At 45.8% G+C, this 144,179-nt stretch overlaps 2 protein-coding genes across 2 annotated transcripts; one reads left to right on the forward strand and one right to left on the reverse strand.

The window, feature by feature from the left end:
* The first annotated feature begins 2,876 nt into the window (after nt 1–2,876).
* On the forward strand, nt 2,877–26,318 carry Spaca7 (sperm acrosome associated 7). The gene is made up of 6 exons (XM_051181946.1): nt 2,877–3,121; nt 11,765–11,821; nt 16,345–16,455; nt 17,264–17,371; nt 18,819–18,890; nt 26,206–26,318. Exons 1-6 carry the CDS (start codon nt 3,028–3,030, stop codon nt 26,316–26,318), a joined length of 555 nt encoding a protein of 184 aa, XP_051037903.1. The 5' UTR covers nt 2,877–3,027.
* An 18,769-nt stretch (nt 26,319–45,087) lies between these two features.
* Nucleotides 45,088–99,149, reverse strand: Tubgcp3 (tubulin gamma complex associated protein 3). Its single transcript, XM_051181999.1, has 22 exons — nt 99,039–99,149; nt 93,613–93,720; nt 90,635–90,702; nt 86,168–86,245; nt 85,311–85,522; nt 83,638–83,810; nt 81,566–81,684; nt 80,928–81,053; nt 77,964–78,032; nt 77,496–77,628; nt 76,081–76,247; nt 69,384–69,494; nt 68,988–69,096; nt 67,785–67,974; nt 65,907–66,042; nt 65,031–65,099; nt 60,665–60,800; nt 53,968–54,056; nt 53,731–53,862; nt 51,684–51,824; nt 46,516–46,632; nt 45,088–45,822 (listed from the first exon to the last, which is right to left on the reverse strand). The coding sequence occupies exons 1-22, from the start codon at nt 99,112–99,114 to the stop codon at nt 45,664–45,666; spliced, it is 2,718 nt and encodes a 905-aa protein (XP_051037956.1). The 5' UTR covers nt 99,115–99,149; the 3' UTR covers nt 45,088–45,663.
* Nucleotides 99,150–144,179: the final 45,030 nt, after the last annotated feature.

Raw genomic sequence — 144,179 nt, forward strand, 5'->3', positions numbered from 1 at the left:
CTTTGGGCCTAGCTTGAAAGATCATGAGACTATACCAGAACCAACCTTGAGAAACAGGTCATCCATGTCAACCCATCTCAGAGATGACAATGGCCAGTGTGCATGAGAATATCTGAGCCTAGCCCGGATTCAGACTGTGCCATGGAGCCCCACAGAGGCAGAGCCCATGGAAGTGAAGAGAGGCCCACTGTTATCAATACTGAGCTTCAGAGGCCTCTGCCGGTGTTAGGAGGAAACCATGGCTCACACAGAGAAACTATGGTGGCTGGAAGAAGAGGACACTGAGGCTCAGGACAGGCGACATGTCCAGACCACTAACCAGTAAGAGGCTCAGCCAGGAAGGGAATCACGCAGTCTGACCACAGTGAACACAGCCTGTCCAGAGTGCCACTAGACTTGAGGCATCTCCCCCAGGAGCATCCCTAAGCAGAAAGGGACTTTTTCTCTTTTGTTTTTTGCTCCAAAGACAGGGTTTCTCTGTATTGCTTTGGAGCCTGTCCTGACAGTCCCTCTGTAGACCAGGCTGGCCTTGAACTCACAGCTGCCTCTGCCTCCTGAGTGCTGGGACTAAAGGTGTGTACCACCACCACCTGGCATAGGAAGGAAGTTCTACAGCAAGGAAATGGGCAGAGATCTACTTTGTGCTTCTCCCATGGGTGCTGTGCACAAAATGAGCCTAAGCAGGCTTCAGAACACAGACAGATGCAGCAGGCAGGCTGGGGCCCCCAGAAGCTTTCTGCAAGGATGTTAGCTGCACAGATCACGGCCTGAACTAGGAACCAGGGTATTTTCTAAACTGTCATCTCTTTGTGTTTCTATCGCTTGAATTCTCCGTGGTAAGTATGTGCTGTATTATTTACTGCAATAACAGAATGCTCCAAGATGCTGAGTACTGAGCATCAGAAATGAGGACAACTGTGTTTTCCTTCTTTTGCCCTTCCTGGATTCATATGTTTCTAAAAGTTAAAGCAAGAAGGAAATCCTGCTCATTGAAAAGGAGCCATGAGGCTAGAGAGATGGCGCAATGGCTGAGAGCACTGGCTGCTTGTCCAGAGTATCCGAGTTCAGTTCCCAGCACCCACGTGATGGTGAAAAACAGTCTGTAACTCCAGTTCCAGGGGCCTTGATGCCTTTTTCTGGGGTACACCTATATACATGCATACAGCATACCCATACACATTTAAAAAGCAGTAAAATGGGCAACCCACACCTGTGAGCCCAGCATTTGGGAGGCACAGGCAAGAGGATGGGGAGTTTAGTCATTCTTGGCCACACACTGAGTTCAAGGCCAGCATGGCATACCTGAAGCCCTGTTTCTAATGCATTTATTTAGTTATTTTTATTTTTATTGTATGTGTACTGGTGTTTTGCCTGCATGTATGTGTGAGTGTGTTAGGTTTCCTGGAACTGGAGTTACACAGTTGTGAGCTGCCATGTGGGTGCTGTGAACTTCTAGAAGAGCAGTCAGGGCTCTTAACCACTAACCACTGAGCCATCTTTTCAGTCCTAATGTTTTTTTTTCCAGTTATAGTTTTAAAAAATATCAGTGTTTGCCTCTTTCTCCTGAAAACATCTCAGGAGATACAGGAACCAAATGCCTGGGACTCAGGACAGCCCCTCCACCAAGGGTACAGCAGAGGTGGGTATCCACTTGTCCCAGACCAGATTGAGTTAAAGTGTACTTTCAATGAAATGGCTGCCAAAAGATCAGTATTCTGAATTCCCTCCTTGTCTTAAAACTTCTTAAAAACATCATGCAAAGGGAGGGTTGTATAAAATTCTTGCTAAAGGGTAGCAAAGATCAGAGGAAAATTTGGGGGAACTAGTCTTTAAACTGGAATCCCAGGAGGCAAATGATACAGACTGCCTCCACCCAGTAAATCCAGTGCCTCTGTAGACAAGCAGCAAGAGCTCTGTGGCCTGGGAAGCCCAGACACCATCTCTCTATAGCTCTGGCAAAGCTGATGACTTGTTTGGCCAGTGGGCTATCAGGTGTGACACAGGAAGGAAAGGCTTGTCTCTAGTGGGTGTGTTATCTCCTCAGGAGTGACCAAGCTCAATGAACCAAGATGGGAGAAGAACCAGACCCCCACAGGTTAAAGGCATGAAGCCACACTGGACCACTGGATGGTTTAGCCCTGCAGAGCTAACCCTCAGAGTTATAGATGACAGTTATTTATGAGTTGCTTTAGGAGACCAGGTTTTGGGATGACTATACAGATTGCCTGCTAGAGCGAGTCTTCTCAGCTAGCCCTGGTCCTGAGTACTGCTGGGCCTGCATAGAGGATCCATTACCACAGCATCTGACATCTGACTTCCTAGACAGTCTTACAGGTAGCAGTCACAGCTATACCACTGACCAAGCATGGCCTCTGGCCATGTCTCTTTGACTTCACTCAACTGAGCTACAGATTGGAGAGCTGGGGCCACATGTCTGGATCCTATTCAAACATGTTATTAGCTCACAGGGCTCAAGCCTTGACATCTGTGTGGTCCTCGGTGCTCTGTCTTTACAGATACCACAAAAGCTGGATTTCTCATTCTCTGAGATTGATTAGTTAGGTCTACCAAGAAAGCCTCACACACCATCAACTCTCTATACCAACAATAAAGTGCCAAGGGTTACTGGTGTCCAACTGCCCTAGGGTGCCCACTGAATCTGGAAGGCACTGTGGGCCCATTGTGACCAAGTCTGTTCCTGCCCCTTGATCCTATCAGCTGTGCTGGGGCCATGGGTAGGGTCCTGGGAGGCCACCTGTGAGACACAAGGCTTATGAAAATAGTCACAGGGAGTGCCCACAAGGAATATTTAGGAGTGTGGATGGGATGAACCCCACACAGGACAGGACCCCAATTCACTATCTAACCATGCTGTCATAAGTTCATGACATAGCACATACAGTGTAATGAAGAAAGAATTCTGATGGTGATGTCACAGGTTCTGGACATTCTGCGTATCCAGGAGACCAAGGCTGGGGAAGCTGAAGACCTTCCAGGGAAGGGCCTCCTCCGGTGATTAGAGGGACCATGGCAGCGAATATGGGAGTAGAGACCTTTGTATCTGTCTTCCTGCTGTGCTGCTGGCAAGGAGCTGAACTACAGCCAATCAATGCAACTTCAGGTAGGGTCATGTGGAGGGGAGTGGATGCTGTGGGAGAAACCTCCACCTCTGTGCCCTCTTCCTTCCTTGGAACTTGAGGAATGAAGAGAATTGGAAGGTTTTCCATCTTGGAATGCCTTTCAACAGGACTGCCATGGAGCAGCTAAATATATTATTCACTTGTGTTGTTTACTAACTTAATGGAAATGTGCTTACTTATCCCAAGGTAGAGGAATAATGTCACAAACATTCATGTATCCATCCCCTGTTTTAATAACTGCACATTTCTCAACTACTTTTTATACACACATATGTATGCATGAACCACACACATACATATATAGACACAAACATAAACATGTACACATACATTGACACCAATACAATCAAATGCACGCACGCACACACACACACACATACACACACACACATCCTTCTTTGGGGGAACAATTAGCTCTGTCTCAATATCTAATGACCCTATGAAGGGGAAAAGCATATTTTTAATATGCCAGTCGCATCCTTGTCACACTAATAAAGTTAACAAAATCTTTTATTGTACCTAGTACTAGTGAAAGACACAGTATTCCTGGTGTTTGTTAGTAATGGTCAGGTAGTCAGATGTGGTTGCACATGCCTTTAATCCTAGCACTTGGAGGCAGGGGCAGAGGCAGATAGACCTCTTTGAGTTTGAGGTGGACTAGGACTACATTAGTCAGGGTGGATAGTACAGCGGAGGTTCATAGAGGGAATGAGGTCCATGTCCCAGGAAGAGAAGGAACACCCCCAGCCTAGGAGAAGGCAGAGTGATGGACAGAAGTTGCTAGGAGGTCAAGTAATTCTTTACTGGCCGACCTAAGGGTCCTGTGCTGTGGGCAGACAGGGGTGGTGAGTGGGGGAGGTGCCATCTAGTCAGGAACTGCAGGTGTTCTAACACTGGCAAGGGCTTCTATGGGCATGTCTCTGCACATGTGTCTCTGTGGCACACCTGGGAAGGCTAAATGAGAGCCTAGGTCAGGCAGGCTGCATGAGAAAGACATGGCCGGGAGCAAGCCACAGAGGCAGCCCCTCCTCATCCTTTGCCTTTTCAACAGCATGATTAGTTTTTAGATTCCTCCTATGGGATTTGCTGTTGCACAGCCAGGAATATAGCTAGAACAATTTCTATGAAAAAGAAAAGAATCAAGGCAAACAATCTCCATACATATAAATTAAAAGAAAATTAGAGTGAGCCATAAACGGGGCGTGGCAGCTCAGGCCTGCAATCCCAGCATTTGGAAGGCAGAGTCAGGAGGATTGGGAGTTGCAGAGCCCAGAACAGTGGAAGGGATCCCTAGATGCCAGGCCATTTTGGCCAACAGTGAGGGTGGCAAGTGGCCCCGGCAGTAGTATGAGCATCAGCCTTAGCCATGGCTATCCCTGAGGAGTACAGAGAGATGAGTTTTGTGTCCTGGGTTTCAAGGGATGGTCCTCAGATTTCAGCAGTCAAGTGTGCCAGGTCAGGAGAGAAAGAAAACACGATCAGAAGGCTCTGCTCATAGAAGACAACAGGGAAACCCCGGTTCAGGACACTGTCCAGATTCAGGGACAGTGATGGGAAAAAAAAAAAAAAAAAAAAAAAAGGAAAATAAAGTTTATCAAGAGACCAGGAATGGAAGGAGCTGGGGGGAGGGGGAAGGGGGGAGGAGCCACAGGTGTACACTGCAGTTTCCAATTAAATCTTTATTTATAATCAAAGGCCAACAAAGTGGCATGACTCCTGGCTATAAATCTCACCTCCATGGCTTCCATCTGCTTACTTGTAAAAGAGAGGTACCAGCCATGTTCCATTTCAAAGCTGTGATTCTTGGGACTGTTTATAGGGAAATCTCAGACACGGCTTCTCCAAGCCTCTAGGAAGCTAGGTGCTACGAGCAAGGGGTTCATTCCAAAACCTGGGAGGGTTCCTGTGAGGTTCCTAGGCTACTAGGAAGTGACCCTCCCATACATCCACAAGATTGGACTCCCCAGGAGCCAGGTGCCAGGTGGGTGGTCCAGGCCACAGCCTTAGTTCCTCACATCTGATTCTAAGTATATGGAGTGGGAAGGCCAAGATGATGCCTTGGTCATGTGGCCCAAATTTCCAATAGCGTTCTTACAAGGGGAAAAAAAAGTCTTGGAGTATGTGTGTCTATGTGTGTGCATGTTAAACGTTCTTGCATGTAAGCGCACCTATATATATGGAGGTCAGATGCTATCATCAGATGTCTTCCTCAATTACTATCTACTTTATTTTTAAGAAAGGTTATCTTGGGCTGGAGAGATGGCTCAGCTGTTAAAGGCTAGGCTCACAACAAAAATACAAGAAAGGTTATCTTCCTAAACCTGGAGCACATTTATTTGACTAAACCAGCAGGCCATTGAGCCTCAGGGATCCTATTCCTCTGTCTCCCCAGCTCTGGGGTTATAGGCATGTACTACCACACTTATATTTTTATGTGGGTCCTGGGGATCTGAGTTCAGATTCTCATGTTTCCACAGCAAGCACTATCCACCTGGCCCAAGAACATCATGAGCTGAAGAGATGGCTCAGGAGTTAAGAGCACTGGCTGCTCTTCCAAGGACCCTGGTACAATTCCCAACAGCCACATGGCAGCTCACAACTGTCTGTAACTCCACTCTCAGGGAATCTGAGACCCTCTTACATCCTCCATTGGTATCAGGCATGCAAATAGTTCATAGACATGCCTGCTTGGCACACAAATAAGTAAGTAAATCTTTAAAAACAAATACACTTGAAAAAGTACAATTTCAGGCTGGGTGTGGTGACCCTTAATCCCAGCACTCAGGAGGCAGAGGCAGGTGGATCTCTGTGAGTTCAAGGCCAGCCTGGTCAACACAGTGAGCCCCAGAACAGACAGCTATGAAGAGGTCCTACCTCCAAAAACAAAAATCAAAACGAAAATAAATTCAAAGCTGCTCCAAGTTAGTGGACAACTAACTTTAAATGTGCAGATCAAGCCCAAAAGCACCAACAATGCTTCATAAGATCTGAAACCGCAGTCCCTTGGCCCTGGCTCCACCAGGCCACAGTCTGTATGCTTCAGGGACCCATCTGCTCCTTCATGTATCTGGTGAGGTCCCCAAATCCCAGCAGACAATGTTGGAGCCACGGGCAGTTAAAGTCGTCTCTTAGAGTGTCCTAAGACTCCTTGCAGACAAGCTTGGACTATAGGTGAATACACCTCCTTTCAGAAAAGCATCCAAGAAAAACAAGAATTGTCTGCAAAGAACCCAGGCTCTAAAACCTGCCATGAGTCCACCATTCCGAGGTCAGCAGAAGATTCTCCATACAGTGTTTTATGTCAGAAAGTGCAATGATGAACGATCACAATGTCCAGGTACCCATCGCATCTAGTAAAGACAAGCCAAATCTATGGGAATCGCAGCTCCTGGCACCTGACACGTCTTCACAAAGGTGTGACACAAAAGGATTCCATGCTGCTTACCCCACGAAGCTTCCCCCTACATTTTCACATCACAAGTAAGCTAATTACCTTACGATCTGTCTTTCACAGGATGACAGAACAAATCCCAGGAGATTTTCCAGGGGCCTCTGGGAAATTTCAAAGTTAGCTTGAGGTCAGAAAGACTGCATTTAAAATTTAATTCTGAGGTGTCAAAAACTGTCAAACACTTTGAGGAGTTGACTGAGATCACAGGCTACTATGAAACAGTACTTAGCTTCCCAGCCAACTAAAATAGCAAACGATTTCCAAGGGAAATAGAGGAGAGAGATAGTTGTTAAAGGGGGGTGGGAACCAACCTTCGTTCTCTCACTATTGAGAGGGTTCCACTTTCTTAAGTAATAAAAAGTTTGAAAAGACAACACCAAGCACAGGAAATTATTTTGGTAAGAACGGAGCCTTTGTCTACAAGGGAGGTTACTCAACAAGTAAAGAAAACACTTACAGTTGCTTATGAGGAGGAGGCCAATAGTCCGAGGACTCTGCCCTTTCAGCAGAGAGAGCAGCAGAGGCCGTTCCACATGGCCGCACGCCTGATACCGGAGCTCATTTCAAAACCTGACAATGGCCATCCATTTACCCAGCCCAGCCATGGGAGATTAGATTTCCCTTCTTTTTCTCATAGACCCTTCACACCTTACCCTAGCGGTTTAGGCTTTTTGTTCCTGTTTTTTCCTCTTTATTAAATAACTTTAAAACTATTTATGGCAAAATTACTTTCTTCTTTCTTTAACAAAGATCCATCCTTTATGTCTCGTGGCTTTCCTTATCAAACACAGACCACTTTCACTGAAGCCTGCTTGCAAAGTCCGTCTCTCTTTCCTATGAGTCACAGGAGTTTTAATTACACACACAAGTAGTAATTTGAATGGAAAAAACTTAGAAACTATGACTTATTGGTCACAGTACTTGGTGGCAAGTTTACTGAGTTTCCATCTTACAAAGCTTAGAGACTTGATTGTATAATTTCAGTGGGTTCAGGTGTGTGCATTTACACAGGCATGTATGCATGTATGTACATGTGTGACAGTCACGTGGAGATCAGAGGGCAGCCTCAGACAGAATCTCTCATTAGCCTGGAACTTTGTCTGTGGTGACAGATTGTTTATGATCTAATAAAACTTGTCTGAAGATCAGAATGCAAAGCTAGCCACAGCCATGGAGGCCAGGCAATGGTAGTACATGCCTTTAGTCCCAGCAGCCACACTAGTTAGCCATAGAAGCCGGGGATGATGGTGCATGCCTTTTATCCCAGCACTAGAGAGGAATATAAGACCATTCAAGATCTCATGTGGTATTCAGTCTCCAGCCACACTGAGGATAGGATTGCCCCAGCTTTGATAGAGATAAGAGCTGGTGGCTGGCAGCTTTGCTTTTCTGATCTTCAGTTTGAACCCCAACATCTATCTCTGGGTTTTTATTATCTATGCTACATTTGTCATAAATAGGCGAAGCTGACTCTCAGGCTCAGAGGGGTTACCCTGCCTCTGTCCTCCCTCAATCAATTGCTGGGGTTGTAAGTACATGCTGCCATGCTTCTACGGGGATCTGAATTCAAGTCCTCATACTTGCAAGGGAAGCACTTTGTCAGCTAACCCATATCCCCAGCTCACCACCCATCATTTTGAATATGGCAGAAGCAGCTTCCTTATTAACAGAGCCAAATGCATTTAATATTCTCTTTGTATATAAAACAAGAAGGCAAGAATGTAAACATAAATTTGTTCTTAAAGCAAATGCCTCAATAGTTTCCATTATTTAGAAGTTCTATAAAACCCTACTAATGGTAGCAGCACTAGGATGGTTGGAAACTGTCTCTAAGTAGCTTTTTTCTTTAACACCCAGAGCCCAGACTGGGGAGGTTCAGTTGCTCACAGAGCACTGCAAGCCACAGAACTCAATGAGTGTTGAAAGATATGCTTCAAAAATGGAATGGAGCACACACTCAGGAGGGAGTGTAGGCTTCTCAAAGTAGAATCAAGTTTGTGTGTTAACCAAGGGCTGGAGAGATGGCTCAGCTGTTAAGAGCACTGGCTGTTCTTTCAGAGGTCCTGGTGCTATATATACATGATCATGGTGACCTCTACAGTTACACTGTCCAAAGGCTGTCTTTGTTTTTCTCTATGAGATTTTACATTAATACATGAGATGTCAACGTGTTCTGGCATACACTGTGTAGATCTACAAGCTGGCAAGTTAACTGGTTAAAAGGCTAAGGAATTTCCACCAATAGTCCATTAGGATGTCTATGCATAGGTTTTGACTATAAATATGCATTATTCCGTTTGTGTGACTTACTCAGAATAGTGGTTTGTTGAGAAGGGAGAACAGTGAGGCTGAACTCAAAGGATCGAGGACATTTTAGCTTTAAGCTGTCTCCACGGGATTACGTTCTTTCCTGGATAAAGGAGTATAGTTCTTTGCAGGTAACTGTCAGTGGCTTGTGTGATTCCTAAACAAAATCCAGGGGCAAAGGGCTCATTCCTTTGCTCATGTCCTCTTAATTTTCTCTTTCTATCCTGCCTCAAGATACCCAATCCACACTGAAGTATATCCACTGACTCAGAATGTCCTTTAGATCAGTTTAAGCCAAGCCCCAAGCAGGGTCCCATGTGACTTTTGTTTTGAGACACTTCTGGGCACACTCAACCCACATCCTTCCTTCCCATCAGCCTTCCTCAGAGATAGTCAAGGACCAAGACTCACAAAATGAGCCCAACTAATGTCCCCACCTCCATCTCCCAGGGTGAGCAAGTCATCTCTGACCCCCACAGGGCTTATGGGACTCTCCTCAGTACAATATGATGTGCTGGCCTGAATGCTGGTCTATACAGGACAGTCTAATCTGGTTCACTATTTAGCCAAGGGCAGGAAGTCTCCAGGGTTCAGCAATGGCATGAACTATGCCAGCATCCCTACTTTTCTTTCACTTAAGTTCTGAGGTGCTTACTAGGAGATACTGGGGCTGGGAAAATAGGCATAGCACCCACATCTTTGCCAATAATTCTGCCATAACCACATGTCCATACCTGCATATGGCTGCCAAACCCAGCTCTTGCTTGTCCCAGAGAATCCTCAGCAGGTATTTGTTGAGCTTGTTGCTGCTGCTGCTGCTGCTGCTGCTGCTGCTGCTGCAAGTGGCCACTATGACCTCTAGAGTCCTGGTCAAAGCCTTAATGACATCCAACGTCTTCTCCAGCTTGAGACCCAGTTCTAACCTGGGTGACTCCTGAGGGTTTTTGCCAGTATAAGACCTGAATGACCTCTGGGTGGAATCTCAAGATTCTCCCAGCTTGAGACCTGGTCACAACCCTATGTGACTGCACAAAGTCTTCTTCGTTGAAAGGGCAGATGAAAGAGCAGTTTTCACACAGGTAGACTAATCCCATCTGGAGGCATTCCCACTGCGTGGAAGGAGAAGAGCTGTGCTGCTCTAGTGTATGGGTCCCTCACAGGGAGGTGCTGGCCACTGAGAGGAAGGACAACAATTTATATGACCCTCTTAATGGAAAAGGGCTCGCTCATGTTCACCCAATTAAGCTGAGTAAACTCAGAAAGCAACAGTGAACTTCATGGAGCCAGAATGTGCTGACACGGGCACTGAGAAGACATCAGAGTGTCCTGACCTTGTCGGTGAGTGCTGTCTAGAAGCTACAACTTTCAGGAAGAGGTGACAACAGGAAAAGCACGGTAGAGCAGCTACATCTGACAATGCACGTTAACAGGCATGGACAACATGAGCATACACACCACGCATGTGCGCACGGCTGACTTGCACAATGCTTCCATTGTGATTACGGGACAGACACAAGATGAAAAGAATATTTTTAACAAAGTGCTGGCGCTGCGCAGCTGTACCCATTCGTAATGTTCCATTAATGTCTCATGCACAGAGAACTATACTGTATTTGCTTCATTTACCAAGGTCAGCACACTGGGAAGCAATTGTCATCACCATCACAGACCTCCTTACATATTTCCCATTGTTCTGAGCCGTGCAGATGAGCACATTGGGATGCAGATTGTCCATCATTAAAGCCTTTGAGAACAGCTTTGTCATTGGTTTAGCTGCAACTTTAGTTATCCCAGACAGAGCTCTGTGTCTCAGAAAGGGAAGGTATGGTGGCCCTACTTGCCATCTTTGGGGGTCCCAGGACCTAGGAGTTGGAAGAAGCCAACCCAGAGCTCAAACCAAGGGATATACCAGATCAAGAGACACCACAGCCCCCGAGATAAACAAAGGTCATGTCAGAAGGAGGAAGTGTGCACTGGATGCTGCAGAGGAGAAACCGGTCCTCAGAATTCCCACAGTGTTCAGATATAGGAAGACCTTATATGCCTAGCATAGCTCTTCCTGTCCATCAGGAAGCAGACATCACAGATATGACAGCTCTGGACCCTGGAGACAACGGCCATCAGATCCTTTCCGCTCACTCATCAGAGACCACTTCTCACCAGCAGACAGCACCTGGAGGGCTCTCCTCACACAGGAGGAATGAGGTGACCGGCCTCTGGCCCTCCCCTCCTCCGAGAGAAACTCAGGGGGCACAAGTGAGTGTGCAAGGTCACCCAGGGGCTCAGAGAGAAACACTCAGGAGGTGTTTCTGAGTCACAGGACAAAGTGAGTATTTGGCCGGTGACATGGAAAGCCTTAGTCAGAGGTTGGCCAAGTGCTGCTTCTAACTGTGTGTCAAGATAGGCTCTGGGCCGCCATGGGATCGCAGGCTGGAGTTTCCCAGTCTAGTGGCCATGCAGATGGTGTCACCAGGCATGCAGGAGGCAAAGTGCCACAAAACAAAGCATGTGACCCTCTTCCTTCTTTGTCCCTATGCTAGAGCTGAGTTGTCCCTGAGTGTGGACACTGTCTTACCATCCACAAGGGTGCCGCTAGTGACCAAGAGGGCAGGTTCTACTCAGGTCACCTGGGGAAATCATGGGTTCCACCCACACAGCGGTCCCATGGGTAATGCCTTTCCCATCTTCTGTATGAGAAACTCAAGTCCCAGAGGGCTTCCCTCAGCACACATGGGAAGGATCAGCACTCCACACAGGCTCCTTCATCTAGAGCAGGCTGGGGCCATCCCTCACTATTTCCTGTTTACAGAGGGTGAAATCAATGACACTGTAAAACTATAGTTTTTATGCCCCTCCCCACTCCTAGGTCCAGTTACTGAAGACTCACTCAATTCAACAACTGAAGAAATACCTGAAGTGTTTGGTAAGGCCCCCCATACCTGAAGTGTTTGGTAAGGACCCCCATACCTGAAGTGTTTGGTAAGGCCCCCCATACCTGAAGTGTTTTGTAAGGACCTCCATACCTGAAGTGTTTGGTAAGGCCCCCCATACCTGGTATTTGGTAAGGACCCCCATACCTGAAGTGTTTGGTAAGGCCCCCCATACCTGGTATTTGGTAAGGACCCCATACCTGAAGTGTTTGGTAAGGCCCCCCATACCTGGTATTTGGTAAGGACCCCCATACCTGAAGTGTTTGGTAAAACACTTATACCATATACCATTAGAACCTGGTATATGGTAAAAGAGTGGGACCTTTCCCAAATAACCTATCACCAGTTGCAGACATTGGAGAAACTGATTTGCTTTGAGGCCTGAGCCAAATTCTCCTAGGCTGAAGCTTTAGTGCCAACCTCAGAGTTAAATTTACCCTACCATTGATAAGACCAACACTGTCCCACAGAGATGGAGTATTGGTGCAGGTATAGTACTCCACTTTCTGGTATCCATATTCCAAAGAACATGGCAAGGACACTAACTTTAACTGCAGTCTGTCTGGACTCTAGGATACACAGGTCCCCCATGGGCTCCAGGTGGCTCACCAGCACTGTCCCTGGTCCTGAAAAGCATTCTGCTGCCAAGACAGAGGCTGCTTCCAGGTGCTGCTTGTTTAGCTCCTGTGTGGTCCCACATGATACAGGGCACCTTGTAAAAGCCATGAGATAAACTTGTCTCTGGCTTTACAGAAGGGCAACTGAAAGTCAGGGTGTGAAGAAAGTCCCCGAGATTATATCTGATTGAGAAAAGTAGCAGGTTGAGTCTGAGGTTTTGTGACTTTCTATCCAGGACACTTACGTTAGAGGCTTAATAGGAGAGATGGGAAGAGAATAGTGCATAAAATACAACCACATTTAGGTAAGACAAGATGCTCACTCATAGTAGGGGACAGAATGACAAGAGGGCAGGAAGGATAATCATGATAATGTCTGGAACCAGATTTTCTGCATTTTGTCGTTAGTCAGCCTTCCATTGCTGTGAAAAATATCTGAAGTAATAAACTTATAAAGAAAAAAGGGATTATTTTTGCTCTTGGAGCTTTCAGCCAATGGTTTGTTAGCTTTGGTGCTTGGGATCCTGTAGTGGAAGCACGCACATCATAGATGTGGTCTATGAAGTAGACGAGTATAGCACACTTCAAGGTATGGCTGAGAGAGAATTTCAAAACAAAGGGATCACAGATGCTCTGATTAATGAATGATTTAATCTATTGGTGGGTTCTGAACTTGAATAGACTACTAGAAAGTGGCATAATTCTGGAATATGGGACTTGTTGGGGAACCATGTTATCTTTGTGTGTCCTTGGGCACTGGGCCTTGGCCCCTTCTTGCCGCCACGCTGATCTGCCTTTTGTTGACATGACACAAGTAGTTCCTGTTGCACACTCCTAACTATCGTAAGAGTTTGCCTCACCGAAGGCCTAAAGTAAATGGTGTCAAGAGTATAGATGGATACCTTGCTCTCTAAGCCATCTATGTTGGGTAACTTGTCCCAGGAACAAAACCTAATGCAGATAATTGGCATCAATGACATAGGGTCATTGCTATGACTAACCTTGATAATATGATTCTTTAGCCTCTGAAACTGGTTTGGGGAGGGGGATAATTGAAAAGGTTGAAGATGAGAACTAGAGAAAGCTTGGGATACTATAAACTTGGCTAAGTGGGTGATTCTGCTGGAAGCTCAAACTGCCAGAATGCAATGGGAATGTACACAACAGAGGCCAGGTGTGATGAGTGGTTTTACGTCAATTTGACACAAGCTAAAGTCATCTGAGAGGAGGGAGCCTCCATTAAGAAAATGCCTCCATAAGATCAGGCTGTGCACCAGCCTGTAGGGCATTTTCTTAATTAGTGATTGATGTGGGAGGGCCCAGCCTATTGTCGGTGGTGTATCACTGGGCTGGTGGTTTTGGGTTCTATAAGAAAGCAGTCTGAGCAAGCCATAGGAAGTAAGTCAGTAAGCAGCACCTTCCATGGCCTTTGCATCAGCTCCTGCCCTGCTTGAGTTCCTGCCCTGACTTTCTTCAGTGAAGAACAGTGATATGGAAGTGTAACCCAAATAAACCCTTTCCTCCCCAAGCTGCTTTTTGGTCATGGTGTTTCATCACAGCAAAGTTAGAAACCCTAACTAAGACACCAGACTTACAAAGTTTAATATGGAAATGAAGACCCTATTGGGAACTGTACTGAAGTCTCTCACAGTCTCACCAAGAACTTGTCTATCTTTTGTGCATGTCTTGCAGCTTTATGGGAAACTGGGTTAAAGCTAACTATTTAACCCAGGAGAGGAAATTGTAACTTAGTCCCACTTTTAGGCTATGCCATGGCTACTACCGGATGCTTTTAGGCAGGTTTACCATGGGAACCAGGAGAAAGGGCAGAACGGAAAAACTTGACAAGTTTGCAGGCTGATCAGAAAAATCTGTGTAAGGTTGGGGCCAAGGAAGGCATGGTCTCTGAAAAGAGTATGGCTGCCAAAAAGAAGCCAAGGACCCTAAAGCATCAAAGACCTTGCAGGAGTTAACCAAATCCATTATAGGCTCAAGGTTTGAAAGGGAAAACTTAATTAAAAAGTGTTTTTTCTTTTGAGAACATAATTGCCCCTAGGGCACACCATGGGGCTGCCTGGGAAGTTGTTTCCCAGTATCTTTTTACAGTGCTCTGTCACCCAGTCCTAAAACACCAATATAGTCAGGGTCCAAGTGGACCCAGTTATTGTTTAAATTGGCTTCATCTACATGAGGCTGGCTTTGTAGACATACAGAATGTAAGAGTTACAGTTTCATGGACTCTTCCAACCATATTTCAAAACAAAGCCTGAGAAGATGGGGAAACATATAGCAGGGTCAAATTCCCTGTAAGAGAGCAATTCTGAGATTATAAACTTTAAACTGCAGCAGAGACCCAGGATGGTTGAATGTTTGTCAATGAAATCCACAGGCAATGAATATAGACAGCACAGGAAAGGGGCCATGGACTACAAACTGTCATGCCATAGGGACAGGACCACCCAAGCTCTTTTGAGCTCACAGAGACTACTTGCCCCGATGCCAGACATGGATCTACTGAACTTGGTGTTTCTCCTGCTATACTTTGGTCTTGCTTTTGGTGCACTTTTTCTTTGCTGTTCTGTTATGCTCCCTTTTCCCATTGGGAAAGGAAATGTGTACTATGTGACTTTGCATTTGGAAACAACTCATACCTTTTTATGGAGACTTACAGGTGAGACTTGCCTTCAGGCTCTGAAGGGTCTCTGTACTTGGGCTTTAGAAATGTTGAAATTGTAAAGATTATGAGGACTCATGGGGACTATCAGATTGACTGGATTGAGGCTGTTGTGAGTATTCCTTCCCTGGTAGACAGTGTCTAACCCTTACTCATAAGGCTCCAGTACAAACCAAGCATGGTTACACCAAAGTTCACCCTGAGGAGTAAATGAGCTGAGTGGGTTTGCTTATGGAGCTTGGGTAAGGGTTTACTACCAGCACCTCTGGTGACTCGAAAGCAGCACTGCAAAGTCTTCACCCTAGAAGGATGATGGCTTCAGTTGGAGTGCCCTTCAGTGTCCTTTCCCTTGGCTGTACCCTCTAGGCTCTCCCCAGGACTCCAGAGGCCATGTGCAATTAGGGCAGAATTGCATGCCAGTGGTGGGAGAGGTGGCTGATACTGAGGTGAAAGCTCAGTGATGCCACACCCTGTCTTTCCATGAGGGATGTCAATAGTCAACAAGCCCAAGCAATGGCTCCTTGCAAGCAGGCATTTTGAAGGTGACAGCTTCATCAGACATTTTGCTTGGAGGGCTGCATCCTACAGGAGACTCCTAGAAGCTTATAGAAGCACACTCCTGTGTGTTGTGTGTGAGGGGGTGTTTCCAGAGATGGTTAGATCATTAAGGCTGCAGCAGGGTGACTGGTTTAATCTGCCAGTAGATTCCAGATTTGAACCAATTGTTGGGATGTGAGGAAACTGTACAGTGGAAGATGAGAGATGAGGGATTTAAGGGATGTCTCTTTCCCTAGTTCCTTCCTGGTGGTCTTTATTCTGCTTCCTGGCTGCTATAATGTGAGCAGCTTTGTACACGCCACAATGGACCAAAACCTCTGAAGTTGGTAGCAAAATTACTCCTTTTTCCCTTGAGTTGTTCCTCAGAGCACAGAGATGATAAAGCTAACTAAAACATGGACATGGGGGCATTCAGACAACAAAGCTAACTAAACATGGATGTGGGGCCATTCAACACATGAGGGGCAAGGCTTAGGAAATGTCCAGATGGTGCCCACTTGTCTGAAATTGCTTAGGGAAGCAGTGAGTGACCAGCCCACCCTAGATGGGGTTCTCTGAAGACACCACCAGTTCCTTGGGTTCCCCTTTTCTACCTACAGTATTGATAGGCTGCCTGATGGGCACCCCACCTTTCCAGCTCTAACTTGTCCCTATATACTTTCTCAAGATGAAATCATAGCCCAAGAGCTTTTGGAGCCAAACACAACGGCAGTGTCTGAAACCCCACCATCAACAAAAGTATCAACAGTAAAAACAACAGAAAAAAACAAGGAAAAAAGCAAGTACAGCCCTTTCACCCCCATAATGGCATGCATTCCTAGAGCCCTGAGGTGTTGACTATGTGACTACATTTGGGCATTTACTTGAGCCAGCTATGGATGCATGAGAGAACCCTGAGTCCAAGGAGGAGTCTCCTCTGAGGCAGGGTGGCTTGCCTCACTCTGAGGTGATCTCTGAATCACATTCATGTGCATTCTGGAGCTGAGCATGTAAATGGGGTTCAGCCACTGCAGGAACACAGGCTTGCGGATGAGCATGGTCATTACAGTTTAACACATGCCATCTCATGACACTCACATCTCCCCAGGGAGCACAGCCCTTCTGCTATGACTTGTGGCCAAGGTAACACCAAGGTCAGTATATGACATGCCCAAAGCCAAGAAGAGCAGCAGACAAAGTTCATGCTTTGCACAGCACAGCCCCATACTGCATGACTGTTCAAACAGATGGTGTAATGGACAAGGGCAAGGAGAGGTCTGGGGAACCTGTGGGAAATGCACTCAGAGGCAGTGGGCTCAACACATGCTGGGAGTTTTGTTTTGTTTTGTTTTGTTTTGTTTTGTTTTTTTAAATGTTAAGATGTGACTAGATTTTAAGGATTTGCTCACTCCACATCTGTCTAGACACAAACCACTGGGCTCAAAGTAGTTAGAAGACACCTGACTATTTAAATATTAATTTCCCAACACTGTGCCACTGGTCCAGCCCAACATTGTAAAATAGTGATTACCCTGCACCCTCTGCCCCCTCCAAATCAAGAGTGTAACAAGGAAACCCGTCCCCATTTCTTTCCATCTTCATCCAAGATGCTGGTATTGATGAAAACTACCAAGAAGATGGCTCTGAGAATTACCACGAATTACTGGAGAATTTAGAACTCTCACCTATGAACAAGGAGAAAGCCGACACTAATGGTAAATATGCTCTAGTAATCTCCCCTGCTGAGCTAGAAGACTACCCAGGAGCCAGCATCAGATGCTTTTGATGGCTGCTCCACCTGAGTTAAGTAGACCTGCCCTGAGGCTGAGGGTCCCTCACCTCCTCAGGTGGACTCAACCATCCACAACCAGCGGGAATGTCTTCTCCCAGGTGTGTGGAAGTCAGGAGAAGAGGGGCCTCTCTTCAGGCTTCCATCTAAGTCACTGCTCCTCTATGGTGGAAGGAGATGACAAGACTCCATGGCCCTGGAAGTCAGGAAAAGCCCACTCTAGCAGAGGCAGAGCACAGTGGCTCTGGGAAGTTTGATGTTCAGGGGTGATAGATCTCCCCCTCCCCAAAGCTTAGATTAGATTAAGGTTAGGAAAGGAATCTGCAGCGTGAAGGACTTAGGTATAGTGCTCTGAAGTGTGCAGTGTGGAGGACTTAGATGGACTACTATGAAGTATGAAGCACACACAGAAACAGAACAAGGCTCCAAAGCCTAGAGGCTTCTGGCATAGGGCAGAAGAGGTCATGAATATGCATCCCTGGGCCCACTCTACACTCTGCTTGGGCCCTGAATACTGCATTTATAACCCACTCCCCACATAGCTTCTCCAAGGACTAGCCTCTGGTGTTGGCATGGATCTAAACACCATGGTGTTTCAGGGTATAAACACAAACAGAATTCTATGTAAAATGAGTGTTTACCAGTCCTGAGCTGGTCCCACTCAGAGATTTGTACAAATTGCTTGATGGTTTGGCACAGTGTTTGCTGAACAGTAATTCTTTATTTACTTAGTATCTTTTAGTAATTAGGATTATGATCTAAGCAATAGCTGCCTCTTCTTGATTACCTTCTTTACTCACAGTCACTAAGGCTGAGCACTCATGCCAACTAGAGCTGATAACTATAGTCATTTCTTCCTGTGCTGACCTCATTCTCCTATCTGTGGCCTTAAGAGTCACTCCTGTGTTCAATTGCCCACCCCCAAGATGCATGGGACTTATCTGGTGCCTCCCTGACCGTGCCTAGCTCCTTTTTCTTGCTAAGTCCCCCTAAAAGATCAAGAACCAGGTAGAGTGACATTGCTTAGCAAGCCAAGCCAGGAGGCCTAATGACACACACGTACATCTTTGTATCCATTCTGTCATTTTCTCCCCCCAGCTCACACAACCAACGCCTCTGTAGGGAGGGTATTTGCAAGCCCGAGAAGCTTCATATGTTTCATATGTTGGAAGTGTGTCTGAGGGACCAACTCTTAGCCAGGGACAGAGTAATCAAAAGATGGAGGAGGGGAGGTACGTCTTCCCATAGTGACTTAACTCATTTTCAGATAAAACTCAGAAGCAGTAGTAGCATTTCAGCCAAGATTTAAAAGCAAATGCTCCCCAGTGTCTACCGGTGTGTCACTCATTTCTTTTCCATGTTCTTCATTAAAGACAAAAGTACTGCTGAGAACATCCATGACAACAGTTCTCAGACCAAGCTTAAGCCACACTTCTCTTTTGAAGGTGAGAACATAATCCACAGAAACTGCCCTTCCCCGCAACATGGCAAGGCGGCCTCGCCTGAGGCAGGGGGTTGCACCCTCAGGTGCTAGGGGGCTCCTTCAAGGTCGCGGTTCTCTAGTCAGGAATGACTTTTGTTTCACATTTAAAGGCCACTCGCCTATTGTTTTTGCAAATGCCTTCATCGTATTGTCTCACTTTTGTCAATTTCTTGAGGGTTTCTTTCTCCAGTTTTGAAGTGAGATTTTTTTTTTTTTTTTAAGAACAGACGTGTAAACAAACCAAGTCTGTGATACTCATTGTAAATCTTTTTTCTAAATTTGTCAGTTGGATTTATTTTTAAGACTTATGTTATCCATATGTATGTGTGTTCTGCCTGCATGAGTGTATGCCACGTGTGTGCGGAAGCTTCTGGAGTTCGAAAGAGGGCATTGGTTCCTCTGGGACTTGAGTTACAGGTGATTGTGTGGTGTGATGTGTATGCTGGGAGCTGAACCTGGGTCCTCAGCAGGAGCAGTAATCGCTTCTAACTGCCTAGCCCTTAACTCAGCCCTCACTTTACTTTTGATGATTATAATTTTTCTTGCAAAAGACCCACCATTTTTGTGTACTCATAATAAATAATCTTTTGTCATTTTTAATATAGTGTTAGCCAGAGCCAACACTAAGGAGAAGTTACCATTTCCTCTGCTGTCTGTCACCTCTTTGGACTGCTTTGGAATGTCTGAGTAATATACTCTTAGTTTCACCTCTTCACATATGGCTACACATGTGTTATAGCATGACTTCCTCAAAAACCATCTCATCCCCATGATTTGCAGACCCACACTTGAAATATACCAGATCCCCAGGTGTGTGGTTGGTTCTGTCTGGCTTGTGCACCATGTTAATATGTTGGTGCCACAGGATTTCATTAAGGTTTCTGAGGTACACATCCCCTTCTCCCCTCTTTTTCCTGATTATTCTTGAATTTTTAATGTCTAATTTCCCTTCTTAAAAAAGAGCTTATATGTTTCCTATTAGTGTATGACGTCTTAGGAAATCGTTTAAGAATTGACCCTTTATAATGTTGTTACGCTGCAAAAACAGGTGATGTCTTTATAGTTCTCAAGTCTGATTTCATATATTAAGGGCATGCTTTTGGGTTTTCCTTGTATAGGTTTTTGGTTTGTGTGTTAAGTTTATTATTAAGATTTCAATCTCCTTTGTTTCTGTATAAAGGAGATGGTCTTCTATCCTGACCACTGTAGCTGACTTTTATTTGTAAATAACTTGTGCTAATATCATACCAACCTTGCATTCCTTGAATAAACTACACTTGATTATGTTCAGCATTTTCTTACAAAAGTATTGAATTGTCTTGCCAATAATTTATTAGTATATCTGAATCTAAATGAACAAGTGATATTAGTTTGTTGGTTATTAAATTCTGTATCAGGTTTTATAATGAAGAATTATCAGGTTTTATAATGAAGAATTAAATTCTGTATCAGGTTTTATAATGAAGAATGAAGATTTTCTCCATCTTAAAAATTATTTATTTATTACATTTGACTCTCTAGGGAAATTTATAGAGCATTGAAAAGCCCCACTCAATGGACTTACTCTGGCACCATCTTCTGAGGTATCTCCTTGATAACTTTATTTCATTTAGAGAAATTTATTTCTCAGTTCAAGTGTTATTCTTGGCCTTCTGATTTTCCTTGGGAAATTATACATTGTTTCTAAGTTTTCACCTGTATTTGCAAAATCTTCAGCATGTCTCATCAATATATCTTTCTTTTTTTTCTTTATTTCTTTATTTGTTCATTCATTCATTCACTTGGGTTTATTTGGTTCATTTCTCTGTGCAGTCTTGGCTGTCCTGGAGTTTGCTCTGTAGACCATGCTGGCCTCAAATTCACAGAGATCCGCATGCCTCTGCCTCCCAAGTGCTGGAATTAAAAATGTGCATCACCACTGCCTAGTTCATTTATTTCTACAGTGTTTTTCTTTTTTGAAATTTTGCGCTTTTTATTTTGTGTACTTAACCATATTTTCCCCTTTTTGAGTACATCAAAGTGGTCTGCCTCATTGGCTGCTTTCCCCAGCGTTCAGGGTTTTAATGTATTGATTCTGTTTCCCACAACTCCAGCATCATTTGTTTTGTTTATGACCTCTTACTCTTTGCTTCGTTGCTCTTTTTCAAGTTTTTAGGCTTGAGTAATTCTTTTATCACCAATAATTGTTTAATATTATTCATTGTCTAATGAATTCCACAGATTCTCATTTATACTCTCTGACTTTTCCAGAAATTTATCACTTTAGTTTGTCGCTCCCTTTTAACTGAAACTGGTTTTCTAATAAAAATGCTTCTAATGTTGCTTTAAAAAATAACTCACCATGAAAATAAACATAAGAATTACAAACCAAAATAAAGCATAAAAGAAGCCAATACAAAAGCCATAGGGGGAAAAGAAATAGCTCACAGTTTCATTATATCACGTTTATAAAGCATCATTTATAGCAGTACCACCCTATGAATTTCCCCACTGTCATCAAGCACATGATCAACTTTATGAACAGTTATAACGAAGAGCTGTACCCTAATGGCATCATGCCTTGGAGCTCAAAGCACGGCTGTGACTTCCACTTTACTGGCCACACTAGTGCATTCTCTGCTCTCATCTTTCATCCACTGAATCTTCCATTGAGGTTGTTACATTGTTATCCTGTTACAAATGTCTGCATATATCTCCACACACTTTTGTAGATTTTACTTCCTGAGTGTGGTATCTGTTATTTGACACATAGATCTTTACAGATGTTTAATATTCATTACAACATCAGCTTTCTGTACTAAATAGAACTATTTCATATTTAAAGCTTTCGGGGCTGAATTTCTCTGACATAAGGCTTGTTGATTCTACTTTCTGATTGTTTTAGTTGGTCTGTTGTATTTTTGTTCATCCTTCAATATTTTAATTCATTTGCCCTTACTGGTCATTAAAATGCACATATGATGTATTTGACATCCCAATCATTTTAATGGTGCAGTTCAGTGATCTTGCATGCATTTGTAATGCACACCCAGAACCACTACTTTCTCCACAGTGTCATCTTGTATCCATTAAATAGTAACTCCCTAGTTCCCCTCCCTTGCCCCTTGGAAGCACTGCTCTACTTTCTGTTTCTACGAGGGGTCTAGAGAAGAGGACACACAGTTTTGTTTTCTCCAGTCTGTTATCCCACTGACCACACTGCTCCCACAGGAACCAGTGCTGCTCTAAACTAAATAATCTTCCTTTTTTTTTAAAGGATGAATAACTTAATGGGTAACTTCTAGAACATTCAGAGAACTAAAACATAGCATAAGCAAGCTGCCCAATCCAAGACTGGTGAAGGACTTGAATGTGTAATTCTCCAAAGAAAACACACCAGTAGACAGCAGCTACTAGCAAAGACACCACCACCAGTTATAGGACGTGGTATAGGATGGCAGCAGGGTGATGGGTGAATGAGGCTTTTTGCCCGCACTGCCTGGAGTATGGAAGCTGACCCATTGATGGTGGAGGAGCTGGAGATGACGAGAAAAATCTCAGTGGCTGCAGACCAGAGGGAGACAGCTCTGGAAATGGTCCAGGTAGCTGGAACGGGTGCTCGGTGCATGGCACTTATATTGTACAAGGAGCATCATGCCCTAGGAAACTCTACAGTTCATGATCATGAAGAACCCAGGAGTGAAATTTTGTGAGCACAGGATGAATTTGCATGTTCAGACCTAGGGTGTTCTTCCAGACATCGAGCAATTTCAGATACCCCTGACAGCTCATGAATACCTGCAGGCATGTGTTTGTCCCCTGCACAGGACAATGAGAAAGACTACTCTCACGATAGTGCAGAGCTCAGAACTGGAGTTTGTGATCACAACACACTCTGTTCTGTAGGAACGTAAGGAGTGAATTAGAGATATATAACAAAGGCCAGGTCCAACACTAAGGCTTCAAGGCATGTATAATAAGCAACCAGAGGAGATTAAATGGAATGATTAAAAAAAATGGGAGGGGAGGAGAATGACTAGGAAAAGGAGCAAGAGGAGGAGGGAGGAGGAGAATGGCAAAATCTGGCAAACACAGAGTAACCAACAGCCTGGCAGTTACAAACCCAAACATCAATAATCCTCATTTTTTTCTATGACTTTAGTCACAACTGCATATGGGACACTCACCAGCACACGTGGCATTTCAGCCATGAAACCAGCAGCAAACAATTTAGAATAATTAGAAGTATACCAAAAACATTCTCCGGCCATGACAGAATAAACGAGAAATCAACAATGTAAAAAGACATGGGGAAAGTTGTCTAAATATGTGCTGATTTACACAGCATGCTTCTCAGTGACCCACTGTGTGAAGAAGTCAAAAGAGGAATTTGGAAATATTTTTAATTGAAGAAAAATAAAAACACATGCTGAAATTGTGGGAGAGAAACCAGTACTTGCATGAAAAGTCATAGCATTAAATGGCTGTATGAAAATGCTTGAAATTATTCATACATGTGAGAAAAGAATTGAAGACATAAAATATCAAGGTAGTGCAATGAAGAAAACATAGTGATTGACTTAGAATGACAGTCCAGCGGAAGTGTGGTCCCTAAGTGTGGCCAGAGGACTCGGCTTCATCACCAGGAAGTGTTGTTGGTGGGGGAGGGGGAATAGGCAAGTGAGATGCAAGGATGAGAGGAGAGCATGTGGACATGAGGAGACACAACGGGATGGGCAAAGACAACAAAGGCAATGAGGACATACCCTAACAACAATTCTCCCCCAATTAAAGCAATAACACAAAGTTGCCCTGGTGACAGCCCGTGGCAGTGCAGCTAGGCAAGATCTCCCCTTAATTCTCAGCCACTGTTTTATTCATAATAATGTTCTCCTCATCCTCAGGCCTCAGGCACCACATCAGAGGAGCCAACCAACTGGGGATCAGAAGTACCCTCCCCCCCACACCCCGCACACACACACACACACACACACACACACACACACACACACACACACATGCACACAACCAAATGTTCTCCATACCGAACACTCGCAGGCCCTTGTCCCGATGGCTTCATCAATATAGCCAAGTATTTCCACAACATTCATAATGTATTGGTGCTTATAAATCATCTGGATGCGCTTCCAAGTGTCAAGACAATTGCCAGGTTACACACATAGTGCCACATGAGCATCTCTGGGCCTGGGTACCACTGGCATCCAGAGATCCTGCTTCTGCAGAAACCGAGGGCAGATGGTCTGCTGCTGTTCTTCCTCTCTGACCTAAGACGAGACTTTCCTCTTCCAAAGCCATGGCTTTCCTCTCCTCCAGCCCAAAGAGCCTCAGCAGTGCATATGGGGTGCCAGATTCATGGGTGCTCTGGACAGCCTGGGGGACGGCTGTTTTTCAAGTAAGTGTAAAATGGAAGAAGCCATGAGGGGTGGAAGGTAGCATTAAAAATGACAGAAATTAGCCGTGTCGTCCACACCCTCCTTCATGGAAGAGCAGCAAAGAGGCAGAGCCTTCAGTTCCATCTGGCGCTTCCCTTGGGGCCAGCACTGGCGATCACTGTGTCTCCCCTGCCTCCCGCAGCCTGAGTCACTCCTTGTAATTTTTAGAAAAAGCTAAATGGAAGTAGTACAGCAGCTCCTAATTCAGCTTGCCCCTAAAAATTAAAAGAGCTGGCAGGTGGAACCCAGGGCTGCTGGATTCCTGGGTATAGGAACAATTCTGTTCACACTCCCACCCTGGGTGTGAGTGTTCATTGTGGGGATGGCTTCCTGGAAGCCTGCCCCTGCTGCCTGAGTCCCTGACATGGCACAGGTTTGGGAGATGAGCTGAATAAATGAATCAAAGAATAAATGAATGAATGAGCATCCACTCTGAGGGCAAACAGAGCTCCAGGGGCTAGTTGGCTAAAGGCCAGGCAGAGACATCTCTGTGAGAACCTGACAAGCCAAGAAAGGCTCCTAGACTCTCAGGCTTGAAGGAGGGACAATGTACCAATGGTCCCGATGCCTTTGCCCACAGCTCCGCCCTATTCCAGGTTACCTGTGTGTCATCCATGGGCCATCGGTGCATCTGTGAGGTGCGCACAGCCTTGTTGGAGCAACCAGGAAACAGCACACGGGAGTAGACAGGAGATCCCAGCATGTAGACTGAACACACACAAGGGAAGCTTTCCTCCACTGTCACTGAGGGCAACTATAGCATAAACTGGATCAGAATGGCCCAGTTAAGGAATCCCAGCCCACAGCAAACCATCATCTCTCTGAGACCAGGGCAGGTGACTTCCCTCAGCTCCACCTGCCAGTTTCCAAACTGACTCTACCCAGGAATGGCTCATAAAACCTAAGTTGTTCCAACATTTAAAAATAAATGCAGCCACTGATGGACTGTTTGTTTTAGCGGCAGGAAAGTGGATGTGGTCACAGCAAAAATTTCTTGCTGTGAATTGAATCCAAAGAAAATGGGGGTGCACTCATTCAACTCTTGAGCCACTGATATCCAGGCTATCCATGAGGCCTGGGAAGCCATCTTGCAGATCCACCTACAAATGGTGACAGCCTCTGTCATGGCACTGAAGTTGGGGCAGCCACCGACTTTGTAGGGACCATATGGAGTCCTGCAACACTGGAGGCCACCAGGACCTCATTCCACATTTTAATCAAATATTAGACTTGTCACCTGCAACATGGTGGGCTGATCTGTCAAGCCTGTGTCCGTGGGTAATTCTAATAAACTCCCACATACCTAGTGTGATTTAAATCATAGAAATTCATGCTCCTCTACTCCTAAGAGCCTAAAGTCTGAGATGCAAGATTGGATGGGGCTGGTTGTCCCGGTAGGCATTCTTGGTGTTCTGTGGCTTTGCACATGTCACTTGGTGTTTCCTCTGCCTTCACTCAGCCTTCTCCATGTGTGCCTGTGTCCAGATTTTCCATCTGTAGAAGGACATGGTCACATTGGGGTAGGACCATGCTTTTCCTCTAAGCCCTTATCCTAGCCTGGTATACCTGCAAAGACCCTGTTTCCAGGAGGTCCCCTTGTGGATCAGAGTCAGCTCTTGTACCACTGTGGTTTTTCTCATTTTTCTCTCAGGGTCTTAGAGGTTGGATTCTTTAGAATTGTCCTTGTTTTCATGTTGCTACAGATAAAATCAAGGGCTTTGCTAATGCTAGGTAAGGACTCTACCAGCAAGCAGAATACCCAGCCTGACTTATTTCTGAAGTTAGAGGAAAAGCACCAGGCTATGTTGCTTTCTCGGTTTGATCACAGCATATTTTCCCCCACAGAAAAGAAGAGTGCAAGCAATGATAAGTATGAGAGAGTGTCTGTTCTGGACAGAATCCTTCAAAACTTAGGAAGATCTGAAGGCAGCCTGGAACTAACAGGCAAGTGGCCCTAATCTGCAGGTCCCTGCTGGGCTGAGGTGAAGTAAGAATGCCACTTGCCCCTGAGGCTCTTGCTAGCAGCCCTTGGATGAGCTTGAGTTTTGCAGGGGTATTTGACTGGATGAGTCAAAATTAAGAGTTCCTAGGCTAAGTCATTGAAGGGTCCCCTCCTCAGCCAAATCAAAAGTATAGTCCTCCCTTTCCTAGAAACAGGACCTCAAAGTGATTGTCACCCATACCATGGTCCGAAGCACCATGCATGAAGGCCTGTACCATTCATGACAAGGACATCTGTTGGGCCTTCTCACTTGGGAGGAAACCTTCCTTTGGAACAGAGTTCTTCTACCTCTCACCCTCACATGGCAGAGTCCCATCCCACCCCACCCCTGTAGCTTTGCCTCTTTCACACTTCCCGTGTGGAAGAGGAATTACTTGATAGTGGGAGTGATGTCTCAGCAAGAACACAGGCTCTCAAGTGAGCCCAGCCTGGGTTTGAATCCCAGCGTGGCCATAATGAGAAACTTAAATAAATCTTAGCCAGTGAGCCAAGCCCTGATCTGTAGCTCTGGTTACTCAAAGTGGTGCAACTTCAGCTACCTCCTGGGTGTCAAGATGGAGTTTAGTGATGCTGTTAAGACATGAGACAGAGTCTGGCTCCAGGGTAACTCTCAGGACCCATCTGCCTGTGCCTGGGGGAGGGCCACATCCGATAACAGCCAGAGGGAGATGATGAGGGTTGGTAGATACCCAAAGACACACTTGACAAACTGCACAAACCAACAGACTGTCTTGGTTTGGTTAGTTCCACGGGGCCTGTAGGGCCCTGTCCCTTATACCAGTGTCTCTGAGGCTCATTTGGAATTTGTAGCAGCTTTGGAGGGACTTGATGTTTTCATCAGCCCTTTCCATCATAACCCCAAACCCACCCCCCATATGCCCTTCCTCCAGCTCCATAAACACTGTCCTTTACAAAGTGTACCACAGAACCCCAAAGTCACAGGTTTCTGTCAAGAAAGTACTTCCTTCCAGTGTAGGGGCTGTAATCCATTGGGGGTGTGGTCCCTCAATCTGGGCAGGCAGGGAAGATGGCCATCTTGGTCACTATATGTCCCTGAGAGCCTCATAGTGACCCTAGGAAGATTGTAAAGCTCCTGATGCTGCAAGTAGAGGTCCTGCCTGCCCAGCAATTTTTTTTCTGTAACTGACCACATACTTGGAAAGATTGGGCTGTTTGTTTTCAACCTTGCCCAGGAACTATGGGGTGTGGAGCAGCAGGAATGACAGGCACACACAGCTTCTCAAGAAAATCTCCTCTTTCCAACAGAAAGCATCTTTTAGGAGAAGAGGACCAAGCCCAGGAGACCAGTATGGCACAGGTGCGTCTGAGCTCATTAGAAAGGCATGGAGCTCCACGCTACCCATCCTTAGAGAATGCACACACTCATTGTTATCCATTCATAAAAGAAAATAGTTTTTTTTCATGTAACCCTAAGTTGAGTTATTTGGGTGTTAAAGGGTATGGTTTTGCAGGGTTCTGCCTTGTTTATAAGATGCCACAGCAGACTGTCTTCTCCCTTTCCACTTCCACAGTCCAGTCACACCAGGTCCTAGATTATTTTCAAAAGGAGAAAGCCCTTCGACTTCATCAATCTCCTCTCCACAATGAGACCAAAACCAATGCAAAATGTTGCATCTTGGTGTCATTAAGACTTTTGGTGATTCTCAGGCATCCTCTGAGAGCTGTAGAGATGTGCAGCCACTCCTCTTGTGGACATTCATACATAGTTAAAAACTAAATCCATGAGCAAAAGCAAAGATATCAGTATCAGCTAGGAAAACACAAGAGATGAGCTGTCTGCAGGTTGTCAGTGTAAAACGTGCTTCCAGGGATGAGAAGTCTTCACTGGCCCCAGACCTGACGGGACGTCACTCCCACAAGGAGACAGTGTCACACCGTTAAACAGGCACGGTGGGCACTCGTGGGCACTGCTACCCTAGATGTGAGCTACAGTTGGAGGGACGTATTGTCACAAGCCACAGTCTGGGGAAGATTTTGAAAAATATGATTGCAGAGGTTTTTTGGTATGTACTTCATGGATACATGTGGCAGATTCTCCCACTTGGAGCATGAAAGGTGAATTCTGCAGCTGGATATACTGTCCGACAGAGTCAATTGCAGCTTATTAGTCACATAGTTCAGGTACGAATTGCTTGTCTGTCTGTCACCAATAGAGGTGTGTCAAAGTTCACAGAGGTTCACTCCTTAGTTCTGCCATCTTGTCAAGGCTCCTGTCATCTGTTACCCTTCTCTCTGTAGCATACCATGGTGTATCTTTCTTGGTGATATATGGGACCTTTGGCTTGAAATAGGAATATCCAGACCATTTATGTTTAATGTGATCCCATCCTGGATATGTTTGTTTCGACTACTTGTCATATGCACACCTAAATTTTCCCTTCATTCATCTCACTTTGATAAGGCAAGCATTTTATTCCATTTCCCTGCATTACACTGTTAATTATAGATTTCATCATTGTTTTGAAGGTTGTGTTAGAGAATATAATATGCATCTCTGACTCACTATAATCTAACATAACTTCAACATGATAAAATACATAATTAGAGATGTAATGAAAGATATGTGTAAACAGAATGCTTAGCTCCATTTAATAATTGTTTTGCATCATTTTCTCACATTTTAGAAATGAATATATTTTGAATACTAAAAGATTATTAGTTTATGCACTTTACAGTCTTGGAGATTTACACAGGCCAGGTTTTCATTTCCCTTCACTCTGCCATACACATTCAACACTTCTGAGTATCATGTATCCCTGCAACCAACAGATCCCTGTAGCATTTACTGTGGTCCACCAGGAAAGGTCTCAAGTGTTGTGGGTATCTGGAAACGTGTGTTTTATCTTTGCTTTCTGAGTGATGTTTCCAATGGGCATAGATATAGGTGTGGGTCTGCCGTGGTTTCCCTTCCCACCACTGCCCGAATCCCACTATTTCTCTCAGTCTGCTGTCACATGTGACTTAGACCCCTGTAATAGTAGGGGGCCTCTGCCTTTTTAACTCTTCATTTTCACCCCAGCTCACTACTGAGATGAGCCTGGTGAGCCTAAGTCCTCCTCCTGCATGGGCCTTGGCCTCTGGGCCACCCATTTCTGCTCACCTTCACTCAGGATAACAACTAGGGACTCATAAAACACTCAAGACCACAGGCAAATTGGGTGGCAGGTGTCACTTCATGCACACTCTCTCTTGGGATCTTGGCACCTGGCACCCTGTGCTCTAACACGTTCGACTCACATTCCTCTCCTTGCTTAGGAAGCGCTGCCAGCCCCGAACACCTGAGCACCAAATTGGCAAATAACCTCAGGTGGTGGGCCCAGCGCCAAGCCTACACTAGTAAATTCCCATCCTCTGTGAGTCTTGATCCCTAGTGTTTTATCTTGGTAGTTTCCTAATGTGTGTGGATAGGCAGGCAGGCAGGCAGACAGACAGACAGATGAGTGGACAGGTTCTGTTTTCATCCGAGTAACTAGTCAGCTACAAACCAGTCCACCATTCCAGAAAATGAAACTCTATATTGACCTAGTAGCTCAGATAATAGAAACAAATGATGAAAGAAAAATAAAAATGTTCAAAGGAAAACTCAGGAAACATGGCTGTTTTCACACCTAGTGTGTATGTGGGCAGAAGGTGGGGGCGGAGGATGGAGGGGAGCACTGACAGAAGAGACTCCCTCCAGGAAGTGGTGTGCTTTTGTATCTGGCTCACATGAGGGAGAGCTGAATCACTCCCTAAAGGGAAAGAGGTTCCCCCTGGGGCGTTCATTGACTGCCCACCATAGAAGAGATTCCCTAGGGTGTTCATTGACTGCCATGGACCAAGAGCCCCTAGAAGAGCAACCATCACCCTCAAGCTTCCTGAGACTGCAATGGCTGGAACCCTGGCTAGATGTGCTGTAGGGCTAGCTCGGTGTGCCCAGGGGAAGGGAAGGAGACCCTTACCTGTGCTGCTGCAGCTCAAACTAATGAAGTGGGAGGGCTGAACGGGATGGGAAATAGCAACTCAGAGCAGTGGAGGACCAGTATGCCGGGAATACCGACATTCGCTAGCAATGATGGTGGAAGCCACGAGGAAGCGAAGGCAGAATCCCTCTCCTGCTCAGGTGCAAAACAAGTGATTCCCAGGCACTATGGGATGTGTCATTATTTTAGTTTTCTCCTTTAACTGTGTGGCTCTTTTTGAGATTTGGCTTTTTTGAGACAGGGTTTCTCTGTATGTAGTGATAGCTGTCCCAGAACTCTCTCTGTAAACCAGGCTGGCCTTAAACTCACAGAGATCTGCCTGCCTCTGCCTCTGGAGTGCTGGAATTAAAGTCATGTGCCATGGCTGCTCGGTGTAACTGGCTCTTTTAAAAGGCAACAAAATAATTGGTGAAGAACTCTTAACTACAAAGCACAGCACAGATGCTGTTTGATTTACTTATAACACGTTCCATCTCCCAAACCATTCTTAACCAGGGAATGAGAAGCTGCCTCCTGCACAGCATAGCCAAGCAGCTCAGGGCACAGCACTGTAGGCTTTTACACCAGGGTCTCATGGTCTGTGCCCTTAGAGAACCATTCTGTGTACTACCATCCTGAGAAAATATCAAAACTCAAGAGACCATTCTTGCTGGACATGTATCATAAACTCAAAACATTGTAAGTCCAAAACCATCAGCATATGTGCACTTACTAACAAGCTTCTCCCCGATGACATGCAGATGCAACTGTGTTTCCAGGACTGAGCTCCAGGTCCTCCTGCCAGCAAAGCCTCACTGTGATGCACACACTCATTTATCACATGTGCATATAGTAATCTCTGCAAACCAAGTGTCCAGGCTGTATGAGCACTGGCTTTGCCAGGTCTATCCAGCATCACTGATGACTACAGGTCTGGGTAGGTTTTCCTGTCTTCATGGTTGTGACAGTTAATTTCATCAGCTCGACTGGACTGAGAATCACCATGGAAACAAATGTCTGTGAGGGTGTCTCCAGAAATCACCCTCAATGTGGGCAGCTCCATCCCCTTTGCTGCAAACCTGGACTGGATAGAAGGAAATGAACTACACCAGTGCCCATCTCTCTGGATGTGATGTGGCCAGCTGTCTCTGGCTCCTGTCACCACTCCTTCACCAACACGAAGGCAGGTCACATCAGTGATCCCAGGAAGGATACCCGCCAGTATCTGGGGGATGCACAGGTATCTTCTGTGAGGCCTGGAGGACCAGCTTTTGAAAAGGCCATTGCTTGGGATGGGTGGGTGCTGTGTCCTGGTTGCCATCACCCTCTTAAGTGTAAGTTTTTCATGTTCTGGAGTCTGGGCTTCTCCAGTGACTGTACTGGAAACAGCCCTCATAGAGACAAATCCATTTGTGGGGCAGGGTGGGGGATGGGAGCCATTCAGCTCCTGGCTCTCACTGAAGTGCTCACAACCTCTTTCTGGGAGGACACTTACTCTTTCAGGGCTAAAAGACATAGCATGGTGGCACCTTAGCCCACCCTGTCGCTGTCCCAGGGAAGGCTTCTTTCAATCTGGCTGGACACACACCCTACATACATGTGCATGAACATATTAATGTGCACACTCCCTGTCCACACACACTCACTGTGCTCCCTGCTCGTCATGACCCATTCTGAACCTGCCCTCTCAGACTTCCCAAAAGGCCAACACACACAAATCCTGTGTGGTCCATGTAAGGGCAGCCTGGGTGTGACACTGTCTCAGGTCCTCACAGACACACCTGATTCAGAGCCAGGCTCAAGCTAAGCATTCTGAAAGGGCCAGATGGAGGTCATGTTTGACTGCAGCTCAGCTCTGGGATTACAAAGCAAATGGCTCCAGGCAGAACATAAAGATGAGCATGTCTGTGTCTGGTAGGCTCTCTTTACACACACTGGGGCTGGGGCTGCAGGCCTGGCCTGCTCTAACACAGAGTCCATGAATTTGCTCAGATAAAGGAAATGCCTAGGTCTTCATGGAAACTTCAGGTTATGTGTTTCCTGAACAGTTCAAATGTGTGGGTCCTCAGAGCAAATGTCCCATCAGCCAATATGGCTGGTTGCTCACCAGCTGCTATGAACTGAGTTTTTTTTTTTTTTGGGGGGGGGGAGGTAACGGGCTAACCTGTGCTAAACATGCTACTTGGCTAAATAACTGTGGAGAGTTGGAATGTTATGGTTGGGAGCCAAATTATCGTTAGTCCCCTTGATTGTCCACTCTGTGTCTGGCATAATATCCATGTGGCTAGTAGACAAATCCTTTTGGAACACACTGACCCTTGGACTTCACCAATTCAAAGGCTAATAATGTCATCAAATAGCATCTGAGGCCTATAATAGAACCCCCCACACACCTGTAACCCACCTACAAATTTTTCCACCAGTGTATTTTAAATTTGTACTGTTTAAGTGTATGGGTGTTTATGGTTGCATATATGTGTGAACGATGTGTATACCAGAAGAGTGTGCCAAATCCCTTGGAACTGGAATTTCTGTTGAGCTGCCAGCTGGATATTTGGGCTCAGACCCAGGTCCTCTGGAAGAGTAACAAGTGCTGTTAACCTCTCAACTGTCTCCCCAGCCCCCACCCCACTACTGCGTTTTTAAGTGTCTTAATTTATTATTTTCTTAGTCCTAGTTAGGGTGACTATTGCTGTGATAAGAACCATGAGAAAAAGCAACCTGGGGAGGAAAGTGTTTATTTGTTCACATTTCTAGAGTCACATAGTCCATTGAGGAAAGTCAAGGCAGGAACTAACACTGGCTGGAAACTGGAGGCAGGTGCTGATGCTGAGGCCATGGAGGGGTGCTGCTCACTGACTTGCTCTTCATGGCTTGCTCAGACTGCTTTCTTATAGCACCCAGAACCACCAACTCAGGGATGGCCCCACCCACAAAGGTCTGGACCTTCCTCTGTGGATCACTAAGAAAATGCCCTAAAGGTTTACCCACAGCTCCATCTTATGGTGGCATTTTCTCAACTGAAGTACCCTTCTCTCAGGTGACTTTAGTGTGACATAAAACTAGCCAGCACAACTGACACACAAATACATCTCAGTTGAAACACAATATTTCCTTTCTTGTTCATCCCCAAGATCATACACTAATAAAGACATCATCATACTATGAAACATTTTACAAACTTTAAAAGTCCCACATCCTTACAAATTCAAACAGCTTAATGGTTATCTCTTTAAAAATATCTAGTCTCTTTTAAAATGAAAATCTCCATAAAACTCCCAAATCTCTTTTTAAAAAGTTTGGAATTCCTCAACTGTGGGCTCCTGTAAAATCTAAAATACATGACTTTCCTACTCCTAAGAGAAGAATCAGGGTGAAGTCACAATCTGAATGAAGAAAAACCAAACTCCAACTGTAAATAAGTCAATGTCTAATGTCTGGGGTCCACTCATGGCCTTCTGGGCTCCTCCAAAGGGCTTGGGCCACTTCTCTGGCTCTGCCCTCTGCAACACACACAGCTGTCTTCTGGGCTCCAGCTGGCTCCACTCCACAGCTGCTGCTGTTCTTGGTGGTCGTCTGGTGCAACTGCCATCTCCAAAATGCTGGGATCTTCTGCTGCAACTTTCACCAATAGCCTCTCCTGGACTCTCTTCATGGTACAAAAGCTGAATTTTCCCCATGACCCCTCAATCCTGTGGCTTCGACTGCCATTCCAGCTGCACTTCCCCGATGGTCTCCCCTGGTCTCAGCTGCCTCTCCACGATCCCTTCATGTTTTCAAAACCAGTACCAAGTTCAACTGCCAGCATGAAGTACAACCTTAGCTGCCTCTGGAACACGGCTTCTGTGTGCCAGCTCTCAGGAAACACTTCCCAGAAGACTTCACCAATGATGATGGTCTCTTATTAACCACCACTAATTTCTCAGCTCCAGCTGACCAGCATCCATTGTCCCAGTAACACAAAGGCTCTGGTCTCTTGTTAACCACAGCTGATTCTTCACTTGAAACTGACAAGACACCACAGATTCTCCACACAAGGTCACGTAGAGTCTTTGCTTCCTTCTGAAACTTCACAAGCCAGGCTTCTGTCTCCATCTGCATTGCCCTGAACATTTCCATCTTCCAAGTGCCTACACGACAGCTCGCTAAGCTCTCAATATCTAGTGATGTTTCTAGGCCAAAGTTCCAAAGTCCTTCCACAATCCTCCCACAAACAACACAGTCAGGTCTGTCAAGGCAATATCCCACTGCCCAATTTCTGTCCTAGTTAGGGATATTATTGCTGTGATGAAACACCATGACCAAAAGCAAGCTGTGGAGAGAAGGGATTGTTTGGCTTACATATCCAGTCACAGTTCATTGAGGGAAGCCAAGGCAAGAACTCAACAGGGCTGGAATATGGAAGCAGGAGCTGAGGCAGGGGCTGTGGAGGGAGCTTCTTACTGGTTTGGTCCTCATGGCTTGCTCAGCCTGCTTTCTTATAGAACCAGGACCTTCAGCCCAGGAATGGAACAACCTACAGGGATAACTAAGAAAATGCCCTACAGGCTTGTCTACAGTCCCATCTTATGGAGGCATTTTTAAATTGAGCTTCCCTCCTCCCAGCTAACTTTAGCTTGTGTCAAGTTGACATAAAATTAGCCAGCACACTTAATTTTATTATTTAAAAAATGTACATACGTTTTGCACATGTGGGTATAGTGCACACACAGGCCAGAGAAGGCCATTGACTCCCTGGGAGCTGGAGTTGTGAGTGACCTGATGGGAATGATGGGAACTGAATCTGGGTTCTCTGCGTGGGCAATGTACATCTTAACCACTGAACCATCTCTCTAGTCCCCTTGTCTCTGTTTCTACAAAAACTTCATGAAGCAGCTACCATGCTAGAGCATTGTGCTTGGGGGCTCCTGGTCCATAGCTGCTCATGTTTAGCTCCAGAAAAAGCCCTCTGTCCTTTGACATGGGAGCTTCACTTCTGGTACCCACATTGCCTAGTATCTCCAAGCAGCCACTGTGCCCCACACAGCCCCATAGCTCTCCTGGGACACACATTTCCCCAGCACCAGATGTTTCCCCGTTGTGTCTCCCATCCTTAGAACTCCCTAACAGCAGAAGTAGCCACACTGTTTCCTGTGGAGAAAATTTTCATCAGAGTCTCAAAGGCTGGAAGTGTCAGACCAGGGAGATGGTTTTAAAAGCTGTTGAAAGGGTCTGACTGCTTGTAAGAAATGTTTTCTGCTAGAAGTCCCCATGTGACACTCCTCAGCTCAGCTACAGTCACTGGCGATGGAGCGTTACAAGGGTGGCCTGTAACACACACCCCTGTAACACATACCCCATGGACAAACATGGGCCTCAGGCAGGATAATCAGGGTGTGGCTGGGAGGGCCTTCAAGGCAGCCTGGCCAACATGGTGAGCTGTGAGCAGAGTCTGTCTTTCCTCAGAACTGCAAGTGACAGTTGTAGCTGTGAGAAATGATACAGACTGAAAAACAGAAGTGACAAGTTTGAACATTTAATTGTCAAAACTAGCAGAAAAACTGGAAGGCTGGCTCAGTGACTGTTGGGATCAGCAGGTCAGACATGGGGGACGTGCGTGGGGCAGCAGACTCAGAAAAGTGTCTATGCATAGAAAGGGGGACATCCCCTCCCCTAAGATGACAGAAAGCTGTTCCCTCGGCTTCTGTCTAGTACATTGTTAAATTTGGGACATCCAACCAGTGTCAGAAAAAGTATGTGGGTGCTGAGAGCTAGCCATGCTGGCACATGAACCATCACATGGTCCTGCCATCCACAGCCCAGGTCACAATTAGGTACCTGAGACACAGGCCAGCCAGCATTCTGCTTCTGATCTAGGTGTTGCCCCTGTCCAGAACCACAACCACTGTCCTGCACTGCCTCCCCATGGATCATCCGAAAACAGCAGCTACATTGCCAATTAGAGAGGTCCTATCCAACAGGAGGCTGCTAGAGGGCCACTGCTCACAGTGCCACATCCCCCGCCATCCCTGACATGAACCACTGAGCCTCCAGCAGTCTTGCTCCCCAGCAGCCATCAAGGAGACCCTGTTTAATCCGCATCATAGCTCCCTAGTTCCCAACTCACTGTGTCTGTACCAAAGCCCAAGGGAATGCAGAACAGGGCACAGCTGACCACAAAAGACTTCTGAGGACCCGGAGTTTGTCTGTTGTGTGTGTGGACCTGGTTTAAGACCTTCCCTCTTCCCATCCACAAAGAGATGCTCTCACAGTAGTAGGAAGGACAAGAACAACAGTTTGCTGCCCCGTGACCTTCAGGTACATCTAAGGAGACACATGATGGGAGGAGTCACCAAGGATGTTCCCCGGCCACCATTCCTCCAGCCGTGGACATAGTACCAGATGAAACTAGAAGAAAAATGGCTTGGAGGGGGTGGGGAACCTGGGAGCAGCACAGGGAAGGTGTAAGAGCTAGGTGTCACATGGACAACCCACAATGAGGACATTTCATGGCTCAGGAGAACGTGCTCTCATCCCAGCACAAACCCTGTGCTATGGGGAAAGCCCCAGGGTGGAACGCTGAGGCTTTAGTGCCACCTTCAGTGTGTCTACTCACTGCTGATGGGGGACACTGTCCAACACTCAGAGCCTTCAGCAGGGGCCCTGGAGGGGTTCCCCAAGGGTAGCCCTGACCCCATGGACTCACTCAGAGGGAAAGAGATGGTTCTGATCTCACCCTGACTATCTGTGACCTCCAAGCCCCCAGCCCCACCCTCACCCCTGCCCTCCCCTCTGCAAGGGTGCACAGAGCACTCTGAGGTTTTACCCTCCGGAAGTCTAGTCAGTTAGCTACCAGTTTCAGGGGTACCGGTGGAAAAGGCAGGACTCCTCACCACTCACAGCACCAAAGGCACCCCAACTACTTGCTATGAAGAACACCACTTCTCTCTTCAAGACATCCTTAACAATAGGAAGTCACTGTCTCACTCCCCGCGTGACAGATGCGGCTGGATGGAGTGGAGGTAATGCTGGCAGGTGTGCTGGACCGGTCTGGCCACAAAGCTTTATGCTACCTCCATGATGAGACTATGGCAACATCTGCAAGGGTAACCCAAGGTCCTTCCCCACCAAATGCTTCCTCCTGGGGTGGGTACTGCAGCTGACCCCGCATGTCCACCCTGCTCTCAGTGCTGTCCCTGCAGCCTGACTCTGAGTGTCATTTGAACCCAGTACCTGATGCCCCTGCACCCTTTCAGTGGCAGTTGATGGGGTGGCCGTGATTCAGGGCTCCTCTTGCACTTGGGATTTATCACTGTATCCACTGCACACTACACGTGCTATGAGGACAGGGGCCATTGTGGACTCTCCTCCAGGATTTGCAGGCACACCTCATCATCTATTTCTCATCCCAGATAGCCAGTCCCATGCACACTCAGGACCCCACTCCTGCTACTTTCCCTATACATCACTACACACGTGATGACCAAGGGGCTTGCACACAACTGCCACACCTCCCATCACAACTTGAGCCTCTTCCGGGCTGGGTATAGCACTTTTTACTTCCTCTCAGATGGGGACTTGGATTTGACGTTTGGGTAGTTCTGTCCCCTTCAGGTCAGTGGCTAAGGTCTGTAACTCTGAGGATCTTTACATGCAAATGCAATTTTTGAAGTGAAAAATCGGTGAATCATAGGAGAAATCTGCTAATGTGCTATTCGGTTACAGAATGCTGGTTTCCCCCAACTTGTCAACTTAGATGTTTGTTACCATGTTGAAGATGGTTAGATTGCACACGTGCACCTCTGGCTGGCGCTGCATTAAGGGAATAGCTTCTAGGTCCCACAGGCCAACCCAGGCCGTCCATGCCCTAAGCCTGCCTGGGCATAGACCCCTGAAGACTAGGGTCGACTGCAGAGTTGGGCTGTGTCTCTTCTACCCTCTTTCACCCCAGGGTTCATTAGCTTGAACACTGCCTTTCTCAGGAGGGTCTACTCTGTGCCTTGTGCTTCTGCTGGGCTTCGATCATCACCTTGGCCCCCAAGCTCATCAGAGTGAAGACTTCTACTCCCCCTCAGAGACACGAGAAAGCCCCATAGCAACAGGTGTTAGCTAAGGAAAGGGCAACTGTTACAAAAAACATTCTCCTCAGCAGGGCCACACTGCTCCTGGCTGTCTGCTCAACAGGAGGTGCCTGTGGGGATGAGACCCCAGGAGCCATGAAGAATTTCTCCATCCTCAGAGCCAGCCAGCACCTCTGCTTGTCCCCATTCAATACTCGATGGGGATATCGACACTCTGTGCTTCGAGTCCTTGTTCTATTTTTAAACGCTTGATTTGTGCCTTTTCAGTTGGATCTTATTCAACTAAAACTGTACTGTGTGCTCAGCTGTGGAAGAGTAAGCATTCCCCGGGGCTGTGGCGATGTGTTTGCACAGACCTCAATTACAAAATTAACAGGGCAGATTGCACAGTCTGTTGAGCTGAAGAGATGACAATAAAAACCTCTAATGAAGGGAGACATGAGAAATAAGACCTAAGGACAATACTCAAAAGAATAGCTTGTTTATTTTTCAAATTTGATTTACTAGCCAGCTGTGTGACTTCCGTTTAGAATTCACCAGAGAGAAGGGCCTTGCTCCGGAGCAGCAAAGCCCCAGACTAGAGCAGGGAGCAGGCAGGAGGGGGAAGGGAGGGAGGGCGAGACAAGGACTGGATGAAGTCTTCACTGGTCACACTGGCCCAGTCCAAAGTTTCACATGCGGTCTAACAGCACTGAATGCACAGGTCTGCCTGATGAAAACTTGGGGTCAGGGGATTGGTAGAGATAAGAATGAGGCTCACCTGGGCATTGAGGTGAGGAGGCCTGGCTGAGAGATAGCCGCAGATGGCCACAGCGCCTCTCCTTAGCCCTAACCAGAATGCCTCTAGGACTGGACTCTCTAAGTCAGGGAGGAAAGCAGGTCAGGCATGATTGGAGGACACCCAGGAGCCTGACTCCCAACAGAGGGAAGGACTGCAGGTCCAGCCCCATTGCAGAGCCGCTGGCAGGAGGGGGCACGTGCCTTTGCCCTGGGCCCTAGTACTAGCTTCAGGCTGCTCCATCCTGGCATCTCAGGACGGCCCAACTGAAATAAGTGAAAGTGGACAAACATCCCTTAAGTTGTCCTTCGAGTCCCTTCAGACTAGGTGTTTACATGGTCCTCTCTGCCTGCACTTGTTGGATCCAGTCTGAGTGCAGCATGGCAGAGATCCTAGGGACAAGATCAGACTCTCCAACTCTCTGACCCAACAGCCTCTGAGAGGAGGGCTGGATGCTAAGTGTCTGGTGACATAAAGAATATGGTCTCGGATCTCCAAACCTGAAGAGCCCCATAAGCAGCACAGAAAGCACAGGCTTGCTCTGTTGGAGATGCCTGGCCACTCTCAGCTTCACGAGAAATTGATAAACGTGCATGCAAGCTACACCGAGAACCCCTCTGAGCCACTGCAGTGAGGGTGTGAGATGAATTGTGGAGTAGAGCTGCCCTGATGCGGATTGTCAAGGTGTCAAGGACAGGGGCCCATCAGGGACACATCCCCAGCTGGATATCCCATGAAGCCAGCCAAACTTGCTTCCATCCCAAGGGTGAAGGCTCCATAGCAACAGTGAACACTAAATGGCTACCTAAGCTTTATTTTTAAATTCAGAAAAGTAATAGGTGGCCTAGGCCATTTTCACTCAAGCATATGCAAATGCTTTGAACAGATTTCCCTTTATAGAACTCTATCCTCTTTCTTGTCCTCCATTGGTCCCTTTGTTCCCCAGGACATTTTGTCTTCTACTATCATATCATCTATACATCTATGACTTTATGTATCTTTAAGGTCTAGAGAGAGAAAAAACAGGTTATGTGTTTGTCCTTGGACCGCCTTAATTCATTTTTAATGTGTTTACCTCCTGTTGCATCTGTTTTTCTACAATCAGTGCAACTTAATTCTTTATGGCCAAGTTCCCCTGTGTCTATGTCCTACAATACACCTTCACTGGTTCCATCGCTTAGCTATCGTGACTTTTAAACGCTGACGCACAGGTGTCTCTGGGATGTGCCTACTTGTCTGGGTCACTACCCAGGAGTGGCCCTTCCGGGTCATACGTGGGTCTTCTTTTGCCATCTAGAAGAGGCTCTGCACTGATTTCCACAGTAGCTGGAACAGTTGATGGTTTCCTTTGTCCTCATCTATATTTGTGTCTTTCGTTTTCCTAGTGGCTGCCATTCTGACCAGTGAGACACAGCCTCAATGTCCTGGCTTTATTCTTTGATAGCTAGTGGGCTAAGCAACTTTCATGTCTATTGGCTGTTTATCTTTCTCCTATGAGAACTCATTAGCCCACCGCTTATTGAACTGTTCTTGTTGCCATTGGTTGTCTTGAGTTTTTAGTATATTCTGGATATCTATCCTCTGTTGGACATGTAGCTAGTAGAAATTCCTCATTTTGAAGCTGCTGTTTCTTCACTTGTTTCTTGTTCTGTACTGAAGCCTTTTAACTCCATGCAAATCCCTGTCCATTCGTGGAGCTAATTCCTGAGTGCCCCTGCTGAGATCTCACAGAGTTCTCTCTACTTTTTCTTCTGGCAGTTTTAGACTTCAGGTTTTACATTAAAGTCTTACTTCACCTGGAATTGACTGTCGTGTGCAGTTTTGCCAGCAGCATGTGTTAAAGATGCCCTTTTCTCCATCTTAGCCTCTCTGTCAAAACTCAGGTGGCTGCAGCTGTGCGGGCTCAAGTCTGTGTCCTCTATTCCATCCCAGAGCTATGTGTCTGTTTCTGGGCTGGTATCATGCTTTTGTCATGACTCTGTAGCAAGGGGCTAAAACCAGACATGGGAGCAATGCTCCCTTGGGGCTAGTCCACAGTCTAAAGTTAACCTGCACGCTGCTAATACTCACGTTTGGATCAAACATAAAAAGCAGGTTGTTACAGGACAAAACCCAGGCTGTGACTCTCAAAACCCCTCAAAGCTCTCCTCTGTCACCCACTTGAAGCCCAGACCCCAGGCTGGAAAGTGAAGGCTGCATCTCATCCTGGAGTCACCTGCCTCCTTTTCTGGATGCACACCACTTTCAAATGTTCCCCAAGTGCCAGGTCAGCATTCCCCAATTTCATCTCCAGCAAAACGACCCCCTGGCTTGGCTTGGCTTGCCCAGTGGGTAGATCACCTCTATGTTCTCTATGTTTTATGTTCACCACATAGAACCCAAAGGACATCACCACCCAACTCACCCCTGCCTCAGGGTTACCACCTGCAACTTCTCTGAGCCCTGCTGTGCTGCTTAGGACTCACCCAGTCTCTTCCCAATCCTCAGCCATTCCTCCTGTCTGATTCCACAAACAAAGGGTGGGCTGAAGCCCAAAGAGATTCTCCTGTACATGGAGGAAAAGAAAGCATTATCAGCTGCACCAGTTCCCGTGACTGTGTGACTGTTCAGCCCTGCTTGGACAGGATGGATGCTTGCACGACATGCATGGGACTGGGGCCATGGGGCAAATAAACACCACCCCATCGGGTGCACTCAGAAAACAGAGTGGATTAGGACTGTGAGGGGAGCCAAGTGGAGAGGTAAAATCTCATCTGTATGAGCACTCTCGTGCTGCCCCTGGTGAAAATAAGTGCAATCAAATGTGATTTTAATGTCTGCCTGCCCATTGATTCATTCATTCATTCACTCCAAGTGCTCAAGCCAGGAGGACGAGCCACCTGAAGTCTGCTGTCACAGATGAGGAAACAAGAGTTTGAGGTGGTGAGATGTTCCTGGATGCTTAGCGAAGCTGTGCTCTTATCTCCAGCATGAGATGCAGAGGCCACAAAGCTCGTGTTCCCCAAACCACCAATCCAAGATGTACACAGCTCATCAGCTCAGGTTCTGTTAGGGGTGTTACCAAGCTCTGTAGATATCTGCTAAGCATCTCCCAGTGCCAAGCCTACACTATGAGGTGGAACTTCTCCCCACTCAGTCCAGTGAGGAGGATACTGAGCACATCAACGCTAGTGCACAGGAGGGTATTAGAGATGTGTGCAGATGTCATACCTAACACTCTCCTACAGGGTCTGATATGAACTCCTTAGACCCCAAATAAATGCAGGCTCCTGCTGACCAAGGAGATGGGGACTGGGGAGGGAGATGGCAGGCCTGAGGCTTCTCCACACCTTGAACTTCACTGAGAAGGTAGAAACAGAGAAGCTGGGAAAGGAAAAGGAGTGTGCTACTCTCAGAATGGTTCTTGTATGTCCGCTCTGCCTATGGCAAACAAGTCACAGCAAGGTCAAAGTGGCAAAGCCATGGTGGCACAAACCACAGATACCGGCCGGCCACATTGCCCGTAGTTATCTAGTGGCCATCATTTAAAATGTAAAAAGAAACAAAAGATTGGAGACTATAATATTTGATGTATCTAAAACACCACCAGTCAAATAGGTAACATAATACTGGTGGGTAATAACTTGCCTGGGGGAAGAATATCCACACACCTGGCCCCAGTGCCTGGCCCAACCCTTGTCAACACACAGACTCTGTAGAGCAGTTCAAGTCTGACTGCTTCAACTTAGCAAAATCCCCATGAATTATCCCACAGGCAAGTGGATCAATACTGTATCCTAAGAACACTGGAGTCCCCATGTATAACCCTCGAAGATCGCAGGGTTGGAACGAAGGTTGGCAGGCAACTGACTCTCATAGCGGTTGCACAGGCATCCTGGTTGCAGGCTTTAGTGCTCTCTTCCACCAGGTACCACACCCAAGCCTCCCTCATCTCCCTGGCAATTGTCATGTCATCTGTCCCTTAAGGAGCATCTGGGCGATGCCAAGAAAGGGCTCCCCAGGGACAGCTCTGCTCAGGCTGCACAGCACAGGGAGGGTAGGTACCACATGCTGGCTATCCCTGGCCCTGCGAGGGCCATGCTGAGCCATGCTGCTCCTGTGGGACACGGAGCACCACACTCCCAGGATCCCAACCCTGAAACAGACTTTTAAAATGTGAACCCAGGGCTGGCGCTCACCTACAATCCCAGCACTAGGGAGGCCCAGGCAGGAAGGATGGCAGTGAGTTTGAGGTGTGAGCATGGGGATGGGTTGTAAAGAGAACTGTTAGAATGCTACACACACTACTGAACTAAAACAAAGTTCCAAAGGACAAGGATAAGATTTTAAATCATGCTAGTAGTCATCATTTCTCTCTTACAGGAAGACGTGTAGAATGATGTTAGCTAGAGCTGAGCTTGCAGAGGCTTTCCTACCTCTGACGCACTTGCCTTAACACTGCATTGCATGATGGGAAATGATGCTTCAGTCAGTGAGTTGTAATGCATGAAAGACGGTTCTCCAGAAGGACTGCAGAAGGACAGAAGGCAGGACGAAGACATGCCTCACCAGCTGTACTCCAAAATCTGTTGGGTATCCAGCCACACTTCCAGAGCTCTGCCAGGCTTGTGTTGAAGTTGGACCAGTAAATACCTGTGCTCTGGGGTAAATGTGCTGAACTGTATAAATTTTGACAGGCAGGGGTGGCTACCAAAACTCACTGCCTTGAACATTTTCAAACTGCATATATATATATTTAAGTGTTTAAGACAAAGAAACATGTATCATCCTTACCAACAAAACCATAAAATTTTGTAACATTTCCAAAAATCCATTTTCAAAATGTTTTCTCACAGATGTGTGTCTTTTGAGAGGTGTTTATCTCCTCATTCACTATCAAAACATCACTTGTAGCATCTACCCAGGAGAGGCAGGTACAGTATTTCCACATTTTTTGAAATATCTGCCCAGGGGCTTACTCACAGTGCCATCTGCCACCACACATAAGACTGGCAGATTTTCTTTTCTTTTGTACTTATTTTTTGCTAAGATGAAATACTGGATGAACAGCTGTCTCTCTGCCATGCTATCATGAGATCCTCAGTAGTCCTGTTTGTGTCCCAAGAAAAATGGACACCCCATCTCCCCCATACCCCCCTCTGATGGTGAAGGAGTGAGTTTCTTCAACTCGCAGGGAGCAACAGTGACCAGGAAAGCCTGGCAATGCACTGCGAGGCCCAGAACAGCCAGCCTCTCCCTACTCAGTTGCCCCCCAAGAAAGAGGCCACTTGAGCAGGATGGGGACTTCTACGGAGGATTAACCCTGGAGCAGCTGGGACCAGAACAAGACAAAAGCAGTGCCCGTGACCAAACAACACTGGAGATTTTTCTTGGGAATATACCATACATCAGAATTGCTGCAACGTCTTCCAGTAGGGAAACATGCTTCAAAGTTCTGATTTTATGAATTTCTTTTTTGGGGGGGCAGGAGGGTGGTCCTTATATACTTCAAGGGGTTTTACACACCTGTGTAGCGAAGGGTGACCTTGACCTCCTGTCCCTCCTGCCTCTACCCACCCACATAGAGGTTTCAGGCATGTACCTCTACACTCAGCTTTGCATCTGTAATATTTTAAGGTAAGATTAAATTAAAGCTATATACTAAGAACTCCTGGCCTTCAGCATGGATTCCCTACTGTGAGGCCAGGATTCCCTGGAACTTTAAAAAGAGCAAGGTGTGCTGCCAGCCGATGGATGAGACCAGGGCACAGCAATGCTCTCTCTCTCTCTCTCTCTCTCTCTCTCTCTGCACTCCATGTGGCACATGAGTTTACAAATTAAACCACTCATGCCCTGTACACATTCAGCCAGATTCCACCAGCTCCAGCTCACACACTCAGCAAGCAGACAGTTTTTCCAGAGTACTTAAGAAATGGGCAAAACATCTGAAAGATAATGCTTTTAATTCTCTAATTCTCACTTATGCAACATAAAAAAGGCATAATTATGTGACTGGATAGTACATTTTTTACAAAAAAAAAATTCCCTCCATCATATGGTCAGTAGTATATAAATATTTACAATGAAAAAATAGGCAAGGAGAAGGAAAACCTCCGATATCCAAGTTGATTTCTTCCCAGCACTTATCAGAATTGGAAAATAAAACAATTAACAATTCAGTCAGCCTTGCTCCGTTCACATCCACGCTGCTGGCTGGCGGCCTGCACATCTGCGCTGTGTAGGCCAGGACACCCTTGTTCCACACGGCTCTCGTTCTTCTGTCCTGTTTTACAGGTTGTTTGAAACAGCAAACTGAATATAGAAATGTAAACTTTGGAAGAGGAAGTAAAGAGTACGAAGTATGTGAAGGTGACATCACACTCAGGTTCAGTGGGTAATGAGACTTCTTCCAGCAGACAGAGCTGAAACACTGTGGCCTGTGTGCAGACAGGGGGCACCTGCAGCTCCCCAATGCCTGGAGGGCCTGGGCTTGAGTGGGCATCTAATAACCTCGCAACAGCCTCACGTGTGAGAACTGCGCCGTCCCCTACTGCCCAGAGAAACCCGGAGCCTGGGTTCCCTGGCTTTGTAATGTTCATTGAAGTCCAACCTGAAGCTGAGAAACCGGAGACTTTCATCAGAGCTTGTCGTCAGCAACACCAGAAACTGCTGTACAACACCCTAGGATAAAACCAAGGAGAACCAGTCAGACCTAGTCCATGCGCAGCCCATCCCTGTGCCATCGTACTGACAAGCCTCTAGCAGTGACTCACTCAGCCACGCCCACAGGAGTCTGTCTGTACACTCTGACAGGCAACACATACATTCTGTGTAGAAGCAACTGGTCACCAGACATCCCCTCTGCACTCGCGCCACAGGAATAAGCAGATTCACAGACGCTGAAGCCCCTTATTCTGTTGTGAGTAAAAGCTCGCCCCCCACATCTCACTGGCCTACAAATGCATGGCCAGTCCTCACTCTAGAGGGGGACAGATTCAAGCTCAAAATCATCACTGGGGTTCCACCGCACTGTGAAAGGCAGCCTCCCTGTAGGGCACAAATTCTGTCAGATGTTGACTACTCATGATTCAGATCTCTCAAGAAGCCCACACTCCGTCTACACTATCCAAGGGACCAACACTCAGTGTAGTCACTCTGAAGAGCATGAGAAGTCACAGGCCCCTCCCTGTCAAGGCTCTCATCCTAACAACAACCCTGAGGAGAGCCCAGCAAGGATAAATCCTCAGGGGCACTGCCAGCCCCTGAGGCACTCCATCCTGATTGCTGCTCACATGACAATGAGCCACATCTCCAGCCTTCTGAAAGCAAGTGCCAGTCATGGAAGTGGGCACCGCGGCTTGTACTTATACACACCTGGTAGAAGTGCGTCAATATTCGCAACTGTGAACACATCTTTGGTATGGAGTCCTGGAATTCTCGGATCCTCCTGTTCTCCTCCTCTTCCTCTGCTGCCGTCACTCCCCACTGGCCCTGGATAATTAGAAGCAGCAAGTTCAACTACTGGATGCCTCCTTGCTGTAACTAACAGTATCATACGCTCAGCATGGCACTGTGGGACCCACTAGCCAATCTTCTTGTGGCTTTGTGCACTGTGGTAGAGATGGCCCTGTGTCCCCTCCTGTTCCCCCATTCAGACAGGGGCATAAAGGGAACCAGCCAGCTCAGAGTGCTGGCACTCCTGACTCCAGTGGGAACGCCTCTCACATTCTCCCTTGGACCGAGGTGTTTCCCTAGAGACATGTTCATCTATGTTCATTCTAAAAGGCCAGTTTCAGCCAGACATGCATGGGAGCCCACACCTGTAATCCCATGAGGCAGGAGAATGGTTAAGTTGGAGTCCAGACTGGGTTGTCCGCATTGAGGCAGATGGTATCGCATCCCTCCCCTAAGAAATGGTAAACTTGACTGAACATGTGCCCAGCCAGTATGGATAGGAGTTACCTAGTTCTCTTCATAGGTGGACACTGTAAATCCCATTTACTAGATTCTGATCTGAACCTTTGCATCCCTGGCATACACCTGGTCCTGAGAAACTGTTTTGCTGGGGTTTCTCATTTGAATTTTGTGTGACTTGCCCAGTTGGTATTCAGAGCTCTGCCTTGTTCCTTCCGAATCACACAGTCTGGCAATGGCCCTGTGGTAACTACAACCAACTTCCCCTTTAGTGTGTCCTTCTGCAGTGTGTCATTTACAGATGGCAATCTATTTGTATGCACCTAAGGAAATAAACATTCTAGTTGTCAATTTTTTTTTTTTAAAAAACGTGTGTTCTCATCTCTTACTAGCCATTAAACCAGTTAATAGCTTATTTACCCACTATCTCCAGCCACCCAGGCCTTGCTCACGAGACCTCCAAGAACAAGGACTGTCAGGAAATGGGCCAGGGACAATCCTGTGATATTTTTAGTAAGAATCTGGCTTCATCTTATCAATGTCCTGAGATCTGGAGTGAAGCTGAATTTAAAGGTAATGAACTATTTGTTAGAAAGGTGTGTGGTCAAGCTTTAAGGTTTTGACAAGGAAGTACAGACAGCAAAGCAGCGAGAGAGAGGAACCTGGCAGTCTGCACTGGGATGTCAGGAAGAGGGCTTCCTCAGGGTCAGCACACAGAAGGTGATAGACCCGTGCTCCATGCGACAGTCTACATCTGCAGATGGTGGCTGTGCCTGTGTGAAATTGGTTTAGAATACATGAAAGACACAAGAAGGAAAGGGTGAGGGAGAGCAGCCGAGGTCAGGCACTGTGGGGCAGAGTGGAAGTCCCCATAAGAGAAGCGAGCCCTCGGAGACCACCGTGTGGAGCTAGCTATGGTAGCGACTCCAGAGTGTTGGGGATTCCAGGACCATGGGACATGTGTGAGGAAGGGCTATAGGCATGAAGCAGAGCTGGTCTACGCTTGAGAAGGTGTGTGTGTGTGTGTGTGTGTGTGTGTGTGTGTGTGTGTGTGTGTGTAAGGGCTGAGGAAGGGGCTTCCTGAACCTTTTGGAGTCCAGCCAATCTCATCCTGAGTGCCAGATGCTGGGCACGGAGCTGGAGGACTTGGCATTGGCATTAGTCCTGTTGGATTTGAGATTTTGGTTTGATTATTCCTTGTCATGCCCTTGATTGCTCCATTTTAAAACAGGAATGATTATTTTGTGTCATTATATGTTGGAACTATGTGAGTTGTTTTTGATCTTATCTTACAGGAATTCACAGTTCATAGTCTTTGAACTTCTACAACAATGGAATGTTTTAAGACTATGGAGACTTTTAAAACTGGATTATATTCTATGCTAGGAGAGTAACATGAGACTTTGGGGACAAGAGTTAGGCGTGCTAGCTAATTTTATGTCAACTTGACACAAGCTATCAAGCTATAGTGATCTGAGAGGAGGGAACCTCAATTGAGAAAATGCCTCCATGAAATTGTGCTGTAATCAAACCTGTGGTGCATTTTCTTAGTTGGCAGTTGATGGGGGAGGGCCTAGCACATTGTGGGTGGTGCCATCCCTGGGTTGGTGGTCCTGGGTTCTATAAGAAAGTAGGCTGAGCAAGCCATGAGAAACAAGCCAATAAGCAGCATCTCTCCATGGCCTCTGCATCAGTTCCTGCCTCCAGGTTCCTGCCCTATTTGAGTTCCTGTCCTGGCTTCCTTCAGTGATGAACAGCAATGTGGAAGTGTAAGCCAAATAACCCTTGCCTCCCAACCTTGCTTTGGTCATGGCATGTCATCACAGCAATAGAAACCCTAACAGTAGGGTGTGGCTTAAAGTAACTTATTCACACGTCAAGTAGACAAAGCAGGGAGTTGTAATGATTAGTTTTATTTATCAAATTGATAAGATGCATATTCACCTGGAAAGAGTGTTGTTAATGAAGCCTTCCCTAGATTAGGCTGGCCTGTGAGTATTTTCTAAACTTTGTTAGCAACACCGGCCACTTGCTGGGCCCTGGCTGACGTGAAGGAAAGAGTGTGCCGAACACTAGCATACATGCATTCTTTGCCCTCTGTTCCTAATGGCGCGTGCAGCTCCCTGGAGCTTCTGCGCCTATGAATGTGCCACTGGATACAGGAACCTGGAACTGTGAGCTGAAATAAACCCTTCCTCCCCTAAGTGGCTTTGTCAAGAATGCTTTGCTACAATTGGAGGAACATCAGAATCCACGGGGATTGGTCCCAGGAGTCTCGCTGGATGCAAAAACTTCAAGGAAGTCAAGTTGTTCCAGTTCATTATCAAAAGGTGCACATTACATTTACTTTTAATGGCACTTTTTTTTTTTTTAAACTTTCATCCCAATTGCCATTGATGGAAAGAAAACTGACTGTTGCATATTAACTGATTTCTAGACAGCTGGACAAACTCTCATATTCATTCCAATAATTCACTTCAGGGTTATCTTGGATTTCATGCCAAGCACTTCTGCAGAAGACCCTGCTTTCTCTGTCCCATATCCCTGCTGCGCTCACATTGGGGGACTGACTGTCAGTGCACGGTGTGATGAGCCAGCCGCTCCCAGTCTCACTCTTGGCATGTCACCAATGAGCACATCTACCACACAGATCTTTAATCAGATTTTACTTGGGGTTAATTAAAATTTTCCTTTATTTTGCAACAGTAAGTTATAGCAATTTTATTAGACTAATACAAAGAGTTCTGCGTTCTTGGAATGATCTCCAACATTTTGTAACATATTTTCCATTTGGTACCTCAATTAGTAAAAATTCTAGAGTTTCACATCCATGTCCTACTACACAGAGAGCAGCAGAAACGAGATGACACAATAGCACCATGAAGCCACTTCATGGGACAAGACAAGGGACATAATAGTGTCGTGAAGCCACTTCACAGGACAGGACAAGGTGATTTTGAATGCACCCACTGAGTGGAATAACCCTCGGGGAAGTGACACGGTCACTGTTTTTCAGTTACCATGGCTGGTACTGGTCCCAGAATCTTACTGAACACAGGCGTGTGCTGAAATGTGGGTGTCACAGGCAGCAGAAAGGAAGTATGCTAATGCTACATCCAACAGTGTCAATGTATAAAATGTAGTTTTGAAACTAAAAGAAGTGAAAGCCCTTTGATCATAATTTGAATTGGAAATATCATAATAACGGAAGGTGTTTGGAGAAGAAGCGTGGGAGAGAGTAGTGAAGAACCAAGAATCGCAGAAGGAAGGGCCTGTGGGACTGCTCCACCTAACAGCAACATGACAGAGCTCGGAAGCCAACCTCCGCAGCAAGGCACTCAAGACACCGAAACCGTTTCTTCAAGATCCAGCTCCACCCCTCACGATTCAGTGGATCCGCATCTGAATGATGGCTGCAAAACTGTTTTACCTTCTGGATTTAAATGAATCTTGCAGGCAGTTGCAGCATGACAGCTCTCCCTAGATAATCAAGCATTTCAGAAACGCAGCTAATGAGCCTGCACTTAGTATGTGCTGTGTCCCTTATGGACAGAACTAACCACCATGATATCATCAGAATGATAAATCTTTGTCTGTTTTTGTTTGGTTGTTTTTGAGACAGGGACTCACTATGTAACACTGTTCTGGAACTCACTGTGTAGACCAGGCTGGCCTTGACCTCAGAGATCCACCTGATCCTGCTTCCCGAGTGCTGGGATTAAAGGTGTGTACCATACCTACCTAGAACGAACTCTTAAAGGCTGGTTTCAGTAGGCTGTTTTACATAATCTAACAGCTTTCCAGAGCATAGGTTGGAAGGGAGGTGGCCAGCAGGACTGAATGCTGACTGGATGTTGAGTAAGTGCCATGTTCATTACCTGTGAAAACCTGACACCGAGGTCACACTGACTAACATGATTACAAGTCACTCACAGATGACAACTCTACCAAAGGCTCCGAGACAGTAAGAGATAGCTAGGGTGGAATCCCATAACTGCCAGTCACACACAGGCTGCTTGGCATGGATTGGGAGTTGTGTGTGTGTGAATCCCATGACTCTTCAGAATTACCCACAAACCACTGCAGCCAGGAGATAGTCACATAGCCCCTAAGGACACATACTCCCTGCTTCCAAACTCCACCACACTCCAGGGCCTGTGATGTGGCTGCCAGGTCCCTCACACCAGCTTTAAAGGGACAATACTCAAGAGTGAAACTAACCTAACTATGCCAGCTGACTAAATGACCTATCTTTCATTAGCGCCTCAAAACAGCAGACCGTCCAGGCCAGTGAGGACAAAGAACCCCACCACCAGCTTGACTGATCTGTTTCATATTCCTCTCTTTAGGCCACTGGGAACACACAGGCATGTCCTAAGGAAACCTCACTCATGCATCAGAAAATGAGTGAGGGTGGCTGATCACTCAATTGGTTTCAAGTCAACGCAGAGCTCCGGGCTGACTCTGTAGACAACAGTACAGCATCGAGTCTGGACACTGGGGCACCACTCAATTTGACAGCAGTCAAAACTTCCTCCTCCTCAGTATATGCGGATATTTTGGCAGAAAAGCTATTGCTGTCCCCACAGTGATGGGCCAGCAGCTAAAGCATGAGTTAAAAACCATACCTCGATTTCACGCTGTTTCTTTTTCTCTTCGAACTGTAGCCGCCTCTGTAACTCTTCCAGAGCAGCTCTGTACATTGCATCCTGGGCATTCTGAAGTTCAATAATTTGATCAAATACAGCTCGGAGTTGATTTAAAAGTACCTGAAAAGACACAGAAAAGACCCAAAATTTAACAGAACCGCAACATTGTGGTGAGGTATTTCTACTTATGCTGGTGCTTTGTTCCCTCTAAACCTCAAAGAAACAGGTCGCCAGTACATCCATATTGGAGGAGTGCTAAGAAGTATTTGGGTCATGAGGCCTCCACCCTGCCAAAGTGGTTAATGCTGTTCACCAGTGGCTGCTGGAGTCCCACAGGACTGAATTCTGACTCTTGAGAATAGACTGTTCTAAAGTAACATCTACTGCACAAAGCGTGAACTGAGGGTGTTCACACACTAAAGGCCACCTGTGTGCTTTGTGTGTCTAGATGTATGCACACATCTCTGAAGCCAGGACTACAGTAACAGAAAAATGGACAGGCTCTTCCTAGTCCTTGCTTTGTGTCTTAGTTATACTTCTGTGAGGGGACACCATGTCCAAAGCAACTAATAAAAAAGGCAACAGCAAGGGCAAGTCAACTTGTCTCAGACATTTCCCGTCCTTCCATGGCTCAGCCCCCATGAGAACAAAGAGCACACTTAATAGGATGCCCATATGGGTGCAGTCCTTGCAATCCCAACATTACATCTGGTAACTTTCACACCAGGTTAACCTATGCAAAACAACATAAAATAGGACTTTAACATCTTGAAAAGGGGAGCAGCTACATCTAAAAGTTGATTACCGTGGTGAATCATATAATTTAATCCCAACAAATCTGCAAGGAGCCTCTAAAAACAGAATCCTGGAGTCATGTAGAGACCCTGTCACCGGTCTGAATCCTGACTCTGGCCCTTGTGTGGGTGATTCCATGTCTAGGCACATCAAAAAGGATGGCTGAACACCACCTTCATAACAAACACGGGTACCAGGCGACAGATGTGACACTCAGTGCAGTGCCAACCTCACAGAGACTGGACTTAGTGGAAGTGGTCAATAGGACGGAGACACTTCACACGTACACATCATGAGTTACTAATTATGTTCAAGTGTTTTAAGCACTTTTGTGCTACTTTTCAGTATCTAGGAAACAAATTCCACACAGATGCGCCTTTTATCACTATTGGTTGTGCATATAAATCATTAACTATTAAGTTTATTCCAAGTACTTTTCTCCACCACAGAAGACAAATGCAGGTGAACAGAACTGGTAAAGTCCAGGCAGAGACACTGCCTGCAAGCCTAGAGTGTGTCTGAGCAGTGCACACCGTGAGAACGGCTCTCAAGGCTTCACCCAGACACAGTTTACCTACTTCAAGCTCAGAGTGTGTTCTTTCTTGATCCAGATCTTTAAAGTAGATCAGAACCCCAGAACCTTGCTACTCAGAACATGTGCCTTCCCAGAACAAGGGCCTCTACAGGAAAAGGACTGAGCAGAAAGCCCTGGGCCAGGGGATGCTCGAAGTTCTGTGCAGCCTGTTTGATCTCACACAGCCACATGTCACTGACTAAAAGTTCATTACCCCAGACTAAGACTATGACAACAGGATGGGGTACTCAGGCTAGGGTATGTAAGGCCCTGGGACTGATTCCTAGCATAAAGAGAAAAACACCTAGAGTCCCCGCTTTCTTCATTCTTTGGGACTTTCACACATGCCACCACCTGTTTTGATGTTTACATGCCTTTCTGGTGTTCATCTTGCCACAGCTCCAAGGATATCATTCATGATGACTTCTCCATTCCCCACACCACCAACAGTGTATGGCTGCTCACGGCTGTTGTCACAGCCAGATGTTAGGACACACTCTCTTTTCATCAATTTTTATTTCAATTGTTTTCAGAAAGTGACCCTCAAACACCAATTTTAATAAGCCTTTCCCATTATCACTGATGTGGCAGTATCAGGCAATTCCCAAGCTGTTCTATTTGACAGTTTCAGTCCTGGTTTGTAGGAGTGAGACTTACCCTGGAGTCACTGTCCAGGAGACAGCGGGAGGTGATAGTGTCCAAGAATGCCTCATGTGCTGCGATGATGTGGTCCAAGTCCTGGGCCTGTTGCACTCTGTTCCAAAGCTCATCCCAGGAGCACTCGAGAACCTGAAAGGATGAGTGGAGGCTGGGCGAGGTGGCACCCACCTTCTGAAGGTAGCACCCACCCCTCACACCATTGACCAGACTGCCTGGGACAGGAACGCGGCTTACCTCAAAGGTGATGTAGTACTGCATTTGATGGATGAAGTGCACCATCTCAGAGGCCAGGATGTGACACTGATGCAGAACTCCAGAGAACTCTGCAAGAGACAGAGTGTCACCAGGGGAGAAGAGGGGAGGGGAGGGGAGGGAAGGGGAGAGGACACGCCTGAGTACAGCACAGATCTCTGCCTGCAAGCTGCCCTTTAATGGAGCATCCACAAGCCTCACTGCAGACCACTGAGTGGGGACAAGTCCTCATCCACTTGTGTGCTTTAAAGGACCTGGCTACACAACAAGGAGAAACAAGTTACTTTATCAAAGATAAGGCCCAAGGAGAAACAGCATGAAACAAGACATGGTCATATTTAACAGACAAGCACAGAACTAGGGAGATGGTTCCATGGGTAAGAGTACTTGCTTTGCAAGCTCACGGACTTTATTTCAGATTCCCCAGTATCCATGTAGAAGACTGAACATGGCTATGCATGCCTGTAACTCCAGTACTGGATGGTCGGAGACAGGAAAATCTTAGGCTGGCAGCCTAAGAAGTAAGGTACAGAGTGATAGAAAAGAACACTACATGTCCTCTTCCAGTCTCTGCGCTTTGTGATTACACACACACAGGTGTAATACACACCACATAGCTAAGTATAAAAGTTTATTTTATAGAACTGAGCACAATGCATAAATAGAAGCCTTATTTTATGTCTTCTCTGCAACTGATCCATCCACCATGCACAGACTATTTAGCTCCCCCTAGTCATCTGAAGACACGAGGGCCTCAGGGTGGGCCCTAAATCAGTTAAGAAGAAAAGGCAGGGGTCCAGGGAGCAGACACGCACCAGTAGTGACAGAAAGCAGGAGCAGCCTCCCTAGATTTTGGAGGGAGCAGAAAGGAACTGACTGTGGCTTAATTTTGAATCTCTGGCCTTTAGAATGTTTCCTACAATTAACAGTTGATGTTTTAAGTGACCCAGCTTGTGGTGCTGGGTCCTAATAAACAGCAGCAATCCTAACCAAGGAATACAAAGTGACAGGTTAAGGGCTCTATAGGACTGTGGCTCCCAGAGAAAGCATGACATCAAGAAAGACACACCTCAGGGGCTAGAGACTGAGCAGCACTGCTGTCCTGGACAGCACTGGCACAGTGTCTGTCAGGCAAGGTCCCAGGAGTAAGGAAAAACCAAACCACGATATTGCAAAACTATCCTCTGGCCAAGACATGGTTCATATCAGAGCAGCATGATTATTGCACTCTACCAGGCCGAGCCCACTACCACCTCCTCATGGACAAACTGCATGAGCTTTATCAATCCTCCCTCTGGGATACACACAATTACCAGTTGCCAAGGAAGAGAAACTCCTTCCGTGGTTTAGATACATTAAGTCACCCTTACTCATACGAGTGATCCGATTAAATTCACTGGTTTCCCAACATAGTCATGGGTGGAATTCTGCTGTTGCCTTCCCTATCTCGGGTGAATACAGACTCCCCAGGGAGTGTCAGGCAACAGATGGGTCCCTCCCCCCAAAAAAGAGGTTTTGTGTAAAGGTGGGCAATCCAGTGAATCTACAGGGATAGGCTCCAGGGTTCCCATGCTTCCCTGGCCAGAAGTAACAGCTTGTTTGTTAGAAACACATCTACATCTTCCTTACAAAACATCAGAGACTCCTTACTGTCCCATCAGGACCCCCGGTAGTTGAAGAGAGCTGTGTTCACACCACAGGCACTACGTCTCTGTGACTATTAGTAGTCTTCAACCAGGAGCGCGGCAACCTGGCACCCAGGACCCTCAGAAGAATATCAAACTCCACAGGTCTCCCTCACAATTTGTAATCTGCATCTATGAATACAGCTGTTGTGCAGAGGAGGGAGGTTTGCGAGACAGTTAATATAATGAACCTCCCCAGTCCAGGGCAGCGGAAAGGCCCATCTTTACAAGAGCAGGGACAGCTGCCAGGAGGCTCGCCAAGATGTAGAGCTGCCCAGACATCTATAGCGGCACAGAGCTCCAGGGACACAGTTTATGTTAGCTGTACATGTGCCTTTGGGGCACATGTGCTCCTTCAAGTAGTCCCTCCCCAATGCTCCTAAACCCAGCAAACTCAATGGTCTGCAAAGCTGAACTTCAGGGTAATTATTACTTTCGTCTGTTTTGGTTTCCCGTCTGAAATGAGCAGACATCTGTTCACATCTCTCCAAGGAGAGTCACATTACGTTGACCACGCAGCCGACAAGATGCCTATGCTCCCCAGTTCTCCTGAAGGGCCTCTCTGCTGAAACCTGGCTAGCTCACCTAATTCTGACTTCCATGCAGAGGACACAGCCTTCCTGACAAGAGTTACTAAGTTATGCCTAGTCGTAACCTTGGAAGAAAATACTCTACAGATTTACTCTGGGTTTCCACCCAGAGCTGGAATAAAAGGGCTCTGCCTCTCTCACATTGATGGTGAATGTTCCAGGGAATTTTCCATGGAACACAGCAGTGCACGCTGAAACATCCATGTGCATTGGGGTATGCCTCCTCACATTTGTGCACTTTGAGCACATTCTGCAATAGTCTCTAGGCTGTGTGATCCAGTTGGAAAAGCAATTTGTATGCACTTTCACCCCAGTGCTCAAATCCTGCCCACAAGACCTGCATGACTGGGGCCATGTCGAACAATGCTTACAATTCACTATGTGACAGACACAGGTTCTCAACCTGTCACTTCTAGTGAAGGAGATAATTCTTCTATAGTGGCGACTGACAGTGAGGTCACTGGCTGCTGGAAAATGGGGTCGAGAACATAACCTCCAGGGGCGTGAGTGCAATCAGTGACCCTCATGGTTGTCCTTCCTGGTCAAGGAGTCACACTACTCTGCCAGCAGCTGGGAGGCTCTGAGGAATGTGGACTTTCCTCAAAGGTACAGCATAGTCCTTTATACCTGAAAACATACCTTGTACCTGCTTTCCCTTGGCTCTATCCAGGACCCTGAAAATGCATACAAACTACATGCTTAGAAGTATGTTTTATGACTGGCCCAGGAGAACCTGTCAACATTGTGAGAGTAGTCTCAGTGTAACACAGCACTGAGGTGCAATGAATGTACACCTGTACCTCACCAGGTTAACACCCAGTTTTACAAACAAAGTGAGGCATGTCTATCAGGGGGCTGGAGAGATGGCTTGGCAGTTAAAGGCACTTCCTGTTCTTGCAGAGAACTTGGGTTCTTTCTCAGTACCCACATAACAGCTCACAACTGTCAGTAATGTATCAGGAGACCCAACACTCTCTTCCCGCTCTGAAGATACCAGGTACACGTGGTGCACAGACACTGATGCAGACGAATACAAATCTTTTTAATGACCATCCTTCCCTTCTGCTTACGCAGACACTAGACAGATTTATTCCTGGTGGTCCACTGCCCTCTAGAGGCTACTCAAAGATCTTCAGTGTGAGCTGAATCAGCCCCTCTGGGACCCAGGCATCCCCAAGCACTCCTGCAGCAGGGACACCTTACCACCCTAAGTCCAAGATTTCTTTTTTAAGAAATATCCTAAAGCAGTTTCAACACAGCTTCAAAATATCCTCCCCAACTCATACTTCCCATGGCTCTGCTCTGTTTAAGGTGGCTCAATCAAACACTTGGGAATATAAGACATTTTAGGAACCAGCATTTTTCTCCATGTCTTGTGTTCAACACCCAGCTGCCCTTGTGCCCCTCCTAACATCATTCAGTGTGTGTGAATTACAGGCAAGTGTCACCAGGACAACACTCACTGTTGAGCTCAAGTTGGATGCTGTTCTGAGGATTTCTCTGCAAATTTAAACCCTGCAACTATAGCCAGTCAAACCCAAGGCAGGTACAGAGAGTTGTCTCGACGTTGGTTACAGGGCTCTTCTCTTCACTAACATCAAGTTACCCACACAAGTTTTGAAGAGGAAGACATCTAAGGTACCATCTTTGTACGATGTACCACTGTCAAATACATCACCACAAAGAAAACAGCTGCCAAGCCCAGTGCCCTGGGCTTGTATGACACATTGGTCTGTAGCCCCAAATCACTTCTCAGCACCTGCCCATCTCCCTACAATGATTAGTGACACACACTGTTCTATCTACACCTCAGGCCATCTTTCCAAAGGCAACTGACCATGGCTGTGGAGGACACACATGAAGGCAATGCATCCCTTGATGGCTGCAGCTCGGCAGCTTCAGACACACCCTGAAAAGTGAAGACAGAGGAGCAATGCTTACTTCAGAAGTGATAAAATGTGGTTAAGGGAAAACTAGCAGATGAACACAGAAAGCTAGCCATTGGCTTCCCATGGCTTCTCAACAGACCATGAGCTGTCTCAGCCTCCCCAACTTTGTCTGCAAATGAGGCTGTGACACAGGAGGAGGCACCCATTCCCACCTCCTGTCCCCAAAGCTTCCTATCATGCAGTGACCAGAAAACTGTCATGTGCATCTCCTTCCAGGTTCCTCCATGGCTTCTGTGTTGAAAGAGACTTGGGTTCCTCTGCGGGCCTTCCATCTTTGATTTATTCAGCTTGCTGTTGACTCATTTTCTCCAAGCCTTCCATTTTTGCCTTCCAATAAACTTGAGAGTCAACCCTAAGTAGAGACATGCGATCTCTTCCCTTGCACAGCCTTGAACTGCTCTCCCCTGGAGGGAAGGACATGTGATAAGGAGCTCTCCACAATGCCTCCTGAGAGACTATGTGACTGACTGGTGACTGATGTGCCTAAAAGGGTGCCTCCAGGGCAGGGCATGGCGTCACTGCAGACACCATCCAGCAGGAGCAGTCCTACTCAGCAGTCAGAAAGGACAGAGAGAAGCAGAATGCTACCACTCTAGTCCAGGGGTAATGTGGTGCATCATACACACTAATTTCAAACAGAAATGCTACTACATCTCTCTAGATTGGTTTTTTATTATTTTATGATAAATTAGTATTTGTTTTATTATTGTATGAGTATTTTGCCTCCATGTATGCATATGCACCATAGGCATGCTGGTGCCGGAGGCTGTCAGAAGAGGACATTGGACACTCTGGGACTGGAGTAATAATTGGTTGTGACCATCATGTGAGTGCTGGGGAATTGAACCTTGGTCCTCAGCAAGAACAACAAGTACTCTAAACCACTGCTAACTCTCTAGCCACTTACTTACATTTCTTTTTTTTTTTTTTTCTTTTCTTTCTTTTTTTTTTTAACTCACATTTTTTAAGCTCACAGAGTTCTACTATCTTACACATAACAGACCACAGTGCCACCAACCAGTGTGCTTCGTCGCCATCCTACCAGAGGATCAACACTAAAAGCCCAACGTCTAAACATCATTTTATATCGCTGTGAGTAGGTAAACAGCTTAAACAAAAGAAAATACAATTGCAGGATCAGACTTGGGGGAGACATACCTTAGCTCTACACAAAGACACTGTGTTCTTCCTCCTAGAGGAACTAACACGCCAGTTTTTTGTGAGAGAGAAGGCTGTGAAGAAGACAAGCTCATCCACCATACTGCCAGTTTCATTACGTGAAACAAGAAACAAGAAACTAGCTGCATTCCTTTTACTTGCTTCTCAGCCATCAATGACTATACAGTAGTGTTGCGACCCTGGTAAAGGCCACTCTTTCTTTAACCACCCTAGCTTGGGAGGCCACCACTGCCTGCAGTCTGCTGAAGCCATCACTGTCTGGACCTTTGGGAGCCATCTAGAGTCACCCTACAACCACAGCAGTGATGAGGAACCCTCTTCCTTCAAACAACTGCTGTTTTATTTATAATGACTTATTTTACTCATCCAAGAGCAGATTCGGTTTAGTTCTGTAGAGAGGCTTATGAAATGTTTTCATAATCGATTTTAACATAATGAACTCAAAATTATTCACAATTGAAGTAATTCAATATTGTAACATTAACAAAATCTTGACTAAATGCCGAAGTGTCTTAACTATAGTCCTAAATTATAAAATGTAAAACATGTCCACATCCTGGATTACGGTCAAAATAAAAATTAACACCTCAACGAGAATATAATTAAAGTACTAAGTGAATCTTAAATAAATCAAGGACCTATTGAAAGGGTTTCCTTCCTTGAAAATCAGTGATTAAAAATTAAAACTAGGTAGCCAGGCGGTGGTGGCGCGCACCCCTCTAATCTCAGCACTCAGGAGGCAGAGGCAGGCAGATATCTGTGAGTTCAAGGCCAGCCTGGTGTACAAAGCTACACAGATAAATCCTGTCTCAAAAAACAAAACAACAACAACAACAAAAATTAAAACTAGGGGCTGGAAAGGTTTGGTGGTGAAGAGCGCTGTCTGTTCTTTCAGAGAATTGGGTTAAACAACCAGGACCCACATAGCAGCTCAAAACTGTCTGCGATGCCAATTCCAGGGGATCCAACATCTTCCTCTGACCTGTGTGTGTACCAAGCACACACATAGACTCGGGCATTCATAATTTTTATTATTATTTTAATTAAACTATACCCATGAACATTAGTGGGAAAACAAATGTGATTTTAAAATAAACTTCACAGTATGGAAAAAATCCGCTGTGACTTACTTTTTTCTCTTACTCTCTAATGAAGTCAAGACACAATATCCAAATAACTCACCGCACAAGTCCCTGTGGTACACTTTCTCTAGCACTGGACTGCTTACTGTCACCAGACTGGTAGTGTGGCAGTGCAGACTTAGCCCTGCCTTTACCTGGCATGTTCCTCAGAAGTTTCGCATTGCACATGTGTCCTTTCCGTATGTCAGTGAGGATGTACTCCATGCGCTTGGCCCTCCACAGGAAGTTAAACACTCTCAGGTAGTGGCTCATGCACTCTCGTGTGAACACCTACAGAGACAAAAGACAGGTCGCAGCTCTTATGGGAAGGATCTCTGAGTGCAGGCCCTGGCCTTCCCACCGTCAGCACACACAGGACTCAGCACACTCTGAATGGTACACAGGAAGGAGAATGGTACACTTCTGAGGAGGCACACTAGAACAACAGCCACCTGCTTCCGTATAGGCCAGGCAGCATCAGGCATGTTTACAACAGCCCTACAGCTGGAGGCACAGGGGTGAAGGAGGTATGGCTGGAAGACAGCTCACCAGGACTTTCTCCCCCACTCTGGTTTCTCTGTCCTGGAACTCCCTTGTAGACCAGGCTGGCTTTGAACTCAAGAGACCCACCTGCTTTTGCTCCCACTTGCTGAGATTAAAGGTGTGCAACACCACGCCCAGCTTCATATTTTTTCCAATTATTTTGTTTTTTAATTTTATTTTATTTTCAATTTTTTTTATGCTTTGCCTACATGTGTGTCTGTGCACCATGTGCATGCCTGGTACCCTTAGAGGCCAGAAAAAGACATTGGATTCCCCTGGGACTATAACTACAGATAGTAGGGAGCCACTGTATGGGTGCTAGGAGTAGAATGTGGGTCCCCTGGAAGCAGCAAGTGTTCTTAACCAGTAGGTCAACTTTTTAGCCATATCTCACCAAGACTTTACACCCAGCCCATATCAGTCCAAACTTGGATCCTTGACTGTAAACCCCAACTTCTGAGAGACACAGACAAAGGGGTCACTTGCTTTAGTGACAAATGTAGAGGCAGGCCCCGCAGCATCTCCACCCCAAGGTCCTCATCACAGGTCACCGCTTCCAGCCCTCCTCCTGTTATCCCTCTTGTTCTGGCTAGGTTTCACAAATAAAAACCCAGGCTGTCCAGTCATACCTGAACATCAGGTAAGCCACATGGAATTTAGTTCATGTAAGCATCACCAGGGGAAGCATATACATGCACCCTCGGTCACAGCTGCCCGCACCGACTTTGCACAGAACATGCCTTCAGCATGGGAACAAGGCTACAATCTGCTCTGAAGGAACTCTGATCTCCAAAACATCTTGAGTTGTCCATGTCTGTCATCTGCGCTTTTCATGGGACCTGGGGGTGCTCGGCCTACCTTTTCATCTCACCACTGGTCTATCTATACTCCATGCCAGTGTCTCCTCACACTTGTTCCTTACACTTTAGCATGGAACTCTGACTGTAGGCCAGCTTGTGCTCTTCTGTGTACCTCACACATCTATGTCACAGGTACCTGCCTATCCATTACCCCCAACGCCACTCAATGGCAGGCTCTGGATGATGATGATGATGGAGGAGGAGGACAAGCAAACAACTACACACAGGACTGACTGAAAACTGCTCTTAAGTAATCCCAAAATCAAATCCATGTGTCTGGGGGATTATCTGTGTACCACTTCTTTCCTGCACTATTAATTATTATCACTCTATGATAACAGAAACTAAGCATGACCCATGTAGATGCCACGAGTCAATTACTGGATTCTTATCCATGTACATGATACACCATAGACCGGGCTTTGAAGTACCATATTCTCATTGATTTTAAATTTCAGTTAAGCCATAATCTTTCATGTACTGACTATGTGAGAGGATGACATTTACTGCTTTGACCTGGAAGCAAGTGTCACATACAGCAGTTTTACCATCTGGCTACTTTGCTCACCTAAGGGAGACTATAGTCCAGAGATACGGCAAGCTCCAGACTCCTCATTTGCAGAGACCTTACTAGTGAGCTAGTCTCCATCCTGCTCAGTGTGGGAAGAGCAGCCCTGATGGATGATGCCCTGTTCTCAGACTCCCTCACCAGCAGGCGCTAGCACACAGCATGGCCGCAAGGCCTCCAAATCAGTCTTCTGCTGCTGGAATCAAGATGCAGCGGCCTCACCACACTTAAATCTGGATGGACTTTACCACAAATAATTTGAGGCTCACGAGAAGCAAGATCAACCAGAAATAACTTCCCACAGTTAATGAGCTGGATTTAGCTAATGTGTTCTTCAGTAACCTGGGTTGTGAATTGCACAATGTCCCAAATTAGACTTATCCAAAAATTTCACTGACATTTTATATCTTAGAATTAGTAGAAGCTAACATTGCTATTATACAAGATATAATTATATGATTGCTACAAGATATATTCCTACTATAATTAAATTCTGTTCAAAAATGACAGTCTCAATTAATGAGAATAGAATGGAAACAGGTAACACACAAATTAGCCAAAGGAAAAGCAGGGAAAAATAACTGTATTTATAAAATAGGCTTCCTTTTATCGTTCGTGTTTTTCTTCTCACATGTGTGTATTATGGGTGCATGTGCATGCAGATGTCTTCAGTTGTTCTCTATCTATTATTGAGACAGCCTATTATTTGAACCCAGAGCTCACTAATTCAGCTAGTCCAGCCCATCAGCTCATCCTGGGGATCTCCTGTTTGTTTTCTGTGCACCAGGGTTGCAGGAGGGCTGCCATGTCCACTCAGCATGAGAGCAGGAGACCTGAACTACAGTCATCAAGCTAGTACAGCAAACACTGAAGTCGCTGAGCTGAGCCATTTTTCCTGGCCCCTCCTTGAATATCAGTAACTTCTGTATACAATTAAATCTGACAAACAAACACTTGTGCTTGTTTGTGTAATAATATGCCCATAGTTATGACAAGTGATAAAATTTCACCACCCTGACAGAAACACCAAAAGTCATGCAGGGGAGAAACCCCTACACTCCATTCCTGGCTGAGCTATCAAACAACCCTAGAGTCCTGTCTTCTTTCTCCATCTGGCAGCCCAGGCTGTTATCACAACCAACTCAGCTGGCCTACAAATTCATATCTGTAGGCCAGACAGGGCTGTCACAGATGTGTCATTAAAATAAAGCTGTGGTATAAACTGTTTTTTTTTTTTTTTTTTCTGCAGTCCTCCTAAAGCTGTACTTAAAACCTGAGTTTTAGCTATACACAGCACTGGATGTAACTCTGACAAGCCATCTGATATGACACACCTAGACCACACTAGGCCTACCTCCTCACCACAGCACTTTCACTTTCTTAACAATCAGTGCAATTATCTTTACTATGGCACCTCTGGCTCTGGGGCCTGGGATGGAACTCAGGACCTTACTCACATATGCTAGGCAAGTGCTCTATCCCAAGCCTCATTATTGCATCTTCATGCATGAAAATACATAAGGCACTAACAAGGCAGATAATATGAAATCCTAAATAATTTAATGAAATACCACACATTTTACACATTAACCACTACGCAGGATACAAGCCAAGGAGAAAGGCCTCTCTGAATATGGTGGAAGATTAAATTTAACAGCAACTGTGTGTGTAAACTCTGACTGGATCAAAGTCAAATATGAGGATCATGAGTCAAAGAACCCTTCCCTCCCCAGTAGCTCTCAGTCCACAGTGGGCATGAGACATGTGGCATTCTGTGAGTGTGGCTTCCATGGAATCATCACAGCAAGAATGTGACTTATCCCACAGAAGGAACAGTCATGAGGCCAACTCTGCAGCAACCATTAGAGATGGGATTTTAGAGCTCAATCAGACTATGCTTAACAAAATGTCCCAATAATAAAAAGGATTGCAACTTCCCCAACATTTCAGATGCAGAAATTAGTAAGTATCAGAGGTTCTGTGGTCAGAGGGCTTTACTCAATCCTGAAGGAAGGCAGTTTAGCACAGATATGTGACATGTGAAGACAACCCCTCTAGCCAAGTTTCTGGGATGTGGCAGGAGACAAGGTCCATCCTTCTCCACACATGAGTGCAAGAACCACAAACAATGCAACCGCTATCAACTCATCAGCTTAAATGAACACAAAATATCAAGTTTCACCTAAGTAGGAAAAATATGGTTCCCTGAAAAATATACTTTATGCTTCTTTTCAAATTATCCTAAATTAGTTGCTACAGTCTAAGAATAATGGTGTAAAATGAACAATTCATTTACTAAGCACTTGCTGAAACCTGTGACAGAACAAATGATATTTCTAAGAATTCTTATAATAATTGAGCATTTCAGCTCTCATTAATAATTATCTGAAACACAGTCCTGGCTTAAGCAACTCATTCGGTGGGCACATCCTAACAGCACAATTACTTTGAATCTTAGTTTTTAGAAAAGGAAGTCAGTTTGAAACAGTAAAATGCCCAGCAATTCAAACAGTTGTGAACATTACACACAAGTACACAGAATGATCTTACAGTGGCAATTGGTCCATCAACATGGTAATCCAGGCTGAAGACATCCCATCCCGTGTCACCTGGAGAGACCTAAAGCAATAAAACAACCAATAATGAATTGTTCTTCTCACTGAAGAACCTGTTAATTGCTCAAAGAACAGATGGTAAAACAATGTACAGGCTTCAACCCAGTAAGTGCTCTACATTGTGGGCTAGCAGAGATCTGCCTCCTCCTGGGTGCATGCATCTACAGAACTGAGAAGCATTGAGGCACATCACATGTGTCCTGCAGACACTCAGACATGTTCACAGTTCAGAATATTTTTAGGACAGAACTACACTGCCTCCTATCAGTCTCAAAGACTCAAAAAGCTGTATTTAAAAAAAAAAAAAAAACCAGTGGGCTCTACCATGCTGCAACCCACCAGCCAGTGAAGAACTGTGTGCACAACCTCAACTCCAGGCACAGCCCTTCTGCTGTCCCACCTCCACCAACGTACTGAGTTGCAGGTGTGGCCCCAGCTGCTGACCGTGAGCATCACCTCCAATGGACTATTAGATGTGGCACACTTTGCTAAGCATCTGTGACGTCCCCGTGCCCTGTGGGACTGTTTCATGCACAGCATCCAACTTGGGAGCTGTGCCCTTAATAAGATAATGTGATTTAAGGAAAGGAACTTGGCTCTTCTAATACAGGACAGAACATAGCCAGAATGTTTAGTTTGCAGGAATGACCAGTCTTGTGCCTGATACAATAGGAAGACACTGGGTCTCAGCTGCTCCCAGCAGCCCCACATGTCCCCAGCAGCCTCATGTGCCTCCAGTAGCCCACGTGTCCCCGGCAGCCCCACGTGCCCCCCCAAGGCAGCCCCACGTGTCCCCAGCACCTGCACATACCTCCAGCAGCCTCACATCTAGCCTCTTGAGGATCTCCGGGCTGTCAAACTGGGCATTGGTAGCTCTAACGGCCGTTTCAAGAATCCCCGTCAAGTTATGCTGATACAAGGTCGTTGCTGGGCGAACAAGTTCTGGTCTTAAGAAATATGTTTAAAATTAAAGTTATTGTTCTCTGAATTTTTAAAACAATAAGAATTAAAAAGTAGAAGTTCAAAAACTGAAAAGGCAGGTGGGATAGATAAAGGTAGTTATAAAAGCATTATGGTGTTCCCAGCAACTGTCCTGTGTGTGGTCTCAGGTAGGTTAGATGTCCTTTAAAGAGCTCCAAAACCCTGCGTGTGCCCACTGTAAAGACAACAAAGACAGCCACCCTGAGCACATATACCATGATTTGAAATGTTTTACTGTCTGCTGAGTGCATCTTTCTCCTACCTCTGGGCTTAGCATCTATTAAAATACCTTTAAAAAACTCTAACTTTTTCATAGAAAAAAAAAAAAAAAAAAGCCCTGCATACAGGGCTGTAGAAAGCACATTCTTCAAAATATTAAAAATTATTCCTGGCCTACAAGTAGGATTATTATAATTTCCTGAAAAGACCCAATGCCTACACAAGTACAGATCACATGGTTCCGAAGGGCCCACCACCATGCTTCATTGGTAAGCGCTGTGCCTCCAAACATGCAGCACCACTCATCTGGTTATGAGATGGTGAGTGTCTCAGGTGTGCTTGTGCAGTGTTGGGTAGAGAGAGACAAGAGGACAGCAGGAGAGACAGATGGTTCTCCCTTTACACTTAAATCACACCTCTCAGAGCGAACACTGCAGTCGGATGACACTCCAGGAAGGGTAGACAGAGCCCTGGGGAAGAGGAAGAGGGGACCTGCAATGCTCTCCAGACCTCTAACTATGCTGCCTGGCTAGGCTGCCTGCACATGTGTCCTCTCTGCATGCCCCACACTCTGTGCACTTCCACAGGCTCCTAGAGAACATCTTCTTCAACAGCTCCTCTCACACACTCTCTAACTCCCTGGGAAAGCTCCCTCACTTCTGGTGTGGAAATGCTCTGCTGTAAGTGGGACTGTCCAGCATCCACACCAGCCAGTGGCCCGCCCTACTCAGGGTTCCAGGTCAACGCCACCATACAAACTTGCCAGGTGACTAGATGGGACAGCTGGGGACTGGACCTCCAGGGAAGTCAGATAAAGCTAACCTTGAGGTCACAGGGCCAAAGCATGAGCTTCTTTAGCACAGGTAAGGTATTCTTTGTCCCCAGAGGAAAGTTTAACTGTGTATCCTAAAGGGAACACTTATTCATACACAACAAGTGACAACACCCTTCAAATGTCTCAATGAAAACACTGTGCTGCTGTGACCACACTGACCATATGTGGCCCACTCATCATCAGCCCTGTCTGGAGCTCTGAGCAGCACCAGGCATGGCTACTCCACAACAGGAAGAAGACCACAGGAAACACAGTGAGAAGACAATGCTTTGTCAAGCTGCACAAAACATGTGACCTAAAAGGTCAATTTAAAATATGTATTTATCAAATTAACTTCAAACTGAAGACACAGCTAAATGTGACTATTGCCTGACTCCACCCACTCAGGGACAGTGCTCATGTCAGAGTACTCACGGGGACATGAGGCTTCCCCATGAACTCAGCAAGACACACATCTGACGGTCTACTGACAACCGATGAAAAGAGTAAAGGATTTAACCCCACGAGAAAATGTATCTATGTAGTTTGTTTTAAACACAGACTTTATAAGAATTCAACTCATTTCCTCCTGATATCACTCATTCCTTTAAAGAAAAATCGTCCGGTCTCTATCATGTTTAAAGATACTGCATACTGCAAAGATGAGTTTCTCACTTTAGCAGATCCATTAGGTGCCTTATGAAGTCTCCTTGGCCAAGAAGCAGGTACCGCCGCATGGCCTGCATGTGTTCCAGCAAGCTGTACTTCTTATTGAGGACATCCAGTAAGTATTTGCTGGTCTCAAAATAAGCAGCATCAATTTTCCCTTGAAATGTATTTTCTAAGTCTGTGAATAAATCTTCAGCTGTAGAAAGCAATAGGGAAAGGTACACATCCATGTGTAACATGAACTTTAACAAAGGAACAGTAAAGGTGTACATGGGACCAGAGCCAAGCCATCAGTGTAGACCCCACCCAGGCACAGTCTGACTCCAGGAGACCATGACACCTCTTGTATGTTCTAAGCATGATGGAAAGGTTTTAACTCCAGTACTCATCCTCCATCTCTTAAACACATCTATCTCAGTTATCTCCCTTCCCCCCTGAGCCGACTCTGGATCCCATCTCTCTCCCACGACCACCCCAGAGGACACATTAATGAAGTCTTCACACAAGGCACTTGGGTGAGATACTGTGGCTCTCAGGAACTATACAGGCTGTCTCCTGACCTCAGAAACACTTATCATAGACTGGCCTTGCCCTCCGCCATCATGGAGAGAGTCAGGTGCTCCTCAAACCTCTAAATGCTGCCCCAGCCTTCGGCTGAAGTTCATTTCCAATACAGTAGAATCTAGATGGCAAGATGGCAGAAGAATCTAGATGGCAAGAGGGGAAACTGGACGTAAACTGTAAGGTAAACTTGGAGGCTGAGGCAGGCAGCAAGTGAGAAAAGGGGGAGCAGATTTCTACCAGTTGATGAGGGGACCTTTAAAATGCAGGCAGAAATTGACCTCTGAAGACCCTGAGTCATGAGGCTAAACTGCCTTCCCATCTGCTGTATTTATTTGCATTTTATCCTTACGGGGGATAAAAAAGCAATGAAAGTTACTAAGGAGGAAGTGGTTAACTCTACTCCAATGCCACCATGTAACTCCATATTTGAAAAAAACTGAACATCCACATAGCAAAAGATTATTTCATAATGTACATATATATTCTATATGAACGTACTTTAGTAAGCTGGGTGATCTACAGATGCTACAGAGTATCGTCACCACCAGGGTCTCTATCATTGTCTCATACCCCACCTCACATCACCATCACAATGACAAGTCACCATCCCCAGCCCTTCCACCACCACCATCCAATTAGCCATACCATCACGGGGTGACTCTGCAGTCTTGGTCACAGCTATCATTTTTGTAGTTGGTGTCTGATCGTGACAAACTTGGTGCAAGAAATTTATTGACTTTCCTATCAAAAGGACCTAAAAAGGAAAATAAGCTATGATCACCTTTATATAAGTCAGTGATCTAAACATTTCTAACATTTACACATTACATAATGATTTAAAAACATAGGACATGAGTACTGGATCTGTACCAAGTGAGTTGAGTTCTATGAGCTAAAAAAAAAAAAAAAACCACACACACATAGATATTAGCAAATACAAAACTTCTTTACCTGAAAATTAGTTTCCGTCACATAGTTATCATAAGCATTCTGAGTAATAACAAATCAACAATGGCAAAGTGTCTTCCATCCCAGCCCTACCTTTCTAGACTGGTCCATCGTAATGAAGGAAGGGATCATCGATTTCCTCAATGTGTACTTGTCATGCCACAGTCGGTCAGTCTTAACGGTTGGATCTGATGCCACAAAAAACTAAGAGAGAGCACTATGCATTAGAAACATGTGAAAAATATTAATTACCAGTAACAAAAGAAATTATTATAAAGTTATTCTATAAGTAAGTTCTTCAGACACTAGGAAATCACAGCACACACACAACCACTGACAGCAATGCCCACAGCACACACACGGCCACCCACAGCACATACACAGCACATACACGGCCACCCACAGCAACACCCACAGCTCACAGGACTGAACAGTCAAGGGGCACCAGAGGAAGAGACTTCCTCGTGTCACAATTCTTCTCTCCCTCCCTCACTACATCCCAAAAGGAAAAAGATCCAGCTACCATTGCTCCAGTTTATCTAACTACAAAAAGGTCACTTCCCCTTCAGCCATGAGGCTTAGGACCATTACTCAGATCCTACCAACTCAACATCTGGAAGCAAAGCTGATGGGTGAGGGGTGCTCACTCTGTATGTATGATGTCACACACACCTCCACAGCCTGTGGAGATAGCACCCCCAACAGCAGGGTACCCTGCATTCTGCACCCTTAGCTAAATGAAGTTTAGCACACTCCACAGTGTTAATTCCCTTTGGTGTTTTCCTCCTGTGAACTGTCTTTTCTATCCAGACTACCTTCCTATTTTGACTTTTATTGGTATATAGATTCTTCACACATTAGACATTCAAAATTGGGAATTATTGCATATTACATATTCAACTTTCCAAAGTTAACCATTAGCCGGTTTTGCAGCATGTTCCATGTTTTTTGTTTGCTCTATTCTGTTTGTTGTTGTTATCATTGTTTATTGTTGTTGTTGTTACAGCTTTGGGTTTCCCAACTCTCATACAATCATTCCATTTCCAGGTTACAGAAATAACCCTCAATGTATATTTACCATTTTATTTTCATTATTTCATATTATTTCTATCATTAGTTATTCTAAATAAAATAGTATCTTTTATTGATAAAATCTTTTTGATTGAAGTATGTTATACTTCTAATATACTATTAAAATGTCAGAGGCTATCTGGGGTAGTGATGCATGTCTTTAATGCTAGCAATTGGGAGACAGGCAGATCTCTGCAAGTATCAAGGCTAGCCTGATCTAAATAGTAAGATCCTGTCTCAAAAATAAATAAACAAATAAATAATTCCAAGCTTGAAACTATCAGATTTATTAGTTCTAACAGTAGACAATCACACAATTGATAATAAAGCCAGTTTTGTTGGGAAAATGCCAAAAAAGCAAGTGACTATGTTAATGATCCATAATGATCATGTAACCACTAAAATTAAAGTTTCTTACTAATTGTCACAGATCTCTAAGAACTTGAGGAAGAGCACTAAATCTTTCCAGGAAAAACTGCTAGTCAGGATTTCAAAGAACATTTTAAGAACTTGGTGAAGAATAATTTAATGTCAGAAAGTGATACTCATTATCTACTTCTAAGAAAAAATTATGCCACGATACACAGTCCAGCTGAAACTGAATAAACACAAATATTACCACTCATGAGCAGATTGCTAACAAAATGATAACTTTCCCTGCACAAATAATGTATAAATCAGAAAAATAAGTAATTGATATCAGCTAAGCTTTCTGTTATTTGGAATATTTTACATAGCATCATTCTCTCAGAACAGTTTCTCTTCTGTAGAAATCTTCACTGACAAGCTGTAGAACCATCAGTGATGTAGGCCAAGTTTTGTAGGCCAAGTTATGGATGGTGGCGTGCTTGTGACCTCAGGGAAAAGATCATCTGTTTCCAACTAACTAATCTCTCTTACACCTCTTTACTGGGGGAATATGCACTCTACTCTGATGAGGTTACCATGTAACACTTATTGAATTAACCCTCACAGAAACAAGAAAACACAAACTCACCATGAGCATCTCTCCGGTTACCATCTCCAGGCTATGACTGCCCTTTGGCTTGCCATTCAACAGATTAGATTAATTGCATATAAATTGTATTTCTCCGTTATTCACTTAAACACAAGAGCTAGTTTTTATAGACAGCACATCAATTTATCCCGATAGCTGGAGTGCAGCTGGGTTTCTATCAGTGTGAACAATAAGAAATTTTAATTTAAACCATAAAAAAAAACCCTCCCAGACAATTCAGTCATCTTTGGAAGTCATGAACACACTGCTTCATCTAGGCACAGGAGCGTGCACACTCTACGAGCAGCTAGTAGTGAGCACAAAGGGTATGCTCATCTTTAGAACAGAATGAGCTCTGTGAGACATATATGGTGGCAGAAGAAAGAACCAAGGTCAGAATATAATTGCAATAAGCCTTCATTATATTGATGTATTTTTCCTTCAAGGTCCTTTAATTTCTACCATTATGTCAAACACAGAACAAATCTAGGAAAAAAAAATAATAAAATGTTCATTGTACCCTGATTTCTCATTAACTGCTAGACAAAATGTGCACTCCTACCGCAAAATCAAGAGCAAAGGGGAGATTTTCTTAACCATACAGCTTAGTTCCTAGGAATCATACATATCAGCTCAGACCACAGAAGTTCCCACACCAACGTGGCTGCTACAGCAACCAGGATTCCAGCTTAGTGCTCAGGAGCTCATAGCACTTTCAAAGGGGGCACAATTCAGCCAGCCTCCTTGGGTCACAAAGGTCAGGGACCAGGCAAATTCTCAAAGGGCACCAGATGGGAGCCTCCTTGGCTAAATTTATCCCTAAGTATTCTATGTGCTTGATATGAATGGAGCTGTTTTATTTCCCGTTTGCAGCATTTACTGAGTATAGAGAAACACAGGTGATTTTGTCACTGATTAATCAGACATGGGTGTGCCCCCTTTCCAGCTTCCTTGCATGCTAAGAACATGTCATCTGCAATGGGGTAAGTTTATTTCTTCCTTTTTTTTCCTACCCGACTAGATTCTTCTTCATTCCTTTCCTGCTAGCATGCGGCAGGTGCCGAGTAGAGGTGGCAATGGTGGCTACCTTGTCTTGGTTCTCATCCAGGGAGAAGGTGGATGGCCTCTCAACAGTCACAGCATTAGCTGTCACTGCCGCCACCCCCCCCACCAAAAAAAAAAAAGGGTCCTTTCTGGTCAAGGCCTCAGTATTTATCACCAAATTGTGCTGAATGTCACCAATGATTCTCTAGCACCAACAGAGTACACTGTGTTCCCATACTCTTACCGTAGTTGGTAAACTGGTAGATTATGGCTCACACCTGTGTTAATGGGATAAATCCCCTTGATTTACCAGACAGAATTTTCAATATGCTCTTGAATGTTGCTTCCTGGTATTTAGTGGAGGCTTTCCACATGTATAGTCCTAAGAGATGTAGTCAAGTATTTGTCTTGTGTGGTGCTACAGTGACCTCATAAAACAGACTTCGCGTTCCTTCCTACTGCACTTCCTGAAGTTCGAGAAGGCCTGGTATGAATCTGTAGCGAACTCACTCAATAAGCATCTCATCAGGCCTTTCCCTGGGTATTTTCTCCATCACTGACAGACCCACTGACCCGCTGGAGGTCCGAGCACATTCTGGCTCCCTCGTGACTCAGCCTAGGCAATTCTGCAATCTGGGAACTCTCCTGGGTCACTTAAGAGGCATCTCTCCTTTCTCCATTTCTGCATGAGACTTTCACTGGCTACATAGTCCCCATGACCTTACTGCACGAGCCCGCCACCTTCTGGCCGTCCCGTAGAAAGGCAGCTGCTAAGCTCCTTGCAGGCTGCTGTGTAGACTGTTTCTTCTCTGGCTCCCAGCAGTTCTATTATAACATGCCTCTATGGACCTGCTCATCAACTAAACACAGCACAGGCTCAAGCTGTCTTTTCCCTTCCTGTCTGTTAACTGGCCAGCCTCATCTCATTTTCAGCCAGTGAATGTGTCTCTTCTCTCTGCTCAAGTCTAATGTAGAGCTATCTTAGACTGTTTGCTGCTGTGACGATAACACAGCTTAAGAAAGGCAGGGTTTTCCTGGTCATGGTTCAGATGTTACGTACGCAGTGACGGGCAACATGCAGAGCAGTGAATGTCACCCTCACTGGCTTTCTTTTGTCAAGTCTGGGCCCCCAGCCCACCTCTGGGGTGCTGCTGCTCACACCCTACTAACTAGTCCTGGCTGGGCCCTTCTTCCCAAACATACCCAGGTAGCTGTGCTTCATTCAGCCGACACTTCTCAGGCCGCTCAGGCTGACTATCAACACTGACCACAACAGTCAGGCATTTTTCAGCTCACATTCTACTTGACTCCTTTCCAGTTTCTCTTTGCCAGGATCTGCAACCCATATGATGACTGGACATGGCCTTCCCTCTGTAGATAGTCCATAAACTACATGAAATCAATGGCTCACACACAGCCACTAAGTCAGTACTTGAAGAAATCCAATTTCACAATTGAATTATAACTCACTTTGGCCATGCTGAGGAAGAATTAGCCCATGCAGGGACTAAAGAGGCAAAAGCCTCAAATTTTTATTATGTAATTCTCTAAGTTACTGACTTTGTATGGTAAACCTATTATTTGAAGTTAAAAATAATCTTCCCAAAAGTGACTTAAAACTTAAATGAAAACTATAAAGTTCACCACACGATGAAAGGCATCAGGGACCTATACTCAGCACACAGAATGACCTGGCCAGGCCCAAACTTCATGCAGATCTAGGAGAGAGGGAGCGCTGAGTGCAGTGATCGAGCTGCAGTCACAGCTCAGTGAATGCAGGGACAACGACGCTGCACCTAGCCTCAGAGGGAACTGTGGCCCGTCAGTCATCACGCACAACAAAAGGGACAAGGCAAATAGAGCACCAGGGTCAGAGGGTCACCTGGGCAAAGGAACTATCAGACAAACAAGTAGGGACCTTGGACTTGCATGTGCCCAGTGTAAATTTGGGGGTTATACACTATCATTAAACTGTAAAATCTTCAGTGTGAGGAGGTGTGCAAAGACAGATGAGCCAATGCAGTAACATGCTACATCTCAGGTTACCCTGGGGAAGCACCCAGGGGATGCTTACAGAACTCATGAGACTTTTCTAGAAATTTTAAATTAAGTCAAAAGAAAAACATGAAAAAAATAAAACCTTTATCATGGGACAAGAACTGAGGTTATGTTTGTTGAGCGACAAGTTAAAACAATTCTACTATACTCAATAGACAAAGATACTCAGTAACTTATAAACCTGGGCCAGAGAGATGGTTCAATGGGTGAAGTAAAACAACAAAGCCAAGGTTGGGGACAAGGGGCTGAAGAGAGCAGGTATACCAATGGCAGAGGACAAAAGTTTGACTCTCACCACCCATACTGGGTGGCTCACAACTTCCTGTAACCCCAGCTCCAGGGGAGCCAAAGCCCTCTCCTAGACTCTAGGCGCACCGTCCTTAAAAACACACACACACACACACACACACCACACAAAATTTAAAACAAGACAAGTTTCCTTCTTTTTCTTTACCTTACAGTCTTGTGCATATTCCCTCCCACCCACATCCTCACCCTTTTCTCTCTCATTAGAAAAAAATGGGCATCTAGAAAATAATAATAAAGGACCTGGGAGGAGTTGAGGGAGGGGGCCATAATCACTGTATTTTATGAAAAAAGTAGATAAATAACAATACCATTAAAAACAAACAAACAAAATCTGGGGGTAGAGGCACACACTTATAAACTGAGTACTGGAAACAGAGACAGGCCGACTCCTGGGGCATGCTAGAGGGAAGGTCGAAGTCAACTGAAGAACAATACGTGAGACTAACTTCCGGCTCACAAACACACACGCATTCATGCACACATGTACATACACACAAACACTCAAACTTTAAAGTCTTGCTCACATCCCCAGCTGCCAGGCACCTGCAGAAGACAACCCCCAGTGTATACCGTGCTACACCACAGTAGATCAGTGTCTGTACTGCACATTTCAGAAATTCAGAAAGAAGCCCAGGGATATAGGTTAGTGGGGGGGACATTTGCCTAGCAAGCATGTGGCCTGGATTCAACCTCCCCTGCCCCAAGAAATACCTCTCCTACACCCACTTCTATGGCAAACATTGGGGTTTTCATGATGAATGCTGTATTTGGCATGGCATCTATGCATGTTTTAACCTCTTAGCATATGTTAATTAACACATGATACTTTTATCGGGCTTCTGTCTTTCCATTTCTTAGTGCTACCAACAACACTTTTGAGTGTGATCTCCCTAGCCCTGTTCTCCAACAACTGCAAAGTCCTCTGGTGTTTGCTGCATGGATCTGCATGTTGCATCACACCACAACTACTTGTATTTCGAAAGGAAAGTAAGTACAAATGAATTAGCTTCATTCAAATCATCAACACCACAGCTGACCAAGCTTATACAATGACCACTTTAAGAGATAGCTACCATAAGCTGTGTCCCTGGGCCCCACGGAGACCAGGCCGTACCCTGGTCAGTCAGCTAGTGAGCCTAGACATGCATATCCACCTTGCTGAGCTTCCAGCTCTGAGACTGGGAGAACAGCTTTCCACTAAACCATCTATCTGTGCAGATCACAAAGGACAGTGCCAACTGTGAATGGCTTCAACTGAGGGGCACACACAGTCCTGTTCAGAGGAAATGATAGCCCAGTCTTGGTGCTCACTTCATGGTAAGTGTCCTCCAGCTCCCCGTCATATATCCACCGGTAGAGGAAGCTCAGCACAGGGTGAGACACCAGGCTCAGAATGTGCTGCACCAGGGACTTCATGTAGGGGTCTCCCGTCTTTGTGTACGCATGAACAGCAGAGGCCAGCTCACCCCCTTTCCGTCCTAAGGGAGTGAGGGAAAAAAAAACACACACACACAGAAATAAACACCCAAATTTGAATTTATGGCACAAGCCAATCATATAGCACTAACCAAAGACAGAAAGTAGCAGAGACAAGAGTGCATCTATCTGCTTCCCTCAGTCAGTAAGGGCTCCTTATGTTCAGCAACAACAGCAGCATGCAATGCAGTGGCCCAGGCATCAAGATTTAGTTTCTGCCTGTGTACTCACTAGAGAAGGAGTCGGCCCAGGAGTTTTTCAGTTGTAAAAGTGACCAAGAGTGACCAGCTGCCCAGTCTAGACACCTGAGATTCACATTTCACACTGCAATTTAGTATACACCTAAATATCCATGAAACGCAAAGAGTCTAAGAACCAATAATGAAAAGATGTGGGGGTGTGGCACGCACACTTGGGGTGTGGCACACAAGGCCCAAGCCCCTGCCAGTGGCTGACACTACCCAGCAGGACCCCGTGGAAGGCGCACAGGTGGCAGAATGGCCTCCAGCAATGTGGGCACAGTTGTCAGTGCTGTATCAGAAGCTGGGGCTTTTACATGGCCTTTGGTCTTACACAGACCACTCGGGTGTGCAAGCGGAGGGGCTGATGACCAGACACCTGGGAACCCAAGAGCAATTCTTACAGCAACATCTGCCAAAGACCAAACAGGATGGACAAGACTGATGCAGGACAGCTGAGGAACTTCAGAGGCTGACTGCCTGCTGAAGGTGAAGAACCCAGAGGGACGAGGGACAAGGGACAAGGGACGATGACCAGGACCAGAGGTCTGCTATGACGAAGGATGGAGGAGTGGTTTGTTGTGTCCACTTCTCACTGACTCACAGAATTACCAGGAAGTGAGGAAGGCTACCCATGGACAGTTTGTGGTGAACTTGGACTCAGGTCCTGGGCAACTTGGTGGGTGACAGCAGCAGCAGACAGCCCAGAGCATGAGGAAGCAGAGAAGGCTCGAGGTAAGCAAGCGTGCAGGCAGGAGCACAGGCAGGCCCTGGCATGCAGCCCACAGAGCTGCCTCTCATCACCAGATGCGCCTCCTTCTCAGTTTCATCAAAGTGGCAGCACCTCAAGCTAGTAAGCACACAGGTACCAGGCAGCTTTCCTGTGAGCCTGTATCTATTATCTGTGCTCATGGAGCATAGCCTCAAGCAGAGCAGACTTGCAGGCCCCTCCCACAAACAAGTCTTGCACTAAAGTATGTCTAGAGGCACAGAATAGAGAACTCCGAAGACCTTGGCAGTAATCTACCAGCGCAGCGAGGGTCTTTAGTCTTATTTTGGGGTCATATGTCCAAACCAGGAGGCGTCGCAGTGTGAGGCTACTCTCTAGTCCAAAATTCACACCCTGATCGTCCTCCAGCTGGAGCTAAAAGACAACAGGGAAAGGTTAAATAGCAGTAACCGAGTACATCCCATCAGCCCTTAACCTACACAAAGTGAAAACAAGGCCATACCTATTCTAACAATAAAGACAACGGTCCCTTTGTAAAACTATAGCACTTCCAGGCTACATACAATTAAGACTTCATATGATAGACAGGACCCTGAAATGAGCAATTATTTGACTCTAGAATGCAGTGAACAAATCTTGTATTATGGAAGTGGTTACTCTTGTATATGTATGAAGTAACAGAATCCACTCCACAGTATCGATTTCCTAACTCTTGAGAACTTGAAGGATTACAAAGGACGCACACTTACCTGGGAGTGCAGCACAGAGAGGAGCCTGTAGTATTCTTTGAGCTCCTGATGCAAGGCAGCAGTAAAGCTCTGTGTGAGGAGAATAAAGCACAGTTAAAGCATGATCATGCACACACAATGGCTCACTCTGAGAGGAGACACCTTCCCATGGAGCTCTGAGGAACTGAAACCCTGGACCTGCAGCGTCTATTTCAATAACAAAAAGCACAAACCTTGCATGAGTGAAATGGAGATGTGGCAGGCAGGTTTTCATGAAACTGAAAGTGTGGTGTCTTTAGAGGGTGGCCCTTTAAGACGGGGGTCTTTCTAAGTTTCAGTTACAGTAATTTCCTTGAATGCTCTTCTAAGATTGGGAACTTGTAGCAGCCCCACTTCTGACATGTCTTAGTGCCCTTCCCAGTGCACTGAACACCTCTCTGCATCTCCAGCCTGAACTGAATGCACACTCTCAGAAGTAGTCAAGAAGAGCCCCACTGGCCTACAGTCCAATGATAACCTCTTGGCATGAACCCAAAGCTAAAAACAGAACACACAGCCCAAAGTCTGCTTTGCAGGACAAGCTACCACAAACACACCAGCAAAGGCTAAACCCAGTCCCCTTTAAATAAATATGCAGCTCCATGGATTCCCACATACTTTAATGAAATGCACAAAGTCATAAAATATGGGCTTATTTTACCACACAAAAGAGAACATAAAATGCACATTTTAATCTAAAAGTTTCCCCAATGTTCACAGAGACAGCAATGTGGAATTTGTTCAGGCCCATCATTACAATCTACAAAACTGCCACCCCAGCCTCCAAGAGAGCAGAACCACAAATTTATGTATGGTTAAAAAATACAAAATAAATAGTTTATCAACTGATCAAGAGCCCAAGTTGCAGTATGCCATAGAGAATGAAAACCTGCAGACTACACAGCTCAAATTACAGGTGGCTCCACATCCAAACATCCATATGGCAGGGTTCCATGAGCGCAGTCATCTCTAACAGCCAGGGAGAGTGAGGGGCTACCTGGGCTGGGCTGCCTGAGCTTGCTAGAGAGAAGCAGCACTAAGCACTGTACTGGGAGCCAGTATCTCCTTCTGCAGAATTCTGCTTCATCTGGAGTATAAGATGGGCTCTGCTGAGGCCTCGGAGAAAGTGTGCACAGGAACTACCCAGGACAACAAGCACTGAGACACCTCAACAGGGATGCAGATCACCCCAACAACAGCACTCAACAAGTCTGATTCGGCCAGCATAACTTCTTAACTTCAACAGCGGGGAAACAAGATGGAAAGTCTCCAGCACAGGAATTACATGCACCTGCCTGCCCCCATCAGAGCACTTCAGGGTGAGCTTGGGTAATACACTTCTGCTTCTGCAGAATCAATGAATGAATACCACCCTGCTAATTTTAGATAAGAGAACAGGATTTAAATACTGTAACATTCTTATGACACTACAATAGTGATAAAGTAAGACACACATCTGACAAGCCATCAATACCAGAATGTATAAAAGTGAAAAACCCTCAAAAGTCTGATTTTTAAAGTATAGAATTGGACATTCCTCAAAAGACACAGACAATGGGTACACGGAAAAAACATTCAACACCACTAATCGTCAGGGAAATCCAGATCAAAACCTGAGAAACAGCCTGACTCCAGGAAGAGCAGCCATTATCAGGGGATGAGGAGGAGGGGAATCTGGCACACTGCTGGAGGGCAGGTGTGATCATCCTTTATTAGGGAATGAGGAGTGGGAGGCCAGCACACTGCTGGGGGGAGGGGGTGCTGCATCAGCTATGCAGAAATTTCTCAAATAACTAAAAAGCAGAACTTCCAGATGCCAGCAGCCCACCACAAGGCCTATGTCCAAAGGCCACAGAGTCAGTACGCTGAGGGAAGAGCTGTGCTGTGTCCATTGCTGCAGCATTATCCACAACGGCTACAACACGGAAACATGGCCAATGAGTTCCACTCAGCCAGAAAGAAGGTATTGTACTGTCATGGCAGACAGAATGCCTGGGTGAAGTAAGTAAAGGCTCTGGCCCCAGCTAGGCTGGCTTTTAACATCAGCCCTCAGAAAGGAAGAAGGGCAATGGCCAGCTGGCCAATTCTCTGGACAGTAGGCCAAAGTACAAGAGGAAACTCATGAGCTCGGAACCAGCAGCTAACTATGCATTCTTTCCCCACCTTCCTATTACAGAAAGGAACTAGGAGAATGGACAAAATCTGTGCAGTGATAGACTGTCAAATGTGAACCCACATTTCATCTCTGAGATCCCACTTCAACATCACACTCCTGACCACCAGCCATACTTGCCTGTACACTCCAGACCACCAGCCACACCACCCCTGCCATGATTCTGGCTACCAGCCATGCTGCCCTGATATGCTCCTGGCTACCAGCCAAACTCCAATACCGCCTATGTGACCCTCAGTAAATTTCTGTAGCTATCACTGGCAGCACTACTGCCTAAGAATGCACCCGAGAGCAAAGGCACACACCACTAAACCTCTTCAGGAGACTGGGGCTTTGGAAGAACTCCCACCCTCAATTTTATATCTGCTGTTCCCAAGATCCGGTAATCAGGGGGAAAAGTGGCTGCTTCAAGTGACATGCTGCTCCATCAGTGGCCCGGCCATGGACATCCAATCAGTGATAGCAGCACGTCCCCACTTCCACAGCTGTATCACTAAAAATGTGGGGCTTCTGAAGATCTGGTCATATTCCCAGGGCCTGTCCTTATCCTCCAAGGTGGCAGGGAAGGCAGCAGCTCTCCCACTTCCAAGTCCCTACTCCTCCCAAGCTCTTTCCTCTGACCTCCATCTGCCACCCCAGCAGCTCCCAGGGTCTCTATTCTCAGTGCAGCCTGACTGACAGCATCGTCAGTCACCACAGACACTTTCCTCAAGAAGAGCCTGCCCATGATTTTCACACTCAAACCTTCAGTAGACTAACAACGATGAACATACCTGACCTACAAGTCCAAAAGAGCGGTCCAGACTCCTCTGGTCGGTGTACTTTCTGATTTTGTTATGTAACCATCCCAGCTCAGCAAGCCGGACTGACATGTCCCTCAAAGGTTTACTTATGTTTGCCTGAAAAGCAGACACAGCAGAAGTCAAACTCAAGAGAACTCAGGAGAACACAGGAGCGCATTATCAGTCCCAGGTGCCTGCTCTCATCATCTGACCCTAACCACCCAGCACAGGGAATTTATAAGCAACTAGACCACCAAGGGGAAGAAAGCATGGCAGCAGAGAACCGAGTGAGGGGACACCAGGCTCCTGCTGTGTCACCCTGTGGAATCTCATACTGGGACACGTGCCCATTAGGGACCTTGACAATCCTCAGAAACACTGGGAGCGATGACTCTTGTCCAGGACAGGACACCACACTGGCCTCTACCCTCAGTGGACTCATGAGGAAAAGCAAATACTGCCAAAGAAGGCCCATGACAGATCACATCAGCCACAAATAGGCAAGGCAAGAAGCCAAATCCAGCTGTACTACTCGTTTGGTGCCACATCTGCCAAGCCCCAGTAATGCCAGTCAGTAAGAAGCTCGGTATCTGACTCTTTGAACATGGCAGGCGTGGTTCTCACCATACCTTTCCTTCCACTTTGTAACAGTTTTCAGTGTTGCTCATTTTGATATATTTGCCATCAATGCCCTGAAACACGTAGAGAATGTCTCTCACAAGAGCTGCTTCGGTAACTTCCAACGTGCCTGCAAAATTATTTTTAAAAGACAGTAAGGAACACTGTCCATGTAAAATGAGTTACATGACTGATTAACTGTGTGTCATACATTTGTTCCCAGACCACATATTCCGACTCTACGGAGGTGTGAATATAAGTGAGCTCAAGAAGCAAGAGAAATTTGAGACAGAAAGGCATGGACTTTCTGAGAGGGGCAGGGTTCCTGCAGTATCCCCTCTGAGGTCTCTGAAGACAAGCTTCCCTATGACCACCAGACAGGGAGTAATCCCACGACAGGGGTAAGGTAATAAATACCAGCTTACGGCAAAGGTGACCTTCCTAACACCATCAGAAATGGAGATCATGGCTCAGAAAGTCTTCTGAACAAATGTCACAATAAACTTAGGGTGTTGGCCAAAAACGAGGGCTAGGAGGAAGTGCAACACCCAGAAACCCAGGATGCCGAGGGGACAGTCAGTACTCAGAGGCGCCACACTGAGTGTAGCCTGGGCACATCCTTCTTGGCTGTGGGCAAGACTGCTGCCACCACCCATCAAGTTAACAGTGACCTTCAAAGCTCACAAGGCACTCTGCCCATTTCTACCTGTGGTTCTGTTACTGTGAAGCAGCTAAGAACCACTATGAGCCATGGCTTCCTGTTTTCTTTCTCCTCTGTCCACCTTGACATGGACGGGGTAAACTTTCCTAGCAAGTACGCCAGACTCATTGAATCTTCTCAGGAGACCTTCGTTGTCCTTAAGGGCTACCTTCATCTCACTCCTTGAAGTCCACCCTGACAGAGGCACAGCCCTCCCTCCTCTGTGGTTGACTTCACTGCATCTATCTATCTATCTATCTATCTATCTATCTATCTATCTATCTATCATCTATCTATCTATCTATCATCTATCGATCATCTATCATCTACCTATCATCTATATATTATCTATCTATCCATCCATCAATCATCTACCAATCTATCTGTCATCTATCAATCATCTATCTATCCATCTATATATCCATTTATCTACCTATCATCTATCTATCTATCATCTATCTATCCATCTATCTAACCACCAACTTTTAACCTATTTGTAAGCAGCATGAACTACTCATACTGGAATTATTTTTAAAACTATCACTGAAATTAAGTATGTATGTCATCAACAAGTACACCTGGGTCACAGCAGCCACACTCTAACTGTCCCTACCTACCCCACTGCTCCTTCTTATTCTCATCTATTTCTTCCAAGTCCACTGTAGCTGTGTGGGGAGCACAGGTCTGCAGGCTGAGGACAGGGCACTGGGTAGGATAATGTGGTTGAGAAGGTGGCATGTGAGTTCTCTATGGGACAGCTGCCAAGGGCAAAGGCTTTCATATCCCTTGATTACAAGTGACACTACCCCCCTCCTCCATGGTTGTCCTGACAAAAAGGAAGCAGCAGCCACAACCTCAGGATCAGCATACCATGAATCTTCAGTACTCGTAACTCCACCTGCCAAGCACTGCTACGCGTGGTATACTCGAGAAAACACATCTCCCTAGACAGTCTAACAGAACTTTAAATTTCTGTTAGAAGGTCTTTAAAGCCCTCTCACCACCCAGAAATCGCCAGGGAGTTCCCTTCATTTTACAGGCATTATGCTAAACACTACCACTGTGACCAGATGGACACCCTCCTCCATGGAGCTTGGGTGGCTTCCCAAGAGGGACAATAGAAAGGGATGACAAGAGACTGGGACAAGGGGACAGAGAGTAAAACACAGAGGGAACAGATCAATCAGCAGACAGCTGAGAAGTAGGGGGTAGCAGGACTAAAAGCAGGCCACATGAAGTGACCTCACAAGGCATCTAGCCACAGCAAGGATCCTGGGTTTCATTGTATGAAAACTTACATATATGTGATATATAAAGAATCACTACAGATGATTTTCTGGCTTTGAGAGTACAATGGCTTCTAAATGCCAAAACACATCTTACCACTCGGATCCCCTTCTCTCCTTGACCTTGTCATGTTGCGAGAAAGAGCATTTGGGAAACCCTTGGAGGTAGGGGTTTGTGAAGAAGGCTGACTGGAAGTCAGGGTCCACGCGAGGCGTGGCCCCAACTGCTGCCGGAGGCCATCTCCAACTCCTGGAGTTTGATGGGACTGCCTAGAGAAATAAAGAAACATTTCGTCTTCAAATAACCAGAGACAAAAATGTGCTAGGGATCGTCCCTGTGTTGTTACACTGCTACACTAATGTGTAAATCTAACACCAGGACCCTCCCAACACACAGATGCCAGCACAGTCAGCTCCAGACCCCTTACACTGTCAGGGTATACAGACCCAGCACTGAGGCCTACTCCCAGGGGGACATCTCACCCTGCTGTCCACACCTCTCTTCCTTATTGGAGTTCTCTACAAACACACAGCATACATCATACCCACACGTAAGCAGTTTGAAATTCTAAAGTAGTTATAATGTCAAGATCATAGCCTTACATTCATTCAACATTTCCTGAGTTGATATCTGGCCCTGTCTCATCTGCTGGTCACCAGCCCCACCCCCTACTCTTGCATGCAAACTCTGAAAGGAGACCCTGCAGTTTTAATTCATTTGAAAAATATACAAACACATAAAATGCAAGGCAAAGTAACCTGTAAAATACATCACAGTCTCTCTATGAATATCTTAGAACCTGTTACTGATCTCTAAGGACAACTAACAAAATCACTGCTTCTTGGAACAATGAAATAGCCACGGGACTCTCAATTGCACCTGCTGCCCTAGGGGTGCTCTGGGGAAGCCATTCTCATCCTGCACTACCCTCAGCTGGCACAGGCTCACCAATGGTACACATCTGAAAAGATTTGTAAATGTAAAATAAAAGCCTAATTCAGTTCAAAATTGTCTATGCTATTTTGTCATTATAACAATAAGCACTCTAAATTCCAGGACCCTTTCAGCTGTAAGTGCTGTTGGCAAATGTCACAGGCTCATCACAGAGTAACCTGTGTGCAGTACATGCAATCCACATTCAATACCTTTTGTGCCACTTTATAACTTGGTGACTTGTGATTTTACTGTGCTCTAATGGGAAACATTGCGCTTTTGATGTTGATTCTCTGATCACCATGGCTCCTCGGGAAAATTACCCAGCTCAGTCTTGTTATACTGTGATCACCAGGAATGACAGAGGCAAGAAGCTAAGCCATTTGGTAACTACACACAAAAATGCGACTTAACAGGAAAGAATCTGAAGGTTCATTAATCACATAACTATCTGCTTTACTCTCAGCCAGGAATGTCATCTTAACAACTCCAAACATTGCTTTGTCCTAGCTGCACAGCCCTGGCTTCTGCCCCCTTACCTCACAGCATTAACCATGAGTCTGAAAATCACAGTCTAAGGACAATTCACTCTGCTACGTCTTCAAAGAGCCTACTAAAACCTGGGGACACACCTATGACCTAGAACACTGAGATACAAACAATGCCCTAGAAAAATGGGCGAGACAAACAATCCCCTGGATGCTACTGGTTCTATCATGGCGTGTGTGTGTGTGTGTGTGTGTGTGTGTGTGTGTGTGTGTGTGTGTGTGTGAGAGAGAGAGAGAGAGAGAGACAGACAGACAGACAGACAGACAGACAGACAGACAGCTCATTACCCAGGGAGGAAAGGCTGCACAGGTGTGGGGCCATTGAGGCCACACATGCCAATGCTGCTGATGCCACTGCTGCCCAAGCTGCCGGAACTCTGTGCCTGTGTGCTTCGGTCCTGGTAGTTGAGGGGAAGGGTCTGAGGTCTGGCATAGTAGTGAGGCGTTGAGTGAGCATCTCTTGGTAAGGCTTGTGCAAACAATGAAGCATAGCAAGGTACCTGAAATGAAGTGCATTGTAGATACATAGGTAAGAAATTGCACAACTTGCCAAACCCACAGGGCCTTCATATTCTTATCCCCATGCTATTTCTGGAATTGGATTTGAATGTCACACTTATTCAAGCTAGTCAATAAAGTCGCTTTTGAACTGTTATAATTCACAGTATTAGGTATCCTCTAAACTCAACAGAAAACACAAACAAGTTACAAGTCTATCACCACTATATAACAAGGTTGGAACAAATCCTGCACCCACACTTCTCAGCTTCTTGCCAGTCACATGCCTGCAGAACATTCTATTGTACTAGACCCTGAAGCAGGGAAGGACACAGGGAGATATGGCAGGAAGCCTGCTGGTATGACAGTGACAAGTGTTCCCAACACCTGAAAGCACAAGAACTCCCATGATTCCCAGCTCAAGATGGCCCTAATTTCACAAGGTCAACTCTTTAACAACTTGGGCTGCTCAGTGCACAAGGTTACATCAGAATGACATTCATCTCAAACACATCTTCTGGAAAAGAAGACATGACTTGACTTCCAGGCTCAGTGGGTGGACCTTATGCTTTTCTCCTATTATGTCCCTTCCTAAGAAAGAATGGTACAACCATCCCACAGGCACTACCCGAGGCACATTCACCCACCTTGCTGGCTTGCTTGCGAGGATCCTCACTAAGGTTCAGCAAGAGGTAGAGGATTGACCATGTATTTTTCAAAACTCCCTGTTTAGATTAAAAATAACATTGCAAAAGCTATTACCTTTCCTGTTTTATTATTTATACTTTTTTCCAACATAGACATACATTTTAAGATTCACCGTTGACATTAATCTGAGCTCACTTCATGAATCATAAATGACACTAACCCTCAGAAGGTTGGGGGCAACACTCTGCAACACCCCCAGGTCCTTAACTCCCTGGAAACAAATCCCAAAGTTACCCTGATTTTGATTAATAAAACTTACCAAACACAGTGGTGATAAAAGAAACATTATCAAAATCTGTGGATTAAGCTGGGTGTGGTGACACACATCTTTAATCCCAGCATGCAGGACAAAGACAAGTGGATCTCTGTGGGTTCAAGGCCAGCCTCATCAATACAGTGAGTTTCAGGCCAGCCAGGCATACATACTGTGGCTTTGTCTCAGGCGGGAAAAAGTGATTTTTCTAGAAACAGACATGCAGGCAAATTATACAACTGGAGAGGAAATCTTTAGAAACTCAGCCATGGGAAACAGAAGGTATAAACAGATCCATGGACTGTGGATACTCATCAAGTCACACGACCTAAAGATCAAAAGTGTGGCTACAGTATGAATGCTTTGGCCGTCTTAGTCTAAATAATAACAGACCTGATTCTGAGGTGTGGCTACTCCTGACCTCAAGGCTAGGGAACAAGAGGTTGGAGCTAAGGTGTGCTTATTGAACCCTTAGAATAAGTGAGGAAGAATGTAGGACCCCAGGGACCTTGAGCAAGCCTGTTGGCTGGAACTCCTTGCCCCAAGGCTGTTGTTGGTACTCCTTGTTGGGAGGAGCTAAGCCTAAAATTCCTGTAATTTTCCACTGTGCTATAAGTCAGTATTTAAGCCCGTTCCATCCCCTCAATAAACAGCATTCGGCATTTGGTGTTCCGACATTGCCATTGAACGAATGACCCGCTGTCTTGTCTTCGCCTGATTCGTGGAACAGATCGAAGCGTGGGTGCTACAGAAGAAAAGTCTGTTTGTTCTACATACATGATGCTGTGTTCCCCTTTTTGGATAAGGTATATAAGAGTAGTGAAAAATAAACTCGTGGCATTTCAGTATTGACTGATCTGCTTTCCTGACCTTTATTCTGTCTCTCTGACTTTCTTGTTTATAGCTAGCCTTTCCCTCATCCACACTCCCCCACTCAGTTACAGACTTGAGACAGCTCGGCTGGCTCCGATTGCAGCCCCACAAAGACCGATCCTGACAATGGACTAAACCAGAACCCAGGCACTGCAAATACAATGAGGACCTGCACATGCAAGGGGCCGGGAGCCTGTGCTGGGCTTCACCCAGCAGGAGAGTGGCTGGAGGACATGAGGGAAGACCATGCAGCCTAGAAAGGAGCCAGCCCTCTCAGGGTCAGCGGTCTACCCAGGCCCTGGCTGGGCAGTCAAGCTCTGTCTGTCTCTGTGTCTCTGTCTCTTTCTCTGTGTCTATATGTGTCTGTCTTTCTGTCTGTCTCTGTCTCTCTTTTGGTTCTATGTCTCCTCAGGCAGTCAACAGCAACAGCTGCCGTTCAGAAAGAGCCCCCAGGACCAAGCACTCTGTCATCACTATGATGCCAGAAGACTGACTCTTCATCCACAAAGGAAAGGAGAGGAAAGAGATTCACAATGCTGAGTGAGTAGCAGGACTCAAACCTGGCTGCCCAGCTTCAACCATCAGTGGAAGGCAGACATAAGGACTGCCGAGAGGAGTCAAGACAGCAATGGGCAACATAAAGGAGAGGCAGGCTCCTCATAGACACATATGGAGATGGGGCACACATAAGAAACAAGAGGAAGGCTCCATTTAGCTCAGAGGCTGGCAGGCTTCATGCCCCTAAGGGGCTTCCCCTAGGAATGCAGGGGTGGAAGTCAGCAGAAAGACCTCTCCCTCTAATAAAGTGAGGGCCAGAATCCCAGCACCCACTCAGGAAGGGTGTGACTGGGGAGAAGTAGAGGGGGGCACACAAATGAACAAAATTGCATACAAAAATCTCTAAGGGCATGTTAGAAAGCAGGACATGACTTCTTCACTGCTCAGCCGATTCTCCCCAGCTCTGAGATATAGGAGTATGCCACCACGCTGGGCTTCAGAGCTGCTTCTTTACATAGGGAACAGCTATTAATAGCCAAGTGAAGGGGTTTATTTTCAGAGTATGCTGAGGTACAGACAGGAACAGAAAAACAAGAGGCTGTAGTAGCCAGGAATCCACCATTCAAGGTGTTAAGACGGCCTCACCAGAGCCCAGAAGGACAAGACACGAGACTGTGTGGCAGCCAGGAGCCACTGGTCACCCTCAGTTCCCATCCTCCCCACCCAGCTACTTCACTGGCACTAAAGCCAGTTCCAGCTAAAGCCCAGATGGCAGCAAGCAATCAACCTGGGGGAACAAAGAGAGTACCTGCAGCCACGCTGAGGACTCAGCTCGCCATAGCTAACCCTCAGAACCAGCCACCTCTCAGGCCTGCCAGGTAAGTGACTTGACACAGACACTCAGCTTCATGCAGTGGGTGTCAACTGAATTTAAGTGTGGACAAACATCATCCAAAAATGGAGGACTATGACAGCACAGGCTTCTGAGGATCACGTGCTTACTTGGCTGCTGCCATGGCCCCTGACACTTACACACACAGGACCTGCACAGGCCACACGGGAGCTATCTCAGAACACCACTGCCTTGTAGCACACCTGGACCAGCCCTGCCCTAGCTCTGAGAACAACATGCACCCTGGGCCCTTCCCTCTAAGTCACCCCGTGGCCCCCATAGCAAATGGGACATCCTCACTAGTCAAAAAACAGGACAAAACAGTATCAGTGGCCTTTGTACTTGGAAGGGCTGGATTTTTTTGTTTTTGTTTTTGTTTTTTAATCAGAAAAATAGAACAGCTACTTATCTGGGCATATTTCCTGCTTTAGTACTAGGCCACTCTCTCACAGTTTTAAAACATGGTCCAGAATGAAAAATTTAACTAGGCTAGCTGTGCATTGTTATAAATGGTGGGAAGCCAGCCACCATTTATAACAATGTTAAGAACCAGGTAAGGGGGTTTAGACCTGTAATCCAGAACCAAAGGAGACAGAAGCAGGAGGATTGCTGTGAGCTCAAGGGGTCACACAGTGATTTCAACACAGCCTGGATTAAAGAGTTAAAGACCAACTCAGAAAACAAAGATAGATGATAGATAGATAGATAGATAGATAGATAGATAGATAGATAGATAGATGATAGGTAGGCGGTAGGTAGGTAGGTAGGATCAATAGACAGATGGAAGACAGATCAGATAGAAAGATGGATAGAAAGCTAGATAAATGCAGGATACCTCACTACATATGATAGACAGACAGATGATAGACAGGTAGGTGGGTAGATGATAGACAGATAGGCAAGCAAGCAATCACAGGAGTAAACATAGTTTCAAATAAGCTTTCAGAAAACAAGCTTCTAAAATTTCAGTTTCCCAAGTGCACTCCACCTAGTGGCCACAGTATCAGACACAACAGGTTTTGCTGCAGAAAACTACCGTCTGTGACCCCAGTGAGGCCCAACCATAGCACATTAAACTCCTTTGTCATACCTCAAGTGCAGAAGTCAGTCACAGGGAAAAAGAATGAGGACAGGAGAACGGGGTGCTACAGTAGACCACTCCCTGGAGATGGACTACAAACAAAGCTCTCGTTCTCACTCCACAAGCACTTTCCCAGATGGAGAGATATTCCAAAGGCAGTGAACAAGTCACTCAAACCACACTAAGGAATCACGCTCTCATTCCAGGCACAAAGAGACAGGACTGGAAGAACACACATAAGCTCAGTCCCACAGTCCTGGTCCCCTTTGCAGTATCTCAGGCTAACAGTCCTGTCAAGCAAACACTGGACTTTGGGTCCTGAAACCTCTCTACAGAGAGGGGGAAGGGGAGGGGGGGAAGAACTCAGTTCTTCTGCGGTCAGAAATCACAAAAACTCAACTTGTGGTGCAAATCATTTTTTGATAGAGACTAACAAATCTTTATTAAAATATTAGATTAGGACAATTTTCTAGTATCAGTATCTAATCACAAATGGTTCAAAACTTCTTTCCCCTTCAGTTATTCACTACAATGATAAAATGAGTTGCTTCCATCACCATGCCTACTCTTGGCAATCAAAGCCATTGCGGTACAAACTGGAGAGTCTGATTACTATCCAACAGGACACATCAGAAGTTTAACAGAGGTTCAATTGACACTTAGTTCTAACACTGGCCTCTTAAGAGGAAGTTCTATCCACACTAAAAGCCATTAGTGACTACAGGGAGTTTTAAAAGACAGCACCCAAGGACAGTCAAGCATCCCCAAGCCATTCTCCGTTCACAGCCATCCAGAACATTTCACTGTACCTGCGAATGCAGCTTCCTGTGCAGCTCTGAAAACAATGCAGCATCTGCTTCTCTTCTTTGTCGAATAACTGAAAATGCAGAAAAGGAATTGGCCTATTATTTACATGCACCAAGATTCAGTGTTATGAAATCATTTCATCTGTGCTAACAGACAGGACAGTGCTGGGGAGAATCCTGAGCCTAAGAATCCAAAGTATAGGATGAGGAGACTTCCAGCAATGTTGATTCCATCAGCTATCCCAGGCCCTCTGCGCATGTAAAACACAGAGACTATTGGGCTGGGATGAAGGGAGGGCTGTCTGCAAATACTAATCTACAGCAAGGCAAACTATCAACTCTACTAATTAATAACAGCTACCTGGAGGAATGGAGGGAGGGAGGGAGGGAGGGAAGAAGGGGAGGGAGGGAAGGGACAGAGGGATAGATCATGAATTCACAGGATTACCATACATGACAGTTCAACTGATTGAAAAAGCCACATTCTAGCCAGGTATGGTGGTACACGTCTTTAATCCTGGCACTCGAAAGGCAGAGGCAGGAGGATCTTTGTAAGTTCAAGGCCGCTTTGCTGACCAGCCAGGGCTACATAGGGGCAAGAACTTATCTCAAAAAAAGTCACATTTTAACATTTTTGCTAGTATGTACAACAGTAGTCTATCTTGCTTCAGTATAAAATAATCACTGTTTCAAACTAAATAACAATTTATTATTAGTAATTTTATTTTCAATATTGTATTGTTCATTGTTGATTATTTTATTAATAATTATTTTTATCATTAATTTTCATTTTACTAATAAATGTCTGGCTATTCCAGTTCTGCTCACAAATCATCATAAGCAGCAATAGTCTACGGCAAATTCAGTAAGCCACAGACCAGACATGGGTCCCTCGAGGAACAACTGCACACAGAGGTCTCTAAAGAAAATTATACTGCCTACTAGGAAATGCACCACATTTAAAGCCAACTTGGGAGCTGGGAATATTGGGTGCACAATCCCACACTCAGGACACTGAGGCCGAAAGATAAAAAAGAGTTTGAAGTCAGCCTAAACTGCATAGTGAATTGCAGCCACCTGATCCCAGCTCCTGCACTGACACAAGGATGGGGCTGACTCTGGCTCCTGCACTAAGCCACAAACTAAACATAGAACTCTTTTTTGTTAATCTGATTTTGAGAAAGGGGCTCACTATGTAGTTCTGGCTGGTGTGGAGCTCACTATGTAGAACAGATGGCCTTGAACTCAAAGCCATTTGTCTGTCTTCCAAAGTGCTGGATTAAAGGTTTGCACCACCATGCCTGCCTGACAAACCCTGGCACTCTGAGTTAACCCTATTAACCACATATAGATAGACAGGAATGGCTCTGACCCTGGTACCCTGCACACAGAGACAATGTAATCCTAGCCATAGCTGTTGTTCAGCTTTCTACAAAGGACACAACTGACCATGGAGAGAGAATAATAGCTACCTTTAAAAGAACAGAAATGTCCAAGCAGTGGTGGCACACACCTTTAATCCCAGATTCGGGAGGCAGAGACAGGTGGAACTCTGTGAATTTGAGGTCAATGTGGTATACAAAGCAAGTTCCAGGATAGCCAGAGCTGTTACAGAGAAACCCTATCTTGAAAAACAAATAACAACAACAAACAACAGAAATAGACTCCACATAAATACAGCAATGACATTAAGCAGTTGATGTTCTTTGTGGAGTTGAGAACTGTTGCTAAGCCAGGCAGGAAGGAGTGGAGTAACGTGGCAGGTCATTTCAATTTTATGCATCTTTTGTTTCTGGGATATGTTTTCCTATCACTATTTTCCAACCATAGTTGACCATGGGTAGCTTAAAACCAAGAAAGGGAAGGAAAGCAGCTGGCCAGAGAGGACCACTGCAGGCACACACGCTGTAGATGTGACCACTGAGTCACACCAAGGCTGCCATTTTGGGTCCTTAGAGAGTCACACCACTCAAGTCCTCAACAGGCAAAGGCACTAGGTCCAATCATCCTGGGGCCACAGCCTCAGATATGCCACCAGTCAACACTCCCCAGCTCTGTGTTACAGTTCCTCATGCAACAGCTCAGGGCAGGATACTATGCCATGCAGAATGACTTCCTAAGAGTGCTATTGCAAATGTTTAGAAACAAAATCAAAGCCCAAATCATTTGGGCAGTTTAACAGTAGGCCCCAGGAAGAAGCTGCTATATCAAAGGCAAATTTTTCAATCCCACTGCAGCATGCTAGCACACCAGCAAATACTCTCTCCAGCCAGGCCCAGATTGCTGAAGAGGCCAGCCACTCAGAGCCCAGACTCCACAAAGCACTCCAGAGGCTGAGAGGGGAGGGGAGCCGGCCTCACCCAACCCAACTCAGCTGCTACTACTAATCCAAGTGCCATGAGTGGAGAGGCCTCTTCTCCAAGGTGCCTCACCAAAGAGAGCCACGAGTGCCGACTCAGAGGTCAAATGTTGGCACAGTTCTGAAGCAGCCTGACGGCCACAATGAAAGAAGCAAGGGAGCGTCGCAGAGAGCGGCTAACTGGGATATCAGACACAGAAATCAGAGAGGCGAGAAGTGACAGTGAGTTAACTTTCATCTTCTAAAACTAAATTAGTGTTATGACACACTTAAAATATTTTAGTAATTTTAATGCCAAGAAAAAAATTGAACTGTCCTTATTTTTAGTGGTGTCTATAACTAAAACATGCTTGAAAGCCTACACTCATTTGCACATGTATATATGGGTTTATATGCAAACATGCATATACAGATATGCACGTGTATACGTGTATATAGATAGGCACATATACACACATATGTGTATATCCATGTGCATGTACACACATGTGATCACACATGTATACATGCATAAGTGCATGTAGACACACATATGAGCATGCACATACACATATCACATAGAGATTCTTAAGTTTTCATAAATTTTCATAATCCAACACATAATAGTTAAAAAAATACATACGTTCTTTCTTGATTTTTTCAGCTACTAGAAATTCATCTCTTTCAACAGTTGGAGCAAAGTTGCTGCCAATGACTCTCACAGCAAACTGGAACTGCTGGGCAACATCAGCTGGAAGGTGAGCAGAGGAAGACAGTTTTCATCACCTGAGCAGCTCCCAGGAAGAAAGGGGCAGAATTTACGTATATACTTCTACAGTTTGTTATAACATAGGTGCCTCTGCTCCCTTAAAGAAACAAATAAAACTGAGAATAAAGCAGTTTACATAAGGAGGGCATATTTTAACCAAGGCAGAAGGGAAGCCATAGAAAAAAACTGGAGAACAGATGGGTAGGTGGCAGTCACTCTGGGATGACGAGACTGCAAGGACAGGATGGGAAGGGGAATGTGAACTCTGACAAAAGCAACTCAAGCGGGAATGGGTTTATCTGACTTACAATTCTAAATTACAGTCCGTCACTGCAAGGAACAAGCTGGTCATATTACATCCAGTCCAGAAAATAATGAACTGAAAATTGGATGCAGGAGCCCAGCTCCCTTTCTCCACTCTCATGTAACCCAAGATCCTCTGCCAAGGGAATGGTGACACTCACAGTAAGCAGGACTTCCACAAATCAAGATAATCCCCTAAGGACATTCCAACAGGCCCACCTAGACAAACTCTCATTGAGACTGTCTTTTCAGGAGATTCTAGATTAAGTCAAGGTGATAATTAAAACTAATCATTACAATTTCACCTCATGCCAACTCGACACACAAACATATCATTTTAAGCCAAACCATTCTACTCTTTGTTCCCAAAGTCTAGTGTTATCCTCTGTAGTGGTCTGAATAGAAATAATTCCCCATAAGCTCACAGACTTGAATGCTTAGTCATTAGGGAGTAGTGTTAATTGAAGGAAGTGTATCAGTGGAGGTGGGCTTTGCACCCCCCCCCAGGCCAGGCCCAGTGGCTCTCACCCTTCCTGCTGCCTACAGATCTAGAGTAGAACTCTTAGCCTCCAGCACTATGTCTGCCATGCTGATAATGGACTAAACCTCTAAGCCCTAATTAAATGCTTTCTCTCTTAAGAGCTGACATGGTCATGGTGTGTTATCACAGCAACAGAACACTAAGACAGAAGTTGGTACCAGAAGTGCAGTATTGCTATGACAGGCCTAACCATGCATGTTGGCAGAATATGGATGGACTTTGGGCTTAGAAGTAGTTGAATGCTTTAAGTAGTGCTTAATGGGCCTTACTAGTAGCAGCATGGAAGACTGTGGTGCTGAAAGAAATAAAGATTACGACAGCTCAGCTTAAAGGGTTCCAGAGGAGAATATTAGTAAGTGGTCTGCAGACCATCCTTGGGATACTTTGGTAAGGGCACTTTTGTCCTTGTCTGAAAATCTGACAAGGGTAAATTTAGGAGCTCTGGACTGACAGCATTGGCAGAGGAGATTTCAAAACCATCTAGTATCAACTGTATCCTGCGATTATTAATGGCCACTACTATAAAGAAAAGGAGCATGCTGAGCAGAGAAAAATACAAAATGTACAGTTTGAAGAAAAAAGGAGAACCAGGAAGTGGAATGGAGCTAAGCCCAATATTCAGGGAGATAAATAGAAGAGCTTGATGCTAAATGAAATAAAATGAGAGGTAATCTCAGGGCACAATCCCAAACAGTTAAGCTTCTAACTTGTGAAAAGGAATTAAAAGCTCACACAGTGAAGAAAAACACAGAAAACAGAAAGCTGTGAAATGTATTTGAACAAGGAGGACAAGTTCCAGCCCCAGAAAGCAGAACCCAGTTTCAGCCACACAGTTCTGAAGCTAGAAGAAAGGGGTTGTGGACTCTCCCTCAGCTAAGCTAAACTAAACTAAACTAAGCTAAACTAAGCTAAGCTAAGGAGAGCTTCCGGGGCCAGGAATGTGTCAGGGGTGTCCTTGCATGGAGGCCAAGAGATGCCATTGTGTGAAGCTGTGAAGGTGAAGCTTAGATTGCCTTGAAGACCCCAAAACACTGGAGATGCCAGAGCTGTGGAACACCAGCCAAGAGAGCTGCTAACAGAGCAGAACCAGCCCAGGAGAGGGAAGTGTGCTGCAGTCAACAAAGCAGAAAGGAGTTGGAGATCAGAAGAGCCTATTGACATCAGACATGGAGATGCAGAGTTTGGAGTTTACCCTGCTGGTTTTCAGTCTTGCTTTGGTCCAGTGTTTCCTCATTATGCTCTCTTTCCTCCTTTTTAGAATGGTAATGTTATTCTGTGCCATTGTATGTTGGAAGCATGTGATCTGCTTTTTTACTTTGATTTTACAGGAGATTGCAGTTAAAAGATCACCACATGTCTCAGAAGACACTTCGGCATTTGTTTAAACTGTTATTAACTATGATGAATTATGACATTTGACTGAATGCATTTTGAATTATGATATAACTACAAGCCTATAGGTGCCAGGGAGTGGAATATGATGGTGTGCCAAGGAACGGCCCCCATTGCCATATTTGAAAGCTTGGTGTGGTGGTTAGAAAGGTTCCACAGGCTCATAGGAAATGGCAATGGCAATATTAGGAGGCATGGCCTTGGAGGAGTAGGTGTGGCTTTGTTGGAGATGTGTCACTGAGGGTGAACACTGAGGTCTCAGAAGCTTAAGCCAGGCTTAGTGGCTCACTGTCTCTTCCTGCTGCCTGTGGATCAGAACTCTCAGATACCTCTCAGCACCATGCCTGCCTACATGGCATCACACTCCCCACCAGGACGATAAAGGACTACTCTGAACTTCAAGTCAGCCCCCAATTAAATGTTTTCCTTAATAAAAGTTGCCATAGCATGGCAGCAGTGGTGGCAAACACTTTTAATCAGCACTCAGGAGGTAGAGGCAAGCTTGAGGCCAACCTGGTCTACACAGTGAGCTCCAGGACAGCCACAGCTACACAGAGAAACCCTGTCTTGAAAAAACAAACAAACAAAGCAAGAGAGGGGGGATGGGAGAGAGAGAAGGAGAGGGAGAGAGAGAGAGAGAGAGAGAGAGAGAGAGAGAGAGAGAGAGAGAAAGAGAGAGAGAGAGAGATTCAGTGGTCATTGTGCCTCTTCACAGCAACAAAACCCTAAGACATTTGACCAATAGGGAGTAGCACTTGAGAAGGATTAGGAAGTGTGGCCTGACTGGTGAAAGTGAGTCACTGGGGGTGTACATTAAGGTTCCCAAAGCTCAAACCAGGCCCAGTAGCTCTTGCTCTTTCTGCTGCCTGCAGATCCTTACCCTGTACCATGTCTGCCTCCCTGCCTCGATGTTTCCTGGCATGTTAATAATGGACTAACTCTGTGAAACTGTAAGCAAGACACAGTTAAATGCTTTCCTTTTATAAGAGTTGCCATGGTCATGTTGTCTCTTCACAGCAAAAGAACAGTGACTGAGAGTCCCTTATAATGTGAATGTACACTGCAGTCCAATTTTAAGTTTTTGAAGTCTTGAAATTTTTCAACATTTTATGAGTGCAAAACACTTAACTGTGAACACAACTTAGATAGTTCTAACATATTGCACAGAATAAACACTCCAATTTCAAAATGAAACAATCAAGGCATAGCAATAAATGATCAAACCCAAACTCCAAACCCAATATGGCCAAAACCAAGTCCTCCAGCTCCATGCCCAGCATCTGGCCCTCAGGATGAGATTGGCTGGACTCCAAAAGGTTCAGGAAGCCCCATTCCTCAGCCCTTACACACACACACACACACACACACACACACACACACACACCTTCTCTCTCAAGCGTAGACCAGCTCTGCTTCATGCCTATAGCCCTTCCTCACACATGTCCCATGGTCCTGGAATCCCCAACACTCTGGAGTCGCTACCATAGCTAGCTCCACACAGTGGTCTCCGAGGGCTCACTTCTCTTATGGGGACTTCCACTTTGCCCCACAGTGCCTGACCTCGGCTGCTCTCCCTCACCCTTTCCTTCTTGTGTCTTTCATGTATTCTAAACCAATTTCACACAGGCACAGCCACCATCTGCAGATGTAGACTGTCGCATGGAGCACGGGTCTATCACCTTCTGTGTGCTGACCCTGAGGAAGCCCTCTTCCTGACATCCCAGTGCAGACTGCCAGGTTCCTCTCTCTCGCTGCTTTGCTGTCTGTACTTCCTTGTCAAAACCTTAAAGCTTGACCACACACCTTTCTAACAAATAGTTCATTACCTTTAAATTCAGCTTCACTCCAGATCTCAGGACACTGATAAGATGAAGCCAGATTCTTACTAAAAATATCACAGGATTGTCCCTGGCCCATTTCCTGACAGTCCTTGTTCTTGGAGGTCTCGTGAGCCAGTCCTCCACTGTCCACATGTCTCTCTCTCAACATTATCTTCCAAGCTCCCAAGAGAAAGCCCATTAAACTCTATTCACAGCATTTGATGGCTTTTCTAGCCCCAAATGCCAAATGTTTCCGAATTCCTCCCACAAACAGTTCCAAAGACCAAAAAGCTATATAATCAGGGTTCTCACAACATGCCATACTCTTGGTACCAATTTCTCAGTGGGTCACTGGGATAAACGCTTCTATTCCTGGAGACTTATTTTCCCCCCTAAGTGCCTTCTATCTGCTCACCCCCCCATAGTGCTTATCACTTCCAAACACTGTTTACCAACACACTAGTGATAAACACACACACACACATCACATCACATTAGACAGTAAAAGCATCTCCTATAGCATCACCAGGACGAGAGGCTTCAAAGATTTTTTTACATGAATAAATTTTATATAAATAAAAAACACTGCAAGGTATAAAGCAAGAACTGTGTTAAGTCAATAGTTTAGCAGTGACACCCAGTCTGCCCTGACAAGTTGTTACATAGGTTGTTACAAATCATGAAAGATCAAAAGGCCCACTCGGTTCCCCCCCCCCCAAAATGCAATTTTGTTTAAACTCTTTCTTGACAACTCGAGCGATCTATCTGTTACATTCTGAGGCAAAAGAGCAAGTAACCCACCCAGTCATGCCAATTCTTAAATGTTCCCTTATGACGCGTCCCCGTTCATTTACAAAACAAGCTTCAAGAAAACCAAATCTTTGACCCCTTCCCCCCCGCCCCCGATCACCACGACTACAGAATGGGTAGAGTGGGCAGAACCGCCTAGAAGTCTGGCTTCTCAGAAGGGTTCGCTACTTGAACTCTCCTGGAATAAGCAAGCGTCTTCATCACCATAGGCGAAGGTGACAGCACAGTGGGAAGCGCACACAGGCGGGGTGCAGTCTGCACCCGGGAGCGCACACAAAACCCGGTGGGCACTGCAGCTCAGGCCCTGGTCCCCAGGGCAGGGGCACCCCGCGAGCCGCACCCCTTCCCGTCCCAGGGGCCAGGGTTAACAATTACCGGGCCGGCCGGTGTCATGGCGTTCAGCCTCCCACTGCCCTCAGCCGCGCCGCGCGTACCTTCGTTCCGGCCCAGGATCCGGCAGCACAGCCTCTGCAGCAGAACGTTGGGAGACTTCTGATCCGGGGTAGCCATTGTCGCGCCCGGATCGCGAGCCGCAACCTCCCCTTGCCCCAGGATCCCGCGCCCGGACTACAGCGCCGCCATCTAAACGGAAGCGGCAAAAGCGCGCGCCTCCCATAATGCACCGCCCCCCCCCCCGCCTCTTCCCAGCGCGCGGCGCGCATGCGCCTCCTCTCTCGTCGCGGAAAGCGGCCTCTGCGGGTTGCTTCTGGGGCGATGCTCGCGGTAACGTCGAATCCTGGCGGCCGTGCACTTCCGCAGCTTGTGGTCTGCACGCTGCTTTGTGAACAGCATCGGTTGAATGCGGAGTCCGAGCGCGCAGGCGGCGGCAGGACTCCTGCGCAGGGCTCTCGGAAGTGACTTCTCCCAGGTCTGGAACTTTTGCCCCTTGACGTCACCGGGAGGTAGTCCCGGGAACCGGGACCGTAGCTGTCAGCGCCTGGTGAAACGGACAGGCTCGAGCGGTGTCTCCCTCCCGGGGCGTTGCGGTTTTGAAAGAATCGGACTGGACGCAGGCACAAGAAGCTCTGTGTCGCTTGGGAGCCCAGCCCCACAGCTCCCGCCGTGATGTGCAGTGGTCGGCAGATGAAAGTTCCCTTCTTGGCCACTGAGTCAGGTCTTAATCCACAGTGGAGCTCAGAGGTGGCTTAATAAAGGGCATAGCCTTATTCGCCTTTTGCTCACAGACCGCTTAGCCATCCTCCCTGCCTGCTCTGCTGTGTTCAGAATGCCGTCCTAGAATATGGCTATGGTGACTCATCGCCCTTTCCTGCCTTTTTTCTCCAACCGAGGGCAGTATCCTCCCAGTGTTCCACTTTAGTTTCTGTCACCTAAGTAGCTAGTTCTCCCTCTTCAATCCCCACAGATTGTGTTTTGCTGACTGGGTCCTAGAACCATCCTAGGCAAGAAATCTTAAGATGACTTTCTGAACTGAATACTTAAGCATCTAATTGGCCATGTGTTGACAATCATATGAGGGCAGCCAGTGAGCCAGAAAAATCACCAGAGTGGTTTGCAGTTATGTGTGGCTGTCTGATATGAAGGGCCTGCTGATGGAGACACTTGGAAAGTTAAGTAGCTGCTCTGGGTTAGTGTTTGGATAGTAACATGGATTGAAGACAGTTGGCAGCTGTTGCCACCAAGCCTGATGCAGACTCCCATGGCAGAGGAGAAAAGCAGCTCCCTCAGGTGACCCTCTGACCTCCACATGTATACACACACACACACACACACACATTTTAACGACTTTTCTAAGTCATAAACACATACCCTAATGACAAAAAGTTTGACCCACTAGGAGAATATAAATGTGTGTGTGCCTAGTAATAAAGTTTCAAAGTGCACAAAACTAAAGAGGCTTTTTAGACATAATTGTATGAGGACATCATCAAACTCTCTAGGTACTGTCCAAGTCTGTCAAACCATGACACTGTAAATCAGCTAGGCCAGTGACAAAAAAGCACTCAGGCCAGGCATGGTAGCCAGGACTTGGGAGGAGAGGCAGGTGGCCTCTGAGTTTAAGGACAGTCTGATCCACATACAACATGGAGAAACCCAGTCTCAAGAATGATAATAATAATTGGGGTTGGGGAAATGGGTCAGTGGTTAAGCATACTAGCTGCAGTTCAGATAACTTGGGTTCAGTTCCCAGCACCCACATGGCAGCTCACAAGTACCTGTAACTCCAGTTTCACTTGGTCTGATGTCTTCTTAGACAACAAGGATGCACATGGTGCACTTATATACATACAGGTAAAATTGATAAAATAAGGGAACAAATCTATACATATCACCAGCAGCCCAGGTAGCTAGCTGCTTCAGCCCAGCTCAAGACCAAGCCAGTGAGGAGCACAATGTTGCAAAATGGTCAGACTTGGCCCATAGTTGACAGACTGCATAAGGGACATGTGGTTCAAAGCTGTGCCAGAGAGGAAAGGCTTTTTGGGAAAGAGCTGACACTTGAGGCCACAGTCAGGACGGCTTGCCCAGAAAACACTATGCTGCCAGGCTTTGTTGGTTAGCATGGCTGGGTTCAGCATCACTGAGGGTGTTTCTTTGGATGACATGAACATGTGAATTTTCTCTGATAACAAACTGGAGAGAAATAATTTTAAAAGAGGAAAGATTATTTTGGCTCACAGTTTCAGGGGTTTCACCCCAAGCCCACTTAGTCCAGTTGTTTCTGAGGCCTGGAAAGTAATGCATTATAGCAGAAGAGGGCTGCTCCCTTCATGATGTCCAGGAAGCAGAACAGGAAAGAAGAGTCAGAGAGAGAAAATATATCCTTAAAGGGCACACCAGCAATGACATTCTTCCTTTGCTAGGCTCCACCCCCAATAGCAAATTAAGCTATTAAGTCCACTGATGGGTATCTTAATCACTTCATTGCTGTGAGAAAACACCCTGCCTATAGTAATTTGCAGGAGAAAAGCTTTATTTATTTATTTGTACTCAGGTCAGTGGTACAGTCCACCATGATGGGAAGGTCCTTGTGGCAGGCACTTGAAGCAGCTAGTCACATTACATCCACAGGAAGGAAAGATGTGAAAGTCCATGCACAATTAGCTTTGTCCTTTATTGCAGTCTAGGACCCAAGCCCAGAGAATAGTACCACCCACTTGGGGATAGACACTTCCCACTTAATTAACCCAGTAAAATAATCTCTCACAGGCATGCCCAGAGGCTTGTCTCCTAGGTGACTTTAGGTCCTGTCAAGTAGACAATCAGTATTAACTTCACATCCATTGATTGAATTCTAACACCTATAATCCAGTCACTTCTAAACATGGCCACATTGGATACCAAGCCTTCAACAAGGGAATTGGCTTGGAGGGGTTTGGGGGGGGGGAGACATTTCAGACCTGAATCATGGCAAAGGTCTTTGAATAGCCAGATTCTTTTTCCCAGTGGCGTCAAGCTCCATCTGTCCCACTGAAAGCCTGGATACAAAGAACAAAAAAACACTGACCTTTAAGCAAGAGGTGGTTTCCCTGTTAAGCCCAGATCTATGTAACACACTGATTGAGGTTTGGCTGGTCAACATCCAATAATCAGCATAATTTGAAAAAAAAGACTAAACCTGCCTCATCCGTTTGGGATTCTACACAGGAGATTTGTCTGTTCCCTCCCATAACTTGTTTGTGTCAGTGTAGTAGCTATTTTCTCCACATCCTAACCAGACACCCGACAAGAAGCAACTCCAGGAATTATTCTCGCTAACAGTTTGAGAGTATAGCCCATCTGACATGGTAGGAAAGGCACAGTGGGAATGACTGGAGGCTGCGGGAGCATGAGCATGAGGCTGCTTGCTCACATCTCAGTAGGCCAGGAAACAGGACAGGAAGTAGGGCAGGCCCACCCAGACTTCTATTCTTTCCACTGAGGCCTCCCTTCCCAGTGTTTTCCAAGTCTCCCAAAGCAGTGTTCCCAGCTGGGAACTAACTGTTCAAACACAAATTTTAGATCCAAATTCAATATTGCAATGGCCTTATATGAATTTTATACTTCAGACAATTTCCAGCACTGTCTTTTTTATACCCAAAATTGGTCCAGATTTGACTATCCTATTTTGTTAGTTTCATTAACCTTTGGACATTCTTTCACTGTTGTGATTTTTTAAACATACTTAGTGCTATGTGCAATGCCTTCTAGTGTGATTCCCCGTATAAACTGAAGTCCACAGAAAAAGCACCTGAGTTTAAGAGTCTACAAGACTGATCCACTGGTTAGAGCTTTGTGCTGGTAGTGAAACCTTCGTCACACGAGACCAGACTACTAGCTTCCACTAACCCCAAAGCATGGGATGCCACCAGGCAGCACCCACACCTACACAGGAATTACCCTGCTTTGGTGTAGCCTCATACCTGATGTCCACACCAATGTATTTGGTAAACTCCTTGATTTATGACACACTTGTGTCTCACCCAGCCACCATCTTCATGACAGCCACCCCACTATTGTCTGGGTCAAGGAACCTTGCAGTTATACCCACGCTCTTTACAACAGCTGCCACACGTCACCATCTCTGTCAGTCACCTCAGAGTGACATCTGACACATCAGAACAGCCAACACTGGACACTGACTGTGTCAGGGACCTCACTGTGACATCTGAACTCTTTACAATCGCTGTGTCATGACACTGTCTCTATAAAGTGCCTCAAGTTACAGCCAGGGGCCACCACAACAGCCGCCTCCAGTCACAGTCTGTATCAGACTCTTCTGAGTTCTGTGGACTATTTACAAGCCACAACATGTCACTGTCAGGGTCAAGAGCCTCATGCTACATCTGAAATCTTGACAACAGACAATCTCTGGCACTGTCTCTGTCAGACATCTCATGCTAACAACCATAATCTCCATAGTAGTAACCATGTCACTGTGTCCAGCACCTCAGTGACACCCAGAGTTGTCACACAACTTCTCTAACTATGTCATCACTGGAATGCCACTGGTGGTAGAGTACAAAACCACAAGCCCTAGGTGAGATCCTCAGCAGCATCCAAAAAAAAAAGCCAACAGGCTAAGTCATTACCCAGGGAGATGCTCACTGTGAAATTCTGGTATGCATACACCAACCACATGTGTGTACACAAATACATAATTGTACTACACAGACTATTTTAACCTTCACCCATAAGGTTATATTTCATATTTGTCTATGTCATAAAATAAGCTAAGGCTTGGCATTCTACTGAATTGGTATATGCAAGTTATAGGACTCATTTCTTCTCTGCATTCTCAGGTATTTCCTGTGCTTCAGCATTTTATGTATAAAGAACATAAAGCAATGTTAAAGACGGCTTTGGGTACAAACCACACCCACCCGTGGAGTCCCGAGTCTTCAGCTTCTGTCTCCTCCAGGGTCATAACTATTTGTCTAAGATGAATCTGCCAGCCAGTGTAGAAGCCAGGACTACGGGGCAGCCCTGCCTGATAATATGTGTGCCTTTGGTCACTGTGTCCTGTACCCTGTCAGCAGGCAGCACTGGGAAGTAGGGGGAGGGACACACAGCCGCTCAGTCCTGACCTGCCCTCTTCCTTCTGTGTGACTGTCACAAAACTGCAAACACCCTGAAACATAGCTCACCAAGCTGCCACCAGTACTGTGAGGGTGAATCTGAGACCCACTAAAAGGTTCTGGGAACTGTACTCCAATACCTGAGCACCCACCTTTGAATGCATTCCTCCCTGAGGAAGACCTATAGGCAAGGCCCTTTCTCTCACCAAATATGGAAACACAAGCCTCATCTCCATTGGACTGGCCTGTAGGGTGGCAGGGCTTTCCTGAAGTTCCTGCTTCAGTGCCCTCAGAGCTGGACTTCCTCAACTGGCAAGATTACCATGACCACCACAGCATGCCACCTAAGGGCACCATGACACAAAAATGAAACTTGGCAACATGAGTTTAGTTCTAACATCTGCATGAAAGACAGGATTGGCTATAGCCTACAGTTAGCAATTCAGTGAGATATCCACCCCACTCACACCTGTTTTACTTACCAATTCCATTGGGGTGTGGGGACAGGTGTGGATGTGACATGTGGGGGTCTAGATCTGGGGTCCTGGACTCCAGCTTGCTCTCTTACTTCCTGGTCAAAGAGAGAGAGCATCTGGGGTCATCCTTGGAGCAGAAACCCACAGCGGCCATCTGTTTCTGGTGTAAGTGATTTCTCCCTGAATATACATCAATCAGCCTGTATTGTGTCCCAGAATCTTATTTCCCACGAAATACTGCAAAGAAATTCAAGACCCCTGGAACTTTCTCTCTCTCTCTCTCTCTCTCTCTCTCTCTCTCTCTCTCTCTCTCTCTCTCTCTCTCTCTCTCTCTCTCTCTCTGTGTGTGTGTGTGTGTGTGTGTGTTTCGAGGCAGGGTTTCTCTGTGTAGACCTGGTTGTCCTAGAACTCACTCTGTACACCAGGCTGGCCTCGAACTCACAGAGATCCGCCTGCCTCTGCCTCCTTCGTCCTGGGATTAAAGGTGTGCACTACCACCACCTGGCCTCTGTAACTGCAGTTCATGAAGAGAAACCCCACACTGCAGTTACATACCAGTCACGAGGTATCTCTAGCTAGGTGCTAGAGGGGGGGAAAATGCCTGTGGTCATCTTGACTTCTGACGTGTCTCCAGGATACACCGGAAGAGAGGGAGAGTCCCTACTTCTTTCTGGAATCTGAGCTGTCGCACCTGGGCACACCCAAGGAGCTTCAGCAGGTGCATTGGACTCAGTAGGATTCACTAAGGTGGTTGAGGCTCCAGGCCAATGGTGAGCTGGCTGATCCATCCATCCACTGGCCTATGCTGCCCTCTGCTGGCAAGTAGGGCTAAACATCCACTCTAAGACAAGAGACCCGGAATTGGAGCCAGCTGACTGTTTGAAAGAAAACTTGGTAAGCATGGATTGCTGAGGAGTTCTCATACTTACGCAAATAAGTCTTGCTGAGAAAAGCCAAAACTGGGAAAGCATCTAGTGAGGCCTTTTCCCTCAGTCACCAGTTAGGGAGATCAGGAGGCAGTGGCATTCCAAGAAATCCTTCAAAACTTCTTGGTTTTCAGTCTTTCCAACCAATGGCAAAACTCCTAGCAGGGCACAGCTTTGTTCCACCTTTAAAACAGAGGTGAACGTGTTTGCCTTACAGGATTTTGAGAGGACAAGTGGTAATTTTTAAAAGGTGTCAGTGAGGTGTGCAAGCCCCCTTTCCTGTGTAAGTAATACCAACCCTTGTCAATGAGGGACACACACACACACACACACACACACACACACCAAAAACCCTGGATGCAATACAAGATCAATACATAGTGGGGAGTCCTGCCCCAACAGACACATCTACATCACAGCTCCTGCATCTTTCACTGAGGGGACATTGAAGAAGGGGGCACAGTGGAAAAATTGTAAGAGCCAGAATACCAGGAAGTCTGCTGTCAACAGTCTGTCCTAGAAATGGCTGCATAAATAAGACTGGAACAATGGCAGTTTCAATGGACATGTTAACATGGAAGGGAGAAACTTGGGGGGGGTGGCTCCACCCCTAGACAAAGACCTACAGGCATCTATTGAGTGCTGGAAGGAGGAGAATTAGCCTCAGAACGAGCACCCAGTGTACAGTGTTCAGCCTTGAAACCATGCACACAGCAAAAACAGACTCAGCAGGTTGTGTTTATATATATGTGTGCATACACATCTATATATGTATATAACAATAACAAAGAAACAAGTCTATCAAATTAAGCATTGGGGGCCTGAGAGGAATCAGAGGAAGGGTATCTGGGAGGTGCTGGAAGAAAGGGGGGAAGTGACATAATTCTATTTTAATTAAAAACAACTTTTTAAATGCCTATGAAGGGCTGGAGATATGGTTCAGCAGTTAAGAACACTGATTGCTCTTTCAGAGGACCTGGTCTCAATTCCCAGCAGACACATGACTGCTCACAAACCACCTGTAACTGCAGTTACAGAGTATCTGGCACTTCTGACCCCCATGGGCTGCTGAATGCCTGAAGTGCACATATACACATACACACACACACACACACACACACACACACGCACATGCATACACAAACATTCATATATACACATACATACATACACATACACACATGCACACACACACATACACATACACACATACATAAATATACATACACACATGCATACATACACATACACACATACATAAATATACATACACACATGCATACATACACATACACACATACATAAATATACATACACACATGCATACATACACATACATACACACATACACACACTCAGGCATACACACATGCACATGCACACACACACAATAGATATCTGAAAGTGCGTGCAGAAACTTAGAAATAGCAGCTGTAAATAAAGACATGAGTAAATTTCAGGATTAATTTATCAAGATTCTGTTTCAGAAGTTTTTAGGCTCAAAGCCTGGGCTCTGAAAGTCTAAACAGGACTGTTTTTGCCTGGTATGTTTAAATATTTGTATCCAGTATGCCAATTAAAGAGACAGGCAATCATAAAAATCATGGAAAGAGAATTTATTCTGTGTGTCCATATAGGGAAGAGAAACAAAGGCTCTGGTGACACCTGGGCCCCCCCCAGTCCCTTTTCTGGGTCCTGACATGGATTTAGCTTTAAACAGACAGAGGTATATAGGACTAAGTGGTCCTGCCCATCACTGGCCCATGGTTGTCTCAGTTCCAAGCTCTCCTGCCAGGCAGTCCGAGGACTCAGAACTCTGTAAGTCTCTCTGGGATGCAGGCTCCTCCTCTGGTTGGTGACAGGACTTTTCCTTTCCCATCCCCCAAATGGCATTTTTGGGAAATTTTTCTTGAGATTTGTCATTTAAACTATCCAGTAGTCAAAGGCATGAGCACAGTGTTTCTTTTACAACGTCTTTTCTCTTATCAGGATGGTTACAAATCTTCCTAGTGGATTCATTTCATCACACCGTGTTTATTTCAAAACAAAATCCAGGGGATTGGAGACATGGAGCAGCAAGTACTCCTTTCTCAGAGGACCCATGTTAGGTGCCCACCACTCACGTCAGGCTCACAACTGTCATTAACTCCAGATCCAGGGAACCTAACACTCTCTCTGACCTCTGAAGACACCTGCACTCAATATGCACTTACCCACACAGAACAGAAAATTTTAAATAAAGTAAACCTTCTTTTAAAAAAACTTCATTTATCAACACACCAGTGGATATTGTTTCATTTCATGTATTGAAAATGGATCAAGGATAAATTAAAATGTAGCAAAGAACCCACAAGAGTTACCTGAGTTTGATGGTGTGGGCAGGGAGTCCTGCTGGGACAGTGACCCACTGACTCCATCAGGAAAGCTAGTCTTGTCCACAGGTCCTGGAGCTTCCAACAGTCATAAATGAAAAATCACATTGCATTAGTCAGGGGTTCTATTGCTATAAGGAAATGCCATGAACAAAGCAACTTGAGGAGGAAATGGTTTATTTGGCTTACACTTCAATGTTATAGTCCACCATCGAAGGAAGTCAGGACAGGAACTCAAACAGGACAGGAACCTAGAGGCAGGAGCTGATGCCATGGCCGTGAAGGAGTGCCAGCCCAGCTGCTTTCCTGTCCATGGACATCCTGTTGTGTGAACTTTGGGTCCTCCATGCCATTCATTATACACAAGACCCATGTCACTTTTCTAATAACACAATTAGGAACTGCTTGTTACTTTTGGCAAGGGATGCTGGGCTTGTACCTAGGGCTTCATGTATCCAAGGCAAGTGCTTTTTATTTTTTGAGACACAGCCCCACTAACTTATCCAATCTGGCTGAACTCTCTCTCTGAAGCTAAGGTATATTTGAAATCTTCCTAGCTCAGTCTCTTGAGTAATTAATCTAAACTCTGCTGAAATATGAAATACAATTGCCAGGGCCTGAACCTAAATTGTTGCAGTTAAAGTTCCCTGAAGTAGGTGTCTTGGCTAGTTTTATGTCAACTTGACACAAGCTAGAGTTATCTGAAAGGAAGGAACTTCAATAGAGAAGATACCTCCATAAGATCCTGCTGTAAGGCATTTTCTTAATTAGTGATTGATGGGGGAGGGCCCAGCCCATTGTGGGTGGAGACATTCCTGTGCTGGTGGTCCTGGGTGCTATAAAAAAAGCAGGCTGAGTAAACCATGGGAAGCAAGGCAGTAAGCAACACCCCTCCATAGCTTATGCATCAGTTCCTGCCTCCAGGTTCCTGTCCTGACTTTCTTCAATGGTGGACTACAATGTGGAACTGCAGACAAATAAATCCTTTTTTCCTCATGTTGGTCATAAAACACCACGACCAAATTGGTACCAGGATAATGGGGTATTGCTGTGACAGACCTGACCATGTTGTTTTGGTGGGAACTGTGGAAGGACTTTGGAACTTTGCACAAGAAAAACCATTGAGTGTTCAAAGTTGGGGGACTATTGTATGGGAGCATGGAAGGAAAGAGTGTTAGGAGAAATGCAGACAGTGGCGGCCTGGCTTGCGACGTTCCAGGAGGACGTTTGACAGTCACTTAAGTGACTATTGGAACCACTGTATATGTGGTTCTCCTCAACTGGGGCTGAATAGTCAGCCATGATTAACAAGAGACCAGTATCACGGAGGTAAAACCTTTGCTTTACCTGGCCGATTGATGCTGGTCCTTTGGAGCTGAGAAATTAGCACTGATTAAGAAGAAACCAGCATCGCTGAGGTGAAGTCTTCTGGGAAGTGTTTCCTAAGGGTCAGCACACAGAAGCCGTGCTCCAGGCATGGCCAATGCTATACCGTGTGCTGGCAGCTGAACTTGGTAGTGTAGAGTAGTGCTGATTTTGAAGGCATGAAGGGGCATGGAGAGCAGCTGAGGCGGCACTGTGTGGCAGGGTTGAGGGGGTACAGGAGAGGCTTTTGGTGAATGTGCAGAGCTCTGTTGCAGCAGAAGATGCCAGAATTTTGGAGATGTCAGTTCCATAGGATGAGAAGCATGAACAGTGTCAGCAGTGGAGTGGAGCCTGCCTGACCTTAGAAGACAAGGTGTGTATGCTGCAGGTGATGTGGCTCAAGCCCTTTGAAGGCTGTGAGTAAATCCCTCACATTGGACATTCAGCTATTTACACCTTTGGAGTGAGGCTTTGCTCTGTTTAGATGTTGACTGTGTCCTGTGTGAGCCAAGCTGACCTTCCTATCTCAGCCTCTCGAATGCTAGATCATATGTGTTTAGCACTACATCCAACTATATGTGGACACTAGAGAAAAGAACTGCAAAGTATCAATACCCAAAACAAACACTGAGTCCTAAGAAAAAATCCAAAGTTACTTCTCAGATAATTCAACATCCTGTGTACAGACACTGAACTGTCAGACAAGAAATCAGCAAGATTTAGAACTAAGTGAGATCCTGAAGCAACAGGGTCTAGTTGACACTCCAGAATGCCAGCTCTGACAATCACAGAATATACACTCTCTGCAAACTATGTTCTAGTTATTCAACAAGATTAATGATGGCTGTGGTCACAGAATGACCCTCCTAAAGCTAATGGAACCATTCTGACAGTAATAGAATCCAGTCAGGAATCAGTAGCAACAGGAAAATCTCCAGCATGAAGAAAGTAAACAATGGGACAATGAAAGGCTCACAGGAGTCTCTGGAGGAACTTCCTGTCAGCTTGAGTGGACACATCTGTAACTCAGGAGGCAGAGACAGGAGGAACGCCCAAGACCTTGTTTTAAAACTCCTCCCTATAAAGAAAACAGAAAGGGAAAGGATGATGGGAGGAAGAAGGAGAGAAAAAGAGAGAGGAAAATTTGAAAATACTTAAAACCATATGAAGACGAAAATTCATATGAAAACCATATTAATTCATGAATACTTGTGAATGACACTGAAGCTGATAGGGACATGGATAGCTGTACCTGTTGCTTTGTAGGGTTTGGAGGTGACTTAACCAATAAAGAGCTTGCCTCACAAACATGAAATTGTGAGTTTATATCCCCAGCACCGATGTTAAAAGCCAGGCCAAGTGGCCCATGGCCATATCACCAAAGCACATGTGGAAGAGACAGGATGGTTCTTGGAGCTCGTCTAACTGAATCAGTGAGTTCAAATTCAAAGTTCAGTGACAGACTTGCCCCCACCTCCAAAATATGTGAGGTGAAGAGCAACTGAAAAAAAGACACCCATTGTCCACCTCTGGCCTCCATAAGTATACACATACACACACACACACACACACACACACACACACACACACAATTTTATATTGTAAAAGAAAAGAAATTGCAATAACATAAGTTTCCAAGTCAAGAATCTGGGGAAAGAAGGCAAAAATAAATCCACAGACAGAAAGAAGAAAGAAAATAAGAAGAAATCAATACAATTTTAAAAAAGAAAAAGGAGAAAACTGATAAATTATAAAGACCATTTTCTTTTTATAGAAAAAAAAATCAATAAGCCTCTGGAAAGGCTGGGCAAGACAGGACACAGCTCACCAGCGCCAGGTGCCCAACAGTAAACACAACTTCAGTTCCCAAAGCCACGTTATACACACTCTGCAACACAAATCCAAACCAGAACTCAGGTCTCCCTTTGCACTTGCTAGATAGAATTTAAGGCCACAACCTAAAGACTGATAAGCACTCTGGCTGTGGAGAACATGGAGCAGCAGAGCTCTGGCTTGTGTTAGACCTTCACATGGGTGCAGCTACTTGTAAATGTCCCGTCATTTTGCATAAAGAAAAGCACCTGCTCGTAAACAAATGAAAACATTCACAAAGATGGTGGTACACAGAGCAGCTCCATCTGCAGCACCCCAAATGGAAAACAATACAGGCAGCCATCCACAGAACAGGTCAACAGAGTGCTACAAATCACAATGGAATGCTGCCCAGCAATGTAAAAAGAGAACACAGTAAATAAGCCAAACACAATAGTGTGTGCTTGAATAGACTTTGTTTGACGTTGATAATGACCCACATTTTGTCAAGGGTGGCAGGACGCAGAACTGCGGTGCCCATGGCAGTGGGTTGTCCAAAAACTATGAGGGCTTCCATGGGAAATGTTGGGGTCTGTCTGAATTGCATGGATTCCAAGCGGCAAGCATCTCTCAACCCATTGTTGGGTATAGCTGTCTGGACTGGATGTTTCCAAGTTCTTGGTGCCTTAATGAAAGAACTAGACCATCTCACAAATTGCAAAGTAGCAAGGAGACTTTTCTCAGAAGCAAACTGATAGCGCAGACTTCCAGCTAGCCCAGGGATTCTTGAGTCAGAGTGAGCAAGATAAGTGTTTGGGGTCTCTCTTTTATGAGGGTGGTTCTGTGTTTAGTTGGTGGGATCAGGTTAGGTAAGTAAGCTTTAGTTTACTCTGCTATCCTTTCCTATAATGCATCTGATTGCAATCATGTACACACCCAACTATGCATAGATATAAGACGGTAAGTAGGGGGTTTCCCCCGCAACAGTCACTCAGAGGGCAGTTTGTTGTACTGCTATGCACCCAAAACCAGTTCATGCCAGCATGGTCCCTGCCTCCTTTAACCAAATATGTTCTGGAATATATTTGAATGGAAACCAACCTCCAAAGAGGAAGTTACTGTTCTAAAGGTTGCTAGGAAGGAGTAACTCAGTCTGTTGTTTAAAGTGGGGTATGTATGTAGCTCAGCGTAATTGAAGGGATGTAGGTGCACTGATAGGAAAGGAATATGTTTATTGCCCAAGCTACATGGAACCACAGGCTGCTAGACTCTCTCCATGCTTGTCTGCCTGAAACCTCTTGAGGACTATTGTTCTGTATGGGTGGGTCACTTGCAATTTTAACCTCACTGCTGCGAGAAAGTAGATGCACTCAGTTCTAAAGGCAACACTTGCCTGTGCTGTTAAATGTATTCTCAAAGGAATTGCATATGAGAGTATTGCAGAGGGATTTCTTTTAATATTGGGGATAGAGCAAAGATGTTCCCCGTTGTTACTACTGTATTACATGAGTCTGGATACCCCAGGAAGCCCGGAAGAGAAAATAAACCAGAAGTGAAGTGCTGAATGGAAAGGAGGGCAGTACCAATGTGTCTGTAGTTACAGTGTTTCCCCTCAGAGATCTCACCTGTTGTAACCCTGAGAGGTCTACATAATGATGGGGACACAGTGACCTTGGACCTCAATTCCTGAACCTGTGGAACAAGATAAAGGTCCCCATGAAGCAAACAGATGAAGAGGGTCCCTTGGAGACACTGCCATTGATAATCAGGCAATCATATATACCTTTCTATAGATACACTTTTTAAAATGCAAAAGGGGTAGGTGAGGGACAGACTGCTCAGGGCATGTCCTTGCCATCACCTCCAGTTCCTTTTAGCATCTGGTTAGGATGGAGAGAAAATGGCCCGCTGATATTAAATCAATATCAGAGCAGGCTGGAAAGTGGTTTATGTCAGATCTCCACAATGCCAATGTCGAATATTCGGTAACACTGGGACATTGCTGCCAACAATAGGCTCAAAAGTGCAATTTTGGCAAAATAAATAAAATGATGTTTTTTTTAAAAAACGAATTTTCCCCCTTTTGGACAATGATCTCATAGGACACAACACTAGGAAACAAGGACAAATTTCCTGAAGGGCTTGTTGAATTGTGGGGAGATGTTATTAAAAAAAAAAAAAAAAAAAAAAAAAAAAGCTGTTGTAATGAGTTTGAATAATATGGAGTAAAGGAACAGCGACTCCTGCAGGCTTATTAAGTGCCAGATGGCCAGATGTGTCACTGTAGGCAATGCTGGCGACTGAGGTAGCCCAGACATTGGCCCCATCATTCCCATTGTAGCAGTACCCATCGAGAGTGACAGGCCACCCTCAGATCCTCCACAGTACTGCCAGGATTGGACCACTGGACTCAGAATCAGGATTGGACGGCTGGACTCAGGGGATTTTTAAGTGTATCCAAAGTTTGTCTCTCAGCACCACCCAAAACACATTCTACTCTCAGCCTGTTTCCCAACCCAGGATCAGGCTTCTAACTCCCTCATCTTCCTTCTTTCCCAGGACTTCTCTGCACACCTCTGTTCTCTCTCTCTCTCTCTCTCTCTCTCTCTCTCTCTCTCTCTCTCTCTCTCTCTCTCTCTCTCTCTCTCTGACTTCTGACTCTACACCCCTTGAAGAAAAATCTAAGTTCTGCCTCTGATCACATCTGCAAAGATTCCTGGTGCCCTGTGACACTGTCCTTTGCCTGCTCTCTAGCCTTGCCTTTCCCATCTGAGCATACACACACTAGCACACATGCTTACATGCACACATGCATGCATGCACAATGACTCTCAGGCAATTCTGAGCATGGCACCATTCATCTGTAATGGCCAGTAGTACATGACTGTTAGCCAGGAAAGCAAGTGCTGCTAAGATGAGAGCTAGTGGTCCTTATTTGGAATACACTGTCTCTATTTTTTGCAGTGGCCCACTTCCAAGAAACCAGGGTGTCAAGAACACCTGTGTCACCTGGTAAATGCACAGCTGGGTAACTGCAGAATCCTGTGTGAGTGGAGGATGCTGAGGTTGAGGGACAGCCGTGATAGATAGATGCAGCCAAGATGTCTATACAGGGAAGTCTGCACACACACTGCTTGCTCAGCCTTCTTTCCTCTTCCTCTCAATCACCTCACCTCATCCCAAATCACCATGAGCCCCTAGTTGCCCAGCTCAGAAGCCCATATGCGGTCCTCATCCAGCTTGGACCATGGGCACTCACTCACCTCCCAGTGTGTGGACCACCTTCCCTGGAGCTGTGGAATCAAGTCAATGATTCCTTGTGTCAATCACCCCTGGAGCTCTGGCTTCCCAGGTTTCCATCCTCCTGCTGCTGCTGATGTTATTTAAAGTACAGGACCTCACTTAGTACTCACTATGTAGCTGAAGATGACCATGAACTTCAGTCTTGCTACCTGAACATCCACCGCTGTAGGGCCTCTGGATGATCACTACCTCTGTAGTTTGCTTTCAGAGAGTGTCCTTGGGAAGAAGCCCAGAGCCTGCAGCACACACACACACACACCTACCTTTGGGGTACCTGGGAGGAAGTAGTAATCCATGGCAAGGCACTGTGCCCTGGTGTCATTTACCTACCTGGCTGTGAGCTCCCCGAGGACAGGGGTCACACCTTATTAATACCTACATCTCAGTATCAATACATTGCCATTCAATCAGCATTTGCTATGAATAAGTAAAAGAAGGCTCAGTAAACCTGACTCAAAAGGCACTTAAGGGAAAGACTTTTGGAGAATTATAAATATTTAGAGGAAGGGCCAAATAGGAGCATGCTTAAAGCACTTTATAAGACTAAGGTATTTTAACTCCCTGCTTTTGGCTTTGTAATATAGCATAAGTGATGTGTGATATCCATTTGTTTGACACAAAAACCACTCACTTGGAAATGGCTATTTCTTCCGATTGAAAAGGACTTCATTTTGCCTGAATACATGCTGTTTCCATGGAAGCAGCCTCTCCACAGGTCCTTAGGTTATGCCAGCAGTGACCCAGGATTCAGAAGCCCAAGATTCTGCTCATTAAGATAGGGACACTCAGTATACTGACATGTGGTACACAGTACACTGACATGCAGTACACAGTACGTTGACACACCGTGCACAGTACACTGACACACAGTGCTTAGTACACTGACATGTGATGCTGGTATGCTGGCATGCGGAGCTCAGTGCACGGACATGCTGTGCACAGTACACTGACATGCAGTACTCAGTACACTGACATGTAGTACACTGATGGGAGATGTCATTCAGTAAATATGTTTCTCTTATTGGTTAATGAATAAAGCACTGTTGGCCAATAGGAAAGCAAGATAGGTGGGACTAGGAGACAAGGAGGATTCAAGGGAGTAGTAGGGAGGAGTCAACATGGAGAGGCTGGAGAGAGCAGAACCACTGGCCCCCTCTCTCCGGTAAGATAAGACCACATGGAAGTACTTAGATTAATAGAAATAGGTTAATAATTAAGACAGAGCTAGCCTATAAGAAACAAGTAACTGGCCAACAGCATTATATCAAATACAGAGTCTCTGTGTGTTAACTGGGGCTGGCATGGTGGTGGGAACAAACCAGCGGAAAACCTTACTCACGACAGTACACAGTACAGCGACATGCAGTACACAATGCATTGACACACTGTGCACGGTATGCTGACACATGGCACTCAGTACACTGACTGACACAATGTACAATACATTGACACTTGGTACACAGCACGCTGACGTGCAGTTCACAATCCACAGTATGCTGAGTGGCACTCTTGCTCTCTTGGCTGACATGGAATGTTAAAAGGCCCAGTTCTGCTCCATGCTCCTTTGTCTGCTGACCCACCTATTAGTGAATTTAATTACTTCAATGGTTATCGTTAAGTCATCACAGGGGGCTTCCACGTATTTGTTGTGAAAGTGTGATCCTTCTTGGAAAGCTGGTGAATTCGCCTCTGTTGGGATTCTGGGATTCCCAGAGGGCTGAGCAGTCCATTGAGGCTGCCTGGGTCTCAGGTTCTCACACAGTCTGGACTCTTCGACTTTCTGTCTCCCTCCTGCAAAGGGCTGCAATGGGTCTTCTCCCTTGTCAGGCACCCCCATCGGCCTTGGGAACCGGCATTTAGAAGCAAGCTTTGCTTACTGCAATGGACTCAGCAAGGTCTCTGCCAGAATGTGCTGAGGTCATGTGTTCGGCCTGTGGTGCCTTTCTATTTTTTAATTTTTAAAATTAACATACAAGTAATAGGTTTCCTTGTAGAATTTCAAATATAGTTTGTTTTTGTTGATTCTTTTTCCCACTCCCCCCCAACTTCCTTCCCTTGTACTCTCTCACCCCCAGGAGCTTCCTCAAAAACCTTGGCCCCTCTGTGGTCCTATTCCTAGTTTTATAGCCTATACCCACACTCATACCGAATACATACATATATATACATTAAAATCTGGATCCCCATATGAAGTTAAACCTTTGTCTTTCTGGGTCTAGGTCACCTTGCTGGATATAGTATGTTCTAGATCCATCCATTGGCCTGTAGATTGCATGATTTAACTTTTCTTTACAGCTGAATAAATGCCCATGTGCATGTGTACCCCATCTTTATTTTCCATTCATCCATTCACTGAGGGCAGTCTACACTGGTTCCTTTTCCTCGCTCTTGTTGAAAGGGCAGCAATAAACATGGATGTGAAAGTGTTTCCGTAGTAGGAGACAGAGTCCTGTGAGCCTATGCCCAGGAGGGGGATAGCTGGGCAATACAGTGATTCTATTTTAGTTGGTTGAGGCATCTCCACACAGATTCCCATAGTGGCTGCATCAGTTTATACCCTCACCACCATAAATGAGGGTTTCTCTTTCATCACATCCTCACATCATCATCTGCTGTCATCTGTTTTCTCAATGATGGCCGTTCTGCCCAGGGAGCAGTGGGCACTCGGTTGTAATTCCTGCAGTGTCTTTCTGAGTGACATACCATTCTGCTTTTTCTCATAAACTGATGTCTACGAGAGACAAATACAGATTATTTCTATGGTCTGAATGACCCCCCGCCCTCCATGACATGCAGACAGGAGCATTGAGCAAAGCCCAGACATATTTTCAGTTTTCCAGATGTATTGTGAGTGTAACCTTCTTCAAGCAGCAGAAACCACAGCCTTGCGGGGCGAGGAGAGACCTTGGCCATCACTTTGATGCATTTTCTTCCTTCAAGCTGGACCTATTTAACTAACCTCAGACAGGTAGAAATAAATGCTATCTTTAAAGACCTTCAGGGAAGATGATTCCACATCCTTCCTCAGCAATTGGTTCTTACAGGAACATCTCCTTCATGTGACCCGAATCCATCAAACCTGTCTGGAAGCAGTGTCTCTCCCAAGCTGAGTCCCTGGTGTTTACATTTTTCTCTTTCTGTTTGCTGAGTCAAGGTGGTGACCGCTCTCTTTGCCACCACCTTTGTCTGGGAGTCTACATGTGGAGGGCTCTCCACTGCCCACCTCCCACCCATAGCTTCTCTGGAAAGTACCAGTGACAGACCAGGCTGTGCATACATGTCCCATTCCACATGCAGGCTCCTCTCTCAGGCCCTTCCAATGAATGTAGGGAAGAGATGAGGGGACCCTGAGACCTATTTGAAGGCCATCGTGATCTTCAGATGGGAGGACAATAAGGAGCAGATGTGGCCTGATATATCTCCACTGAGACAGAGACCCAAGTACAGTTCAGTTAGGCAATGATGTCTTACAGAATCCCTCCAACCAGCATCTTTGGCCTGATAGGGTACCCAGCATGGTCAGAGCCCTGATAAAATTTCTGTAAGTCTCAAAATTTCCCCCAGTTGCCTCATGTGACTCCACAACAGGCAAGCTAGCCAAGGCCACCTTGGAGACTGGAATTAGCCTTCATCACACGGAGGAGACATGAGCCAAGATGTGATTGACATGAATCAGGCCCTTGATCATCCCTCCCCTCAGCCATCCATCTCCAGGTCAGTGTGATATGAAAAGAGCGAGGGGCTTGTGGCTCAGATATTTGTCAGGTGGTGCCCACATCCTCTGTGTTCTCGGCTGTCCAACTCCAGCTGAATGACTTAATGTTCCTGAGCTTGGCTGTTCTCAGTTGTGCAGTTGAAGTCACAGGATTCTAGCAACACAGTGTGTTCCACTGTTATGCAAAGATGCCCTTCCACACTGGTTAGTACACACTGACATGGTCAGTTCTGGCTGGGTGCAGGGCCATGGCTCTATTTATCTTGATCGCATCCTGAAACTTTTCATGGCTTGTTACTGCTGAGTTGGCTGTCTCATAAGATAACCAGGATTGACACAAACGAACACAGTAAAATAGATGCACCATTCTACCATGCTCACATGCTAGATAAGGTCACTTTAAGGAATGTTTTCTATCCCTGAGTCTAAATGCCTTAGTGCTACGAAGTAAAGAATCCTTCATCTAGGAGAAGACATAGGTAGCCACAGCAGGTGCATCACAGCACCAAATTCTAAGTGATTCCATGTTTGCTTGATATTCCAACCATCCTGTGAGACAAAGGTCCTGATGTCCCTTGTTTAGGCATGAGAAACAGAGGCCCTAAGAAGTGGAATGAATGTCAAGTCCAGACAGCCAAGATGAGCTAAGGCTGGGCAGGAGGCCTCAGACACCAAAGCACGAATCAGACTTTCTACTCAGTCTCCCCAGGGTGCTCCAACACTATACCTTGCTTCAGTTGGTCTGAAGGATCTCTGCCTTGGCTCATCTTTGCCACCACCGTAGCAATGGTACTACCACGGCCCTGTCTGTATTCAGGACTCCTCATATCAAGCACATCGACACAAGGAGCACCCAGAAAGACACTGTGCCCTCCTTCCAGGAGAGTGCAGGTCTGTCCTGCCTTGGTTTGGTCCTGTCCAAGCTCAGGTAGGGGTAGAGATGGGTACAGGGATGTTTGTGGCTAAGATAGTGTTCTTTTTGCTGGTGAAAGACATTTTCCCAGAGTAAGGCTGTTGTCTTCATTGATTCAGCAGTTTTGATTTGACACCACAAAGATGATGCTTCTTGATAGACTAATGTGTTAGAGATGGTAAAACAAAAGAACAGTGGGGAAAGCTGAACGTGCAATGAGACAGATTCCAGTACAGGACAAAGACTTCAAAGAACAAGATGCCAAAATGGCATCCTGGGAGTTGAACTGGAAATGGCGTCATTGTGCTGCAGGACCCAAAATGTATCTTGAGCCATGCTTCAGTCTTTGTGACATTGACCCTGCAAGTGAGTCTGCTGTGTGTCTTCTTTTCCTGCTAGCGCTGACAGTTGTTTTTGTTTTTCAAAACTGTGCTTTGATGGTGCCTTATTAAATTGATTAGCTCATTAAATAATGAATCAGCAGCTGAGATGGATTTGTTGAAAACAAAAGAAACATGCTCTGAAGACTGGAGTGATGGTGCATTGTGTTCTCAATCGAAACAAGAAATTGGTCCAGTGAAGCACAAAGCCGGCTACATTGTCAGTGTTTTGCACGAGCCACAAAGAACCCATTCTGAAGATGTTGGTCACTAGGATTCTACTGGTTCTCGAGTCCATCTGACTTGACTTGTTTTAAATGTAAGAACCTCACAGTTTGTCATTGATACATATCTAAGTAACGGCATAATGAAAATTCACTGTGGAATCCCAGAATGTTTGTTTTGTGTTTTGAGACAAGGGTGAAAAGCAATGATCCTTGCTTCATAAAAAGAGCACTGGAGAGTGGGTGTGTGGAAAACAAGGCTGGTTCTTTGTGACATTGGAAAGTGCCAGGTGCCCTGATAGAAAGCAGAGAATGGTTGTTAAGCCCTAGCTCAAGCAAGCCCCTCCCTCCTTTCCCACTTGAGCCCAGCGATGAGGAGGGACAACCTTACACATACATCATTTAGTTTTTATCTCCCTCTCTGCTGTTTACATTCCTCTGTTTCTCAACAAAGGCCATGTGTGGGCTCTTTACATTTCACATCTTCCAAGCTAATCAGATACAGGACCTCATAGGCAAGTGTGCCATTTGTAATTTTCTAGTCTTAACTTCTAGTAGGGAAGGGGTGACTAGCTTAGCAGAGTGTGATGAGGGGATAACTTAGCAGGCATTAGCAGAGGTCTCATGTTTTCTATTTATTTGCAGTGAGACCTAAGCTGGCTCTAGGCATCTTTGAAAATCAACTATGAGATTTTATTTCTTATGCAAGTTCTCACAAAGTAGACCAGACCATCTTGGGACTTACCATAATCCCCATGCCTCAGGCTCCAGAGTGCTGGGATTACAGGCATGAAGCACTATATTCAGTTTCTAGAACTTTTGTTTCTTTTAACAGAAATTCTTTTCTTCTTCTTTTTCTATTCATTTGACAAAAGGAATAGAAAATAGTTTGAAATATCCCTACAATGACAGATGTTTGAAATACTGAAAACCTTGGAGGTGAATAAATTTCAAAGATTTTTGAGACTCGGTTATGAAATAATACTTCTGCTTTTTCCAGAGCTCTGCCTACCTGGGGGTGGGGCAGGGTGACTAGAGCCATGTCATCTCTCTAAGAGTCAGTGGATGGTGAGGGGTGTTGACAGAACAGAGCAGCATGGGAAGTGGCACATGGGTGTCTTCTCTTACTGTATTACACTGACTCTGGCCAGACTTCCCATGCAAGTGTTCACAGCCACTCCTCCACCTACTGCTTTATCTTCCTATTTCCCTCGTGGTGCTTTGAATAATAACGCCCCAACAGGCTCATATATGTGCATGTTTAGTCATCAGGGAATGGCACTTTTTAGAAGGATTAGGAGGTGTTACCTTGCTGGAGTAGGTGTGGCCTTGTTGGAGGAGGTGTGTCAACGGGGGTGGGCGTTGAGATTTCAGAAGCCCAAGTGAGCCCAGTGTATCTCTCTTCCTGCTGCCAGTGGATCCAGATGTAGACTCTCCAGATGTAGCTCCCTCTCCAGCACCATGTCTGCCTGCAGACCGCCATGCTTCCCACCGTGATGATAATGGGCTGAACCTCTGAACTGTAAGCCAGACCTAATAAAATGTTTTCCCTTATAAGAGTAGCCATGAAGCAAATGCAGAAATACACAACTAACCAATGAGCCAAGCTCCTGGAGTATATAATGGAAGTGAGGGAGGAGCAAACATATGAACAAAGGAGTTAAGACCATGATGGGGAAACCCACTGAATCAGCTGATGCAGGCTAGTGAGAGATCACTGACTCAGGTCTGACAAATGGGGAATCTGCTTAAGACCAAACTAGGTGACAATGTTGTGACTGGGACAATATGTGAGGCCATTGGCAGTGGGTCCAAGTCCTAACTCTATGCACAAACTGAATTAGTAGAGCCCATTTTATATGGAGAGATACTTTGCCCAGACTAGACACAGGGGTGTGGGAGTAGAGAGGTGCCTTGGTCCTGCCTCAACTAGATGATGGGACAGACTTAGTATACTGACTTCCTAGGGGAGGCCTTACCCTCTCCATGGCGCAGATGAGAGTAGGGGGGAGTGGAGGGAGTGGGAGGAAAGGAAGGAGAGGGAACTGGGATTGAAATGTGAAAAAAAAACTAATAAAAAATGTAGGAAGACTCAGACACACTGAAATGCCACCAGTATTTAAAAAAAAAAAAATGAGTAGTCATGGTCATGGCATGTCTTCACAACAATAGAACACTAAGACATCCCTAAAGAACATCTTTCATCTTGACTAATTTTATTTTGTCTATTTTCCAACTGAAAAGTCAAAATTTTTCTCATGGATGAGCATGATGGTGAACTCCTGTAGAGACAGTGCTTAAGACATGGAGGCAGAAAGAGCAGAAGTTCAGGGTCATCCTCTACTACAAAGCAAGTTCAAGGGCTACATGGTCTACATAACAAGTTTCAGGATAGCCGGGGATACATAGAAAGATGTTGTCTCAAAAACGAAACCAGAAAGAACATAAATGGAAAAGTAAAAGATTCAGAGACATGGCCTTATTGTTAAAAAATCCAAAATATTAGAAAAAAACAATAAGCAAAATAAAGTAACTGTTTTTCTCCATTAATCTTTTCACAGAGGGTCTCTTGTATGCCCAGGAGGAAGGCAGCCTTCTGGCTCCTGCCTAGTGTCATCACTTACTTCTGAGCTTGGAAGTCTTCATGAGAAGCTGTCAATTTCGGGGTGCAGACTCAGCCGGAAGCTGTTTTCTCTGCTTCCAACATCCTTTCTGATGACTCTTAGCCATCCCCTGCTGTGTTCTTGTTGACCACAGCAGTCCGTGGGGTTTCGATTTCTCTGCCTGAGCTGGAACAACTCGCTCAGAAGATTCTCTTGACCTTAGCCTGGCCTGTCTGGAAGGAGCCTCTTCCCTGCCACCTGCGTGACTTCCTGTGCCTGTCCCTCCCCGAGGCAGAGCTTGTGGCCACTTTTAATATCTCCAACCCGATTCTTGTCACCCACCCTTCCCTTCTGCTTCCCTTTCCACACCCCAGATTGCTCACTGTTTTCGTGAATCCATTTATTTGTTATGTTACATGCCAGGGGCAATGATGGACCAGACTCAAGAGAGCAGAGCCACAGCCCTGTCCTCCACCCGCTTGTGGGAAAGGCACAATAGCACATGGATACTGTACAGTGCAGTGCCTGTGCTGCTTCTTGCCAAGGCACACTGATGGAGTCTGTCCTGTTCCTCACGCCAGTGCACAGAGCATTAGGACTGGATTTCTTTTTTTCTCTCTTTCTGTTGTGGGAACTCATTCAGCCAATAGCCTTTGGGTACCATCACAACCCTCTCTAGGAACCAAGATTGTCAGTGACACACTATGCACTACACTGCTTTTTCTCATGTATTCTCATGCTGTCAAAAAGCAAACCCAAGGGCAACTCTGATGTAGCTCAGCTGGTAGACTGCTATCATCCATGAGGCCTGGGTCCAACCCCTAACACCGCACAAACCAGCAATGTGACACTCACCTTTTGTCTCCCCACTTGGGGCAGGGGAATAATACAAAGTCATCCTTAGCTATATGGTGAGTTCAAGTTCAGTATGGGCTATATGAGATCCTCTTTTACACACACACACACACACACACACACACACACACAATGAAAAGAAGCAAACAAAGGAAAAAACCTCTTGATGACTTCAAGAAGAGCGAGAGAATGCTGTGGCTATTCCTTCCTGTGTGGTTCAGGACTTGCTATTTATATTTCCAAATATCCTGTTGGATATGGAAGCTCTTTGCCATCCTGCCCATCCCAGGAGATAAGTAAAGGTCAGCTGAAGCTCTGAGGGTAAGACCTCTCTGCTCCCAGAACCCAGAGCTGGGTGAGCAGCCCCAGTAGTGCTTTAGGAGATCCCCAGACAGCAGAGCCAGGCTCTCGTCACCAAAGGGCAAAGCGCCATTGACAGAGCAGAAATGCTAGAACATATGGGCCATACTAGGTCATGATGATAAGAGCCCCACCTTGGTCAGAGGACCCAAGGAACCAGGACAGCTAAGCACAGTGAATTGGTCCAGGTCAGAGAGTCTAGAGGACCCAGGACAACCAGCTAAGAGGGCTCTGAGAAGCCAGGACAGCCAATTCAGAGGATCTTGAGGAGTCAGGACAGCCAAGCACACTGAATGGACCCTGGCCAGAGAGCCTGAGGAGCCAGGACAGACAAGTGTGGCTGTTTGGCTAGGACTCTAACACAGAAAAGGGCACTTTCTAGGGAAACTGATGTGGCCCAAGTAAAGCCTGGTGTGTAAGAGTAGCTATACACACAGAGACAGCCACTTTATATACAGTTTCTGAGCTGACTTCACTGTGGGGTTCCACTGGACACAGCCTCGTACAGACAGCCCAGCCTAGGGACCTGCCCTGGAAGAAGAGTTTCCATGACATGTACCAACCCCACGGGTGGTGGCACCTTCTCCTGTGGATGGGAGCTGTGCCCGTCTCCTCAGAGGTCACAATAGGAGTACAACATGTATGCTAAGGTAGGGTAGTCAGAGGCAACAACCCCAGAGCTTGCCAACCATCGCTGGCCGGTGAGAAACCCTGGTTGGAAGAGCCCTTCCCCTTCTTGGGTAACATGCCCCTGGCTCTGCAGCATAGGTACACATCTGGTGAGTGAGATGCCATGATGCTTTCCTCCCTATTTCTCTGCTCCTAGTTCACATGGAGGCAAGGGCACCATTCCATGCCAAGGCACAGGTTGGTGGGATGAGGGATGTTTGGGTTGGAAAAGGCTGAAAGCCATCACTGTTTGAAGCAAAGCAGGGAGTTCCTGAGCCATGGCCCAGGGCAAGGCTCTGCATCGGGGATGCTTCAGAGGAAAAGTGGAGTTCTTTAGTACTATTCTGTGGCGGGGTGTTCATCAGAGAAGACTGCTCAGATGTGGGTTTAAGCCAATATAAAGTCTTTATTAGCCAGCTGGAGACTTCACTGGGTGTTTGGGATCCCAGTGTAGTCTTTCTAACCTAGCCTTTCTCAGGGTGAGCTTTTAAGCACAAAAACCCACATCTGGGTTGACACACTTCAGTTAACAGTAACAGTTAGCCAGTAGAAGATTAAAGAAGCTAAATAGCAAGGTTAGAATTTTTAGAGACTATTTTCTGTAACTGTGGACTTGGATGGATTAGGCCTTTGTCTTTGTTTTGGCAGGTGGTGCTGTACACATGCCGAGCTTTACAGCCCGAATGGCACTTTGATCATAAAGTCAGTTGTGCTCAGGTCTCAGGGCCTACTAAGATGTGGGGCCCTGTTACAATTCCAGCGGGAAGTCAGGAAGAAATTGAGTAGATGGGAAGAGCCCACAGTGTACCTAGGAGTCATGAAATCAGGTGATAGTTCCTTACCAAGCCTAAGCCATATTTCACAGCACAATGCATGGTTCAGACACTTGAACTTGAGGAACAAGGAAGTAGCTTGTAAACCAGCCAGTTAGTGTGTAGTTACAAGTTATAGGAACCAGTAAAAAGGGAGTGTTCTGAAGAGGGATCATGGGACACCCCAGAGAAGTGACACCTGAGCTAAGTGACAAATGCAGCTGCACGGTCCCCTCTGCCACACTGCACTACACTCTTGGCTATCCTCAATTTCTCACCCTAGCTCTGGCATCTGGGCCACTGTGCAATCTTCCTATCTTTCCTGAGTCATAGGGTGCCAGCCTGTATGCGTGAGGACAGCAGCACTCTCTGTGTGGCCCTGCTTTTTTTTTTTTTTTTTTTTTTTTTTTGGTTGTTGGTTATTTATTTATTTATGTATTTATTATGTATCCAGTGTTCTGCCTGCAAGTATGCCTGCAGGACAGAAGAGGACACCAAATCTTTTTTTTTTTATTAATTTATTTTATTTTATTTTATATAACAAAGTCCAATTAAATGAAAACAAACATTTATAGACAATATTTGGGAATTTGGGTGTCGTTCTTTCCAAAATACTTCCTGCTGGTAAGGGGCGCTGTCATGGGGGATTCGAAGAAGATTCAGAAATCCTGGCTGTAGTCTGTAAGGCTGCTTTGTCCAGCTGTTTTGAATGTAGGTTCACCTTGTACTCTATTTCAGGCAGTCTGGCGTGATCAAACCACATTAGTCAGGAAGGAATCCACATCTTTTCATTTTCTGTGGAAACAAAAATAGAAATCCTTTTCCCCAGTAACTTGTCCTTCAACTTAAATTTTGGAGTCAAAGTTGGCTCCCGAGGACACCAAATCTTGACAGATGGTTTTGAGCCATCATGTAGGTACTGGGAATTGAACCCAGAACCTCTGGAAGAACAGTCAGTCAGTGCTATCAACCACTGAGCCATCTCTCCAACCCTGTGTTGCCCTCTTTAATTTTACCCTATAGGAGGTACCCTGAGAGACCATTCCATAGGCTCCTCCTAGGACTACTGTCTCCTTGCCAATTCATTGGTCTTCATGTAAACTGCATTCTGTGAGTCTTTGTCTCCATCTCTACTCTCTGATACCCCAGGCTGAGAAGCCCTAGTGAGTGCACCCCTCAGGGTGGGATTGGTAAACTTCATTTCCTGGGTGAGTGGAGGAGTATCCAAGTTACCTCAAGCTGTTAGAAAAAAAAATATCACACCCTGAATGGTGAATTACTTTCCACTCTTCTGTAAGCTTGTAGTCCAAGATCTAGATCAGTGTAGTAAGGGCCTCTTACTGGTTTGTGACAGCCACATTCTCTCTACACCATCACACGATGAACAGATGGAGATGATGGAGATAGAGGTGGTAAAGATGGGACTGGAGATGCTGCAGATGAATGAGATGGATCTAGGGATGATGGAGATGGGTGTAGACATGGACAGAAGGGCATAGAGTCAATAGGCCATAGCCTAGTTGGTGCATTAACAGCTAGCAATGTTCACAGAGGGGTGGGGTGAAAGGTGAGAGATGGAACTAGCAGTAGATTTGGAAATGATAGGTAAGAGATGAAGGGACATGTGACAGCTGGAGAGAGAGAGAGAGAGAGAGAGAGAGAGAGAGAGTATAGAACTGATAGAGGAAGGGGCTGGAGGGATGTCTAAGCACTTGAGAGGACCAGGGCTCCATTCCCAGTGCCCAGGGGCTCCAGTGCCCTCTTCTGTTCTCTATGGGTACCAGGCACACATGTGGTGCCCAGGCATGCATGCATGCAGGCAAACACTCTCACACATAAAGTAAAAATTAAAAACTCTTCAAAAAGAAAGAAGAAAGAAATGGTAGGTGAGGAGAGAGATGGAGGTGAGGGTGAGGGATGGTGGTAGGGTGGCCTCTGATTGCCCTCCCTGCAGAGCAATTGACCCCCATGGGGCCCCGCAACCATGATTCCCCTAAACCTGTTATGATTCACCTCCCAAATGCTCTGCCTCTATGGAGCGTCCCATCAGGTATGAGGTTCAAGGTCTCCATCCTAAACTAGGGGGACACAAGCATTTAGTGGGTGGTGACACTCGCTGACAGATACAGCACTGGATATGGGACACACTGTGTCTTCAGCATAGGTGTGCAGGGCAAGGTGAGGGAGGCACAGCAGTGCATTAGTGGCTGTGGCCACTGTGGCTTTGGGTAGAACAGCGGAAATGGCATTAGGAAGTTCAATTGCTGAGTCTTAGCGGTTTAAAAGGGAAAATAAGTCCAGAATTGGCCACACCTTTGCTCAAGGCCATTGCAGAAGTCAGGAAGGATACAAAGAGGGCTTTGCCTTCTGCAGCTACAGGATGGACGGCTTGGAACATTGGGCACAGGGGTCAATGGCAGACAGAAAGGCCACAATGGACACAGAAGCAACTTCTACAGGTCTCCCACGTGGAGACCAGCCCCACAAGCATACATGGCTACACTACAGTGCTAAATGTCCCTGCACCCAAACTGAGCAGAGCAGCCCCTCCCCTGCTAGAGCCACATAGCCAGCCTTCTGCACAAAATGAAAATGTCAAGACAATTTAAAACAATGTTTTATTTTAAACAATTTTAAAAAATCCCTGAAGAATGTGCACAGTGACCCCAAACAGAACAAAACCTTGGAGGAAAAGAGCTTCTCGGTGACTTACCCACTCCACAGTTCATCACTAAGTGCCCAGGCAGAGTGACAAGGACAGTGGGAACGTCTTTGTTCACAGTCCTGGAGACTGAAAGTATGGACTTCTGCACTTGACACAGTGCTCAAGGGGTGGGGGGGACTCCCTCATGAACTCCACACGGCCCACATTTGATTGATTGTCTTCTGGCAATCAGAGCCAAAGTAGGACTTTAACTCACGGAAATGTTGAGTTTATTTTAAACATGTAAGAACTTAACTCATTTTTCTTTTGTTTGTTTTTGAGACAGAGTCTCTCTGTGTAGCCCTGGCTGTCTTGGAACTTGTTATGTAAATCAGGCTGTCCTTAAAATCAAAGAGATCCCTCTGCCTCTGCCTCCCAGCCTTATTTAGGGAATTATATCAGATAGAAATTCAAACCTCTAAGAAATAATCAAGAGAATTTAAAGAAAGCCTTCCTCATTCCCTCTAGTTTTTGTAACTGCATTGTGGTTGGTACTGTTTGTACATATAACCCCTATGGCAACCAAAATGAGAGAGAGGAGCATGAGGGTATGATGGTGTACACAGCGGCATGTGAAGGTATGATGGTGTGTACAGTGGCATGTAAGAGTATGATGGTGTGCACAGTGGCATGTGAGAGTATGATGGTGTGCACAGTGGCATGTAAGAGTATGATGGTGTGCACAGCGGCATGTGAAGGTATGATGGTGTGTACAGTGGCATGTAAGGGTATGATGGTGTGCACAGCGGCATGGCTTCTGTTTACATCTCACAAAGTGCTGCACTTGTAACTAAATAGATGGTGAAAAATCGGTGCCTGTAATCCCTAACCATCTAGCAAATAAATTAATATCAGATATAGATGGAAAATGAATAAATGACATAAAATGAAACTCTCTAATCCTGTCAGACAATCAAAAGAAGACATAAAAAGAGGAGCAATCAGAAAGCCCAAATGGGGAATCCTAAATACATTATGACAAAAATGAACATCAAACCCTCTGATTCAAAGATTATCAGAATGGCTTTCAGACGTGAAGCCCGGCTTCGGGCTATCTCCCAGAGCTGTGGTGTAAGCAGAGGAGCTGGGGACCAGTGAAGAGAGTGTTGTACAAATGATCCACACAAGAAGGTGCCTGTTGTCACCTCAGTACCCTCTTCAAAGCAGAGAACTAAAGCAACCCAAGAGAGACACTTCATAATAACAGAGTAATCAATCATTCACGAAAACTGATCATAAATATGAATGCACTTACTGACAGAGCTCCCCAGTACATAAAGTAAATGTTGACGGAATTGAAGGAACAGACATTTGCATAATAAGTGGAAACTTAACAGCTGATATCTAAAATAGATGGAACAAGTATACACAAAGAAAGAGGAGGTAGAGGAGGAGTATAAAAGCCACAGACTGGGAGAAAATATTTACAAAATATATCTGGAAAAGACTCATCAAGATCCACAAAGAACTCTTAAAACTTGATGAGAAGAAAATTTAAAAAAAATAACTGACTTAAAAATGAATGAAAAATTTGAGCATCTCCAACTGAGAAACAGAGATAGTAAGGATGCGTGTGAAGAGATTCTCATGTGTTGTCTGAGAACCACAAATTAAAGCATCAGCCAGATGCAGCTGCACACCCATGATGACAGAAATCTGAATCTCCAATTATGACGAGCACCGGCAGCAAGATGAGGCAACAGGAACACTCCTGCCCTGATCATGGTGCTTACATGGGTGCAGCCATTTCAGAAGTGCAGTTTGACTGCATTGGATCAGGCAGCCACACTCCTAGGTACTTTTCCAACTTACCTGGAAAACTATGAGCATGCAAACAACTGCCACAAATATTTATGGTGGCTTTTTAATAGTCACCCTTTTGTGGAATTCTGTCCTTGGGGCATGACCCAGCAGTTGTCATCTAAAACAATTTATGAGTACTCAAATGAGACCCTGACAAGACTGAAACACCTAACCACTAATATTCCCTCAAGTGACAGGGAAGGATGCACAAGGGGATCACAAGGCCCCGCCCATCCCCAAGAATATATTAAGTAGCCAATAATTGCTGTGGAAGATGACTCTTCTTTAATGGCGTAGCTACCTATCAGTTACCCATGCCTCTAAGTAAACCCCACCCATATTCCTATAAGTAATCCCAATTACACTTGTTGGTTACCATGCCAGACTTAGGTGCAACCATTTCCTGGTTTCCTCTACTGTGGAGAACACTTTCATATCACATATCAATCAATGTCCCCAGTGCTACAGACAGAGTGGTGTTCTGAAACTCAAGCACAGTTCTAAACACCCAGACCAGGGCAGACAGCAGGGGGTTGAGAGTTAGCCCCACAAGATGCCCACTTCAGATGCCAATCACATCTCTCTGGGTTGCTTCCAGTTCTGCCTAATTGAACCACAAACAGAAGGCTCCCTGAGTCCCTACATTACTTTGTTTGCTTCTTTGTTGCTGTGGTAAACACTGTCTTAGCTAACATCCTATTGCTGTGAAGAGACACCATGACCACAGCAACTCTTAAAAAGGAAAGCATTTCGTTGGGGCTGGCTGGCAGTTCAGAGATTTGCTTATCATCATAAGTTACCACTATCATCTTGGCAGAAAGTACAGAGGTAAACGTGGTACTGGAGAGGTAGCTGAAAGTTCTACATCTGGATCAGCAGGCAGCAGGAGAAGAGAGAGAGAGCCCCTGGGTCTGATTTGAGCTTCTGAAACCTCAAAGCCAGTGAGTGACACACTTCCTCCAAAGAGGCCACACCTACTCCAACAAGGTTTTACCTCCTAATTGCACCACTCCCCAGGAGTCCTTGGGGGCCATTTTCGTTCAAACCTCCATAAACACCAAAAGCAACTTGGGGAGGGAAAGATTTTTTATTATTATCATTATTATTCTCAAAGGCCTCTGAGGGAAGCCAAGAAGAGTTCAAGCAGGAACTGAAGCAGACTGTTGAGGGATGCTACTTCCTACCTTGCTCTCCAGGAGCTTACTGCCTGCTTTCTCACACAGCCCAGGCCCACCTACCCAGGAGTGGCACTGCTCACAGTGTACTGCCTCCTCCCGCACAAACCATTAAGAAACCCCCCCCCCCCGCAGACACGCCCACAGGCAGGTGCAACCAGGGCAGTTCCTCAATTGAGGTTCCATGCTTCAAGTTGACAGAGAACTCAGGGAAGCAGAGTTGCTGGCTTAGTACAAGAAAATGTGAATGCATGGGTAGATGCAACATTGAAGGGCAAAGTCCCCAGGGTCCTGAGTATAGCGGATTCTGTCCCCGTGTGTCTGGGACACACTATCTTCCTAACCCGGACACATTACCCGGTGTTGTCCAGGGGTGTCATGGAGGTTGCCACTAGGTATGACTGGTTATTAACTCAAGCCTCCACCCATCCCTTCTCCTACAGGATAGAGGTGAGTGGAGCTCCAAACTTAGGATCATGGTTTGGACTTAGTGACTAGTACCCACCTGGGATCCCACTAAAAGTGACCTCTTTAAAGCAAAAGGTGCCGCCAGAGCACCCAGGGAGTCCCCAGGGATATAGCTGTGCTGTGTGAGGAGCCAGGCTCAGAGAGCTGACAGCCATTCCTCCTTATACATGTTTCTTGCTATTTTGAGATATCACAGCTTGAACTAACTTGGCAAATGGAATTGTCATAAACCAGATGTGGCAGTGTGCACTATGACGCCAGCACTCAGGAGGTTGGGGCACGAAGATTTTAAGTTCTAGGCCAGCCCAGACTTCAGAGTGAGACCCCATGGGAAGTCAGGGAGGAAAGAGAGAGAGAGGATATGAAGTGAGATAATATGAAATAATCATGGACATAGTATTAGGAATAAATGTCATGTAGAGCATGTTTCTGAAAAAGCTTTCTTTGTGCCACTAGGAAATACCACAGTTTGGTCTGGAGACCTTCAAAATTTGTATATGGAGAACTTGGGACATACATACATACATACATACATACATACATACATACATACATGTGTATATATTTATGAATTATATATAGTGTATATTATAACAATGTGTATATATAAAACCTGCAAGAGAAACACAGAGAAAGCCCAGATAGCCTTTTCCCCAAGTGCCTGTATCCTAGGGCAATTGCAGTCTATGTTTTTTCTCTCAATACATATACATGTTTTCTCTAAACTTAGAGTGAGCTATGTGTATCCTGAGCACTTACCCTTCAAACGTTTGCCTTCTAAATATTCCAAGTGTGTTTCCCAAGACCACGGATACTCCTTAAAATACTCACAGTGTAGCTATCCAGTTCAGTAAATTTAACATTGACAAAATATTTCATCACATCTTTTGTCTGTATTCCTCTTTTATCCTGACCCATGGCGTCCTTCATCATATTTCTCCCCAGCACAGGGTCTATTCTGGGCTCCCGCTATGCTTAATTCTTGCTTCTTAATCCCTGGCTCATCACTGCCTTGATGACATTGTGACATTGACAAAGTGCTTGCCTTGATGGTCATTTGTGATTCCACAATCCTGTGCTGGGAACAAGAGGAAAAAAGCCACCACAAGCACAGAGGCTTGGGGTTGTGACACAGGCCAGTGGGAAGTTGGCCCATTCACATCTACACCCCCTGCTTCTTCTAAAACACACTATATTGTTCCCGTCATGGACTGAACAAGCAGGCACCTACTAGGCTTGCAGTCAAAGGGCTTGTCTGATGGCTTTGACATCCACTCCTTGATCTCCATTTCTGTCACATGCACAGAGTAGGCAGGGAGGGAGGGGACTTTAGGGACTCACATGCAACCCTGTACCACACTTACAGGCGGCAGGACCTGACATCACCTTCCTGTGTCAGGCTGGCTGTTTCCTGTGGCCTCTTGGGCTCATGGCAATGGGGTTTAGAGCAGCTCCCTGCTGGAACAGCCAAGCAGTACTGTGGGAAGTTGCTTAAGGAAGACATACCAATGGCAATCAGGGGTTATTTTGGTTATTCTGGGCTATCTGAACTCTGGGCCAAACACAGCTTACAGAATTTGAAGATCTAAGAAAAAACTTCAGGCCTGGTAAGCACCATTGAATGTTCTAACATGAAAGACTAGTGTCTGAAGGAGATGCCATCTAGACTTTACTCACTGTTCATTTACAGTGGACCCTGACGTTTCTCCTGCTCTTACGGTCAATGGAAAGAATCCACAATTCTTTCTAGCAGACCTTGAGTTTTCCTTCATTTGGTGCTTAATTTCCCACCATTCCAAACTGGTCCTCTTCCAGTCTTGGCTAACCATTAACCATCATGCTCTTCTATTCTCTGCAACACTGTCTGTCAAGCCCTGCTCAAGGAGTGAGATTACTCACCAAGCTGCCAGTGCAAAACCAACAACAACAATAATGCAACTAGGTCTCTTATTTTGAGATGAAGTCTGAGCATAAAGGAAACAGACTACCGGTATGATCTCAGCACCAAACAAAACCCTGAGCTCAGTGGTGCTCCCACTAGGGGTTTACTCCAAGACGAATTGCCTAGGGAGAAGGGCGGGTGTATGGGGGAACTGGAAGACAAGCAACTGAAATGAGACCACAGTTCTCCCATGGCTGGCCACAGAGCAACTGAGACTCTGCATGACGCCTCTGGAAACTGTGTGGGAAGGAGGAACCAGAGCAAGGAAGGGCAAGAATCAGGCTTTTGCTTCCCACCTGGGCATGTGAAGAGATTCAAGAGACTAGGCTGAGCAGAACACTTGCTTGCATTTTATATGGTTTTCTGTGCCTCCATATTTCTGACACGAGCATCTAACATCACCAAATATCACTGTGCTTTCTACAGTGATTTTGGACTCAAATTCTCACTTATTAAACTGCCAAGTTTTATCATTTTGTCAGGTCTTGCTACCATGTTTTATTGTTGTTTGCTTTCACATTGCTTTAAATGAATGGTTTGTCTGCATGTATGTCTGTGTACTAAGGACATGCCTGGTGCTCTTGAAAGCCAGAGGAGGTAGTGAGAACTGGAGTTAGAGGTGGTTGTAAATTACTATGTGGGTGCTGGGAGTCAAACCCCAGTCTTCTGGAAGACTAGTCGATTCTCTTAACCACTGAGCAATCTTTCCAGCCCTATTATGGTGGAGGATGTACTTCTGTATATTTGTTTCTCTTATTGGTTGATGAATAAAACACTGGTTGGTCAGTAGCCAGGCAGGAAGTATAGGCAGAGCTACCAGAGGAGGTATTTCTGGGGAGGGGGAGGCAGAGAAACACCATGTAGCTACCAGGAAGATAGGATGCATTCTCTGTACATAAACTAATAGTTATGGGTTAATAATTAGAAGAGAGCTAGCCAATAAGAAGCCTGAGCCATCAGCCAAACAGTTTATATTTAATATAAGTCTCTGTGTGTTTATTTGGGGCTAATTGGCTGTGGGACCATGGTGGAACAGAAACTCTGTCCACACTGCTATGGTATGAAAGTATTATTATTGGAAGGGGGCATTCATACTCACCACAACACACATGTGGAGGTGTGAGGACAAACTTTGTGGGGTTGGGTTATCTTCTTCCACCATTACATAATTTCTGGGGAATACATTCATGCCAGACTTGCACAGCAAATAACTCTACTCCTAAGCTGTTGGATGTTATTGTATGAATAGGGATCCAGAGCTATGAAGTTTCTTCTGGTGAGCCAGGCCATCAGCCTGCCATGCATTCACAGATGCAGCCAGGAAGTGGCAGCATCCTGGGTCAGAGATGAAGGGCAAAGGGTGTGGCTTTTCAAATCATTGTTCAGAAGCCCCATGGTGATGTGACTGGATCCAGCCAGATGTCAGCACACATGAGCGCTGCCATCTCTGAGGACAGGAATTCAGATATCTGATACCAGGCAGGGAGCCATTTTGCCCTTTTGCTCTGGAGGAGACGCCATTATTGTCATTTGAGGCTGTTTGCTATACAGGCCTCCTGGACAGGCTCACTCAGGACAAAGAGCACTTAGTGTCTCATTTGAAAAAACATCCAGAAATGAAAGAGGCCTGTAGGGGGTGTTTGCTAATGCAGCCCTTTGTCCCCTAAACTGGTTCCCGTCAGAGTATTTTATTACAGGAACAGAAGAGAAATTGCAACAGCCACTGTACTACAAAAACACACAACCCACCTTTTCCTACAAGGGCCTCCCGATGAAAGGATAAACTGCTTCTCCAACCAGTTAAGAGAATAAGTTCAGGGCAGGGAGAGGTTCTGGAGCTAACAGTATAAGAAACAGGCACAGAGCTGGACATGGTGGCACATAACTTTCAACCCCAGCAACTGAGAGACGGGACTGATGGGTCTCTGTGAGTCCAGGCAAGCCAGGCCTACAGTGTGACTCTGTCTTGAAGGAGAAGGAGAAAGAGGAAGAGAAGGAGGAGGGGAGGAGGAAAAAGAGGAGGAGGAGAAAGAGGAGGAGAAGGAGGAGGGGGAGGAAGAGGAGAAAGAGGAGGAGGAGAAGAAGAAGAAGAAATGATGATGATGACAATTGTAATAAGAAGCCACCACTATAAAAAGCTTTATTGATCCATTTATACATTAAGTAAAATCAATTTATTTGAGTTTTATCACCTGGAGAGTCAACTGAGTTAAGCCCTGACCAGGCTAACAGGAGAGCTCCGGACAGAGTGAACGGTAGGTGAGAGGTGATGTGTTATTCTGTACTTAATACTTGCCTATCAGGCAACTTTGATCTGAGTGACTACATCCAGGTGCCCGAAGGCCATGGGCCATATCAGGGAGAAGTAACAAATTGATCCAATAGCATTTTTATGTTGTGCTGATACAGCAACCACACGGGAACCAGCCAAAGGGGCTGTGCTTCTGGGAAAGAAATGGATGTAGCTGGCAGAGCAGATTTTAGAGGGATCACACCACACTAAGCACACAGCTTTTGTGCATTAAACTCTCCCTCTCCCTGCCCTGAACTTATTCTCTTAACTGGTTGGAAAAGCAGTTTATTCTTTCATCGGGAGGCCCTTGTAGGAAAAGGTGGGTTATGAGTTTTCATAGTACAGTGGCTGTTGCAATTTCACTTCTGTTCCTGTAATAGAATACTCTGATGGGAACCAGTTTAGGGGACAAAGGGCTTATTTAAATCAGTTCTGGTTACAGTCCATTGTTGTGGGGAAATCTCACAGCCATAGCATGAGACACCATAGCCAGAGAGAATGGATGTATGCATACAGACTTATTTGCCTGTTGGCTTGTGCTCAGTTTAATTTATCTACTTCTACACAGTTTGCCCCTGTCAAGGGAATGGTGCCACCCACAGTGGGCTGGCTCTCCTTGCATCAATTAATTTAACTAAAACAATTCTCCACAGACAGGCTCACTGAGACTCTCCTCCAGGACATTCTGGGCTATGTCAACTTGGCAAATCTAACCATCACAGTGGCTCTGAGGTGTGAGAACTTGGAATTACCCAGGTAGCATCAACAATACCCACACCCAGTGCAAACATGCTCAGTATGGGGGTGATGATGTTAGATGCCTTGTGGGTGAGGAGTGGACATCTTAGAGCTGATTGTTCTACTCCTGACTAAAGAATAAGGTCTAAAGCACAGATTGATATGTTTTTCAAGCCAGAGCTGGGGCCTGGGGTCCCTGGAAGGCTTGATTTGAAGGCCTCTTGGGTGAGAAACCATAGCTACAGAGTGAAGAAATGAAAAACTAGTCTCTCTCTCTCTCTGTCAACACAGCCCACCTGCCCAGCTGTGGCAGAGGAAGAGTGCTGCAGAGACATAGCATGTGAACCACAGATCCACCTTCCCTTTAAGGAGCCAGGCAGTGCGGAGAGGGCATGACCTACCAAAGCCTGTGGTTGCTCCATTTCAGACACCTGAAGATGAATAGCTGAGGAAGCACATGTAGAATACATAAATGCATAGATGCATACTCAGAGAGTAGATTAGTAACCTGGAAATCTGAACAAAAAAACAAACCTGCTTGAGGGAGTTTCTTGCTTTGTACTAAGAGCAAACAATCTGAAGTCCTGCATGAACTCCACCAGCCTCCATAATAATTTCACAGGCAGCTTAGGCTTTCCATGGCACAGGCCCACAGTAAGATGGTGTGTGCTACTTGCAAGGAAATTTATCCATATCTCCAAGAACTATCCATGGGGCATAGGGATGGTTGTCACCTGGGGGAGGAAGAGGCAAATCTGTGAGCAAACATCAAGAGGGCACTTGTGTGCCAAAGATTATGGTTTGCCCCATTTGTGAAGTCAAAGTTCAATTGGTGGATGGCAATAGTTAGAGAATTAGATTAAATATATAAAGCTAGGATTGACTAAAGAGCTAAACAAACAAACAAAAAAATTCCTTTACTGGGGGAAGTTCTAGCCTTTTCCTTCCTCTGGAAGGAATGAGGAGAAGGAGGGGTTACACAACTGAAACCATCTGAGTCCTATAATGCATGGCACATCTTTGATGTAGACCTCCAGGAGCATGTCATGCCACGGACCCAGGGACACCCTCCAGGGTCAGCTTCATGTGCTTGGCCGGTCTGTTTGGAAAATTCTGTGTATCATGTTAGAAGAACTTCCAGAAAATCAAAACAGTTGATCCTCCAGGTCCTGGAGAAGCTGAAGGGGCCTAGAAACCAAAAGAATCATGACTCTTCAATCCTGTCTTGCGCCTGACCACAATAGTCCTCAGAAGAGCGCAGTGCTCTGTTCAAGGAGTTGAGGCCAAGTCACCAGCAACTCTTGGCTGTTCCAGGTCCACACAGTGTCCACTCTACATTGAAAGGCCCTCCTGTGCTGAGTGGCCTGGTAGGATCCTTAGTAGAGCTCATTGCATTCCCAGAGAGTGAGCTACGCCACTAACAACTCTCTGGAGAAAGGGCTCTAGATGACTTTTCAAGTTAATTTTCTTGAAAGATAGAATTGCCCTAAACTGAGGGAGCCTCCTTGTGTCCTGTTTGAAGTATTGGGTATCTGTTGGTTTTGTTTGTTTTTAGGGTTTTTCAAGACAGGGTTTTTCTGTGTAACAGTCCTAGGTGCCCTGGAACTCACTTTGTAGATCAGGCTAGCCTCTGATTTACTGAGATCTGCCTGCTTCTGCCTCCCAAGTGCTGGGATTAGAGGCTTGCACTACCACTGGCTAGGTTGGGTATCTGTTTTAACACTTAGGAAACAAAATGTCAAGCCAAAACATGGAATTTTCTAGCTCCACAAAACCCATGCGAGCCAGGCAAGCCCTTACCCGGGGTTGGTTTTCCTTCATGGTTTCTGTTTTTCAGTGCCCATCATCACTCATCACTCTGGGAGGATTCATTAGATGATGTGCCATCCCTGGCCACATCAAAGGAAAGGAAAGTGCTCTGTGGACTGGAGGAATTAAAAATAGAAGGGAAGCCAGAAGATGTTCAAACTGGAGGTAAAAGTTTCCTGCACAGCTCAATAAACCCAATCTTCAAAGAGGAGCACAGGTATGCCTGAAGGTGAAGGACAGGCTCTATGGAAAGCCAAACAGCATGTCATCTGGGCACCATTAAAAGAGGGCAGTGTGGAGTCTGAGAGTGCCTGCTGATGAGGCCTTGAGGTCTTGCAGGGGAGTTAGACAGCATTACGCATTGCCTGCTCAGCTGCCTCTGTGAAAAGAAAGGTGAGCTTGCGTGCTGGATATCCCCGAATGGGTACCCAGATTCCAGACCTGTCTTACCTCTGCCTACACCCTATGCAAATGACCCTTCCTCTCTCTGTCACGTCACGAGATGGAGGGGGGGGGATCTTTGAGTAATTGATCTAGTAGTTTCCATGGAGACCTCTGATGCATTTGCAATATGAGGCTTTGGTCAAACACTATGAGAGGTTGTGGCTTTGACACTCAGGGAGCTGCACCTTGGAGCACAAATGCCATGGTTCTCTTAGACCTATCACCTTTGAAAGTTACATTTTAACCTATTTTGTGTGCTCCTGGTGGTTCTGTGGGTGGTGGGGCACGAATAAGTGGATGTAAAAGGTCAACATGCATGAAGTTGGTTTTCTCCTTCCATCATGAGGGGCCTAGAGATTTAACTCAGGCTTTGTGTTACCCACTGAGCCATCTTGTTGGCCTTGGATCTATCCCTTTGATCTTTTCCTCCAACAATTTATGGTGGCCCATGCTAAATCCATAAACAATGAAAGAATTGTTTAGTGAGAAACCAAATGTCCACCAGCATCTCCACAAGGTCAGCTTTTGGCTCCCAACTGGGGACCAAGTATTGAAGTATCTGAGCCTATGTGGTCACTCCCATCTGAGCCAGCATACCGCCAAGTTGCCTTTTGGTCAGAGTGTTTTATCACATCGACATAAAAGAGACCAGCATACTCATGCATTTGCCTTTGTGTGCATCAGATATGTTCATGTTGACATGTCAGTTTCCCCAATACTGTGGAAGACAAGGATGCACAGCCATGCAGTTAACAGTGCAATCATGTCTAAGGTGCCTGGTAATGCTTTCTGCTGGCTCTTGCACTGTTCAAGCTCACACTGCCCCATCCACAGACACACTTACTATCCATTACAACCAAGGCGATGCTGTCTTTATATCTCTGTGTCTCTTGAAATCTAGAACCTTCTCCCAAACTTTGGGTCAGTTTCTTGTAGTCTGGCCAACATCCTGGGATCACCCAGCTGTTCTGCCTGTTTTCCCTCATTATTCCCCTGAATCTCCTTGGACCAGAAATAATCTGTGGCAGTAATTTCCAGAATTGACTATAATAACATGCTTTAGTTTTTTTTTTAATTGAAGGCTTTGCAATGTTTACATTTGTTATTATGTTTGTGCATGACGAGAGTGGGAGGCAGGGCAGAGTGCATACCACAGTGCACACGAGATCCAAGGACAACTCTGTGGAGTCAGCTCTCTCCCTCCACATTTACATGGGTTCCGGGGGTTAAACTCAAGTCACCGGGCTTGTGTGGTAAGCACTTTTACCCACTGAACCATCTCACTGTCCTCTTGAAGGCTTTTGAGAAAAAAAAAAAAAAAAGTAAGATTTAAAAATGGTGGAAACCAGGTAAGCACAGATAAGGTTTATGACTTAATTTACCTGTTTCTAGAAGTCAGAACTCAAAGCATTGCCCCCCACTCCCCCAACCCTGCCATTGCCCCCCACCCTCCCTCCACATGCTGGTGTGGGTGCACTTTCCTTACCTGAATAAGAGTTATCTTCTTACTCCACCACAGTGGAGCAGCTAGCCCTGCCCTTCGGCCTGTGGAAGCATCAATGCAGGCCAACTTTGCCTTCAGGCAGAAAGGAATATTCCAGAACATTTTTTCTATTTCTAAAGGAGACCTTCCTTCTTTGCTTGGTTCTTCTTCCTCATTCCTCTTGATCTGTAAACCTTTAAAACAACTGCAAAGGTTCACACCAACTGCAAGCCCTGGGGCTTAAGTGACAGCCAGCCTCTCCCTAAGCCAGAGGCTTTCCCACAGGGTTCTTTCCCATCACCATTAACGTGATTTTCTCCATCGATAAACTAGATTTGATCAACCTTCTCCCCTTCACAATGTCCCCTCCATTTACCCTGTTTATGAACTGTGTACAGAGAGTAGCCAGTCACAATTTAACCAGTTGTCTAAATGCTCCCACGACCTTTCTGGAAGCTTGGAATTTGCCTTTCATTATGTAAACATATTCTTCACTAAGAAGTAATCCCGTTAAAGCCTAGCAGACATAATCTTATTAAGGGTGCACAATTCGGAAGGCATGACAGTGGGAGCAGAGCCCAGGTCCACCTCCAGAGACAGAAGTGGCCTCCTGAGTACTCATGTAGGCGGCTGCACCTCTGCTCCCAAAGGCCCAAAGGGTCACTCCAGCACTTCTGTCCTGCCATTCAGCCCAGGGGCTGGAAGGAGAAAAGAGCAGAACAGATACCAGCAAACAGGATGCAGTTTCCCTTCCAGGCCTGGGCAAACCTTCAGCCGTTCCCCACCCCCCACCCCTAACCCCATCATGCCCTCTCAAAGCTCTAGAATTGCCATGGAGAAACCTTCAGCTTTTTCTTCCCTCATAAGAGCTTCTGACCTTGGCTCTACCTCCTGCCCTGCCCTCAAGGCCTCTGTGGTCATGTCTCTGTCTTCAGGGTGGGAAGACAGGTAGATGCACAGGAGGGAACGGTCTGTGTTCCCCTCAGTGTACTACTGTTCACGCAGAACCTGTGACTAACATTATGTGGAAATAGGGTCTCTGCAGAAGCCACAGGCTAGGAAGTATTCACAATGCAGATGAGACCCTACTTAGAAACAAAGTCACCATCATAGAGAGAAGGTCATGTGAAGAAGGCACAGTGATGTATCCACAAGCCAGGGTGTCTCAGGAGAAAAGGCTGTATCAGTGCCCAGGGACGGAGGGTGGGTGGATGGGGTGTGAGAGAAGCCACATCTCACAGCAGAAGAGGAAGGCTCACTCAAGGAAGCTGCTTTACACAGGCACCAACACTTTAATGTCACTGTTGTGGGCAATTATGTCAGAAGTGACCCTGTGAGAATGTGACACCACAATGTTTTATGTCCCAACAGCAAACTTACTTCCTAATGGTGTATTTGTCATCCCTGACTCATCTATTACCTGCTGTGGAGGAGAGGCATGGCCACAGAGAACACAAACTGTCTTGTAACAAAATGCAACTCTAAAAGGGGAACATTGTTCTTCACTTGGGCCTGCTTGTTTATAAGTTAAAACTAAGACTCAAACACAACATCCTCTCACTAATTACTAAGACCCATTCTAAGAGCCTGGCAAACTGTTACTTGAGGAATAACTTGCAAACATAATAATCCTCCCTATGATTTTTTTTTTCTTTTAAGGCAAGAAAAGAAAGGAAAAAGTTAAAACGTCCCTTCTGCTGCTCTTTCCTGTAGGGAGTAAAGCCTTTCAAAATTACAGCCCACCAAACTCCTACTGTGCAGCGAGGTCAGTCCTCTGCCTGTGGTGTGATCACGTAATGCAAGCCCCAGCTTGTGGTGACCTGGAATATCCATTTCCTAATGACCTCCCAGTTCAGACGGGATTAAATATTGAAAGCAAACTCCAGAAAGATCTAAAGGGAAACTCGCTGGCGCTATTACGCCAACTGTGCCAGACTGTTTAATAATTGATTCACTCACCGCGGTGTTTATCCCTCCGTACCAAACAGCCGGCAGAGGGTCCCTGTCCCCACCTGCTGTCCCTGTGTCTCATGGGGCACTGCCTGGGGGAATAAGATGAACCTACCTCTATGTTTCTGCATATATGCATCAAAGGCGTTAGTGACTGAGACCAGAGCCCTGAACCAAGGCTCTCTGCAGGGCAAACTCAGGGCCAAGGCAACTTCGCCCTCCATGGGCCTAATATCCCAGATTAGCCTGAAGGGGTGCACCACCAAACTCCCCCCTCCCCCCGTGTGCTTGCAAGCATAGGGGTGGATCACTGAGTATGGGTGGTTATATGGGACCTTGCACCAACTCAGGTTTCAGCAGCAATAGAGGGAAACCTCAACTCTGGGGTACTTGGCCACATTAATGCTGAGTCCTTTTTGCTTGTCAAGAAGGCCTTATTGAGGGACTGACTAGGAGTTAAGACAGATCTCTGATAGGCAGACAAATAAGAACAGGACCCATAGATCAATAGTCAAGTGTACACTTCCAGCTTCTTCCTCATACTTCTGCCTAAAGGCATTTCTTTCTGCCGGTAGGGCCTCCATTCCTGTGGACCAGTCTTGGCCAGATAAGGACATGCTTAGCCCAGAATCATGTGCCTACAAGTCTTCCCTGTCTTTGTTCAGGCCAACCTAAATTAGGTAGGAAGACCCCTCAAAGACCCTAAAATCCCTGGCACTCAAAGAGACACCAGATCCTGAGTCCCCCTTCTTTTCAGAGGGCCTTGCTGTGTGGATGTTTCCTCATATGAGACTCTCTGCCATCTGATTCTGTTTTCTCTCAGAGGCCACCTGTTAAGCTCGAGATTCTTCCTTTTAACTCCTTAACTGGCAGAACCATATCAAGACCCCTTAGACAGTATTCGACTAAACAACACGTGCCAAAACTCGGAAGTCTGGATGCATTTCCAGGGTTCCTTCTGACCTCTTCATATAGGCCATATTCCACACTCATTACCTGGACAGCTCTGGGTCCTCAGTATCCAACTCCAGAGTGGTGATTCGTTTCATAACCAACCCTGAGCTCAGGGAAGAGTCCCAGGACACCTGAACAGAGGCCGTTTTTCTCTACTCTTGCTCAATTCTTCAAACCTGATCACATTTCCAATTGCACGGTTGAGCTGGTGAAGTGATCTCTCTGAGGCTTTGCCAACAGGAAAACTCTGGGTATTTATCCAGGCGTTTGTTTTGTTTCCACAGCAAGCACAAAGGAGCAGTAGCTTCTTCATCCCTCACCTGTGGGGAAGGGCAGCTCCTTTCCCAGCTGGAGCTTCCCAGCTGGCCCACAGCAGTGCAAGGTATCAGAGCAGCTCTGCCCAGGGCTAGGATCAGGATTCAAACCCAGCTTCATTTGAGGTAAACATCCCAGAATCTTAACACACTCAACAAAGGGCACTGCAGCCTGTGTGCTTGAGATTATTCTCAGATAACTTAGATGAACAAAAGGAATATGGGAACAAGGGTAGGGGTGTGAGCTGTTGACATTAAGTCAGAAGAGCAAGGAAAGCAACAATCTGTTATCCATCTGTTTATCCACCCATCCACCTATCTACACATGCATCAACCCATACACACACACATCTGTCTACCCATGCATACATCCATCAATGTACACATACATATATGCATATGCAAACATATTCACTCACCCACCCATCCATCTATCTATCCATCCACCTGTCCGTCTAGATATATATACACTCATCCATCCATCTATACATTATGTACACCCATCCATCTACACATCCATGTATATATACACGTATCCATATATATATGCATACATACACACATCCATCAATCCATATACATACACATGCATACACACACATATCCTTGTATGCATTCACACATACATTCACCTATACATGCATTCATCCATTGGCTCAGTGTGTACTTTTGCAGCACTCACAAGAGATTAGTGCTGTATTAAGACCATGGTGCAGTGATACTATGTGCTGGTGACATATGACATTTGTGTCCCACCCATTATGGTTTTGGGATTTATAGCTGTGGCCACAGCTTCTAGAACTATTGTATTCTGGCTCTCTGACGGTGGTGTGGTGGAAGGTCCCAATCTTATTATTATTAGGTTCATTGATTTTATTATTTTGTGTGTATGGGTATTTTTCCTACATGTACCACATTCATGTGGAGGCCAGACGAGGGCCTTAAATCTTCTGGAATTAGAGTAACAGACAGTTTTGAGTGTGTGTGGTTGCTGGGAATTGAACCCACATTCTCTGCAAGGACAAGCAGTGCTTTCAATGACAGAGCCATCTCTCTATCCCTGGATCCCATTATTCTATAACTAAAGAATGAATAATAAAACTGTAGCCACAAGAGACTGTGTCATTGTCCTGCACATGCCTGATCTGAACTCAGAGAGTGTTCTGTAGGTCATGAGGTCATCACGTTTCTATTTTG

The sequence above is a fragment of the Phodopus roborovskii genome, unplaced genomic scaffold (assembly GCF_943737965.1).
Source record: "Phodopus roborovskii unplaced genomic scaffold, PHOROB, whole genome shotgun sequence".
Lineage (NCBI taxonomy): Eukaryota > Metazoa > Chordata > Mammalia > Rodentia > Cricetidae > Phodopus > Phodopus roborovskii.

Coding starts and splice junctions, on each gene's coding strand:
- Tubgcp3 (XM_051181999.1), bottom strand. CDS start 99,114: ATGGCTACCCCGGATCAGAAGTCTCCCAACGTTCTGCTGCAGAGGCTG. Junction 85,523..86,167: donor CTCGCAAGCAAGCCAGCAAG/GTGGGTGAATGT, acceptor ACTTCATTTCAG/GTACCTTGCTATGCTTCATT. Junction 46,633..51,683: donor AGAAACAGCGTGAAATCGAG/GTATGGTTTTTA, acceptor CTAATTATCCAG/GGCCAGTGGGGAGTGACGGC.
- Spaca7 (XM_051181946.1), top strand. CDS start 3,028: ATGGCAGCGAATATGGGAGTAGAGACCTTTGTATCTGTCTTCCTGCTG. Junction 17,372..18,818: donor GGAGAAAGCCGACACTAATG/GTAAATATGCTC, acceptor TCTTCATTAAAG/ACAAAAGTACTGCTGAGAAC. Junction 18,891..26,205: donor GCCACACTTCTCTTTTGAAG/GTGAGAACATAA, acceptor TTTCCCCCACAG/AAAAGAAGAGTGCAAGCAAT.